This window comes from Aedes aegypti, chromosome 3 (genome assembly GCF_002204515.2).
Source record: "Aedes aegypti strain LVP_AGWG chromosome 3, AaegL5.0 Primary Assembly, whole genome shotgun sequence".
Lineage (NCBI taxonomy): Eukaryota > Metazoa > Arthropoda > Insecta > Diptera > Culicidae > Aedes > Aedes aegypti.
The window spans coordinates 201,164,448-201,308,626 of NC_035109.1; the positions used below are offsets into that span (position 1 = coordinate 201,164,448).

The window sequence follows — 144,179 nt, forward strand, 5'->3', positions numbered from 1 at the left end:
GTATCTTTCAATTCTTTTGCGCGCAGTTGTTGATTACAACATTGGCATTTGTAAAAATATGTATAAGAACAAGTAGGGTGGATCAGAATAGAATAAATTTAAGTAGAGTAAAATTGAATAGAATAGAACAGATTAAAATAGAAAAGAATTAAATAGAATTGAATAGAATATAGAATATAGAATTATGTAGATACAGATATGTAATGTTCGAATGTTGCGATCAACTTTGATGCTCAGCTATATTGATGTGTATATATTTCAATTATACTTTGGCAGAGGTGTAATGATGATGTATGTAACTAACCGTTGATTATAGATGAAACGGAATTCACCATGCAATATTCTTTTCATACACTTCAAAAGGGCGTATCTGCATATCCTGTCCAAGAATTATTCATTCATATTTGAATGCTTTGGACAATTTCCTAAAATCACTATCAGGCGTTAGATTGTTAGATATAATTGTTCGTGTATTGGTTGATAAGTAATAACTTAACATAGCATTGGCCCTTTCCAAATGTCGGTCTAGAATTTTTTTACGAAAATGTTTTTCAATATATAAAACCAGATAAAAAATCAAAACTACATTTTTTGTATAATCTCTTTGTTTAAACAAGTAAAAATGGCATATTTTCAGTGATTTCTATCATATAAACTTCAAAAGGGCGTAACTCAAAATTCTGCCTAAGGATTTTTTTCAAAATCGGCCCAGAGGTGCAGAACAACGTAAGGAATCAACTGCTGACTGCCGTTTGAATGGTATATTTTATTTGATAATAACGGTAATTGGAGCACCGTGGTATAATCTGTAATTCGTGCCTACTTATCTCATGTTCTATGTAAATCTTATGGGCCGCCGCACAAATATGCGTATAACTGCAGCATCAATATGTATTAAATTTAGGTTTACATAACTTTAGGGTATTCCAGCAGCTGAATATTATTGAGCAACACCAGCCACTAAATTCTCGAAGTTCGATTGTCATGAAATGGATACAGTAAGATGATTATTTTGACAGACAACAAAAGTATCTATTTGTTTAGATAACAGCGAACCTCACAGCAATATAAATATAACGGATCATTCCATGAGCTCGGAAAGAACAAAACTTCACTGTAAATTTTCGACTTCTTTCAGTACAGTTAAAAAAAAAAGCTGCATATCCACATACCAGAGGTTTGTGCCAGAACAGATCTAACTTTTCAGGTTTTCAACTACATATGATTAGTTACGCTTATGATAAAAAATTAGAGTTAGCGTTTCCCGTTATTTAGAAAACTTTTCGAACGGAATGTAATTTTATGTATGTCTTGGTATGCATACAAAGTGATATGAACAACATACAACGTTCCGCTGAGTAATTGTGAATTCAAAAATTTAGAGATTTTTGATTGACGAATGCTTATGAGAAGAAGTAACTGCTTCAAATGAGTTAAACAACTCATCATTCATCCTTTGTTTAAAAATATCTAGAGCAGGAATTGCAGATTTAAATCAGCCCATTATCGGCAATGTTTCGCAAGTAGCAGACTTGATGGATAGCAACAGCGAAATAGATTTCCAAAGAAAGAGTGCTATAATGGAACCAATATTCCTAGCTTAGTTATTCACTAGCAGGGGTTGGTGTTTTGTTATGCTGGCATGATCAACAATCCTCGAACTTCTGAAGCAGTAGTGTCTCCCAAGTTTGAGGTTCGTTGAGATGGGTTTTATCATGCACCGTTGTCCCCCCGATCTAGTTAGAGCTGTGACCGAGGATGTTAAACAAGTTCTCATGATGTGTTGTGGATCGTGGTGGTTTCAGAGAGCGATGGGTGAAAGATGTTCTCAATTTCCACATCATTCAATTCTTGATCTAGAGTATTTTTTTTTCTATTCTGCTTTCATGAGGGCCAAGGCCCACACAAGAAAAGCTTTTGGGTTAAGAAGCAAGAAACGAAACATCAGAAGTCAGCCGATGACTTCAAAGACAGGGTTTTCAATTATATCGTAGAGCATAGGCCAGATAAGAATAGATTTGCATGAATAAATGATTGAGATGTTTGTTGTTCTTGATATTTGAAATCTATCCCATAGTATTATTCTTAACGATACATATAACAAACTATTAATCATGCCTGTGACTTGCATTGCCCATGGTTAGTTCAAGCTACCTAAAAATGTGTCGCAAGTTTGGTTAAGAAAAAAAAAGAAAAAGAAATTATAATAAATTATAATCTTGTTGCCATAATGCATTATTTGATGTTGAGATTTTTATACTCTTTTGTTTATCCTCTACAAATAAAAACACCCAGAATACTAGAAGTCATGTTCACATACATCCAAATAGCGAGATTTTAGCATCAGTTTTGTACGAAGCATACATTCATGTGTTAAAAAGAATAGGCAAGTAAGTGTAGAATAATCAGTGATTCAAAACTTGTAACAAAGCTAAATAAAATAATATTAAAAATGAGAAATTCTGAGAATCAGAAAAGATAGGCTATGTTGTTGTATTCCAACCATATGCAATTTATTTAGTACTCAACACCTCAATCAGCTAATAATTGAAGAGAGTTGTAGGTATTGTTTCCATTGTTATGAGTTTCCATATAATAAGTAGGAGTTTGACCCAGTGTAACTTTAACTCGTTAAGGTGATTATAAAACGAAGCCAAACTTTGAATTTTCAAGTGCACGAGACGAGAGTATTTGACAACAGTTCGCGTTGAAAACCAATCAACTTGCTTGCTTGCTGGTGGTGACCAATGGGATAGATTTTTAACGCGAAGCGCTGTTTGGTTCTCAAGTCTTGTGCTCTTAAAAATTTGAGGTATGGCTTTGTTCTATAATCACCTTAAAGGAGTTGAATATTTGTAACCAAATCGATTTGAAAAATAACTTAGAAGAAATTATAGTTATTAATATTCTTTTTCTAGAGAAAAGGGGATGTGGTAGAGCCTCTATTAGCATTCGTTAGCAACTGTACGTTATATATGTTCCCCGAACGACATCCTTCCGAATGCCAAGTGATGCATTCAGAGTCGTTCTCACACCTTGAATGGAGACAGTTCGTTTAGCTTCGCAGCGCGCGTGCCATTTCTATGGACCTATGCACGGGTTCACTATTTGACGTTTTAGCGGTGCCGTGTTATTTACGTGGCCATGGCAACGAGTGAATTCGGCACCGCTGAAACGTCAAATCAGTGAACTCGTGCATTGCTCCATTCTGTGTGCCAAGGTAGTTACCACAACTACCATTGAAAAAGAGCCATCTATTGCCTTTTCAGTTTTAAATATCGCCCTATTTACGTTTTTCATTATTTTTCATACGTTTTGACAGTTCTCCGACTACCATTCTTCCATGCGCTTGTGTTGAAAGGGTAACGACTGTTTATTTCGTTCATGACCGCTAACAGTTGGCGCCAGCGGCAAAAAGTACAGGCAACAACCTTTCGAACATTCAGTTTCTTTCACTGGCCGCCGAGCGACGACACTGTTGTTTGTATTCCACCCACTGATCGCGCTACGCTGGATTCTCAAATTTCTCAAACTTCCAACACAAGCGCATGGAAGAATGGTAGTCGGAGAACTGTCAAAACGTATGGAAAATAATGAAAAACGTAAATTACTTGCAATTAGGAACCTGGATCAAAAAAGTAGTGATTAGAAATCAAGTGTAAAGTGAATACATAACTTATTGTGTTTAGTTCATCTTCCGTGGTGCTTTCTTTGCTTCAGGATTTCGTTTTTACTACCACTAAAAAAGAGCCATCTATTGACTTTTCAGTTTTGAATATCGCCCTATTGACAAATAAGCCTGATTTGCTACTGAAAAGGAATCGCTGAAGAAATTTCTCGCCGATTCCTTGCAGAAATTTTTTACAGCGACTCCCATTTGAACTGACATTTCTTTTCAACTGCGTACTGCGATCAGAAAAAAGCGCATTCTTGATCGATTCCTTGCAGAAATTTCCCATGCATCAAGATAGGCCGAGAAATAAGCCATTTTATGAGACGTTTCGAATCATATGGTTTCCGTTTGTTTACCAGCTTTGAAAGTTTCTGGCGGGCCGATTTATTTACGTTTCTTCTAGCGCTACATTTGGAAGGAGCTTATTCATCCATGGCGCTGGTGGCAATGCCACAAAGTTTTTAATTTTCGCATGTAAAATTGAAATCAGCAGGCAGGGAAGATATTTTTCATCACTGGTAACATAATACATGTAAACCGGGTAGAAACATGCGCTGAAAGAGACGGGGACGCCATTGCCAACAAAAATGTGACCAGCGCCATTCAGATATTATGCTAGTTTTTTGAACAACAACAATGAGCGGCCCGCCAGAAAACGTCATTCAAACGTCTCGTAAAATAGCTTATTACTTGTCAGCAGCGAATCAGGCTATGGACAAATGCACGAGTTCACTAGTTTGGCGTTTAAGCGGTGCCGAATTCACTTGTTTCCATGGTCACGTAAATAACACGGCACCGCTCAAACGTCAACGAGTGAACTCGTGCATTGGTCCATAGGAATAAAATTCCCTGCAGGATGAAAGAGAGGCAGATAGAAGATAGTCATAAACTACTAAAATTTAGTCATTCTGTGACTACCCGTGTTTCTGAGTGTACATATAATCACAGACAAACAGACGTAACACTTAGAACAAATTTCTTCAAAATCCATCGCCCAGTTTACACCATCATCATCTGGTGGGCATGTTGCACGAAAAGATGTTTCGTGCAACAAGACCGGCAGATGGCGGTAGTGTGAAACGTCAAACGCGAAGAAAAACGATACGCGCACCTCTGGTTGTGAGATTTGTAACATAGCGAATGTGAAATAATCGTTAAATGAGTGGTCGATGGAAATTTCGTCAGTGTTACGTCTGTTTGTCTGTGATATAATGATTGATCATAATATATGTGTAACGTTGGTTGGGATTGTTTGTGCTTTTTCTACTAGTGCAGTAAATTTTTCACAGAACTTCACTTATAGATGGCGCTGGCGTTATTTATGGTCATCGTCGTTTTTCTAGCGTTTTTTGGTTCTTTTTAATTTAGTGTGTTAAACAACAATTTGACAGCAAAACAAAAATGTGCCGAAGTTGTTTTCGTCGTACTCTAAAAAAGTTTGGTGATTTTAGTTTTGATTGTTGAAAAACTACAAATAAATTGAAATAGTGATTGTGGTTTACATAAATAGCTTGCAAACTTCCAATTGCTTGTGCGTGTAGAGTAGTGGAATTAGGTGTGACAAAATTAAAAAGGACATCAAAGCATTGATAGGCGGAACCGGGTCAAGATGGCTGAAAATAACATTCACCTCGGAGGAAGTTCTGTCGAACAGCAGATGGCCAAGCCGCTTCACATTCAACGTCTGGAAGCAGCTCTTGATATGCGCCCATTTATGTTGTACGCGAAGAAAATGCTTTCCAAGTCGCTAACCAGCAGTGAGGATGAAGATGACGATGATTCCAGCGACGATTCCGATTCCGATTCGTCCAGCGGAAATATCCGGAATTATCGTAAGCTGGCATACGGCCTCAAAGTGTCCAAGCAAGGTAAGTCAGCTAAAATGCTCTAGTTGAATTGAAATGCTTTCATCGTTCTTTTTTTTAGAACGCAACGAAGATAAACGATATCTGTACAACTTAACGTCGGTCGGTCCGGAACGATTATGGATACAGAACTTATTACTTTCTGATACGGAAACGGAAAGTGAGATTTCGGACGAAGACGATTACATAAAGGAAATGTTAAAGAATCATGTGAGAGAGAAAAAGTATCGCGGGAAATACTACAGCACCATGAATGTAAGTTGATAACAAAATACTTTTAGTCAGGATTGGAAAATATAACTAACCATTTGCTTGTAGAATTCTCAGTACGGTTATTATGGAGCAGGGCTCTTGTCCAACTATGACATGTTCCCGGAGCACCAACGATCAATAGTCGGAGTACGTAAGCGCAAGATAAAGCGTGAGAAAAAAATGGGCAAATTGAAACCTGGCAGGAAAAAGACGGTAAGTAAAAAAGTTTTTTTTTAATTCCGTGAAAAAATCACTGGAGGACATATATTATCTGCAAAGTACAACATGGAAGAAACTTTGAGCAAAAGCTTGAATTACATTCTGTAAAAATTCCCAAAGAAATTCTTAGAAATACCCTCTGAAAGGTGTTAGGTCTGCTGCTCTGAGGAATTTAAATTAAAACTCATAAGTATTTTCTGGTCCCGGCTTGGTTTCTTTTCGGTTCCTAATCAGCCTCTCTATGATTTTTTTTATCGGGAATAAAGTTTTTAAAATTCTTGAAACATAGTCGCTTTCAGCCCTTATGTAGAAACATTATTCAAATTATTAACAACCGGAACATTTTGTATCTTGCAGATTAAAAACGAAACCGATGATCGTATTTCGGATCTGGGTGACATCGATTGGGAGGAACAATTGGCAGCGTTGAAGAATGATAACGATGACGATATCGATTCGAAGCCTGCCAGCCCGACGGGTACAAAATCGAAACGCGGGCGTAAATCCGCCATCAAAACGCCGGAAATGATGGCGGCCAGGCGTCGTAAAATGTGGCAGCTAATGGCGAAGAAAGAACTGGGAAAAGTACAACGCGCCAAGGTAAACAACCACAAGGACATGGTCACCAACTGTCGGCGTGTTGCGTCCTTGTGCATGAAAGTGTCCCGACAAAAGGCAATGCAATCTCAAAAATTGATGAAAGATACTATTTGGAAAGCCAAGCGATTAACTCGAGAAATGCAGGGCTATTGGAAGCGATACGATCGAGTCGAGAGAGAAACGAGACGCCGAATGGAAAAGGAAGCTGAAGAGCAACGCAAGATCGATGTCGAAATGGTAGAAGCAAAACGCCAGCAGCGAAAACTCAATTTTCTCATAACGCAAACGGAACTGTATGCCCATTTTATGTCCAAAAAACTAGGAAATGTTTCAAAAGAGGAACAATTGAAAATTTTGTCCCAACTCGATGAAGAGTCCAACCCCAGACTAGCTGCTATTGATAACTATGATAGTGAGTTGATGAAACATCAAGCCCATAAAAATGCAGTGGATGCCTTCAATAGTGAACGAGCTCGGAAACAACAATTTGACAATGCCGTTCAGCAGCATATGCCAGCCAATCAGAAGGTGGATGAGTCTGGCATGATAATCGATTTGCCACAACCAGGAATATTCCGCGGTTGTTTGAAAGGCTACCAATTGAAAGGGATGACATGGTTGGCGAATCTCTACGACCAAGGGATAAGCGGAATTCTTGCTGATGAAATGGGTCTTGGAAAAACAGTTCAGTCCATAGCCTTTTTGTGTCACATAGCGGAAAGCTATGGCGTTTGGGGCCCATTCCTCATAATTTCGCCGGCATCAACGCTGCACAACTGGCAACAGGAAATGGAACGTTTCGTACCGGATTTCAACGTCGTGCCTTACTGGGGATCACCAAACGAACGAAAGATTCTTCGTCAATTTTGGGAGCAAAAAGATCTGCACACAAAAGATGCCAGTTTTCATGTGGTCATCACCAGCTATCAGTTGGTAGTCTCGGACTATAAATATTTCAATCGTATTAAATGGCAGTACATGGTGTTGGATGAGGCTCAGGCAATAAAAAGTTCCAGTTCGGTGCGATGGAAACTTCTACTTGGATTCAACTGCAGGAACCGTTTGCTTCTGAGTGGTACACCAATCCAAAATAGTATGGCCGAACTGTGGGCTCTGTTGCATTTCATCATGCCAACGCTGTTCGATTCACATGAGGAGTTCAACGAGTGGTTCTCTAAAGATATCGAAAGCCATGCTGAGAACAAGACAGGAATCGACGAAAGTAAGTACCTATGCTTTTACTATTATTTAAAATCAAACGCCTATTTCCGGCGCGTCTCATTCATTTTCTTATATAAAAGGAAACTATTGTTTTATTGTTACGTCTTGGATCAATGCCTTTTTTTCTCTGTTCGGATGCGCCACTGCGACCATTAGGGGCAATGGGGGCAATATGAACATACTGGGCAATACAAGCCTCCCCGGTTTTGACCTCAAAAACAGTGTTTCAATGTCTAGTGTCATTATGATCTGCTAAAGGATGCCTCAAATAGTCACCACAATAAAAACCGTAAGAATATTCATTTGAACTTTTAAGATATTTACAAAAATGTACAAATTTGTCCTTCGTCATGAAAAGCTTATAATGTTGGCAGTTTTTAATTAAGCCTATAAGACAATTATATTTATAATTCTGGTAAATTTTACCATTTCATTGAAACTTCTGATCATAATAAACAGTTCGTGAGCGAAATTAGATTTGTTCATAAACAAAATTATTGAAAAACAATGTATTATTTTCAAGATGAAGGAGCGGGGCAAAATGAGCCACCTAGATTTAAACAAAACAAACGATGTTTTGAACATGAAAATGCATTCCCTAAATATACCATACCTAGTCATCTTTATGCACCATTACAAGTGGAACACTTTGCTGAAAAATAGGTTAAACCAAGTATCGCAATTTAGCACTAGTATAACATGGTCTGTTTACTATGTATTATGTATCTTTAAAAAATAAGCCGCTAGAATCAATAATTTCAAGCAAAGCTAATACAATTTCCTTTCCTATAAGGGATGGTACACAAATTATGTCACGCTAAATTTCAACTTTTTTGACCCCCTCCCCCCCCTTTGTCACGTTTTTTGTATGAGTCCTTCGAAATTTTCGTAAGACCTGTCACGCTTGGCTTGACCCCCTCCCCCCCTCGGAGCGTGACGTAATTTGTGCATGACCCCTATTAACTTTTTGTCTATCACATGAAATGACGATAACCTATACCATGGCATTTATGAATTTCGTCTAGGGGAAATTGGGGCAAGTTGGCCATCTCAAGAAAAGTCGTTAAAATTGCAATTTTTAGATCAATACACTAGATACGCACGATTTACGTTGTCTTAAAAAAATCACGAATGAATTTTTCGTCGATTTTTTTGTCGATGGGGTGATATGAGCACCCTATTTTATGTTGTGAAATTATCTCATAGAATCTAACAATTTAATTATTTTATTCACTGAACTGGAAAGTTTAGAAATGAAATATTCTTTCGAAATCTACTGAGCTCATATTTGGCTTAAATATGCTTCTTGCATAGTTTTAGACAATTCGGTCGAGAAAAAAAAACCATCTTCTTCTTCTTGGTATTAACGTCCTCACTGGGGCAGAGCCTGCTTCTCAGCTTGAGCACTTCCACAGTTATTAACTGAAGCTTTCTTTGCCAAAGTTCCATTCTTGCATTCGTATATCGTGTGGCAGGCACGATGATACTCTATCCCCAAGAAAGTCAAGGAAATTTCCATTACGGAAAGATCCTGGACCGACCGGGAATCGAACCCAGACACCTTCAGCAAGGCTTTGTTTTGTAGCCGCGGACTCTAACCACTCGGCTAAGGAAGGTTCCTGAAAAAAAAAACCCATGCCAATGTGAATCATTCCACCCCATTAGCGAGACCGCCCGACTACCCCTATTTGTATTCTGCACTGTTCATACAATACAAGGGCCAGCATTATTGCTTGGAATCAATAAGTTTTAAGCAAATCAATTAATGGTATCTACTAATGCCACGGGTAACTGAAACTAATTTTTTTAGCATAAGGCGGCATCCACAAATTACGTAACGCTTTAGGGGGAGGGGGAGAGTAGGCTCAAGCGTTACGGCTCATACAAAAATTTGAAATTTTCCATACAAAAAGCGTTACGGAGGGGTCCAAAATTTCAAATTTTAGCGTTACGTAATAAATGGATGCTGCCTAAAAGAAACCTCAGATTAACTTAAGGGTCTTCCATAAATTACGTCACACAAAATATTGCCATTTTCAATCCCTCTCCCCCGTATTATCATACTTTTTGTATGGAGGCTTCGTAAATTATGTAGGGTCGTAACGTTTCCGTGAATCATTTCCCGAGAGTGTGTCGTAATTTGTGGGGTCTTCTACAAACTACGACATATGTTGTTTTTCCAATAATTCTAAACAAGTGTACATTGGCAATGTTATGTGTGGTTCATTATGCTAAGTAAATTTTGTGCGCACAGATGTATAGACTATTTTTTTGGGGCTGTGCATAAACCACGTGGTATTTTTCCCTGTAAGGAACCGTCCATAAATGACGTAGCATTTTAGGGGGAGAGGGGAGTCCACGATTTTGATACGAACCATGTATTAACTATGGGAAAATAGGCTACAAAGGGGAAGGGGATGTCAAAAATTGGTTAAAAAATGCTACGTCATTTATGGACGCTGCCTTAGTGGGCTTTCCCGATATTCCGCTTGTACATGAAACGTATGTATGCATGTAGTTACTTTTCAAAGAAATAGACTGATGCAAAGACGGATTTAGCATGTTATACTTGTCTGTTTTTATGCGAAGAACAGTGCGCGGAATTAGGGCATTATGAAAAAAGACGTGGCCTGATTCCGCGCAATACTTTTTTGAATAAAACTCAATAGTTATGATAATATTTGATTAGATTTCATAGAAGCACCATGAAACATATATGTAGCAAGTAGTTTCATGGAATATTGCATAAAAATAAAACATTTTTAATAAAAAAATTGCGTTTGTTGTTGTCCTACAGTCTTAGCACGGACGCTAAGAAAATTAGAAAAATGACGTCTACTCCGACGGGCCTTCACTGATTATTTTTTTATGCCGCGAAAAAATGCCTTATTTGCTTTTATTTGTGATTCAAACTTATTCTAAATCAAAGTAGCCTCGAATAGCATTAAAAGATGCTGAAATATTAATGTGTATTTCCATATATAAATAATTTTGTATGAAATGCGCTGAATTAGGGCACTTTACGGTACAAGTCACTTGCATTTAAACCATAATTTTTGCTGTTTTTCTATGCATTCCATGACGTTTTTCTTAGGCGGCCCATATTGCCCCGATTACCCCTATTTAGATCTATTGTGGCATTACAGTGCATGTCGCATTACTCCATTTCCATTGATAGGTAATGAAGCATCGATTTCTGTACAGTTCTTGATTCGATTCCTCAGAGATTGATAAACATCGAATGCGATGAAAAGGTCCCGCTATTTACACCCTTCATAGAGACTTACATCCCAGCGAATGCGCTCCCCTTATCAAACATAATCGATTTAATTTCTGAGGAACCAATTCGGTACTACTGATATTTCACCATGCAACGGAACTCTAGTCCCATCCTTGTTTCGCTTTTAGTTTAGTCCCAGAAAAATACTAGAAAAAGGGGCTTTGTGCTAGCAGCAAAACCGAATCAAGCTAGAAAATTTGTTTAGTAATCAGAATTCACGTGAGTCCTTGAATTCCCAGTACTTAACAGTTCTTGTTGAGTTAATACTCATGATTGTTAACCTGCCTTCAAGTATATAAAAGGTAAAATATATTCAATTTCAGAAACTATTGCCAATAAAAAAGACTTTGTACCGCGAATCCTTGCATTACCAGAACATATTACCCTAGCCTGACAAACAAGATGAGACTAGGGTTCAAATTGGTAGATCTTACCACGTAACGCACCACGAAAAGGTGATCTACCCGCGTTACGGGCAATTTCTTAATGTTATTATTTATTATATTCGACTGTCTTCGTCTACGACGTACAGACTGTCTTAAAGTTAATTAAAAATTGATTAACCTTTTTAAACATCACTTTCGACAAATTAAAATCAAACTGATCACTAACGTCATTAGAAGCTTTAACACACAAACTAAAAGAGTTATTTTGACCATAAGCAGTCCTGTGATATCGGAATCGCCGTGGAGGAACGTTGAAAGAGACTTCACCAAGAAGAGTAGGACAGTCGAGGTTGCCTCATATGGTGTCAAAGATAAACAATTTCTGCAGCTGGGTCCTCCTAGCCGACAGAGTTTCCAAATTGCCGAGTCGGCAGCGGTCTGGGTAATGTGGAAGATTGATAGGATCAATCCACGGCAGATGGCGCAATGCAAAACGCTCAAATTTCTTCTGAACTTGTTTAATCCTCAACGTTTGCGTCACATGGTATGGTGACCACACGGGAGCTGCGTACTCTAGTATGCTCCGGGCTAGTGCACAAAATAGGGATTTCACCGCGTAGATGTCGGTGAAGTCCGAGGCGTGTCGTCTAACAAATCCCAACGCTGACCAAGCCTTAGAAGTGATAATAGCGACGTGTTCGTTGATTCTGACTTTTGAGTCGATTGTAACTGCGAGATCGCAGATTGATTGAACGCGTTAAGTTACGGCAGACCCTGCGGTATATTCATGCCCGTATTGATGATTGCGGCGAGTGAAAGATCCCAAGTAACATTAGAAGACAAATAACAGTTTATTCAGCTGAAATACGCTTAAAAGTGTTTTGTTCAACTCTTATTCCACCAAAATGTTTGTTGAGATATCACCTTGCATTTGTTGCTATTGATTCGCATTCCATTGTCACTGCACCACACAGTAATGGCGTCGACGTCCGCTTGCAGCTGATGCAAATCGTTCACAAAAATTATAAAGATCAGCGGGCCGAGGACGCTTCCTTGCGGTACTCCCGAAGTTATTTCGAACGCGCTAGAGCTTGCGGAGTTGACGATCACGTATGCCGTTTGATTGGAGAGATACGTAAACAGCCATTGAGTTGTCCATCCTGGAATCCGAGGTGCGACATCTTTTCGACGGTTAAGAAATGCGGTACACTGTCGAAAGCTTTCGCAAAATCTATGTAGATTGAATCTACCTGCTGTTTCGCTTCCACCTCACGAGATAATGCGGTGACATAAGGTTCGTTGTAGTAGATCTATTTCTCATGAACCCGTGCTGACTATTCGATTTGATCGGCAATGCGGCGTTGTACAGGATGTTGTACATGAGCTTCTCGAGCACCTTACTCAAACAGCATAACAGCGTGATGCTTCGGTAGTTTTCAACACGGTTACGGCTGCCAGATTTGTGGATTGGTACGATAATAGCATTTTTCCGCGCGTAGGGAAATTTCCTCTCGGCGAGAGATCGATTGAAGACATCCGTGCGAGTGTGGACGCGCATCGTTTAAACAACAACGCGGGAAGATTGTCGTCTCCAGAATCTTTCTGGTGTCGAGGTCGTTCAAGGCCTGCGAAACTTCTTCTATTGAAAATTGAGGTAATGGGATGCTAATGTCGAACGAGAGTATGTTCTGGAATCTGTCATGGCGGGGCACCGGAGAGACTCGAGTAAAAACGCTTTCAAAGAACGCTGCAAACAAGTTAGCTGTTTCAGAATTTGTGTGACTAAATGTCCTGAATACTCTACGTTTGCAGAAATGTAGTTGTTAGACCGCTGCGTTTGATGAAGTTCCAGAAGGACGAGAGGTTATGTTTTGCGTAGGATTGGATTCGAGCGATATAGTCATTGTGGGTGGCAATAAGCAGCGTGTTGTAACGAATCTCTACATCACGAAGATGACATTTGTTGGCAGCAGATCTGGACGAGAAGTATCTGGTTCTGCTCTTTCGGAGGACAGTGCGAAGGTTTCGTAGCTCTGTGGTCCACCATGGCTTATTGTAAACGGAGTTAGTTGCGCGATGCTTACGAGGAACATATTCTGGGATTACCTACTTTAGTTTATTGTAGAATGTCGTGAGAGCGTAATCTACCAAACTGTCTGGATGGATCTCCCAGCTAATAGAGGATAGAGCAACTGACATATTTAGGTTATTTTCGTTTAACATTATCATTAGGTTGTTTTCGTTTAACGACAGCAAAAAAAAAAAAACAACCCAGTGAAAAAAAATCTACCCAGCGTTAGCTTTCGGAGTCTCCGTGATGGGTTAAAACAACTTAACGTTAGGTAAACTCGAAAGAACCCAAATTTGGCTTATTCCATTGAACTTCGACGCTGGGTCGGTGCGTCTCTCTCTGTTGTTGACAACATTGCTGTTGCGAGAGGCACAACAACCCAACCGTGGGTAAAAACTAAATGAGTTAAAAGAACTTATTTTTTGGGTAGTCTGATTTCTCCGTGTAGGCATACTCGGATCATTGTTTATGAAAATTTAAGCTTGACAGTAGCCTGGCTGCTTATTGACATTCAGTTGGCAACCCCAGGTTAAAAATAATATGGCTCTAGTGCACTCAAAATAATCTAAACGTCGTTACTACGTGAAAAATCACGTAGGTTCATGATAATGAACCATCCACTGACTTTACCTGACTAAGGTAACAGTTACCGGTTCATAAATGAAAGTAATATGTTTCTTAGATAATTTTCACTGCGTCAACCTATCGACCTTACGTGAAATCTACGTACATGCTTTAATTGGGTCCTAAAATTTGTAATGAAATCTTGTTTTTATTTAATAACACGAAAAAGCATGTTACTGTAATTACTTTAGCAATTTTTCCCGCTCAAATAATGGCTATATCATGTTTAAACTTTAATTTAAAAATTTGGTCCATAAATGAACCTTGACACTTTTGATCATGTTTGACGTTCGCTTAGTCGACAAAAACACCACAGGGGTTTTAGTTCGACCACTGGGATTGTTCCTATCTGACATTTCGTAAGGGACACGGAAAACAAAATACACCCAAAATTTGAGTTCAAGCCAAAGGATGCGACAAAATCTAATAAAAATGTTTTTGGGCTTAAACCAACGGAAAACATTAGAAAATTGAGTAAACATGTGTTTTTGGCCTAAATTTAAGCGTTTGGCACTAAAATTGGGGCAGGGCTTTAGGACCCAATTCATTCCGAACGTGTTCATTCTTCGATTCATTTAGTGTTGTGATCAATTGTAAAGATTGCGTCAAGTGAAAATAAACATCAAGATTTGGTGGACTTCCCATTTTTTGATTGATTGAAAGGTATATTTTAATTTGTTGTAGTAAAGCTTAAATTGATTTGAATTTTACTTCTCAATAGATCATCGGGCCATTTTTCTGAGTCGCATCTTTGCTAGCAATGCGGGTCAGATTGGTACGTGGTATTGGAAGAGCTGGCGCAGGTCAACTATGGTTATCCCGTTTTTTTAAATTTAAGCGTGAGTAAACATTTACTTTGTGATGCTTTTAAAAATAACTATTCTTGTTTCCGATATTCTTTCTCTGAAACAGAAACGTTGGCTGTAATTGTGTGCCGAAGGATTTCCGAGAATATCGAGCCGAAAACATACAACAAAACCAGACTTGTTACCAGATTTTCCGATACTCCAGCATTGTGTGAAATATCGATGGTTCAATAAATAAAAGTAAGAATTAATGTTTAACTCGTTTTATTGAAAAATAACAATGCGAAAGCAGCATTGCACCTATACAACATTTTAGTACAGTTTACCGGGAGCGTATCTTAGGCTCCATCCAACTACTTGGTAAAATATACGAAAAAATCACGTAGCTGTTACGCGTGTCTCCGATGGAATGGTACAAGTTCATTTATTCATTGGTTCATTCTTCGTCACCTACGATTCCCGTAAGAGCTACGTGAAAAGTGAGATGGAAAAAAACCACGTATGTTTCCACGTAACAATGACATTTGGATTATTTTGAGTGTGGGGCCCTTTCCCACTCAAATTGTACATATAGGGGCAATGGGGGCAATATGAACATATAGGGCAATATGAGCCACCCCGGTTTTGATCTCATAAACAGTGTTTTAATTTCTAGTGGCATTATGATCTGCTAAAGGATGCTTCAAAAAACCACCACAATAAAAACCGTAAGAATATTCGTTTAAACACTAAAGATATTTACAAAAATGTACAAATTTGTCCTGAATCATGAAAAGTTTATAATTTTGACAGTTTCCAAATAAGCCTATAAGATAATTATATTTATCATTATGGTAATTTTTACCATAATGATAAATATAAACTTCTGAAAATTCATAATGATAAAGACAAACTTCTGATCATACTGAAAAAGTCGTGCGCGAAATTAGTTTTCTTCGTAAACAAAATTATTGAAAAGCAATACATTATTTTCAAGGTGAAGGAGCGGGGCAAAATGAGCCACCTAGGTTTAAGTAAAAAAACGGTGTTTTGAACATAAAAATGCGTTGCCTAAATATACCAGATTATTTTATTACTGCATAATCATCTTTATGCACCATTACAAGTGGAACACTTTGCTAGCAAATACGTTGAACCAAGTATCGCAATTTAGTACTAGAATAACATGGTCTGTTTACTATGTGTTATGTATCTATCAAAAATAAGCCGCTAAATCAATAATTTCAAGCAAAGCTAATAAAATTTACTTTCCAATAATGTACTTTCCACCACTGACTCTTCTCTATACTGTTTTAAATGAAAATCATTCGATTGAATGAGGTGGCTCATACTGCCCCGTGGGGTGTGCTCATATTGCCCCGTAGGGTGGCTCATAATGCCCCATATGGTTGATGACCACGTAGAAAAACATGGTTTTCCAAAACGTTCCTAAAATAATTTTCAAGTTGATGTTAACATTAATTATCGACGTAACATAAAAGATAACATTTTATAGTACAAGTCACTTGCATTTAAACCATATTTTTTTCTGTTTTTCTATGCATTATATGTCATTTTCCTTAGGTGGCCCATATTGCCCCGATCGCCCCTACAGTAATGCTAGCTTTATATACACCGTTTTTATGCATAAATTGCAGCTTGAGCATCATGGTTACTTGTGTAGTACACACATCTAGTTCCTAAAACTGGCAAAAAAAAAAAACTCGGGACGCACCCTGCTGACGCTGTGTATACGAAAAACGAGTCTTTTTTCACCTGTTTTGTAGAAAATACAACAGTGCGACCTTACCTTTTAATCAATATTAAGGGAATCTGAGTTCCCGACGATATGCGATTGTTCAGTGATACCCTTCAGATATTTTCTGTAGAATTCTCAAAGAATACCTCCAGAGAAATATGTCAGGTTCTTCCAAGTTTTGCTGCAAGAAAATTACCAGAAACTTCTGTAAGTTACAGATGTTTTTTGGTACATCAATTTAGTATAATAAATGAACAAAGGATTTCTATAATAGTATCGGAACTAATTGCTGTAGATCAGTGGCGCGTGAAGTGGGTAGGACAAGTAGCACATATCCTACGCATACAAATATGTGGGTAGGACAGTCGAAGGATTGTCCTACCCATCATTCCTACAGAATTTCTACAGCCAACTCTGTAGATGTTCTTTGATAAATTGCAATGAGTGTTCCTGGAAATATTTCTTGAAATTATATAAGATCAAATTTTCCCAGATGTAGTGTGACATGGTGTATTTCTAGAATTCATGATTCGATTCCATATAAAACTAGACAAAAAGCCGAGTATTATATAAAACATTTTATTTGAAAAAAGCTTATCAGAATTACTAAAAATGCTTTTAGAATTGTTAAAGAAATTTCAGCGAAACATTTTTAGGAATTTTTGCTATTGAACCATTTACCAGGAGTCTTAAGCTTATTCTAAAAAAAATGCAACAAGTCATGATTTGTTCTGTAAATTTAGCAAAAAACACATCAGTTCCTCTATAAATATGTAAGTGTAATAACAAAAATGAGCCGTGTTCTGGTTATCTTTAAAATTTTCTCGGGAAGGTATTAGAGTGAAAAGAAAATTTTCCAAATTTCATTAAGATATTAAAATGTTTCAATTTTCTATTTTTTTTTTCAATATTTGTTTCAAAAAAGAGTTTGTAAGTTAACTCAATGCCTACTTTTTACACGGTAGACCAAGAAGTGTTAGTTTCTTCTGGTAAGCTCTGCTAAGCTTCCTCGCTAAATAAGGATTTTATGGGACAACACTAGCGACCGTAATGTTTCACAGTTCGTTATTTTTTTATAAATCTCTCCGAGTGAACTTTGACCAAATATGAAGTCACTAAATTGATCTTCCTAATGATCTTGAAGCTTACTCAGTCTTGTAACATTGATCGGCTTTAAAAAACTTCCATAGGGTTGAAAAATTCTCGTGACATCCGTGGACATGAAGTTTTGGCCAATGTTTATCCTACCCATGGTTTCAAATGTGGACGCGCCTCTGCTGACGATATTGCCTATAACCTATCATTGAATTAGTCTTCGACAGGAATGATCGGAAACGATTGAAGGGTCGTTAATAAAACAAACAAACAAACAACATCATTGATTGATACTCCAGAAAAATTTGGATGACTTTAAAAAAAATGCTTTTTCTATAACATTTATCTTACATATGAACAGAAAACCCTATATCGGTACGTAATATACATATGTGTGGAAAAAAAGTCGCCCAAAAAGGGTAATGCTGGAATTAATGAAAAATGTATAATATAACCCCACTTTTATTATGATAAAAATTTTATTAACTTAGCTAATTACATTGTTTTTATTTTATTTTACAGAGCAAATATCTCGCCTTCACATGATACTCAAACCATTTATGTTGAGACGTATCAAGAAAGATGTTGAGAACGAGCTTTCCGACAAAATTGAAATTATGGTCTACTGCCCTCTGACGACGCGCCAAAAGCTGCTGTACGTTGCACTGAAGAAGAAAATCCGAATAGAAGACCTACTCCACCTAACTGGACACGGAACGGGCGACGGTCACTCGTTTGATAAAAACTTCACGTCAAATCTGATGAACTTGGTTATGCAGTTTCGCAAAGTGTGCAATCATCCAGAGTTGTTCGAGCGGCGCGATGCTAAAAGCCCATTTTTCTGCCGAACTACCGAATATCCCGTTGCCCGATTGATATTCGATGAAGCCATTTTGAGCAGAACTTTGCCCAGTAGACGACATTTGCTGTACAACCGGTTTCATGTATTCAAAAGTGAAAATATTCATCGAGCTATGTTTCAAAATCGCGATGGATCGTCTGTGAACTACAGTTGCATCGAGGATCTATTCGTGGAAAACGCTTTTTCATTCACTCGATTGTGTTCATTGTCTCCGCAAGAAATGGAGCGTCTGGCCCTCGAAGGGTTAGTCTATTTGTAAGTATTAGTCATTAAATTTGAAACTAATAATAAATTAGTACGGTATTGGGTGCTGACATCAGAGCTTAAAAAATCACTAACTTCGTCATCGTTCGATAGAGTCTGATGAAATTTTCAGAAATTATCAAAAAATACTATCAATATGTTATGAAAAACAAAATTTGATATCATTTTGATAAGACTTTAAATTCAGATTTTGATCGGGTATGGCTCCGAACGACCACTTTTTGAACATCTCGTTTGGGTGTCTGCATTTTCCTATCATTTTCATTTTGTAATACCTTACAAAACAGATTTGGACCTAAATCCGGAATCACAACCGAATTCAAAAAAAAAAAAATAATAATAATAATGCTTGCATCGAAATTATAATTTATTTATGATTTTTTTTTTCAAAACAATTTAAAAAAATACATAGAACGATGGCGAAGTTGCAGAAATTTGGTGTTTGATGTCAAATTCCATAACTGTAAAGGTTAATAGTTTTCAAATCTCGTTTACCTGTTATATTATGTGTTTATTTTAACAGTGTTCGACACATCCAACAGTGGCAGCAATATCTTCAGTTATTGCACCACCGTTGGGTTTGGTGGGAAAACCAATCTACAGTGTCCTGTATGTTACTGGAGCCGTCTTATGAGAAATGGACCACCAAATTGTTTTCTCCGTTTTACGAAGTGATGAACAACTTGATATTCACTAATACCTGCCAAAACAGCGTATACACTCACACTGACCAGTGGATATGCCCAATGCAGGAAACCATGGAACATCGCATCTTACGGAGCCGTAAAGCACTAAAACTTTCGGAGAGCGAGCAACAGATATTGAAAGCAAGTGCCAGCTTGAATTTCGAGGATATTGCAGAAATGCCCTCCGGATTCTCCAAAGACAAGCATAGTGGTGCAAAAACCTCGGTAGCAAACATTCCTCTACTGCCCGAGTTTATCCACAGGTTACATTCTAAACAAAAACTAGAATGCAGACAGACAGAAATGCCTAAATTCCTGTATAGTCTTATCCCACGAGTCGTCAGCTCAGGAAGAAAATACTAGTGAGTACATGTTTAATTTTTGTTATGATCCACATAATGACAAATTTAATTAAATTTCAGCTGTGAAAGTCGTGAGGCTGCTTGGACTGCCATTCGTCACGAGCACTGTGAATCTCCAGAAGGGTTTCAATTGGTGGACCAAGCGCTCAAACTGTCATATCCGCACGCATTTGGGTGGTCTAACATTGTTATTCCGGACAAGCAAACTCTAGTATCAGATGCTGGAAAGTTAGCAGTGCTGGATTCTTTACTAACTCGTTTAAAAGCTCAAGGTCATCGAGTTTTGATTTACTCGCAAATGACAAAAATGATTGATTTGTTAGAGGTGATAGAACCTCTGCCGATGCACCTGAATGTAATACTAAAACTATTAATTCATTTTTTTAGGAATACATGTGGCACAGAAAACATCGTTACATGCGGCTCGACGGTTCCAGTAAAATATCAGCACGTAGGGATATGGTAGCAGATTTCCAAAATCGTGCTGACATATTTGTCTTTTTACTGTCGACTAGAGCTGGAGGGCTTGGCATCAATTTAACTGCTGCCGACACTGTAAGTATTACCAAATAATTATAGTAGTATGTACATATTTCTATCAGTATTGATAACGAAATGCGGATCTGCGGCCAGCGGATGTAAATTAGTACAAATGACAGGTTCTCCCTAGCGCATGACGGCTCACCATAGTAGCATGTCCGAAAGAACTTGAAACTATTGAGAACCAAAGCTACAAATCCAAAGCCCTTATAAAAGGGGATGGTTGTGATGGCTATGACCGTGGTCATCATGTAAAGAACAAACGGGCCTATTGAAGCCTCTTCGCCAATCAAGGAACTTTATTTACTTTTGCTGGCGCTACGTCTTTCAAGACATTACCCGCGCAACAATGGCTGCTTGCGTCCAGTTTCTTGATCGCGTCACACTTCCAAAATCCTGCTCCACTTGGTCAAACCACTAGCTCGTTGCGCTCCTCTACTTGTCCTGTCTTGTACCGTGCGGATTCGAGGTGAACACCATTTTCGCGGGATTGTTGTCTGGTATTACCACAACATGCCCCGCCCATCGTACCCATCCAGATTTGGCGACTTTCTGGATACTGGGTTTACCGTAGAGTTGCGCAAACTTGGGCTTCGTAGCCGTGCGGTTAGCGGCGTTAGTCGTTTAGGCGTATTGTTCTTCGGAGTGTGGGTTCGATTCCCGCCCCAGTCGGAGAAAACTTTTCGTCAAACGAAAAATTCTTCACTGGTCCACTGGCCGTTCCATGTGTCCGCTGTCTAATGTAAGTTATGTTCAGTCTGTGCAGCCTATGGCTGAAGACGGTGTAAATTGTCTTTTAAAACTCGTGGTTCATTCTTCTCCTCCATACGCCGTTCTCACATACTCCGCCAAAGATCGTCCTAAGCTCACGTCGTTCAAAAACTCCTAGTGCTCGCAGGTCCTCTTCGTCCACCACCTCGAACTCATCTGCCAATACGAGCTCTATCGCACTCGGTTCCTCCAGCCAGCAGATACTTCGTCTTTGACGTATTTACCTCTAATCCAACTCGTCCTGTTCCACGTTTCAGCCAGGTATACTGTTCAACAACCACCTGCAACGTTCTTCCGACAATGTCCACGTCGTCAGCGAAACAGATGAGCTGGCTGGATTTATTGAAGATCGTTCCAGCATGTTGAAGCCCGCCCGTTTTACAACATCTTCTTGCGCAATATTGAACAGGAGGCAGGAAAGACCATCGCCTTGTCGAAGTTCTTTGCGTGTTTCAAACGGGTCCGATAACGCATCCGATATCTTCATACGGCACTGTACACTGTACATCGTTGCCTTGATAAGTCTAGTCAGTTTCCCAGTAAAACCATTCTCTTCCATAATTTTCCATAGCTCTTCGAGATCGATGGTATCATAGGCCGCTTTGAAATCGATAAATTGGTGGTGCGTATGGACTTGATATTCGCGACACTTTTGGAGGATCTGCCGCAACATAAAGATTTGGTCTGTTGTCGATCGCCCGTCTACGAAACGGGCTTGATAACTTCCCAAAAATCTGCTTGGCGATAGACGACGGAAGATGATCTGGGAAAACACTTTATATGCTGCGTTAAGAATGGTAATCGCTCGATAGTTCTCACATTCTATCTTGTCACTCTTTTTGTATATTGGGTATATTACTCCATCCTTCCACTCCTCCGGTAGCTGTTCTGTATCACAAATTTTCAATCCACCTCCTTCTAGCACAATTGCAGCATTGGTACCCTGGCTGGAATACCACGCCACAGAAAAGACCCCATCGCAGCAGTCAGTTTTGCTGTGTGTACAGCAGCCGGCGTGAGCAACGATGCGAGGTACCATATTTTCGATGTGATTAACACATTTAGTAGCGTCATTTTCTGTTGTAGCGTGAGCGCCCGTTGTGAGTGCAGATATAGTTGACGAGCAAAATTGCCAACGAGCGCATCCCAATTCAACTTGTTCATAAGCCGAATGGAGTTCGCAAAGGTAACTAGAATTCGAACTGTGTTCTCACAACGCATCCAAGGAACTTTGAATGGCACATCGTCAATGTAACCCACTGATACAGACGTTGACTTTGCTAGACTAAGCCTAGCACCCGACACTCGTCCAAAACGATGAAATAGCTCTCGAATTCGCTCCAATCTGGCCTCGCATGTAACTATCACCGACACATCGTCAGCATATGCCACCACCAAGTCGGGCCCGCAGGTTTCCTCAAACCTCTTGATGAGTGGTTCCAGGTAGAGCACGAACAAATGCATCGAGAGCGGATCTCCCTGACGCACTGATCTCTCGATGGGGAATGCTTCCGACAGACGTCCATTTAAGAGCAGGCGAGAAGCTGATATGATACCTCTCCGATTTTGCTGAGAAGACGAACAAAGTTCGGGTTAAAGCCGAGTGCGCACATGTTGCGAAAGAGGAAAGAGCGATCAATAAGATCGAACGCATGTCGCAGAGCAAACGATGCTAGTAGACCCCGTTGTTTACGTTTGATAAGCTATGCCATGCGGTCTTTCAAAGCCAGCGTGACCTGGAAGATGTTTCGTCCGAAGCTAGAGCACTTTTGGCCAGCGCTGAGCACACGATGGTTTCTCATTACTATTTCCAGGCGCTGTTTGAGTATGCGAGACAGTGTCTTATAGTCGCAGTTGAGTAAGGATATCGGTCTGTACGAGTGGGCCGTTTCATCGTTCCCTTTTTTCTTCACCAGTACTACGATTCCATCGACGAATTCAGCTGGAAAATTTCCAGCAAGAGCTTCATTCATGACCAACGTTGACTCTCTCCATATGACGTTGAATGTTTTGAGGTAGAACTCACGAGGGAGCGAATCTCCCCGGGGGATTTGTTCGGGCTGCTGGATTTGATGGCCATGATGATATCGGCTGGCGTTATTTCTCCCATGCAGGCCACGATTGCCGGATCGTTATCTGGGACATCTCTCTCGCATACAAATAGTTCGTCTGCAACCACGTCAGTTTGTTCAGCAGCATAGAGCGTACGGTAGAAATCGAACATGTGTTGCTCGATCGCATGCGCGTCATCAATGGGTTGATTTTGTTCATCTCGCAAGTGGGTGATGGTTGTTTTCCTCCTTCTTCGTTCGCCGATCTGGAATATTGAAATCGGTTCACCGGAAATATATCGCTCGCTAATTCGCATGGAATCTTGGGAGAAATTTCGTTGCAAGGTTAACATTTGCGCTTTGACTCGATTTATCGTTGATAACATCGCCGGATTCCGATAGTAGCCATCGTGTGCTGATCGAAGTTCCACGTATAGCCGTTGGTATTCGCGATGGAAATCATCGAAGGCTGCCTTAGATTTCCAACGAAAGAAGGATTTTATCTTGGGCTTAGCGAATGATAACCACCACTGCATCCAAGACGGAAATTACGCCGTTGGCGTGTCCAATATTGCCAGCGGTATTGGAATTCTTCAATATTCTCCGGTGTGAGGAGATGCGGTCGGAGGGACCAAAACCCACGACCAGGCTCATGACCAAGATTAGGTAGGCATATACGCACAGTTAATGCCTTGTGGTCGGAAAAGGAGCAGACATGAGTGACCGCTGTTCGCAGATGACTACCTAAGCTCTGGCTAACATACATGCGGTCTAGCCGAGAAGACGAATTGTGAGTGATGTATGTGTGTCCAGGTGTGTTTGGGCAAATTTTTTGCAACACGTCAATCAACTGTAACTGCTGCATCCCGTCGCATCAAACTGCCGCACAACACAGTTAAAGTCACCCGCAATCAACGTATGTTCTGTGTGGTGGCGGAGATAGTCAGCTAGAGTGTTTGTGAAGAACCTCTCCCGCTCAGCCCGTAGAGCAGTTCCAGACGGAGCGTATACATTACAAAATGTTGTGTTTTGCACCCGAAGGGCAATCAAACGTCCATCTAAGCTCTTTTCGACGTGGGTGAAACGAATGTGCTCTTTGCGCGCTATTGCCGTTCCTCTTCTTGCATGATCCACATTACATACAACGCTGTAGCCAGGCAAGTGTAGCTGATCATTTTCCACTTCTTGGAGAAAGGCAATATCGATGTCCATTGTTCGGAGAAAGGTTCGGAGTGCGTTCAATTTGGTCGTATTTGTGATTGTGGTGATGTTGATTGATGCTAAATTGTAACTCATGAACGCCATTAGATCAAATTATCGCTCTCCTCGTTCGTATCGTCATCGTGTCGCAGCTTCTTGCCCGGTGGTCGCCCATGCCGGCGTTTGCTGTTCGTCGAAGCTGTTGAAATATCAGTTTCGTTACCATCGCTGGCGGCCTGGCGTGTAACCATACGAGTTGTCGTTAGAAGGTTCTGTGAGAGAACCGGAGGAGTTACGAGAGCAGTAGTCTGGTCGAGCGGGTTCGATTTGGACAACGCATGGGCAGCTACCAGTGGTTTGTCGGGGTTCGCCTTAGAAGAAAGCGGAGCAGCAAACACAGTTTCGGATGCTCCCGCTTTTTTAGTCGATGGTTCAGCAAGGTTCGGCTTGGTAGACTTCGGCACAGCGAAAGCATTCTCCGACGTACCAGCCCTTTTCGTCTTTTGAGATACTTTTTGCTGAGCAGCCTCCCCAGGTTTCGGACCGAAGAGTTTCGCAAATGTAGGTTTCGGTTTTGAGACTCTAGATCTTGGTGCGGTGTTTTTTTCCGCAGGTTCTTTCGCTACATTGGCGTAGGTTTTTTGAACCAGCAACTTCTTGTTTTGCACACAAGAAATACCGTTGTGCACGAATTCGGAGCAGTACTTACAGGTCTGTAACTGTCCGAAATAAGTCACGTTCGTGGTTTGACCATCGATTGTGACGTAACTTTTAATGTTCCGTTTCACCATCATTCTTGCTATCCGAGCGCCGGTTGGTAGACCAGCGAAGCGATACTTGCTGTCCCATACTTGATTGGTAATGGTGAGAACTTCGCCGTAGGCACTGAGGAACTCAGCCACCTGCTCGTTCGTGATGTCCTCGGACAGATCGGTCAGCTTTATTTCCACCGCACCATCCTCAAGCGTAATACGAAGCTTGTAGATTTTGCCATCTACCTCCGTCTCATGTTTGTTGTCGTGCTCTGCTACGATTCTCCGCGCTAGCTCCAGGTCGACGACCTTCACGAAGGCACACCCGAGTGCTCTGCTAGGCTGGAGTTGAACAACTTGTTCGTATTGGAGTCCCAATGTGGTGGCTACAAAATCATGTAGCTCTTCGAATGACGTGCCAAGGAAACGTTCGCATAATCGATGCGAAACGTGTTTTCGCGTCGAACACTCATCGCGGCGACATCCGCGACACTACACTCGCAAACGCGAAACTGCACGTGTACTATAACACCTCAAAGAAGGAAAAAAAAATCGACCTAAGTCGCAATAGCTTGCGTGTGGCTTCCAGCAAGAAACACAACTGCTCTGCTTGGAAGTTGAGCGCTAACTGAAATCACATGAACAAAAAGTATTCTCTTTAGCAAATCAAGTAAAAAACAACCAACAAACTAGCAACACTGATCAACATAGCATAATGATATCTGCTTGCAAGTCATCGTCATCCATACACGGTTGTCTCCATGTACTACACCATCCAGTAGCAACAGTTGTTGATGAAGTAACTTTCATGAAGGATTCTAGGAATAACGTTGGGATTGGTTTGGCTGGAAAAAGAAAAGCATTTTCTGAGAGGTATAACATAATCTGATAAAAAAGGAAAAGGATACATGGATTTGCAAGGAAAGAGGTGACATGAATAAGAATAGCATTGGATAGGGCTAATCAGCGTGATGTGAACAGCTCCAGATCATGTATAGATGAAATCGCTTTCCCTGCTTCTCCATTAAAATCAAATAAGTTTTCCCGTTGATTGAATTGAACTGTAATCTTTATTTACATTTATATATCTACGTGAAGAAAGTATTGTCATGTTTTTTTTAAATTACAAAAATATTCGTTTATTTGATTTTTTTTTCCTTGTAAAGTAAAACTGATGGGCTCACGTATGATACATAAATTACAGCATTTTGACCAGTTGTTGAGAATTCTTATCCCCAATGATGGTGCCCAAGAAGAGTGATAGTTTGCAACTATGATATCCATTGTTTAATGAGTTCAAATACTCGTTCCTTTGCTGCAAGCATCTCAGGCGAATCTCTATCACTTATTGATCCCATATCTGCAACGTGCGAAGCCACTAAAAAAAATATGGTTAGTCTCTAATCTGTGAGGCAATGTACTTATAGCAGGTATTTACTAGGAATAACGACAGTCGGAGATTGGTCATTCAAGTCTTCTTGCAATCCCATTGGGCGCCATGGATCAAGCTGTCCCTGTGTGAAAAATACATTCGTAACTTCCGGGTTCATATGACCATAGATGGTGTTGGTTCGTTTAATGTTTGCATCCAATCTAGCTGGGTAGAATCTGTGAAAAGAAAATTAAGTAATTTTAACATAGATGACAACATTAAGGAATTAAGATGTGTTACTTACATGTAATCATACAAATCGTAGCACATTCTCACGTAGAGATCGACAGGGAAGCCGGAGCCAAAAATTTGATTCTCTGAGCCGGACGTTTGATACCATCCATATTCAGCGCAGGTTTGGTAAAGCCATGGTCGCACTACAAATACAAATTAATAATGTTTAAACCTTAAAAGCTTCCTTTAATGTTTACGCACTTGCTCCTCGATTGGCACCGTGATTCCAATCTATTGACCTGTAGTAGCGAATTGTGCTATCGTAGGTCATGTCCATGCACTGGTTGACGCCTCTGATAAACCAGTTAGCCAATGCTTCCATATCGTTTTCTATAGAATCATCCATGATGATTTCACAAACACCTTCAATATCTCCCGGGGAATGATACTGCACAACTCCGGCGAAATAATCCGAAATGGAACTTAGAAACATTGCAGAATCCAAACTATTGGCAAAGTTTATGTTATTACAAACTTTAAATTCTTCACGCACTTTGTCGAATTCTTCTCTCGCCAAATGGTCTTCTATTTGTTCATATGCACGTTCAATTCTATCAGCGCATGCATCACCGCCAACCAGACGAATAGATTCTGATACAACTTCTTTATATTCTGTAAAAGATTGGTTATGTTATACTATACTGCCCATAAATGCATGTCAGTCTCACGCTTGCTGGATTTCCTATTCACATGGGACAATTATGCGTTTATAGGCAGTATACTAGTATTAAGTTAATTATTATAATGATTTAGTTGATAAGTTAATAACGGAATGAAAAATACATAATAATCGCACAACAGTTCCACTATACTACTAGGGTAAACGTTACATTGACACGCTGACGCTGTACAGTGTGCTGTTTAATAGTATTACGCTCTGACTGCTACATTGTATTTTCCTAGATTTTGAGATTCGATGTTATCTCAGTTTACTATACTTACCAACAAAGTCGAGCTTAGCCAATAAAGGCGCACTAGAAGCCCATCCACCATCCACTAGGTGAGGGTACTTCTGTCTGAACCATGCTACCATCGTTGCTGAGTATGAACCACCGGCCATGATCACTTTAGAATTCTCAGCTCCAGGAATTGCTCTTCGCATTTCTTCAACGAAGTGAGCCAAATCCGCTAAGGCTTGATCAATGTTAAGGAATTTCAACAGGTCCGAGCGTGTACTCCTGCAAATTTTATGAATGTTATTCTGATTCCGTTTCACTCAACTGTAGATCGTACTCACGCAGTGGGACGGCTCTGACCATAATATCGGTGTTCAGTGTAGAAAAGGTGAGCTCCTAGTTCTTTTGCCATATCGTAGAAATGGCCATACATTACATATCCGGGACTGATTTCCCATTCTCCTCCCAGAAAAATGAAAAGAGGCCCTCCGGGTTGATAGTGTTCTCCGTTTTGAATGTATCGCTAAAAATTATAAAAGAATATACATCAACAGGATTTATATTTGATACAAATAAATAGTACTTACCATGCTCCACGTTGATGGGTTTTGTGGATCGAAGTTATCCACATATTGCGTAATCCACTTCACCTCAGCTTGCCTTGTAACATTTCTGGGATGTCCTCGAAGTGGGGGCTCACGATGCAACTGTTCCCAATAAGTTTGAGGTGATGCTTCTAGTAAGGCTGGTGAAACCAACAGTAATGCTACAACGAGAAATATCATCTCTATGTCCGTTACTGGTGGTCAGATATAGTTCAATAAAATCCACATTCTTCTGACGGCTGTGTTTTATATACTTGACAAAGTTGTTAATCATGTAGCTAATCTTATCGGTTGGTAATACCGTAGACGTGATTTTTATAGTACCATAAATAGCTAGCCCGAGGCGATAACAAAGATAGACATAAAGTTACTGTAACCCTTAAAGCTCTACTAAAAATCGATTATTTGTGAAAACTGAAAAAAAACAGTTTTCTTCCGATTGGTCAACAAATCACGAAAAGCAAAAACGTCCGTTCGTCATAATTGACTAAAAGAACACGCGGACATTTTTATTTTCCATAATGTGTTGTCCGTTCGGGAGAATACTGCTCCTTAAATTTTGGCAAATAATCAATTCTAAATAGAACCTTAAGTTTGATTATTGTAATTGTGTAATAGCGATTTTTGCTGGTTTATTTTCAATATTACATACCGTCGTCGTGAGTGAGAACTGGTGAAAAACGCCAACATATGTCCAAATTGGCGACAAACGGCTATCTCACGGTTTGCATTCCCAGGGTCGGCACTAAACCTGCTTAGAGGACACACGAAAATTTGAAAGAGAAGTTATACATTTTACTTACATTTAATGAGATTCCTTTTTTTATTTAGGTTAGTTAATTGTTAGTATCGGTGCGACCGATTGGACACGTTGGGGCAAATAGCGGGACATGCGACGTACCTGAGCTAACTTCTTAATGGGGCACCGTTCAAGGAGTTGCAGGGAATGGATTCTTCGATTATTTCTGGGGTGCACTGGGCAGCAGATGAGCTAGGAGTCGTGGGGCCTTCCTGCTGTTAGTCCAATCAATTTCCATATAAGCCATAGTGTATTGCTCCTGCGGTAGTTCATTTTGACGTGTTCCTGGGTCGTTTTGAGGCTAGCCGCCTTCGAAGAGGGTCAGTTTGTCTCAGTCACCTTCTGATACAGACGGAGGATGGATGTGCTCCCCAAAGCACGGTCCTCCGTGCAGCGTCTTCTGGTGGCTGGACGGATTTTTTTGTGGAGGGGCTGGGAATCGAACCCATGATGTCAGACCCAATTTTGCTACATTACCGAACAGGCCGAAAAGTCAGTAAAAACAATTACCGACTATTCAGTAGTTGATGTTTTTGACTGACTTGTCGTTAAAATCAAATCAAAACAAACAGATGCGCATGCGGGAAAGTGTCAAATGAGAATCTCCTGCTGTAAAATCGTCCGGCGCCGGGAGACACGGCTATGGCAACCAAACTGTTCCTGCACCTATTTTGCGCTTTCTCGTGGTAAGTAGTCGAAATTTAGTGAGAAACTTAATCATTTTAAGCAACCAAAAGGCTCCGCTAAGGACGATTTAACTGCTTACGTTGGTAAATTCGGTTGGTTTCCATACAAGAGGTAGATTCATCTGCATTATTGAGTTTGCCTCTTGTATGCAAACCAACCAAATAATGATTTTGTCACACATTTTTCGATTACTTCCACTGAGATATGAGCATACCGTAGATTCGCACGAAAAATGCATGTCGATGTCCATGTTCATGTCGATTGGGTTTTAATTTGTATTGATTTCTGAAAAAAGCAGAATCCGGAGAAGCAAAGCATGAAGCATTGGAAACTGGCAAGCCAGTAAAAACGCTCTTCAATTTTACTGACTAAGTCAGTAATTTCTATCAATCAAAACATATTTTGGTTTACTGGGTTTTTTAGTAATCGTAAAAATTACCGAAAAAAACGTAGTTCCAAAACCCAGTAAAATTTTACTGGGGTCGGTAATCTGAATTGGCTGTGTTGGTTTTCAAAGGTACTGCATGCACAATCTCACACACCCAGCAGTATAAATAAAACGTTTATTACTACATTCTCGGTAGTAATTGTAGCATTGTGGAACACGTTTGTGTCATTTTCCTTTCTAAACTTTTCGAACAACAAAGCGTTGATATTAATGAAGGTAGCACTTACTACAAAGCTACTGGTAGTTAGCATCAGAGGTTGCTACTCATGCTTTGAGATTGTTAAAATGAAAAGAACAAAAAAAAATGAAAAAGATCATGGGAAAACGCTGTCAGCTTTGATATTTTTAGAAGGTATTTTGAGATTTCCATAGAAATTCTGATATTTCGAAAAGAATTTTGAGATTCCGGTAAAATTACCGTAGCAATTTGGAATTGCATTCTTCTTTCTGGAGTTACGTTACATCAACTGGGGCAGAGCCTACTTCTCAGGTTAGTGTTCTTATGAGTGCTTACACAGTTATTCTGAGAGCTGTCAATGCCAATTCACCATTATGTACAGTTGTGTTCAGAAAAATAGTAGTGAAAGCCGATTTTCATACAAAATGCTCAACTTTGGCATGCTGTAATTTTGTTTCCATATGAGCTATCGGCATGAAACTTTTGCAGTGAACTACAAATATGCTCAATTTTATTTTCACTCTACCGGCTAAAAAGTTAAGCACCAGGTGAAATTGCTTAACGTAATAGTAGGAATCTAGCTATTTAGAATTTATAAAGGACATGTAACGATTGGGTTCGACGAAGAATACAGGCAGGTTTTGGAGGAGAAGGATGCAGCGCGGGCTGCAATTCTGCAGCAAGGAACGCGACAAAACGTGGAGCGAAATAAAAAGAAACGAAAGCAGCAAACCCGCATATACCGGGACAAAATGCGCCGCCTGGAAGAAGCGGAATGTGAAGAAATGGAGCAGTTGCATCGTTCACAAGAAACGCGAATGTTCTACGAGAAGCTTAACGCATCCCGAAAAGGCTTCGTGCCGCAAGCCTAAATGTGTAGGGTGATTGAAAGGTGGAAGCAGCACTACGATGAACACATGAATGACACGGAGAACACAGGCGCAGAGGGTCACGACAGCGGAGGAAGTGACTACGTCAGCACGGCGGATGAAGGAAACCAACCTGTCCCCACATTGAGGGAAGTTAAGGATGCCATCAACCAGCTTAAAAACAACAAGGCCGCTGCACAGTGCTGCGTCCCTTGGACAAAAGTGGAAAAATCAACAATTTTATTGCACCAATTCAAGTATGCTACTTTGTTTGCATATATTTGATATGTGTTAAATGAGTAGCAAAACATCGTGAACTCAATTATGTATGAGACTAGGCCAACCCAAGTTGTTGAACTGTTTGATTAAATGGCGTAAATTCTATAAATTTGCGTGAATTACAATTTATCTCTAGTAGCGATCTATGTTGTTCTATGAGATTTTTCTAAGTAATATTCGGAATGGTAAGCATCAAACTTAATAAGTTCTATACATAACACTGTAAATAATTGTGATTTTTTTCACACAGGAACTTTGTGAGATCTAAAGCACCCATATAATTTATTTTTCACATAGAGCAAAATAACTAGCAAAACTTCAAACAGCTAAAACAAAAAATCACCTGAAAACACCACTCTGATTTTTGCATCAGTTCTTATTTAGGATGCCTTTTAAACACTGAAAATGATTCCAGCTGCTCCCGTCTGCTCTTTCGATTGCAATCTTCGATTTTGTGGATGATGTTCTTGCGATAAATAACCAGGGTTTTTGAACGCATATGCAATGCTGATCTATCGAAACACCAAAAAAACCTGCTTAGTTTCCTATGCAGTTTGAACAAGGGTGGAGAAAGCACTTTTTGTTATAGACGCAGTGAACGTCTTCTTTGTGGCGTTACGTCCCAAATTGAACAGAGCCTGCTTTTCAAGTTTTGTGCAAAATAAAAAATAAAATACTAAAAAACCACTAGTAAGGCGAGCAAATACCTTTAAACTCTAAAATGATGCTCATCTTGATAGATAGGACTATTTCGTCCGCGACTTACAGACTTCTTCAGTGTCGAGTGCTTGACATTCTACTGTTACTGATTGAGAGCTTTTGTGCCAATTGATCACCTCTGCATTACTAGCATTTTTTATTACATTATACTTCTGACCTTCTTTCCTTTAGCGTTACGTTCAAATTGGAACAGAGCATGTTTCTCAGCTTAGTGTTCCTCACTATAATAAATTGAGAGCTTTTTTGTCAATTGATCATTTTTTCATTTGAAATCATGCATTTTTGGAGCAATTTTTCAACTCTGAAAGGTCCTCAACTGGTGAGATTAGAACATACGGCCCTGAGCATAGTATTCTTGAATAGTTTCGTTAAATGGTTAAAGATTTTGATTTGTTTGCAATAAGCTGCATTGCAATACTTTGAATTTGTGCGGTGAAAATTTACTTTCTTGTCATTTGGGTTCATTCACATATTGCATAACGCCGAAAATGGCATATTTGACACCCACGCACTTCATTGCTAGATCAACTGCTTTTATTGTTAGATTAACATCGCTCACAACTTGGAAAGAGCTTACATTTACATTTTATTTGATATATACATAAATATTTGATTTTAACAATCACAAGGATTTGATGGAATATATGCTGCATATTTTGATTCTAGAATTACTGGAAAACAAAAAAAAAAATGTGACGAAATATCATGAAATGCAGTGTCAAGATTATTGCTTTGATTTATTCGCTAAAGAATACCTCTTAATAAACTTGATATAAATGATTTATTACAAACGTAATTTTGTATTTTTATTTTATCTGTGATAATTTGGAAAATAAATTATGATCGTTCGGCGTTTACGCCACTCATGGGATCAATAAATTGCGAGTAATTTTTGCTAACATAAAATTTAGCCATCTACAACAATTTTTAGAAGAGATCATACCTTTATGAAACCGAATACACAAAATTGGCGCTTATGTCACTTATGCGGTTACGTTTATCACATAGGTCAATCATGACAATTATAGCCCTAATGATTCCTGACAACATTCCTATAAATACCATTGAGCTAAAACGCCTATAACGAAAGTTATGATTTTTGTCCCGAGGTCCCATACATTCGAAGTACTGTGCGCTGGTGAGGATGGTATTAAAGCTGAACTCATCAAAATGGGCCCGAGAGGTTGGCCGTCTGTCTGCACCGGCTGTTTGTCAGAATCTGGGAAACGGAACAGTTGCTGGAGGAGTGGAAGCAAGGGATTATATGCCATATCTACAAGAAGGGCGACAAACTGGAATGTGAAAACTATCGTGCGATCACTATCCTGAATGCTGCCTTCAAAGTTCTATCCCAGATTATCTTCCGTTGTCTATCATCAATTGCAAATGAGTTTGTGGGAAGTTATCAAGCTGGTTTCATCAACGGCCGCTCGACGACGGACCAAATCTTTACTGTACGGCCATTCCTCCAGAAATTCCGTGAATACCAAGTCCCAACGCATCACCTGTTAATCGATTTTAAAGCGGTTTATGATAGCATCGACCACAAAGAGCTATGGAGAATCCTGGACGAGTACAGTTTTCCCGGGAACCTCACAAGACTAATAAGAGCAACGATGGACGGTGTGTAGAATAGCGTGAAGATTTCGGGCGAACATTCCAGTTCGTTCGAATCCCGCCGAAGACTTCGACAGGGTGATGGACTTTCGTGCCTGCTGTTCAACATCGCGCTAGAAGGTGTCATGCGGAGAGCCGGGTTCAATAACCAAGGTATGGTTTTTGCAAGATCGAGCCAATTTGTTTGCTTCGCGGAAGATATGGATATTGTCGGAAGAACATTTGGAACGGAGTCAGATCTGTACACTCGCCTGAAACGTGAAGCGACAAAAGTCGGCTTGGTGGTGAATGCGTCATAAACAAAGTACATGCTTATAGTCGGAACCGAGCGCGACAGAGCCCGCCTGGGAAGCGGTGTTACGATAGTTAACGGCCGATAACAACGTTAGTCGTGAAATACGGAGACGCATCATCAGTGGAAGTCGCGCCTACTATGGGCTAGAAGAAGCTGCGGTCGAGAAAGATTCACCCCCTCACCAAATGTACCATGTACAAAACGCTAATAAGCCCGGTGGTTTTCTATGGACATGAAGCATGGACCATGCTGGAAGCACTTGGAGTGTTCGAACGAAGGGTGCTTAGAACTATCTTTGGCGGTGTGCAGGAGAATGGTGTGTGGCGGCGGATAATGAACCACGAGCTCGCAGGCTCTACGGCAAACTCAGTATCCAGAAGGATGTGAAAGCCGGAAGGGTGCGCTGGGCAAGGCATGTTGGAAGACTACCGGACAACAATCCTGCGAAGATTGTGTTCGCGTCAAATCCGGTTGGCACAAGAAGGCGGGAGGCACAAGAAGGCGGGAGGCACAGCGAGCGAGGTGGCTTGATCAGGTGCAACAATTTCTGGATCTGGAGAGCGTGGGCCAAAATCGAATTTAGAGGGACACAGCCATGGACCGAGTAAATTGGCGTAACATCGTTAACGAGGTTTTATCAAATTGATTGAATACCAACTAAATAAATAATAATAAAGTAATTCTTAGTTTTACGTGAGAATTCTGACATCCCGTATTCTCTGATTTCCTTTTGAATTCTGGAATCACTATAGAAATTCTGGGATTCCGGTATTCATTCTGGGATTAGAAATTAGAATTAAAAATCCGGTATTTGATCTTGTTATTATTTTATTGGAATTATTTGGGTGTCTCTAAGACGGTATTTGATTGATTTTTCAACAAAACCTTATTTTTGTTTCTTGAGAAATCATGTTATTTTTTGGCATGGTTTTTGAAACATTGAACCGAAATTTGTTTTGCACGGTTCGCATCCCCCGTGCGAAAACAGAATCGGGTATCCTAATTGTGATTTTGCCAAGTTTTACTACGGGCATTAAGTTGATTAATTTAAGAATGTTGAGTTTAGAAAAAAAACCTTGGCGAGGAAAAATGTACGGTAGATTTTTTTTCAATTTTCCTGACATTACGTCCTCATTGAGACAGGACCTGCTTTCCAGAAAAAGTATTGCAAGAGCACTTCCCTTTTTGATTTAACTTGCAATTGAACTATTTATATATTGTCACATTGAAATGAGCAACAACAACAACAACAACAACAAATCTGATACAATATTGCCTGTTGAAATGAACATTCTTTTTCACAATCAACCACATCCTAAAAAAGTTTTCCATTACCCACCAGTACCCATGTTCATCACTGCAGTGTTCAATCATCAATTGATTGGCTGTGGTTTGTGAAAAAAGAATCAATCAAAGATTAATTTTGTTCAACATGTTTCAATTAAAACGGAGCAATTATGTTGAGGTTTTCTCTCACACGGAGGTGGAGCAACAGTTGGATTTAAAATCTTATTTTTATTATAATAATTATAATGCTAATGAGATAGTATCTGAACCAATTCACGTTCAACGCTCCGTCATCGTAATCATCGTCATCATCGAAACTTCAAAAGCAGTTTTTCTGTTCAAAACTAAAAATTATTAGATGAAAATGTGTTCACTGTGTTTCGGTTGGAGAATAGAATACAGTGAACACATTTTCCTGTAAATTTTCTTGTTTTTGAACGAAAAAACTGCTTTTGAAAATTCCGAAATCAATGACGGATCCTGCCCCCTTCAGTACAATAATCAAAATTGCAATAAAAAATAATGTATTCCTAAACTTCTATTTTTGTTTTATTGGGGGTTCAGTGATGACTATGTTTTGACCTCTACTTCCATTTCATTCATATAAAACCCAATTATAGCTATACTATTGGGGTAATACGCTAATTGTTAGACAGGTAGAATTGTCTTGAATTGTTGCACACATAAAAAAATGCAAGCACTGTTCAACACTAGTAGTATTCGAAAAAAAAAAACATTTTCAAAGGTAATCAGCCAAAAAAAATCTATAATCGGTACTATCATCCTTTACGCTAGTTCACTGTATAAAATAGTAGAAATTCTTCCAGCCGACATTAAAAAAAACAATATTTTCTTGTCATTTACAGGTTATATTTTACGACTCAGATTGGAACCCAACTGTCGATCAGCAAGCAATGGATCGTGCTCATCGCCTGGGTCAAACGAAACAGGTTACCGTTTATCGTTTAATCTGCAAAGGCACAATCGAGGAACGAATTTTGCAGCGAGCACGTGAAAAGAGTGAGGTAATTATCCGATTAGAATGCAACATTACACATATTTCGAAGTTCTTATTATATTGAAACGTTCATTGTTGCATTGCATTTGATTTTTAAAATTTCAGTCTATATCGTTTGTTGTCTAGATTGAACGCATTCGCATTTTTGCACTTTATGGAACGCAAATATTTATTTATTTATTTATTTATTTATTTATTGTATACAGTCTTCGACATTAAAATAGTACCGCACAGACTATTGTTTAAAAGCTAATCCTTAATTTAAACACAGTTTTGGACAAGTTAAAATCAAACAAATGGTACACATTATTGAAACGCTGACAACAAACATCTAGAGGATTATGCTGGCCATATTGAGTCCGATGAAAGGCCTGTCGGAGAAAATCGAAACTCCTAATCGATCGTCCCGGGGCGGTTATGCGCAGCCTTCCCAAGAGATCGGAGCAATCAATAATATTGTTCAGGATGTCGAAGATCAATAGTCGTTGTAGAAGTTCCCGTCTTTTTGTAGAGTTTGCAATTTTATGAGTGCGCATCGTTGTTCGTATGGAGGGAGATGCTGACCATCACGCCACGGAAGATGACGAAGAGCAAATCGCAGAAAACACTTCTGCACACGTTCTAGGCGAGCGATTTGGACGGAATGATATGGTGCCCAGACGGTGACGCCGTATTCTAGTATACTGCGTACAAGCGAAACGTATAATGATTTCAGGCAATATACATCACGAAACGCTTGAGTATTACGTCTTATTATGCCCAACACTGCAAATGCCTTTGCGGTTACAGAAGATATATGCTGCGAGAATTTTAGCTTCACGTCGAGAATAACTCCCAGATCTTGAACGGCCGTGATTCTTTGAATTACGTTAGTGCCCATGATGTATTCCAAAGCAGTTGTTGATTGCAGCCGGGAGAATGTAATAGAGTTGCACTTCTCAATATTCAATTCCATTCCATTTTCTCTGCACCACTTCAACAGTGCGTCCAAATCCATTTGAAGTGCGCAACAAACAACAAGTGACGTCACCACACGGAAGAATTTTAAATCATCTGCATACATCATCTTTGGGGATTTGATTGCGATCGATAGATCGTGAGCAAAGAGCACAAAAAGGAGCGGCCCTAGATGACTGCCTTGCGGGACACCAGAAGCAACTGAAAAAGGAGCCGAGTTTGACGAACCAATTCTCACATATGCATTTCGACCCGTTAGATACGAGCCAATCCAATCGGTGAACCAAGTTGGAAACCCATATCGTTTCAGTTTCTCAACTGCAAGAGCGTGGGGGACACGGTCAAAAGCTTTCGAAAAGTCAACGTAGATAGCGTCAACTTGCTGCCGTTTTTCAATTTTACCGATGAGTAGGGATACATAACTCATGATGTTGATAGTAGGGGACACGGGGCAGTATGGACACCCTAAAGAATTTGCCTATTTTGACTGTAAAGACATGAATATTATACTGTTTTTTATGTGCAGTATGCTTTTTAGAGTCCTTAAGCATTTGTTAAACATTGTTGCATAATTTGGAAAAAAATATTTTGTTTTCAAAAAGAGGTTTAATAAAAACTTATATTTGGTAGTCGTCATCAAGCTAGCGGGGAAAAGTGGACACCCCCATGGGGCAGTATGGGCACCTTAATGTTTATAGGAAAATTGTTTCGCAATCATTCTTAGAACCTCGAAAAATGAAGTACATATTCAGGAAACCATAGTGGCAGGTCACTGTGTCACTGAAAACATGATTAAACCAATTTACGACATTTTTCGTAGAGATGCTTTCAATATTTCCTCCAGGTTAGTTTTAATCCAGAATTGACGATTTTCAACCGATTTGTGGTTCCGCATCATAATCATTGCATTAAATGCTAAATATTTTTGGATAATTTTGTGTCCAAATTTATATTTCTTTCTTTTTGAAGTGAAAGCTCTGCTTTGTCACCCAGTGTCCATATTACCCCAACAGTATAAGAAATTTTCATGTAAGTTTTTTTAATGTCTTAAAGTACAAAAAAAACCTACTATATTTTTGAATATATCATAAATAATTCAAGATTCAATTAAGAGCTAAATTATCGGTCAACTTGCAGTCATTTGCCTTTGAGACCTTATTTGGTGAGGTGTGAATGTTATAATTCTCGAACCAAATAAAATCATGCTCAATTTTTTCGGTTTAAAATCAATGTTTTAAATATTTTTTCTAAAATTTTAGTGAACATTTTACTCTTCCGATAGGCAACTGAAATGTTGTTTGCATCGAAAGTGTAAAATTATTCGCTTATGCAAAGATACAGGGGGTGTCCATTCTGCCCCGGGTGTTCATACTGCCCCCGGTACCCCTAGTGGATCTCTTCTTCACAAACCCGTGTTGTTCGTCAGCGATGATGAGGCTCACCGACGGGTATACGGCGTCCAGCAACATACTCTCAAAAAGCTTCGGTAGGCAATTGAGGATAGATATCCCTCTATAATTCTGCACGTTGTGGATGTCACCTGCTTTGTGAATTGGAGTAATTGCTGCCTTGAAAGAAACACGAGAATAAGTTTGCGGACTCGGCTGATGACGATAACGTAGTATTCTCGTAGAACATGTTGGGAGGAATTCCGTTACTAGTTGTTCGCTGCCGAATGTGTTTCCAAAGATGCTGTGGCTTCTCCTTGACATCGTATTCGACGCGGAGCACGTAAGACCTAAAGCATGCTTGGTTCAAAGAGTTAAATTGGCGCTCCAATTCCCGTACAAGTGCCTTTTGGTCTTCGCCTCTCGACCGAAAGTAACGTTTTCGTGCCTTTCTCAATCGGTTTCGCAAATTACGTAGTTCCCCAGACCACCAGGGACGTCTATTTCCTAAATTGACCAATCGTTTCCGTAACGGTACGTTTCGATGAATGATCGTGTCCAGCTCCAGATAAAATCTGCTCGCAGCGTCATCTACAGTTCCAATAGTGAGAATGTTGGCCCAGTCAATTGCAGAAATTTGCCTGTTCATTTCATCTAAATCGCATCGTCGAAAATCGTAAAAATACTCCTCGTCTCGATTTGTCGATGTCATGCCCAATGCAACATGCTTCATTACAAAAGGCTTATGATGACGATCTACATTCATCAATGGCAAGGGAGGCTCAAAAATTTCACAATTCCCAGCGTCATTCACAAAAACTAAATCTAGCATTCGTCCGTTGGCATTCGTCAAATGATTGATTTGCAGCAGTCCAGTTGTGAGGATCGATTCGAGTAAAGAAGACTCTTGTTCGGAAGTAGCATTGGTGGGAATGAAACACCCAAAATCCTCATCGAAACAGTAGCAGTGGCAGGTTATAATCTCCCAACACCACTATCTGATCCCAATCTCTCATTTGGTTACAGATGTTTGAAACGCAAGCCGTTCGTAGTCGGTTGGTTCAGTGTTGGGTGGAAGGTATATCGCGCAAACAAATAGTGCACTGTTCCCTTCAGCCACACGCACAACGATTTGCTCCAGATGGGAAGCATCATCAACGTATACGGTATCGCTCTGTAGGTAGCGTTTCACACCGATCAGCACTCCACCACCACGCTGGAATTGACTTGTAATGGGGCTTCGGTCACAACGGTAAATTACGTACTCATCAGTCAACTCCGTGTTAAGTATTTTATCGTGCAGCCAGGTTTCGGTAAAAACAACGATGTCGTAGTCGCATGAAGAGAGAGCCAAGTGCAGTTCGTTTGTTTTTGTGCGGAGTCCACGCACATTCTGATAATACAGTGTGAGTGGGTGGTGTACGGAAGATCGGTCAGGTTTGCAATCAGAAATCGAGACGGGAGAAATGGTGATAGGCGATGGGCTAATGCATATTCTGTCGTCAGTTGTATTCAAGTTTACATCGAGTGCGGGCGAGTCGGGTAACGTGTGTTCAGATAGTCGATTTTCTTCATCGTTCGAATTGAAAAGTGTTTCGTGAATGGGAATCGAATTCACGGAAAATAATTCCTTTTTGCCATGTTTGAGTGGATAGTGCGGTGTTTTTTAGAATCGGAGCAATACCGACTTTCGGACGTCGACAGTCTCACTGCTGTTTAGATTGCTCTTCACCAGTTCGCGAATATTTTCCTCAGTCGCTTTGGGGTCGAAGCCAGATAAGTACAACCAAAACAAATCAACTTTCTCCTGACGGACTGCTAGTGGTACTATCACGGATGGGTCGATTTCTTTGGTGCCAGTAGACAATTCAGCACAGGATTCGTCGTCGACGCGAGGACGTTTCCTAGAGTTGTCCACAGGATTGCTTCTGCGTGGTGTTACGAGTCGAGCAGGTAAGGCGGTGGGCAAATGATTCAAGATAGTGTTTATTTTGATTGTGTTTTCATTGATCTCCTTCCTCAACTCCGTGAGTGCTTTGTTGTGCTCATCTTTGCTAGCATCAATTGCATTGTTGGTAGATGCAATAGCTTGACGAAAAAATATTATTACGCCATCCAGTGACGAACGCAAAACCCAATAATAAAATACAAAATGTACAGTTCTTTGCATTGAGCACTCAAGACATTTGAATTTATTTTTTCCGAATATGTTGGCGCATAATCTCTTGTTACTAATGTTTCAAAATTGTCATATTTTAATACTTAAATAAATACACTAAAGTATGGTTGCTTTTACATTCAACCATTCCATGAAAAATCAATCTAGTGGGTCACCGAATTCCGTGAAAATTTGCAATTTTGTTCCTTATCCGAAATAAGGATACACGTGTTTTTGGATTTTTTGATTAGGGTGACCATTTCCGAAACAAGGTGACCAAAAAAATCACGACCTTGCAAAATTTTTATTTTTTCAAAAATCATAACTTTTGAACCGCTTGACCTATTTTCAATTTTCTTGGACAAAATTAAAGCTAAAGATTTTAACTTTTCAAGAAAATTATAAAATTCCACAAAAAATGTTTTTTTTACATAAAAAAAAAAAAAATCCGTTTGTTCGTGTTTTGAAGGCCGTGGGCAGGCCCGGATTTGGGGGGTGCCAAGGGGGCAAATGCCCCGGGCCCCCCGAGGAACCAAAATTAAGAACAAAACACTCTATAAAAAACTTTTCCATATTTTCTCTTTAGACATTTGAACATATAATTCAAACGATTAAAACAACTTTTCAATATATGAGATTATTGTTTTTCTTCATCTAATATCTGAATCACACAGTATATAACAAGAAAACGTGAATGTTAAGCTAAAACCTTCAACATTCTTCTCTGATTAATTTATAAAATATTGGAATTAAAATGCGCTTAACGTTTTTGCTGGATCTTAAAAAATACGGCAAAACCTGTAAAGCACTGCCAATGTCAAAAAGTTTATTGGGTTCCTAACAGAAATTCAAAAATTTTAACATATTTGCAATTTTATCAGAGACCTGAAGTTTATGGGAAATTCTTTTGTGACGCGGTGATCAGTATTTTTAAATACTTTCCTATTTTGTATGCCAGAGTTGGTGAAGTTTTCTTTGAAATCAGTATAGGTTTAGTTTTGCTTTAGTAAAGGTTCAGCTTTGAATATAATCCATTGAATATACAATACTGGTAGGAAAACAGTACAAGTACAAGTTTAGGGAACTTTATAACAGCTTCTGACGAACCGATTGACCTGATATTTGAATTACATCTAATAAATAACTTGAAATTTAATTTATGGGAAATTAATATAATTCTATTCAAGAAATTGGAAGACATTTAAAAACACTATTTATAAAAAAAATGCCAAAAATTTTAAATAAGATTTGTTTTATATGTGAATGTTTAGAGGAAGCATGTTTTTCTGCAAATTCGATGAAATGCCAAACTTTGCGAAAGATTATACTTATCGTAAATTGTTTGTTTTCAAAATATCTTAGGATCAAAATTTGAACATTTTTTTCAAAATGGGCGAATTTTAAGAACTTAGACACCTTTGCATAGAATTTGATGGATTCACAGATCTAATTTGAAGTTATTTTCAACATGCGGTTCAAATTTCATGTCAACGGTTTGTAAGAAGCAGAGATGCAGATCTCCAAACTTGACCATTTTATATGAAAATCATCCTTTGTGAACTTTTTCTTGCCAGTACTGTAAATCCTTTTTTTTACCAGAGATAAACTGGAAACTTGTTGTAAAAACAACCAAAAGGACTTTGGAGAAAAACGGATTTAAACATTTTCAACAATTTTCCACTCCATACAAATTATATGATCGGTTTTTAGAAAGACATGACTAGACTATATTTTGGCGTTCTAAATATACATTGAGGACAACATCAATTCTGATTTTTCCGATGCTATTATTATTCAAATTTGTCATCAAATTCATAAGTTGAGTTATCATAGCAAATAATGCAAATATTTTGATATTCCGAATGGCAGAGGTACGTTTTCTTGGAGCCATTAGTAACAAAACACTTAGTCCAGCCAATATTCTAAAAATTGTTATATTTTTCCCATTGGACGGAAAAATCACCTAAAAATACTATTGGAAAGTTTGAAAACAGTTATATTTTTCAATGTATATAGCTCACAATCGAAAATGTCATTTACACCACTTTGCATTTGGGCCCTTCATATCTTTGGACCGACCATCTCGTTCAAAACTCAAATTCAACACGTTGGTTTGTGGAATCCCAAAAAGTGCTGAATTTTGTATGAAAGGGCCCCCTTTATGAGTTCTGACCCGGGCCCCCCGAAGCCCAAACCCGGCGCTGGCCGTGGGACCATAGGGGTTCTCATTTTTTCTTGAAAGTTTAGAAAATTTTGCATTAACTGTCAAATTTTCAGCGATGTATGTTTTTTAGTTTTTGATATATACTTTTTGAAAATAAAAAATCAGTCACTCGGCACATACTGTAGGTCTCAGCGCATAAGATTTTTTATTTAAAAAAAATCATTACTTTTCAACAGCTCAACCGATTTCCAATCTTTTTTTATAGAATGAAAGCTTAAGGTTTCAACTTTTCAGAAAAAAATATAAAACTCTGAAAAAGTTTTTTACATGAGAAAACATATAATTTTTTTTTGCTTTTTTTAGTTTTTTGGGGTTTTTTAGGTTCTGGGACCAAAGAGGGTATTACTGTTCTCATTTTTTCTAGAAACTTCAAAAATTTTACGTATACCCTCAAGTTTTTAGCGATGTATGTTCTTTATTTTGAGATATATTATTTTGAAATTAAAAAATCAGGTATCCCACAATGATAGATTATTTAAAATTCAAGTGAACTTTGATGAAACACAGCTATTACTGATTTGTATTTTTCAATCAACTGGAGTTTTAGGAAGTTCATAAATAAATGGAAGGAGATAAAAATAGGAAGCGACGATCAGCAAATAAAAACAATTCTAACTCAAATTCGATATCTTTTATTTTTATCACTGTAAATGAGCAATACATTTATCATACCTTAACACCTTTTTCTTCTTCAAAGAAAGAAAATCGTTTTACAATAATACACGCAGAGAAATGATTTTTAAAATCAATAATATTCTGTATTGAAATCAACAAAAAAAATTATCATTTCTCGGCTAATAATATATTTTTTTGAATTCAACAACAAAATTTTGTTGTTAAAAAAAAAATATTTTTTTGTTTCTATAATCAGTCGTGAACACAAACAAAAATTAGTTTTTTTGAATTCATAATAAATATATTTGTTAATACAAAACCTTATGTTGAACCAAAAAATGACTGTGTTGCTTTAAAAAATTATAATTTTTGAACCAAAAAAAGGATTTTTAAAAACAATAATAATATTTTTTGTTTTTAAATATATACATTTTTGATCCAATTTTTTTATTTTTATTTTTTTTTCTGGTAGCCGGATATTTTATTTGAAATGACCATAAATAAACAGACTATTTTCTCTCCATTTAGATTTTATTTACGTCTCATTTACACATAATCATCAGATGAGTTTTTGCCTTCCTATAAGCTCTAGTTAAAAAAAATTGCATTTGCCATTTCTGCAAATAACTCGGCATTTTGTTGACGCGGTCAGCATGTAATTAACGATGCACCGTTTACGAGTGATGGCCTCGGAATTACTTTCTCTTACCACCGGTGATGCGGTTGAAAGGCAATCTGTGGATAACGGTTGAGATACCTATGATACATAGAAAAATACATTTTTTTAACACTTCCTCCGTTAATTTATACCTGGACAATCCATGCACGCATTTCGTCCGTTTAGCCAGAAATGGCGGCGGTATCAATTCTTAAATTTCCTTCCGTTCCAGGATTTGCATGGTTTCAAGAGTATATTAAAGATAAAAAAATGCGTCTAAGTTCGTTACCAGATAACTACATGGAAACAACACAATTTTTTACCCAGAAGACGATTGATAATTTCTTCAGAGAGTCCGAAAGTCAGCAATAAATCCACCAGCTTCCTTCAACATTCATAGCCAGTACTTCTTCTGTTGAATCCATTTGAGTTTTGTTTCAAATCATGGAAATGGCGTCTGACAAGCCTTGCGTACATACTAGCAAAAAACATACACATACATTCTCATATAATACATATTTATGTGTGACAATATTAGGGTTTTTTGAAACCAAAAAAACGAAACAGATTATGTCAGTAGTCAATAAAATATTTTATTGAATCTAAGCAACTTGTGTTCTTATCAGTTTGGTGTAAAGACAACAATTATTTTATTTGGAACAATAAAATTTAATATTTGTATTCAACAAAAACAATTGTAGTTTTTAAAAAATGTTTCAATAATATTTATTTTTGAAACAAAAAGGTCTGTTTTCTCTGCGTGTTTAACATTAATTATCAGGCTTGAAGCAATGGTATGATTGGGTTCCTGATATTTGCTTGACACGGGAATAACGGCTTTAAAGTTTTCGTTCTATTGCATTGTAAACTTTTTCTGAATAAAACTCATAGTGCATTTTTGAATCTTTCTTGGAACTAGCCCATAAATAAAGTTCATTGGCTGTTTTAATATGCTGACCCGGCAGACCCGGTTTTGTAGCATTCCGTTTTAAAACTCCACCTAAAGCATCGCATGGTCCTTTGCCATGACACGTAGCGAAAAAAATCCACTCTGCAGTAACACTAAAATCTTTTTGCATATGACATAAATTATAGGCTGTCATTTTATTTTTATATTGACTACCTGATCCATCTGAGAAAAATGTTTTTTTCGCAGGCCAGGAATCTTATTTTTGATAATGTTTAGTAAATTGTGCAATGGCCATGAAACTTGTAAATTATAATCCGGAAGATTTATCTTTGTAATAGATGGCAAAGGGATTGACTGTGCACCGTACATTTGGCCAGTGAAAACACTGAATGGCATCTTGTATAACAAAAGAATTTTGTTTCTGAAAAATCACATATTATTATACACTTATTTAATTTTAAGTTGTTTTTCAAATATTTCAAATAGTTTCCTTGCTGTGCAGCAATAAAATTATGCGGCGATAGCTCGTATAGTTTATCTACTAAAGTGTCAACAAACTTCTGTGTATCTAATTCAACAAGGTACATAACACAACGATCTGCTTGGCGCCAGTGTTTGAATTGCAAGGATTCAATATGATTATTACTAAGAAGTGTAATTAGTTCCAAAGTCAATGTTTCTTTACTCGGGCAGTGATCGCAATTGTGTAACCAACAGTTTTCTTCGGGGTCTGACAAAGAATCTTAAAAATAGATCGTGATAAGAATGAATACTACTTTGAAGCATTTTTTACTTTTAGCTTATTTTTTTAATTGTTTTTTTTTTTGTAAGCTATGATTTATAGCCCTTACAAAGTCCCGTTTTACAATTCTTACTTGCCTCACTTATATTTCATTATGTAGAATGTTCAACTTAACTGTTTTGCTTTGTAAATGATATTTTCTTCAACAACTTCAAAACTATATGTTATCTTAAACCATACCCATATTATGTATCGCAACGTACCTATTACAAGGTATAGTGCCGTATCCTACCTGAACCATTATATTCTTAAATGATTAAACTAAAAATATTAAAAGAAAGCTGCACGAGGTACCAGGTACCAGGTACGTGGTCTCTTTGTCATGCGTCGGCCAAAACTTCCGAAGTTCGGCATTAAGATGAGCTTATACACTAAATGTATTGATGGAAATTTTGAACTCACTAGTTTTCAGAAAACCACCCATTACGAAGAGATGCTGCCGATAATACATTAAGTCACCCTATTTTGCTTATAAAAATGTGTTTTATATTGAATTTTAGCTTTCACATGTTCTTTAGATGTTCTGCTTCCATGCTCTAAAAGCTTATATTTTTGAGTACCACATTAAAAGTTTAGAACCTCGACAGAACTGCAAAATTTTGGTTTGACCGTAATAGCCAGCTGTGAGATTTCAATAATTTTTACGCGAACTTTCATTGTCCTTAGGCATTTGGCTCGACATTTTTCTACATTCAACGGTTTAGGGACAAGAAATTGAAAGTCAAACCGTCGAATACAAAAACGTCGTATGTAGTCGAAAATTGTCAATTTTAAACGACATTTTGGAATTGTTTCCCAGATTTCTTTTTCACATCGTTCGACAAAACATGCTATGAATAACGTTTAGTACATAGTGATTTTTTTATGTTTTCGGAGTCGAATCATTCTTCCAAGAAATTTTAGTTTTCTTCATATCCTTTACCAAAATTCTCTCAATCAATGCTCCAATTCAGTTTAACAAAAGATTCAATTGTTATTATAATATCGAAATTTACCTCATGAACGAACTGGCATAGTGTACATGTTGTGAGTCATTTTCCATCATCCGAACTAACGATCACGGTAATCAAACCAGAAGGCAAAATAGGAACTATGCCCGTTAACGAAATCTATTAAGCAGAAAATATGCTGCTGGTACGACTAAACTTCATCGATGTAGGTAATATTTGATTGATGATGATTCATTTTGATGCAGAACCTACCACAATCGTTCCCAGTGTACTTTCTGCTTGCACAGGAACAACCATCCGATAAATTAACGCTATTGTTCAAGGCATTGTGCTCTTCATTATCATTACGCTTCCATTGAGGCAGACTTTCCACTCCACTCCAAGCTGCGGTGGTGAAGTAAGTAAGAACGATGTGTACCCTAAAGGATACAAAGAAGCACTTCCATGTAGACAACCGCTAATCGTTCGCCCCATTCCGCCTCAGTGCGCGTGACAATCTTTTCGGCTTCCAGGCGATAACTAATTTGTAATCAATGCATTGTGATTGAATTTTATGGGAAATTCTACTGATTTCGATCCGGTAGCGGCATTGTAAAAACATAAATAGACCGATCATCGGTTGGCACGCACCACAAAAAGAGCCGCGGGCACGTTTTAGATAAAAAGTAAAATCTCAAGAGCAAGTGAGAGACGACATGTCGTGCGCCTCAAAAAAAAAAAAAAAGGGTGAACACGTTTTGTCTGTCGCGGCACGTGCACGCGCTTGAGGAATTAGGCGCCTAACGTTGACGACCGGAAGAAGATCGGAGGGTATCTGGTGAAAGACAATTGGTGGATGTATCCATTTATCGGCTAGATTGATCGCTTTTAATTGAAGAGCGTAATCACCAGAAAGAAAAAAACGGTGATGTTGTTCTATATCTAAAAGTCTTTCAAAGGAAACAATGGAGTTTTGAGTGGTGGCATTTTATCAATTTACCATGATCAGTATCAGCGATGTTATTTTCAGTTATTATTTACCTAATATTTATTTTACATTGTATTCACAGATTCAACGGATGGTGATAAGTGGGGGTAATTTCAAACCTGATACCCTGAAACCCAAAGAAGTTGTTTCTCTTTTGCTAGATGATGAGGAGATCGAGTTGAAATGTAAGTAATATCGTTATTTTTCATGAAAACCCAGTATGTTTCTTTTGTTCATCTAAGATATGAGCCAGCCTCGGGTTGCAAATCTATATCTATATATATAATCTATATAATACAAATAAAGATATCCATCTATCTAGTTTGTTATTGTTTATTTTTCCAATTTTTTTAATCAGTCAATTCATTTGGAATAGGTGCTGTTTCTTCTTGGCATTATATTCCCACTAGGGGCAGAATCAGTTTCTCATCTCATTGTGGGAGTGCTCATATCCCACAGTTACTAATTGAGAGCTGTTTTAGTAACATACCTATATGTTTGAGTAGTTTTTTTTCTTCCATGAGATCTAAAGTAATATAATTTTATATTAGTCTTTTATTTACAAAATAATTGAATCAACTTATAAAATGAAAAAAAAATCTTCAGCAAGTTTTTTCTCTCCTTCTCTTTGATAAAGCTTGTAGGAGGATTAAGGGCATAATGGACGCATTAAGCGAATGCTTTCTTAAGACCATAAAATAACAATATTTTTAATTTACTCTCGGCTAGTTTTCAAGTTTGATATTAGTACGACGTGCTATATTCGTTCATGGTAATGAAAATCGTATCAAATGTCAGAAATACAGGATAGAAAATGAGGTCGAAAACAAGGCTGGTAAAAAGGCATTGGGGCAAAATGGACACTTTCGTGAAATTTAGTGATTATATTAATTGATGACTGTCAATTGTTCTGATATGTAAAAGAGCTCAACTCGAAGTCGAGTCTAGTACACGACACTGAAGACGGCCTTACAGTTGAGGTCGAAATACGCGTATCTGTCAAAAGATACAAACTCTAGTGGAATTAAATGGTATAGTACTGAATTCGGTTTTTCGTCTACTTATAGGTATTCCACTAAACAGTTCGAAGATTTACTGCTTCGCGTTAGAAAATATGTTAACCAACGTGCGAAGTTTGCTTTTTGATCAACTTCGCCGCGTCGCATCTCGATTCTCAATAGTGCGCATAATACACACGGTGAAGGGCATCAAGGGACAAAGCCTGCTTCTCAGATTAGTGTTCTTATGAGCACTTCCACAGTTATTAACTGAGAGCTTTCTTTGTCGATTGACCATTTTTGCATGTGTATATCGTGTGGCAGGTACGATGATACTCTAAGCCCTGGGAATCGAGAAAATTTCCTTTACGAAAAGATCCTTGACCAGTGGGATTCGAACCCACGACCCTCAGCATGGTCATGCTGAATAGCTGCGCGTTTACCGCTACGGCTATATGGGCCCCGGTGAAGGGCATAGATGCGCTCTATAGCGAAGGGACTCGCGACGCGGCGAAGTTGGACAAAAATCGACCTTCGCACGTTGGTTTATCCATTTTTAGTCGCGAAGGAGTATATACCAATTTGAAGCTAAGAAATACTTAGTCGAATTTCAAAGGACAGTTGATGCGAAAAAATAATTTTAAACCGTCAAACAGTTCTAATGCAATACAGTTTTCATGCCGTGTATGAAATTTAGGTGAAGCATGCATATTCTCTGTGACCAAAGGGGTATCCTTTTCGCCCCTTGTGTTCATTATGCCCCTAATCCCCCTTATATTGAAAATAAAGTAGCAACCAAAAGTAGCCCCGTTACCGTCGGCTACTTTGGACACACACGTTTTGGATTTTTTTTAAATATTTTTCATCATACATATTAATCTGAGCAATTGTGTGTCTTTATCACTTTAATTAATCAATAAATGCTGTTAAAACTAGGAGAGAAGATTCTTCAGTCTATGCTATGCTATGCTTAAAAACTAGGAGAAAAGATTCTTCAAATAATTATTATTATTAATTAATTATTTATATTTATAAATATATTTATAATTATTAATTATTTATATGTATAAACAATAATAGGATAAACCAGATAAAAAAACCTGAAGTTCATCGACACAAATGTCAATTTGGACAAATTGAGTTGCAAAATTATGAAAAATAATGGAATAGTTCGGGTGGGCTTTGATCCCACGTTTCCACAGTACGCTTGACAGGGCGAGTTAACCAACTACGTCACAGAACTGGTAACGATTCTGTAGCGCCGTCGGCCAACCTGAGCTCTCTTAGATGTCCAACAGAGAGAGAGAGAGAGTGTTATTTTTAGCGCCGAGCTCTCTCTCTGTTGTTCATAGCAACTGCGGAGTCGTGGGATTGAAGCCCACCAGAGCGATTCCTTTATTTTTCATAATTTAGCACCTCAATTTGTCCAAATTGACATTTGTGTCTATGAGCTACAGGTTTTTCCAACTACCAACTGGCTGGTAAGCCGTAACAGTGACAACAACCCTAGTTATGTAGAATAAACCAGAAAGTATTAAAAAAAATCCGAATAGATGCAAGGTCGAAACATTTGCTTTGTAAACATTGTTTTAAATTATTATACGTCATGGAAAGTTGCCATCTAACCGTCATATTTCACCAACATTTGTGATAGTTTTATATTTGAATTCGTTTTATGAAAATAATTGATCTTAATCTTTAGGTTTGATTTTTATTTTATTATTATCTGTTGTATTGTCTATTTAAAAATAAAATATAAAAAAAGGGTTCAGAAAAGTAAATAAACAGAAAAATATATACTTCAATACTTATCAGCAGCAATTTTACACAATAATCTCTTAAAATTCATTCATCAGTTAAATTTAACATTAATCTGCAGTACGAAACATTATATGTAGAAGGATATTATTAATTCCTGTAACTAAAGGATTTTTTATTTAATGTGCAATCCATGAAGTATAACAATAATGTTTCGCAAGATCGTAAACAATCGAAATGTTGTTTATGTTAGAAGCATTTTGGCTCTCAATAGTTTTGAAATGGCCTAAAAGTAGTTTATTTGTACCATTAGAAGGATGTAATTAATTTGTACTGCAGATCCATGCAAAATATGAACGGAAAATGAATTTTTAAAGATTATGTTGTACATTACATTGTTTATACGTATTGAAATACATATGTTTTATAACTATTCATTTTTCTGAATCTTTTGATTTTTTTTACCTTAGTAGACTTTTTCATGAATGAAATTTTAAATTCAACTCCGATACAGCGCAACAATGTTTTCTTAAAATATTTTTTTCATTCAAATGTTTGCTAAAAAGCCGTAAGTAGGCTTATCTTATAACTTAAAACAAGTTTGTCTGTAACTTCTTCTCCACTAATTACTCTGTCCACTGCCTCTTGGCTGTACATGCATAGGTTTTAATACAAGCCTTTAAAACGGATAAATAATTAATTCACTTGAGCCTGTTTTATTACTTCGTTTTATGATTTGGCCGATGCTACCTGCTGGTGCTATGCTGCTGGCGTTACAACCGACCGCCGCACTGTATGGCATTTCCAAAAACATCATCAGACCGACAAAAGACTGAGGAAAGGAAGTTCGCGGCCGAAGATCAACCAAAGAACGATAAGGAGCGAGATAGAAAGCGAAAGCAGAATGCCGCATCCAGCAAGGTAAGAGGAAGCACTGTCGAGGGCATGTGGTGTTTCAATTTTATTTTTTATTTTCTTATTTTTGAATGCGCATATAAATGCCCGTCTAATTATCCCATCTCCTGCACGATTGTTGATGAGCCTGGGAGATGTGCTTTTTTGGTAACTTTGACCCTTCTGTATTTTTATTATACCTACTTAGTTGGTATGTTATTTTAGATAATTTCCAAACATTTCTACTTACGATTGCATTACCTTTTTTGACGGTTAGAATAGGTACTCATGCTGTTTAATATTATTGTATATTTCACAGTTGGTGGATCAGAAGAAGAACAGGACTGATGGGTTACTCGATGCGTATGATTTGGCCTTCCTGGAATCTGGGGCGCCTAGTCCAGCAATAAGCGAACAGTCCAACACAAGCGGTCACATAAAATTATCCGATGTTGCCAATCGGGGAGACGATTCCAGCAACGATGAGCTTATGGCTGATTGCGATAGCACGAGTGGATCTCATACACCAGGTAAGCGTTATTCATTAAAACTACAAATGAACTTTAACACTTCACTTTTTGCAAAAAAATAAAATGCTAAAATCACTAAGGTGAGCAAATACCTTTAAACTCTAATATGTGTTGCTTATCTTGACAGATAGGCCTATTTCGTCTGCGACTTACAGACTTCTTCAGTACTCGACGCTCGTGTTAAAGTTCATTTGTAGTTTTAAACATACTCTAATAATCCCTCCAAAAGTTTAATATAAAAAGTGTAGTTATTCATTAATTATTGTTTTATATGAACCTTGTGAAATACAGGGGGTTCAATAAGTTCGAATACAACTTTCATCGTTGAGTAGGTGCGCACCTTGTGCATTCTGTGTGCATTGGTGCCAGCCTTTGTCTCGTGTATACACGGAGAATACCGAAAACCCATATTTGAGTATTCTTTAACTTGTTTTTGAGTTATTTTTCTCTTCCTATTTCATTCGCTCCTTCTATTATTGTCAAAGAGCGAAGAGCAAAACAACCCAAAACACGAACCATTGTGCGTTACCTCAAATTTGAGTAAGTGGCATAGTACTGGAAGTTGAGTTATTTGATCTGCCGGTTGAGTGAAAAGAAGTTAGCCAATAGGTACTTTTTCAAAACAAGTTCTACCCCTGTTACGTGAGAAATGTTTTGTAAACCCCTGTCCATTGTCGGACTATATATGTTGTGTTTGTCATTCTTCGGTTTCTGTTTTGCACCCGTGTTGTCAAAGTAGTGATCATGAAAACAAGCGACAGCACGAATGTAAGGCACCGAAATTGTGAGTATATTATATGAATATGTAAGAATTATGATTAATTGTGCAATAAACTCTAGTTTTGCAGCATAGGCTAAAGAAAACAACTGAGTGTTTTCTTTTCCTTGCTAAAAGATCAGTGTTTTCAACACTATAAAGAACTTCGAAAGTTCTTCATTATCGTGCCGAAGATAACCTCAATTAGGAGATCGGAATTCACGGAGAACGGTTTCCACGATGCTAAAGGAAGACGTAAACGCATACATCGGAGTGATGCTTCATTGAAAGCTGGACGACGCGAAGATAGCCGCTGTAAGCCGTTTTACAAGCAAACAAATCTGCACCGTAGGGTCATAAGCGGACTATCGCTAATGCATGTCCCAAAGGCTTTCAAAATTAGTACATAAATCCGGAATGTTGTAGTTCGTTCAATTAGTTTGTGTTTAGCCTACAATTTTCACGTGAGTTCGTTTTATCGTCTCGACAAAGGAGGTAAAACTTCGGCATAAATCTGACTCGAAGTGTTACAGGGGGAGTGTTACGTGAGAAATGTTTTGGGAACCCCCGCACATTGTCGGACTATATATGTTGTGTTTGTCATTCTTCGGTTTCTGTTTGCACCCGTGTTGTCAAAGTAGTGATCATGAAAACAAGCGACAGCACGGATGTAAGGCACCGAAATTGCGAGTATATTATATGAATATGTAAGAATTAAGATTAATTGTGCAATAAATTCTAGCTTTGCAGCATAGCACATAACATAAGTGGAACTCAAACCTAAGAAGTGATACCCACTTTATTATTTGCATGCTGGTATAAGGACATCGAAATGTCAAAAGAATTATACCACCAATACATCAATCGACATTCACGCTCTATGCAGCGCATGTGTTCAAACTACACAGAACGAAGCAACCAATGCATTGGTCTTCTGTGCTGAATTCACTCATTCAGTTTTGTTTACCACCGTTTGCACAAAACTGTGTCAGCCCCCTTTGTACAGAATATGTGCTGCACGAAAAGAGGTCGATTTTATTGCAGGTTGCTTTGAAATATGGATTTTCAGTGTACTTCGATGATCACACTTTTTTCTTGCTTGAAGGGCATAAACGAAAAAGATCGCATAACTGGCAACCTTGCTCGCCCTTCGGTGGTGGTGGAAGATCGAAAACCAAAACAAAACCGAGAAAGACAAAGGCAAATTTGGTGGCACGTGGCTTTGCATGACATTTCTCTTTGTCAAAATGCTGTCAGATCGCGAGGTTGCACTTTGCCGTCACACTTATAAGTGTCACACATTTACATATTACAAAAAAAAAAGTTTTATCATCAGACATTGCTTTTCAGCGTTCTCCGATCTTAATGTCTGCAATCTTTGCAGCAACTGGTCTATTGCTCGAATCATATAGTTTTTGTTTACCGTTGGCAATGACAGTTCGAAGTCTTCTATACTAGATATACCACTTGCCAGCAGCTGAAAGTGGGTACAACTTTTCAACTTGCTGTGGCTTCTGAGTTCCACATATGTTATGTGCGCATAGGCTAAAGAAAACAACTGAGTGTTTTCTTTTCCTTGCTAAAAGATCGGTGTTCCTCGTTGCTGTTTTCAACAACCCCATCAACTTAAAATTAGGTTAACGCACGAACCCCCCGAATTAAGTGGAATGAACTCACTTTTGAGTACTTCATTTTCTTCGTGTATGTTACCTGACGTGCATGATATCGACTTGCTGTCATGTGTTGTTTGTATACCGCGCACGACGAAAGAGTACCGCGACGTCGTAGTAAAGTTGTTTGCGAGAAGTGAACGACCCAGTGACATATTCAGACGGTTGAAATCCCACGGGGTGAAGCGGAATTCCATTTATACCACCATCCGTTGGTACCGGGAGACGGGGTCGGCCAAGGACCGTGTGAGATCCAAGTGGCCACGTTCGACGAGGACGCCAGTAGCCATCAAGCTGGTGAGGGAGCGAGTTCACCGAAAAATAAACCGCTCGATCCGGAAGACCGTTGCTGATCTGGTTATGTCGATCGGAACTGCTTACACCATTGGGATAAAGCCGTACAAGAAACGCAAGGTGCACGGAGTAAAAGAGGTTACAAAGAAAAAAAGGTTGGTCAGATCGAAACGGATACTTTCGCGGCACGTAGGTCAAGAGTTCGTGTTTTCTGATGAGAAACTCTTTGTCTTGCAACAGCCGCACAACGTCCAAAATGATCGACTGTGTGCACCGAGGTTCGTAAGCATCCCATGTCCCTCATAAATATCCCACGGTACCAAAGCGCCTTGTCGGTGTTGGTTCGGGGGGCCGTATCCACGCGTGGGAAGCTCCCACTGGTGTTTATCGAGGAAAACGAAACAGCGTATGAAAAGACCGAGGTTCTGGAGAAGGTTGTGGCCCTGGCATTTCGGGACCTCTACGGAAAGGATCATTATGTCTTTCAACAGGACGGTGTACCGGCCGACATGGCGAATATCGTCCAAGCGTGATGTCGAGAGACTTCGACTTATTTTCTCTATTAGACTTTGTGGTCTCCCAGCTCCCCGGACCTTATTCAGCTGGACTTTTATGTACATCAAGTGAGCACTATGGACCAATTTAAGAAGCTCTTTTCCAAGATCCGGAACGAGATGCCGATGGACCGGAATTGTTGGATGGATTGTTCGGAAAAAATAGGAAAAAAAAAACAGCAAGTCAAATTGTTCCATAATCAAAAGTAACCGCATATCAGTCCCACTACAGATTTCCACACTGTGTAACACAAAAATGAACAGTTTTTTGATCATATTTATATTGTTCTTGGAAAGATATGGTAGTGAAAAGCACATTGAGAAAGTTTCATTGCGATTTGAACATGTTCCAATCCTCTGGAATTTTTTTAAATATTCATATGGAAAACGAGTTTGGAAACTTCACAGCCCATTTTCTCAGAGCCTACTTTTTACAGATGGGACTGACTTGCGATTCACGGCAGTGTAGTTCAGTTGAATCACGTCACGTGTGAGACATTTCTGAAAACGTTGCCGTTCTACGCAAATATATCTCACGCTTTACAAGATTAACATAAAACCATTGCTAAATGGCAAGGAAAGAAAACATGCTTGGCAAATGGCAAGCAAAGAAAACGCAAAACATTGGAAAAAAAAAATGCTTATAGCATTTTTCCATGAGTAAATATTATGTTTTCCATCAGCTATTATGGTCAAGCGATAGTAATTCAGAAATGGTCACCACCCACCCGGATCCTACAAAGATCCTACGCGGATCCTACGCGGAAAAAGAAAACATGCTTGGCAAATGGCAAGCAAAGAAAACGCAAAACATTGGAAAAAAAATGCTTATAGCATTTTTCCATGAGTAAATATTATGTTTTCCATCAGCTATTATGGTCAAGCGATAGTAATTCAGAAATGGTCACCACCCACCCGGATCCTACAAAGATCCTACGCGGATCCTACCCGGATCCTACCAGGATCCTACCCGGATCCTACCAGGATCCTACCAAGATCCTACCAGGATCCTACCAAGATCCTACCAGGATCCTACCAGGATCCTACCAGGATCCTACCAGGATCCTACCCGGATCCTACCAGGATCCTACCCGGATCCTACCAGGATCCTACCCGGATCCTACCAGGATCCTACCCGGATCCTACCAGGATCCTACCAGGATCCTACCAGGATCCTACCCGGATCCTACCAGGATCCTACCCGGATCCTACCCGGATCCTACCAGGATCCTACCCGGATCCTACCCGGATCCTACCAGGATCCTACCCGGATCCTACCAGGATCCTACCCGGATCCTACCAGGATCCTACCCGGATCCTACCAGGATCCTACCCGGATCCTACCAGGATCCTACCCGGATCCTACCAGGATCCTACCCGGATCCTACCCGGATCCTACCAGGATCCTACCCGGATCCTACCCGGATCCTACCAGGATCCTACCAGGATCCTACCCGGATCCTACCAGGATCCTACCCGGATCCTACCAGGATCCTACCCGGATCCTACCAGGATCCTACCCGGATCCTACCCGGATCCTACCCGGATCCTACCCGGATCCTACCAGGATCCTACCAGGATCCTACCAGGATCCTACCAGGATCCTACCAGGATCCTACCCGGATCCTACCAGGATCCTACCAGGATCCTACCAGGATCCTACCCGGATCCTACCAGGATCCTACCCGGATCCTACCAGGATCCTACCCGGATCCTACCAGGATCCTACCCGGATCCTACCCGGATCCTACCCGGATCCTACCCGGATCCTACCAGGATCCTACCAGGATCCTACCAAGATCCTACCAGGATCCTACCAGGATCCTACCAAGATCCTACCCGGATCCTACCCGGATCCTACCAGGATCCTACCCGGATCCTACCCGGATCCTACCAGGATCCTACCCGGATCCTACCAGGATCCTACCCGGATCCTACCAGGATCCTACCCGGATCCTACCAGGATCCTACCCGGATCCTACCAGGATCCTACCCGGATCCTACCAGGATCCTACCCGGATCCTACCAGGATCCTACCCGGATCCTACCAGGATCCTACCCGGATCCTACCCGGATCCTACCAGGATCCTACCCGGATCCTACCCGGATCCTACCAGGATCCTACCAGGATCCTACCCGGATCCTACCAGGATCCTACCCGGATCCTACCAGGATCCTACCCGGATCCTACCCGGATCCTACCCGGATCCTACCCGGATCCTACCCGGATCCTACCAGGATCCTACCAGGATCCTACCAAGATCCTACCAGGATCCTACCAAGATCCTACCAGGATCCTACCAGGATCCTACCAGGATCCTACCAGGATCCTACCCGGATCCTACCAGGATCCTACCCGGATCCTACCAGGATCCTACCCGGATCCTACCAGGATCCTACCAGGATCCTACCAGGATCCTACCAGGATCCTACCCGGATCCTACCAGGATCCTACCCGGATCCTACCAGGATCCTACCCGGATCCTACGCGGATCCTACCAGGATCCTACCCGGATCCTACCCGGATCCTACGCGGATGCTACCCGGATCCTACGCGGATCCTACCCGGATCCTACGCGGATCCTACCCGGATCCTACGCGGATCCTACCCGGATCCTACGCGGATCCTACCCGGATCCTACGCGGATCCTACCCGGATCCTACGCGGATCCTACCCGGATCCTACGCGGATCCTACCCGGATCCTACGCGGATCCTACCCGGATCCTACGCGGATCCTACCCGGATCCTACGCGGATCCTACCCGGATCCTACGCGGATCCTATCCGGATCCTACGCGGATCCTACCCGGATCCTACGCGGATCCTACCCGGATCCTACGCGGATCCTACCCGAATCCTACGCGGATCCTACCCGGATATACATATACTGCCAGTATATGTTTATGATACTTGATCTACTTACCATATCCGATCAAAAAGTACAGGAAAGTGTATTATGCCCATGTATTTATTTATAAAAGCACATTCTTTTCATTGTGATCCACTCAATTAGAACTGAAATTTTCACCATGTATTGAAAAAAAATACAGTCAACCCTTCATGAGTCGATATTGAAGGGACCATCGACTCATGGAAATATCGAGTCGAGCCCCCATTGTACCTTACAGCATTAAAATTGTACATTTCAAATATATGCTGAGATATTTCAAATTATGTTTTGACCCATTGCTACCTCCATCGACGGTACCGAATCTGTTCCACTGAATCAGGTTGAACTAGATTTTGGGAAGAATAATAAACAAACCTTTCGTCAAAGCAAGTTGTTACCAATGTTATTATCAAGACGAATTGATAGAAAATAGAGGCTTTGGCAAATGTTTCATGATGAAGATTTTTAAATATTTTTTTTGTGGATTTTTAAGATTTTGTTTTTTTTTTGTCAAAATAAATAGTTTAGATACCTAATACAATAAAAATCATGAACATATTCTAAACCATAATGAATATCATAATCACTTCTCTAGAGGTAGCTATTTTCGAATTATTTCAAGTTTATTGCAAAAAATAATAATTAAATTATTAAATAGACCATTTGCATTAGTTTTTCGTGGTTCTCAATCAAGAAAAATAAGTCAGTAGTTAGAAATATGGCCTATGCTCTTGAAAACCTGTTGTTCTTGATAAAAAGTCACGAATATCTAATGAAAGCGGTGTGTTTTATTGATTAATAATTATATTTTTGCATTGAACTTAATGAATCATCAAAACGTATTTCATTTGATAATTGAGTAGTGTTTGATCTTTCGACCTTGACGCTTGCTCCTGCGGGGGCGGACGATGTGGGCAGGATCAAACATGTCGTCAATCAAGCAGTCGTCAGTTGTTTTCCCTCTCGGGTCGCGCGCTTATTTTCTCTGAGTGCTTTCATATAGCCGAGCAAACGAGTGAAGCTGAAAGTAGATTGTTATTGCTCAGTCAAGGATGACGGATCAATTGGTGAGCTCGTTTCATGCTACTATTTCTTATCTATAAAACATGTATGACTGCATATTTAATCGTTACAACGGTGGGACGTATATGATTTTTCAACAAACTATGAATGGTTCGTCACTGTGAGTGTCGACATAAACTCTGATTCATTAATTATTTATGTTTAACATTTTTTTTTCAAAACCCCCTTTCTTTTTACCTTTATTTTTGTAATTAAAAAAAACTTTTGAACGGTTCGACACTACAAGTGTAGACTTGTGAAAGGTTCACTTTATTCAACAAACTTTGGATGGTTCGCCACTGTAAGTGTCGGCATAAGAATAAGAGTGTTCTATGATGTTCCAGCCAATCGAGTTTTTTGTTTCATTTCAAATAAGTAAAATATAACAACACATGCTTTCGTCCAGGCAGCTGTAGGAATGTTTGGTATTTGTTCAACAAACTTTGAATGGCTCGTCACCTCAAGTGTCGGCATAATTTTCCTCTACATAGAATTCATAGAATTGTTCATATCAAATGAAATAATTATATTTACATATACGCATGTTTATATCTCACAACTAGTTATTTATCATGGTCTAATCGCTTATCAAAGTGAATCCTGTGACCCAACGATCCTCCCCATTAACAAACATCCCTCCCAGTAACCTTTGTGAAGATGCAGAGGCAAACACGATCTCCAAATAGCAAAGGTTGCACACTAACATTCCTTCTCCCAATCCCACCTGACTTCAAGGACGTGGCCGGCGCCGTTATTGACCCTGTATAAATAGAGGCACTGAAATATGCACACTGAAGAAGATTATGGCCAATCCCAGCCGAACTTCTAGTTGATTCTTTGTGCATTTTCATCGACTTCGGTCAATCACGGCAGCAACCTTTGATATGTGTAGTCAGTCTAAGCTAAGCTAAGCTAAAACGTATTTCATTTGATAATGAATCTTCGAGCTGTTTAGTGGAATACCTATAAGTAAATAAGAAACCAAATTTAGTGCTATAACATTTATTTCCGCTAGAGTTTGTATCCTTTGAAAGATACGCGTAATTCGATTTCAACTCGACTTCTTAGTCGAGTCTAGTACACGACTCTGAAGACGATCTTACAGTTGAGGTCGTAGCTAATACGCGTATCGGCCAAAGTACACAAACTCTAGCTGAAATAAATGATATAGTGCTAAATTCAGTTTTTGATTTATTTGTTTTTAATTTGATAAAAAATAAATTTTAGAAATTCGACCAATAATTGTTTTTAGAAAAACTTTTTCATTAAATATTTCTCCATCATGAAACTTTGTGCCAAAATTTGAAAAATACTTAAAATGGGGGTTTTGTGTAATTCAAAATTTAACTATTAATCTAGAATTTTTCATGATATGCAATAAAATATTTTTTCAGTGTATATTTTTTCTCATAGCCTAAACGGTTCACTACAGCTTCTTCAAAGAGCGTTTTGCTCTAAAATCAACAGTTTTGGAACCTATACATATATTTTTTTTAACAAATTGCATGCAAACATTAATATGCAGTTTTCAGAAGTTAGGCTGATACAAATATTTATTTTCTTTTATGTCACCCCCCCTTCAAAAATTCTAAAATTTTGAAGGGGAGAAAAAGAAGATTCATAATTTTTTGGACAGCAGTTTGGTTTTTTAAATTTTCGAAGTAGGTATAAAACAGGTCAAATAATAATACAGAGGACTATTGGAATAAGTTTAGAAACTATCGTTAAAAATAAAAATTCATAAAAATAACCTTTTTTTTGTTTCTATTTTTTGTTCCTTATTTATTTTTATCCCCCCCCCCCTCGTACCCTCCAAGCGGTCCCGGACATAAAAGAAAATTATATTTGTATCAGCCTTATTCTTGAGTCAAAATGGAAAACACTAATTTTACCACACCAGATACATGTGCAAAATTTACTGCACATCTAAGATGGTCGAATTATGTGACTGATTTGACATAGAATACGTCTCAGCTCATTCCGCCTACAAACATCGCATCGTTTTGCTGGTAGCTCCGTTAGACATACATTGAGGTTTACGAAACCGTCGTGACATTCGCGTAAAAAAGTGCAGCATGACATGCGATACCGATATCGATTTTAGTAGTAACATCAATTGAAGACGGAACTCGTCTACAACGATCGATTAGGCATAAGGCTTTCTATTCTGATGTACTACTGTCATAGTTTACCACATTTTATGCTTCCTATGGATGTGCAAAGGTTTATGTAGCTTGTTTATATGCTTCCTTCCAAACATAAAAACAAACAGTTTCTAAGCGGAAAACATGGCAATAAATTAATGGCAGTAGCTTGACTAGTGGAATGGTGGCACAAATCTGCAAATTAAGATATCTATATCTGATATTGCCAAGTTGATTCGTATTTGATCACAACGTTAGCGGTTAAAATTGCGGAAAGCCGCTCAATAGGATGACGATAGCAATCAGTTGTTTCAATTATTTGCATCGTCTTGGAGACACAATTTCTTGTGCATTAGTATCAGACAACTCAATCTGATTTCAAATCAAAGATGCTGTTTTTTTCATTTGGTGTGCATTCAATAACTCGAATAGATATTTAGGTATAGCAATGGAGGTTTTTAAAAGGTCATTATTTCTTAAGTACATTTTGTAATGTATCTTTTGAACACTAGTTCGAGAGTAAAACCTAAGACGAGGTGTGTTGTGAAGTGGCGAAATTTTAGGCAAGTATACCATTGGGGCCAGTAGGCCACCCCTACTTCTTACAACAACGAGTAAATGTTTTTTTTTCTCCTTGGGTTAAGCCCTCTCTTTCCCATGGTAGTTCCAGAGCTCCATTGATTTTTGACGAACTTGAGATAAACCGAATGAGATAAATACTATGCAATAGTTACTAGAATATAATTAAATACTCATCAGATTGAAGTCAACAGTCTGTTTGGTTTCATTGGTAAAACTATATATAAACAATAAATTCACTATTAAAAGAAAAACAATCAAAATCTTTGAACGGATTTTGAAAAAACAGCCCATTTGTAACATTATTTGTTTGTTTGTTTAAAAAAATACTATTTTCGTAAAGAAATAGTCGATCAATGTCGTGGGATAGAAAGAGTTAAATTGACGTGAATTGGATATAGTCTGCCGTATATTGCATAAAAAGTTTTGATTGCACTCTCATTTTCGATACTAATTATAAATTTAATTATTACATATCTCAACCAAACGTGCAATCGTTTTTTTGTCGGTTACAGTCCACTAATTCCCAATCACGTTGATGGTCTTTTCTCGTTTCGTTTAATTGCAGTTTTATTTTCAACTTACGATGGTCTAGGAAAGCAGCGAAAACGCCATCACCCACGTGGAACCAAGCGCGGAAGACCACGTGGTTCGCGGCGTGGTGGCGGCACCGGTAGTACCGGACGAGCAGAATCAACCGGGGCAGCTTCTAGCGGTAAGTATTTCCCAATAAATTCTTGACACCCCGATCCTTTCGCATCATAAGGGAAGAGCCCACCCTCGATGTTATTCGTGCATGTTTTACTCATTGTTTGATCTCCTGTTTGTTTTTCCTGCTGTTTTGCACTGCTCAAATCATATCGCAGGCGATAATCGTAAGTGTACCCACATAGGCAAAACTTATATCAAATTTCAGCCTATCTAGACAGATAATCTAATGTACTCTGTTCTCTGAACATTACGAACATCTACGTACCAATTAGGCGCCGTCCACAAATTACGTAACGCTCTAGGGGAAGGGAGTGAGCTCAAGCATTACGGCTCATACACACAATTTAAATTTTTCATACAAAAAGCGTTACGGACGGAAGGGAAGGGGTTCAAAAATTTCCGAATTTAGCGTTACGTAACAAATGGATGCTGCCTAAGTGAACAGCTGGAAATCAACTTTATCATTCCGGTAGTCGCGCGGGTGATAGCCAATGAAAGCACCGCGCGAATTTTTTGGACGAAGTGTGAGTTGCTGTACAAAATACAACAACGCAACTACTAAAGTGTTATGCTCCTGCAATAAATTGCCAAATTAACCGTCTAGCTCCGTTGGCTCCAACCCGGGAGCATCATGACAGCTGCAGTACAACGTCAGTGTACCGAAAAATTTTGGTCCGTGGTACTGTCAAACTTAATGAAATCAAGAAGTGTGCTCAAAATGTGGCGTAAACTAGAATTATGCTTGATGGACATAAAAAAAGTTTTACAATTTTTGTTTGGCATTTGTAATATAATTATAAATGAGTGATTACCAAATTGAGATTCTCTGAAAGGATTTGTACGGCCATCGGGAAGATTTTGTATGGCCCACGAGCGAGTTTTGAATAGTGGTGTGATGTGGTCCGCATGCTGTAAGTTGCTTATAGTAACCGATCCTTTGTTTACGAAGTTATTTATTGACCACTTGGCAATTCAAAGCAAGACAAATTTGTTAGGGATCGTTCAAATATTACGTGACACAATAGGGGGAGAGAAAGGGTCTTTTGTAGTGTTACGGTCCATACAATAAATTGAAAGTTTCCATACAAAATCTGTTACTTCAGGGAGGGAGGGGGTTTAAATTGGCATTTTTTTCGTTACGTAAAATTTAAATCATCCCTTAAATATTTACGGTGATCAATAATTTATGGGAAATTGGCTGTAGTTATAAGCTTGAAATCATTCTGAGATCATATCCAGCTTTTGACTCGCAGTACATTTTTTTGCGGATTTGAACACTTTTTTTCTCATAGTCACCCCCAGATGTCTATGTTTCAATCAGATAAGTTTATTGGATAAACTATCCAGCTTTTTACAAGCGATTCTTCTTCTTTATGGCGTTACGTACCAACTGGGACAAAGCCTGCTTCTCAGATTAGTGTTCTTATGAGCACTTCCACAGTTATTAACTGAGAGCTTTCTTTGCCGATTGACCATTTTTGCATTTGTATATCGTGTGGCAGGTACGAAGATACTCTATGCCCTGGGAATCGAGAAAATCCTAGACCAGCGGGATTCGAACCCACGACCCTCAGCATGGTCATGCTGAATAGCTGCGCGTTAACCGCTATGGCTACCTGGGCCCCCGAGCGCTAATATCACCAAAAATTAGCCCACTTTTATAAAAAAGGGATCTAGTGATCTGACGTTTCACATGGGTCGCTTGATATGGACTTATCCACCGGTGCACTAAATTTACTCAGTCCAAAAGTTTTGACACTTGGGGAGCATTGAAAAGCGTGACCCGCTAAAGGGTGAAAATTCTTGGACCGAGTGAATTTATCACACCGGTGGACAAGTCAATTGACCGGACTCAAACCAAACGTCAATATGTTGGATCCCTACCGGAAAGTAAGCTAACTTTTGGCGGCTAGTACCGCTTTTGCACAGCTGGGTAATTCATCCAATGGACTTATCCACAGTCTTCTTTTCTTGTTGATTTTTTTCCAATGTAAATCTAAATATTACATAAAATAACATCCGCACCAACACGAATGTTCACCGGATGAACAATGCGTGGATAAATGTGCAACAAAATCGTTTATTTTTCTGTATTCATACATTTTTATACATTTTTCTGTATGCAGTAAAGGTTTTCTTCTCGCTGGAAGTTGCAGCATGGCGTCATCGTATATTAGTTCATAGGCTTATTTGATTGAAACTTAGACCAGTGGTGGTGGGAAAAATTGAACACTATTCCGCATAAAAAAACTGCAAATACAAAAATATCACTTTTCGACTTGATTCGATCTCATTGAAACCCGTTCAAATAAAAAGACAAGGACTCTGTCTTCAGCCATTTAGCTGCACAGACTGTAAATTAGCACTAGACAACGGACAAGCATGCTCCAGTGGCACAGCCGAGAAACATTCCTGACGAAAAGTTTCAATGGTCGAAGCGGGAATCGAACCCACACCCCATGACACGATGCGCTTAAATGCCTGACGACACTAACCGCACGGCTGCGAGGCCCACAATATTTCTCTTGAGGGCATAAAAGCGATCCACAAAATCAGTTAGCCTGTATTGTGAGTAATTTGTAATGGATTACTTTCCCGCAAAACAAAGCACTAACAGGTCATTTAATATTTTCACCTAATGAATTGGTGCGCTCTGAAGTTCATTTGGTGCTTAAACTTGGTGATTTTATTAAATTTATTTTCATTGGAAATCGAAAATATCAGACTCGCCCTTATTTCATTTCATTCCATTCGTTGTTTTGCATCCGTCAACAACGAAACAAAATTCCGATCTGCCATAGTGAAAAATCGTGCCGGCAGCGGTGGATGGCCCCATTGTTTACGTTGCAAGTAGGTACGTGAAAATTGCGTTATCTGTCACTTCGCGGGGGGGTTGGTTGGCTCTTTACTCGAGATCGCTAAAACACTAAGGTTTTTTACGTCGGTCGACGTATTGCGTGAAAGCGCGTTATTAAAAAAAAAAAAACGACGTGTAATCTGTATCTGAAAAAAAAAAATATACTGGCTCATGTTATTACGTCGTTTTTAGAAACAACGCGTTTTTTACGGCTTAGGGACAAAATGTCGAAAGACAAAACGTCGAATCCCAAAACGTTGAAGAGACAAAACATCGAAAGCAGTAATTTATCTAACGAAGGTTTTTGTTATTGAAGATAAATAGCAGTTGCGATGCGAAAGGCGTTGCAAACAGCAAAATTTCCCATTTTCATCAAAGTTAGAACATAGAACAAATTGTCAGAAAAATGTCAATGGACCAATGCACGACCTCACTCGTTGACATTTGAGAGGTGCCGTGTTATTTATGTGACCATGGGAACCAGTGAATTTGGCACCGCTCAAACGTCAAATTAATGAACTCGTGCATCGGTTCATTTATCAGCCATTTCTGACTGGAGAAGAAGCAGTGCAGCACTTCTAGAAGCAATTTGGAACTGAAGCCTGAAATTTGTTTACCGCATCAGATGTTATGAAGATGAATAGCCTCTGGAGTCACACAACAGCAGATGAACGGAATATCAGTTGGCTTCATTCTACAAGTGATGTGATGTGAGAATTGTCGGTCTCGTATAGCGAGAACAAAAAACGAAAATTGATTGAAAACGAGTGATTAGTGTGGGTCACGACACTGAATTTAGATTAAGGTGGGACAAAAGTTCGACCCTATTGGTATAATTAATATTTCCAGAATAACAATGGCAGTTGAAAAGAAATAAACACCATAAAATGAACCTTCAACGTATGGATCAATGCACGAGCTCACTAATTTGACGTTTCAGCGGTGCCGAATTCACTCGTTGCCATGGTCACGTAAATAATACGGCACCGCTCAAACGTCAAATGGTAAACTCGTGCATCGGTCCATTGGCTACAATGGACCGATGCACGAGTTCACTAATTTATTGTCCATCCGAGTAATCGCTGCAACGTCGCTCAACTGTCGCGTCGCTGGACTGTTGAGCGCTTTGCAGTTTAGTGCTCCAGCGACGCATTGAAATAGCCTGTTTCGCTCGAGCACTAACATGAAAAGGTCGCCAGCGACCAGCGACGTTCTGGTCGCGCGAAAAAGTTGAGCGAAGTTAGTGTTCGTTCTTGATTATGTCTGCACTGACAATATGACGATTGAGCGGTGCCGTGTTCACTAGTTACCATGGTCACGTAAATAACACGGCACCGCTCAAACGTCAACTGGTGAACTCGTGCACTGGTCCATTTTGCTGAACAAACATATGTCAAAATATTTTGCCATTTTTAGTTATAACGAACTTTCGCCCCACCGGTGAGGCAAAAATGGTTTCCACGCATTTTTAGCAAAAACTAATACATGTCAAAGCATCCGAAATTTACAATATTCGCGTCTAAAAACAAAAAAAAAACTGCCCTAACTTTTCCAAATTCCATTCGAATTTTATAATTTTTGGAGTGAAAATCTCTCTCACTTGAATAGCATTCGAACCACCATTACATTTATAACATTTGTTTTGAATTGAGCTAGATATCTGAAAAAAAACTCTTGAGCCCTCAAAACGCTTAACTTTCGAATGGTGGATGAAGATTTTGATTCCGCAACATAAACAAATTTAAATTAATGGAGGTGTGTGGACTTCTCATGATTCTTATTCCGGACGCTTCCTCATTTTTGCTTCATATTCCGAACACTTTGATTTGAATTCCGGATGGCTCATGAAAACCATGAATAGAAAAGTCAAACCTTCTATTTAAATCGTCAAACCACTAAAGAAGGATCAAAGGCAGTTGGGTATTATAAATTTGTATGGATATCTACAATAAATTAATATTAAACGAGCTTCAAAAATTAGAACTTTTAAACGACAAAATTTGAAACATTTCGCGTGAAATGTTTCCCATACAAAGTAGAGTGTCCGGAATTTGAGACTGTCCGTAAATCAAAACGTCAATACACTTCGATTAACAAGCACTATAAAACAAATAATTACAGAAGCCCCATATTATTTTATTTATTATTATACTTATTCGTTGAAATATATATGGCAAGATCGATTTATTTTAATATTATTCCAATATGAAGTGACATTCATGTTGAACATTTGGCCTCAGAATAGCTACCATGAATGCCATTTCGTTTTTTTTTGGTGACAAACAACACGTTCAATAGCCTTTTTTTAAGTATCCAAACGCTACACTGATAAAAAGTGTATGGTGATGGTTACTATGGTTTGCTGCTAAACTTTACCATTCTTAAATATTTTAAGCATCACCATGAATTTTTTACCCCTCCAGAAATCAATCGAAATTACCGTTTGTCTTACTTTAGAGAACATGATTAGGTCAACAATTGAAATTCTCAAAACAAACATCGTTAATTATCAAACGTAGTGCAAACATAGTAATCATGAATCAAAAAATTAAAAAATGATTAAAAAAATTGTAAGCCAAACTTCCTTAATCTTCCACATGACGACACATCATTGTCGTGGCAAATATGTGGATGTTATTTGCGTTTTGTATAGTTGACATGTAGGCAAAACCTATTAGGGTAACCAATATATTTTGGACCCCTTTATATTTTGGACCCCCTGGGCCCTGCAAATTTCCCAGTTTAAATCGAAAGACCAACTCAATTCGCATGCCATTTGGAATGATAGGACTATTCCGCACTTGCATCAACCGTTTGTACATAGAAAATGTGTTTATTTATATCTGAAATTTATTTAATTTAATCGGTTCATCCATGCAACCGTTACAACACGTTACACACATAAATTGAAGCCGTCAGAATTTTTTCAAGTGTAAACAAATACTCTTTTCAAATTTCCGAACTAAAAGCGTAGAATTTATTCGGTTTTCCATTGTCAATCGATTGATTAGACTATGGACAAGCATATTAAACAAACAGTGTAGTGGACTTTGTTGCCAAACGATAAAAAATGCCGGGGGTCCAAAATATATACTTTGAGGGTCCAAAATGTATTGGTGTGTCCGAAATAATGAAAAACAGTGCTTCACAATTCAATGATTGTCTACGTTTTTTGGATCCTACATGACCGTATGGGCATTTTTATCTCGTAGAGGAAGTTTTTCTTTACATTTTGGCATGTTCCTTGACTTGGTTAAGTTGTGCAATTAATTAATTGGGACAAAAAACTAAAATCACTTCCTTAGGGGGTCCAAAATACGACCGTTACCCTAGTAGCCATTTTGTTAAACTTTATTAAAAACGCTTGTCGATAGAATGAAAGTTCATATCTTTTAGGAAAACATTACAATGAATAAAAATTACATTAAAAAGTTCGCGAGGAACTAGATTACAATATTACATTTACACATTCAAAGAGAAAACCTCTCGTCTTAAGAATAAACTTGTCGCATCCAAATGATCCTCATTAGGGGGGTCTGTAGCCTTGAGGTTACGCTTTCGCTTCATAAGCGGAAGGTCATGGATTCGATTCCCAGCCCTTCCACAAAAAACCCGTCCAGCCACCAGAAGACGCCCACGAAGGACTGTGCTTAGGGGAGCACATCCATCCTCCGTCAGTATCAGATGGTGACTGAGACAAACTGACCCTCTTCGCAGGCAGCTAGCCTCATTAACAGCAGAGCTCTCTCCTACCTGCTCGGTGTGAGAGTAAAAGAGTAGGAGAGAGTGAAAGAAGATGTAAATATAGATAAGTTAAAAATAGATCTATAGCGGTAAAGAAGCTACAGATCAACTGATTTCGGCACAGTAGTGGCCACGAGCACAGAATGCCTTAAAAAAAAAGATCCTTATAGTAGGGGTGATAAATAACAAAAAAGAAAAAACAGACAGTAAATTTCTTCCAAAGTAAAATGAATGGACAGTTACTCACCCTCCTAATGCTGGGCTACCACTCAATATTAATAATATTATTAAATATTCACAAGTTTTTTGCTGATGTCGATGGTATGTAAAAGAAAAAATGTTCAACCTGGTAGTTAGAGATAAATCGTGAAATATTTCTTCAATCCAGTAAGCAGAACGAAGCTTCACGGAGCGGAATGAGACGTGTTGGATTCCAAATGCTGGACCGGAACAAATCTTGCAATCCCGCAAAACCAAAAATTGGCAGAAGATTGTGCAGTATTATTCGGAATACCAGAGGCTGAATGGAGGACAACGATGTCTTCGTGGATGCAACCGATTTTTGCGTTACCGTTGCCATATTTGCCAGCCCCATCATTCAACTTTGAATGAAAAATACGCTTGTAGTGTTTCAAGGGAACGTTCATGTCCCTTGGTAACCCCAAATATAAAGTTCAATTTCCAAAGCGTTTACTGGATGCGGTGGTTCTAGTTTTTGTGCAATATGATATACAATTTTCACCAAATAGGGTAACCAATATATTTTTTACCCCTATATATTTTGGACCTCCTGGGCCATTTACCTGCAAATTTCCCAGTTTAAATCAAAATACCAACTCAATTCGCATGCCATTTGGAAAGATAGGACTATTCCGCACTTGCATCAACCGTTTGTACATAGAAAATGTGTTTATTTTGTCGGAAATTAATTTAATTTAATCGGTGCATCCATGCAACCGTTACGACACGTTACACACAGAAATTGAAGCCGTCAGAAATTTTTCAAATGTAAACAAAAACATTTTTCAAATTTCTGAACTAAAAGCGTAGAATTTCTTTGGTTTTCAATTGTCAATCGATTGATTAGACTATGGGCAAGCATATCACACAACCAATGCCGTGAACTTTATCGTCAAACGATAAAAAAATTTGGGGGTGTCCAAAATATATACTTTGAGGGTCCAAAATGTATTGGTGTGTCCAACACAATAAAAAACAGAGCTTCACAATTCAATTATTTTCGACGTTTTTTGGAAACTACATGGGTATTTTTATCTGGTACAGGAAGTTTTTCTCTACATTTTGGCATGTTCTTCAACTTGGTAACGCTGTGCAATTTTTTTTTCTATCTTTATTAACGAGATTTTTAACCCTGGGTTAGTTCATCTCGGGACCAACGGCTTTACATCCCTTCCGAAGGAAGTCGTCACTGAAATTTTCAGTGACTATCTCGGGGATGGGATTCGATCCCAGGTCCTCGGCGTGAGAGGCGTGTGTTCTAACCACTACACCAGGTCCGTCCCCACGCTGTGCAGTTAAATAATTGTGACAAAAAACTAAAATCACTTCCTTAGGGGGTCCAAAATACGACCGTTACCCTAATGTTCCGTAACAAATGTCTCCCGAAGTTTATTTGCATTGGATTCCGCATTGAACCGAATACCACTACATCAACAAACATATTGAGAGCAACTCTTCACATAGTTAATTTATTATCTTGCGATTATTATCATCATCAATGGTTAAACCAAACCTTATTGGCTTCTTCCAAAACATGGTAGTAATGACTGTATTAACCGTTCCTGTCAAGGCATGGTAAATTCAACTATGGAGATAGTTTTACCAATAACGAAACATGTTGTGTAAATGTAAGTTTTAATTTCACCCTCGATATAGTTAGTTTTATCAGTATACAGATTGATCTACAATTCGATCAATTTTCAGTGTTTTCAAATCATAAAAATAATCAATCTGGTATACCTTTACTATAGAACTACTTCTGACGCCGTGATTGTTTGTTTACTTTACTTCGAGAAATCGTTATAGAAATGAAACTGAATATCAAGCGTGTTGTAGAATAAGGACATAAGTCGAGGACATAATCGATTTCATGGATCCTCTCCTCAGTGAATAAAGGTGACAAGATGCACATTTGTTAGCAGTTTTTCACTTATTTTGTTTGTTACTTACGCCTTTATATTAGACCTGTGCGCCGAAATATTTTTGGTCGGCGGCGGCGTCAGAGCATTTTTGTACCGGCGGCGGCGGCGTCATCGGCGTCACGCCGTTGACTATTTTCGGCGGCGTACATCGGCGTGGACAAAAATTGAACATTAAAAAAAGTCGAACATATAACTTATGAAACCGTATGCGTACAAATGCAATCGAAACTTGAAATAACATTTCCCATATCTGTCTTACAATCTTACTGTTGCTACTAAGATATATTATCTGACCTGATTATTCGAACTTTTTATTTAAGAAAATTGATGAAAAATAATTTAATTTTGTGCAAAATTTTGTTTGTATTTTTGTAGTAGTTTACTGGACTTTTCGCGTTACTTTTTGAATTAACTTATCTGATATCCATATCTATAGAATCGTTCATAATATTCCACAATAAATAATCACAGCTTTGGATATTGTCGGTATTTTATTTTCTCGGAACAGAAAAAATGTACAAATTTCTATCATTGTTTCTTGCGTGCTGTTTAGATTACTCGAGCAAAGTTCAACATCATGAAGAAAGCATGTTGAAAACATAACTTGTTTTCAGCAGTAAGATGATAACTTTGTTTGGTATTAATTTATTATTATCTTAGGTTCGATATCATATTTTGGTCTTCAACCATTTTTGTATTATTGTAACAATTTTACATAACTATAACTCAAAAGTGCTACATACTAATAAAAAATAAAGTCTTTATTTTGATGACTTCATTTCAATGCCAGTCAAAAAAATGTGTAACCTCAATGAGTTCTCAATGTCCTTAATGCGGAAAAAGTTTTCAAATTTTTAAATTGCTTTCACTGAGAGCTGTTAAATGTCGAAATTTCGGAAACATTGAAGTGCTTATAGCGTTTTTCTAAGCCAATATATGGCCAACTGCAAGCAGTTCAGATATGATCACCAGAGAAAAACATTTTCCAATGACTTTTTCCGCGGGGATGGAAGATATTCGCATTATTCAATTGTCAGAGTCACGTGATGTTCATGACATTTAACATCACTGTCACTTATGGCAAAATCGTGTTTAATTTGATTTATTAGGAACAGGTTTCTGCTTTCAGTTTTGATATTTTAATTGTTAAAATGATCAAAATGATAAGAAGCTGAGTATTCAAAATCTGCGACATCGCAGTATCAACATTAGTTTCCAATATAACTAGTGTTTATTCTGGTATCATTTCACGTAGTTAAAATGTTGTTTACATTAGATGCCCAGATTTTGTCAGCCTCTTTTTCAAAACTTTGTGAAGCTCTCCTTCAAAATGTAAACAATTGATCAATATTCTATATTTGCCTTGTTATGAATATTAATAGAAGCTTTAACATGACTAAAAAATACTTGGTGCAGTGAGAACAACAAGATTTCTGAAAAAGGGACGAAAAAAATCGGGTTAGTACTATTTCCAAAATTATATGATGAATAATTCTGTACTTCATCAAACATTGATCCAAAGCGGCGGGACGACCGTACTCAAGCATCTGAAATTGTTATCCCGTATATTTTCCTGTCATACTAACGGAAGATACCAAAGACACTTATTCGAAGAAAAATCCATGTCCATTAGGCTACATTAATGAATGTTTACCCTTTACTGGCATAAACCAGATTTGCTGGTATGTCTGAAACATAGTATTTGGAAACTTGCAATCAGAAGACACAGTGTGTTTGTTTGACAAATTGAGACATGAATTTGCGAAAAAATACGCGTTTTAGTGAGACTCGAACTCACGACTCCGTGTACGCTAGACCGGCGCTTTAACCAACTAAGCTACAGAACACCTTATGATTCTGCGGAATAGAAAGCCAAACTGAATCCGAGTACTAACTATAAACACATCTCTTTTCGCAAATCCATGTCTCTTTCGGACTTAGATGCCAAACCCCAACACGCTCACGTTTGTATCTCCCGATCGCAAGTGAGAGCGAATTGTTTATGGATACTGAGTTCTTACGCTCTACAGCCGCATACCTATAAGCCGAATGCTTGCCGGCACGAAATTCAGTATGCGTTGAGCTCTCAGTGCGGTCGCACGCTCTACGACCAACTGCGCCAGGAGGACGCAACTCGGGATACATTAATGAATGTTTGCCCTTTACTGGCATAAACCAGATTTGCTGGTATGTCTGAAACATAGTATTTGGAAACTTGCAATCAGAAGACACAGTGTGTTTGTTTGACAAATTGAGACATGAATTTGCGAAAAAATACGCGTTCTAGTGAGACTCGAACTCACGACTCCGTGTACGCTAGACCGGCGCTTTAACCAACTAAGCTACAGAACACCTTATGATTCTGCGGAATAGAAAGCCAAACTGAATCCGAGTACTAACTATAAACACATCTCTTTTCGCAAATCCATGTCTTTTTCGGACTTAGATGCCAAACCCCCAACACGCCCACGTTTGTATCTCCCGATCCATTAGGCTGTCCCTTATTTTTCAAATGTTATAAGTTCGTCATTGTAAAGTGCTCGTTTTGGTAAGAAAAAAAATCAGGTAAAAATTTTAAGTCCGTACGTGAACGCCAAGTGGTCCCCCAACGGCCCTGAATTCATTAGGTGTAGATGACCCCTTGAGCGTAATCGTGCTCGCTGCTCTAGTGCACGCAGCTTGAGTACGAAATACCACCAGTAACAAATTGTTCTGCTCGCGTTGATAATCAGCATAGAAGTTTGTTTTCTTTGGGATGATTTAAATATTACGTAACGCAAAATTTTTCAATTTTAGACCCCCTCTTCTACCACATAACAACTTTTGTATGAAAAAAAAAAATGTTGTAAGGACCGTAACACTACGGAAGACCCCCCTCCCCCTGTTGCGTTACGTAATATTTGAACGATCCCTTAGTAGTTTTGAATTTTATGTCAGCGTGTAGTGTTATGAAGATATCCACAATATAAAATATTATTTTACTTAAAAGTCCATGATGATTATCGATTTGTTACTAGTGGCTTTTCGTACTCATGTTGCGTGCACTAGAGCAGCGAGCTCGATTTGTCGCACAGGGTTCATCTCTACCTAATACATTTAGGGTCGTTGGGGGACCACTTAGCGTCCACGTACGGACTTCAAATTTTTACCTGATTTTTTTCTTACCAAAACGAGCACTTTACATTGTTGAACTTTTAACATTTTGCATTTTCGAAAAATAAGGGACGGCCTAATGTCCATCCATTTTTTCAAGGTTTCCAATGAGAATGACAGAATAAATTACCGTCAAGCTACAATTCACCGTGCATTAAAAAAAATATATGCATTTCAATAAATTATATTTTTTTACAAATCATTATAAGCGAACTAGAATACCACTACGAAGCGTGCAATTATACTATAATTCAGGGAAAAATAAAAAAAATCAGTGATGCATAACAAATAAATACTCAAAAATTATGTTTACAAATATCATGTTAAGGTCGCCTCGCACCATTCTATATCACCATTCACCGTGCGTATAGTTTTCGACATGATTTAATTATGTACCTTGAAGAAACGTTGTTGGTGGAGAAAATATGTTGCTAGTAGTATGCGCACTCACTTTTAAGGGTATTCAAATCTTATATTAAAATAAAAATCATAGAAAGTTGAAAAATAAGTAAATCACTAATTTTTCATCAAAATCGTTATAGGAGGTTTGACTGTTTTGTTCAAACCATTTCATATTTGCCCAAAAACTAAATATAAAGTAATTAAATCGCGATATAACAATAAATTCAATATTACCCAATAATTTCATGCATTTTATACTAAGGCACGGTAAAAGGAACCATAAATATTAAAAAGAATCAATTCACCGTGCATTTGTGTTTCGACTGAATCGCAAGGAAAAAATCTGATTTGCATAAAACCTCATGGCTCACCTCATACGATGAAATACATCTTACTAGAAGTATCTGCAGCGAAAACTTGTTGAAATAATGAAAAATGTGATACTCTAACGTTGAAATGAAAAATGTTAATTTTTGGCGTTTCTACTAAGAGTATTGAAAAATCGCATTACCAAACGGAATTCACATGATTTTGACTGCATACACTAGGTTTTTCAAAATGTTTTGTGACAAGAACTACCTCATTTCATCAGTTTTATCTTATTTTGCTGCCAAAAGAATAATTTGCGAATATTGTATAAATATTCTGTAGGAAATTGCATATGTGCACGGTGAATGGGGGCCGCACGGTGACTGGTGACTTAACGGTACTATAGCAAACCCTGAAAAATATTTTTGAGAAATAATAGTAAAATATTTTTTTAGAGGAGTTTTCATGAATATTGATGGTATGACACCTTTTTAAAGAGAGAAGAGCAACTCACTGACTTATGGAAATATTCTTCAAAGATCAAAGAAACACTGAATTTCTTACGAGATCCCCTGGTGGAATATCTACAAATTTTATTAGAGGAATTCTTGCAAACTTTCTTTATAAACCTCTGAACATGCTCAAGAAATAGTTCCTTAAAAGACTCTGGAGAAATAATTATATAGAAAAATCTTTTCAAGCATTCGTGGGCATTTAGGGAAAAAATTGAAAGGATATATTAAAGGAATTTTAAAAATGAAATTTTGGAAAATAAGTGCATGAAGCTCTGCAGGAATACGTGTAAGAATATTCAACAAAATTCTGACTGAACCACTGAAGTAATTCAAGCATAATCTAGAAAAATTCTTGTACGAAACTTATGAAGAAAACATCTCAAGATTACCGTGTAAGAACTTCTGGAGAATAGGATCCTAAAGCCCTGTCCCAATTCTAGTGCCAAACGCTTAAATTTAAGCTTAAAACAAATGTTTGCTCAATTTTTGAATGTTTTTCGTTTGTTTAAGTCCAAAAAACATTTGTTATGTTTTTTTAGATTTTGTCACACCTTTTGGCTTAAACTCAAATTTTGGGTGTATTTTGTTTTCCGTGTCCATTCCGAAATGTCAGATAGGAACAACCCCAGTGTTAAAACTACAGCCCCTGTGGTGTTTTTATCGACTAAGCGAACGTCAAACATGATCAAAGATGTCAAGGTTCATTTATGGACCTAATTTTTAAATTTAAATCTAAATGTGATAGGGGGAGATCCCCCAGTGCCGGACAGCACCCAATACCGGACAAAGTCGAAACATTGAGAAATCGTGGTCCAATCAAGATGGGGTATTAGTAGAAAAGAAAGCTATTATGTAGACTAATGTTTGCGTAGAATAACACATCCTTGAAATATGCATGCCTTTTTAACAAAGTAGAAGGTTTGAAAATCTATAAAAAAAAACGTATTCTCTTAATTTTGAGCCTATTTAGTAATTATTTTGAATACGAAAAAATACTTTGGATCACGCAAGCATGATCGAACATAATCCTAATTTGATAGTATGAATGTATTTTGTACCATAATTGAACTAAATATGGACAAATTACAATTTTCGTTAAGCACCTCCTGTCCCTCAGTTTCGGACAGCTTGATTTGTAATATGATATCTTTGTAATTATTGCGTCAGTGTCTCAAAATACTTTCATTTTTCATGGGTTCCGTCGATCATGGTATCAAACATGCAATAAAACTAAGAAGAATGAACATTCAGAACAACATCGTAAAATGTGCTATTTCTCATCATATATGGAAGAGGTTTTTAATAGGCATCTTGCAAACTAAGAAAGACTCAAATTATTATTGTAAATATTGCAAATGCATTGAATTGGTAATAATAAACTATTCCTATAGTGTTCACATTCAATGATGTTCAAATTTGCAGAATTCGAGGCATTTCCAGATCGTGCCCGGTATTGGGTGCCACCTTTCAAGATCGATCAATTTGGTACTAAAATACATCATTCAAATTCATTGTCAAAATTAATATTTATATTTTCAAATTTATTTTTGAACACTATAAATATGATAATATTTATCATAAATGGGTAACACGAGCCCACAAAATCAATAGTTTTCGAATTATGAATTTAGTGGCTTAAGTGTCCGGTACAGGGGGATCTCCCCCTATAGCCGTTATTTGAGCTCGAAAAATTGCTAAAGAAGTTGCAGTAACATGCTATTCCGTGTTATTGAATAAAAACAAGATTTCATTAAACATTTAAGGACCCTATTCATCGGAGAAATCCCAGAAGAAACTCCAGGAATAATAAAGAAACATATTGAATAATTCCTGAGAAAATGCAATGCGGACTTACTGTTGGAATTCTTGAAGTGACTATTGTACGATTTATTAGAAAAACTCCAAAAATAATCAATGGTAGGTTTCCTTAAAAAACAACTTGGAGGAATAGTTGAACAAATTTTGAAGAAATTTCTAGAGGAAATCTCACAGGACTTTTTGACAGAATAAATGTGCCGTATGTTATTTATTCTCCTAGTTCATTGTAGTTTTTTTAAGGCGATATTTTTCTCACACACTGGTAAGGTGATTGAGATTTTTGAATAAATTTATGCCGCATCGTTAGAAGAGTTTTGAAGAAGTGCTAGAAACAACTCCTACAATAATTAATTTTGCAATTCTTAGAAAAACTCCAGAAGAAATTTCTTTAAAAAAATCCTAAAGAAATTACAATGAGAATTACAAGAACTAGGTGTCTCAGTGACTCTTTTCAAATAAAAAATAATAGAGAAATCCATTCGAAAATTCTGGACAATCCTTGAACGATTTTACATGAATAAGGGTGAATCCATGATAAAAATTGAGGTGGAAATCTATCGATGTATACATGAGCTCTTAGAAAGTAAGGAATTTTTGGAGAACAATTTTTTGAAAGAAACACCGAAGAAAATCTTAGTAAAATCACTAGAATAATTTAAATAAAATTTCACGAAAGACTTAATCTTAAAAAATAAAATCCTGGTGGAATCTCAAGAATTATTCACTTTCAGAAGGTATTCTTAAAAGAAACTTTGAAAAGATTCTCCATGGGATCCGGAGAAAAAATTCTGAAGGATCCACTGAACGATTTTCGGGACAAATTTTTGAAAAAAAATCCTTTGAAACATTGATGTACGATTTTTTTTATCCTTAAACGATACCTAAATAATCTGGGTTATTTTTTTATTATTATAAATTATTTGAGTTAATGTATTTATCGGCGTGAAAACGCAAAATCGGCGGCGAGACGTTGATCGGCGTATGGCGCGCCGCCGATGTATCAATCGGCGTCGGCATGACGTAAAATGGGTCGGCGGCGGCGGCGTGGCGCGGCGGCGCACAGGTCTACTTTATATACCATCAGAGCAGGGCAGGCAATCGTCAGCTTCGTCACAGTGCGATGACGAAATAAAAAAAGACATCGTCAGCCAGTATAATAACTCTTGCAGGTCGTCGCACAGTGGGACGGAATCAAAAAAAGTGGGACATGTGGGTTTGCGCCAAAACTATCGGTTTTAGCGTTTTGGTGTCTTCTGCAATGTTTCTTCTTTTTAAAAGTACTTTATTATAGAAATAAAAAAAAATCGTTTTCAATTGTATACACTGAGAAAAAAAAATTAACTTTTTTATTTTTTCTCAAAATTGAAAACTACCTAAGGAAGTATTGTAGGTAACGTCATTTGAAGAAACTTTGTCGAAGACGAAAAAATTCTAGCTCTCATACTTACTAAGTTATATGGTAAAAATGATGTTAACCCCCTTAAAAATGTTTTTTTTTACAATATCTTTTTTATATGATTTTTTTAATTTTTACAATGCTCTACAATGTTGTAGATACTCCAAAAATACACATTTTTGCTGAAGAGACTAAAGCGCTATCTCTTATTTTGAAAGAGCTATGAACTATTTCTTCTTTTTTATACGTCACCTTTAAGGGTTAACAGCTTGCAAAGTTGCAGGTAGTAGCAGTTAATTTTGACGTTATACTGTTCAGTAACTTACACACTTTCAAAACATATATGAACCAGAGCGGGATCCAATGGGATCAATAATGTTTTTTAAGTTTAACGATCTTGATGTTATAACATAATATTGCAGTTTTCAACAATTATGATGGACATATTATGCTTCTGAATAATTTTATATTGCTTTTGAGGTTCATATATATTGCAAAACAATAGTAAGCAATTGGTTTCAATATTGGAGTACCTTTTTTAACTCATGTTAGAATATTGATTTATTTTCGGAGATGTTTCCTTCATCCAAATTTAGTTCATATTTGTTCAACAAATTCATCGAATTCTAATATTTTCTTCTGCTGGAGTTATAATTAAAGCTCATTTAAATCATTTTCTTCCCAATCTTCATCGTCGGAGGAATTTGACCAATCGTTGTGAGAAACATCTGCTCAGCTATATGTAAAGCATTACGACTGGTACAAAATGCCATCCAGTGTTCACCGTGTTCTGATTCATGGCGCTGAAATATTCAGACATTGCATCGTTCCAGTCGGAACTTTATCTGAAGAACCTCAAGAATGTCGAAATAAGGACATCAAAAGTTTTCGCGAAAATCGATCAAGGAAATGCTCACGGTAAACTTTTCAAATATTTATGTCTTCTCAAATAATAAGGCATACTTTTCTTTTTAACAGTGTAGCAACCAATCAGGACATTTTCAATCGCCTCATGGTATCTTCGGATCCGCTGATTTCATCCATGCGAAAAATTCCAAAGAGGAAAAGTATTCCGTTTCGAAAAGAAGTATTGGAATGTTTGAAAGAACCAGATGTTTCTCAAAACGATTGGTCAAATTCCTCCGACGATGAAGATTGGGAAGAAAATGATTTAAATGAGCTTTAATTATAACTCCAGCAGAAGAAAATATTAGAATTCGATGAATTTGTTGAACAAATATGAACTAAATTTGGATGAAGGAAACATCTCCGAAAATAAATCAATATTCTAACATGAGTTAAAAAAGGTACTCCAATATTGAAACCAATTGCTTACTATTGTTTTGCAATATATATGAACCTCAAAAGCAATATAAAATTATTCAGAAGCATAATATGTCCATCATAATTGTTGAAAACTGCAATATTATGTTATAACATCAAGATCGTTAAACTTAAAAATCATTATTGATCCCATTGGATCCCGCTCTGGTTCATATATGTTTTGAAAGTGTGTAAGTTACTGAACAGTATAACGTCAAAATTAACTGCTACTACCTGCAACTTTGCAAGCTGTTAACCCTTAAAGGTGACGTATAATAAAGAAGAAATAGTTCATAGCTCTTTCAAAATAAGAGATAGCGCTTTAGTCTCTTCAGCAAAAATGTGTATTTTTGGAGTATCTACAACATTGTAGAACATTGTAAAAATTAAAAAAATCATATAAAAAAGATATTGTAAAAAAATCATTTTTAAGGGGGTTAACATCATTTTTACCATATAACTTAGTAAGTATGAGAGCTAGAATTTTTTCGTCTTCGACAAAGTTTCTTCAAATGACGTTACCTACAATACTTCCTTAGGTAGTTTTCAATTTTGAGAAAAAATAAAAAAGTTAATTTTTTTTTCTCAGTGTATACAATTGAAAACGATTTTTTTTTATTTCTATAATAAAGTACTTTTAAAAAGAAGAAACATTGCAGAAGACACCAAAACGCTAAAACCGATAGTTTTGGCGCAAACCCACATGTCCCACTTTTTTTGATTCCGTCCCACTGTGCGTCGTCTCGTCATCGACGAAAGAATGCACGTCGAACTTCAATCCAAAATCATCAACGAACAACTTTGTCTTCATTCCGTTCGCTCCCCTCTCTCAAACGAAGGAGGCGTTTATTGTACATTCGCTTGCTATGCACAAAACGGCGAATGCCATCCCAGAATTGCTTGTATTGGCAATCCAATCCGTACTCCTCAAGTTTCAACAATAGCTCTGTTGGTAAGCGCGTGACGTTGACGATGCAGAGATCGTTTGTTCAATTCTGGACACGTTTTGTTTTTTTGTTTTTTTTTTTTTTTTTATTTTCAAAAAAGGCTCATAATCTATCGACGCCTCACTTCATATTTTTAGTCGTCTCAGAGCTCCCGAATGAAGATTCGACTATAACGAAGGAGGCTTATTTTTTCGTCATGACGCCGAGCCTTTGTGGTGGACCACTGCAGCAAATCGTCATCCAACGATGGTTGAGTGACGATGACGATTCTTTTTTTAGTTTCGTCGACGACTTTTTCCATTTGACGGTGACGATTGTCTACCCTGCATCAGAGCACCAGTAGCCTCTAATGACCCTATTTACACTTAGGCAGCGCCCATAAATGACGTAAGACTTTTGACCAATTTTTGACACCCGCTCCTCTATCGTAGCCTATTTTCTCATACCTAATACATGATTCGTCACAAAATCGCCCCCCTCCCTCTAAAATGCTACGTCATTTATGGACGGTCCCTCACTTGTGTAACAATTATTTTTAGAGTGAGAATGCAATCTTTTTCGCACGGATATCTATAGGAAACATCAACGGCTTTCAAATGAAGTCGTCTGAAACTTCTTTTTATTAATTGTTTTAATAATTCTCTATATTAAAACACAAAACTATATGAGCGGCTATTGGGTCAGTGATTAATTTTGTGTTCCAATTATCGCTCATGGTAAAAAAACATCGATTTTAGTGAACAGCCTCCTTTATTACAGTTGTAGCTCTGGTTTGGCCAAAAAAATATCACAAACTCTAAATTTTATAATTTTTGGAATCTGCAATTTGTGTTTGATGAATAATAAAACACCCAAATTTGGAAGGTGTCGCCTTTGAAAAGGTGTAAAAGAAAACTTTCAATTGTAAATAATGTCACAAACACAAATGTCCTGAAAAGATTTAATATTAACACAAGTGGTTACAACTTGTGTGGTATCACATCGAGGCTTCAGACCCTTCTATTTCTCATGACGTTGTTTCCGTCCGTTTCCGCCTTTTGCTTTGAATTGATCATTATCATCAAGAATTATGTAGATACACTTCTTGCTTGATTCCGTTTTTTATATTCCATAGCTTTACTTCTTCCAGTCGATCTGTTGCCTGCCAGTGTCGCTATGTCTGACTGGTTGAAGCTCTTTTTTATTATCTTTTCACTATTACAGTCGGATAAACTTGCGGTATAAAGTTGCAGACATTTGCCTATTCCAACATGCAAATTCAGTTTCTATGCTAGTAGTTTGTTGGTTCCACTCGGTGGTTGAATCGTTTCGATAAATTAAGCCGTGCAGTCAATGCGAAAATCAGACGCTCCAATCGAGAAATGATGAGCTACTGTTATCACTATTGGTTACGTGATCATTTTTTCATCGAACGAGCTTTATGAATGCTAATACTTTCACTAAAGGAATTTGCATTCCAACAGCAGTCACTGACTGGTATTTTTTCCTAACTGTATTCTTGATTCAGAGGCCAATTAAACCTATATGTCTTTAGAATTGACCCCTCGATGTCTTTGTACCTAAGCCAAAAAAATTACGGAGCTACTGTGAAAAGCTACTTAATGCATGCGACCACGAACGAACAGGGCCAAGTAATGTTGGTTGAGGAAATAACTCCCAAGTCGTTAGTTGCTTTATAGTTGGATGAGTTTGACTCGTAAATTGCTTCTCCTCGTTTTACGACAATCTTTTTAATATCCCACAAATTACAAGTACTTTATGAATGTTTATCCGACGACGATAGATGAGATGTGCTTTTAAGACATCTCCTTCGTGGTCGCTCAAAATGGTCTTTTTTCGAACGAGGAATGGAATTACCGAAATCATCCCTCTCCAACTGAAATGGTTAGTCAAATTGGCTATTCCCAAATTCTCACGCGTGATTCATCATAATTTGGAACAAATGTGTGAGAAAATTATAGTTACTGTTGAAAAAGAGAATTGAGATATATTTTGACAACGTGGCGACAACCCACAATACTTGTCGTACACATTTCGAATGCGTTCTAGTCTGGCTTACTTACGAGTTTTTGGTTGAAGCTCGCTTTCGCAATTCAAGGTATTTATCTTCATGCACTCTCGTGTCTTCCTTGGTTGCTTACATAGTATCATTGCTAGAGGATACACTTAAGCAATTATGTACCGTAAAAGAAGGTAATATTTGTTTGCGAGCAAGCACAGATCGTTCGATTTCATGAAACTTTCAAATACACATTTTTCGTTGACACAATTGTAGTACCATTGCCTTTCGTTATCGGTTTTGCTACAAAACTTACTAAAAAACAATTTTGATAACGTGCAAATCTTTCTATATGGGGACGCGCCAGCCTGCAGCTGAGAGTCTCTATATATACAGTTAACTCCCTATAACACTTTATTGGAGGGACCATACGGTTATGGAGGTTTCTAGTGAAAGAGCACAAAATCAGTGCAATCCAAGAGACCATCGCACAGTGGTCCAGATAGCAAGTTTACGCGGACATGAACTTTTCGACGTCATTTTGTGGTTTTAGAGTATAGGTTGCTTCCCAGAAGTGTCTCGAAATTAGTTGTACTACAATTCGTACGAAAGGGAATTTTTGTCTGCACTAATCGCAATAGTGTCCTATATGCCAACTTTTTTATGTTAATAGATAGCAAGTTAGTATATTCAACAAAGTTGTAGCATATTTTAATACATAAAACTTTGTAGAATAAACGTTTTCTCTATCTCTTATACTTTCTCAGATAATTGACTTTTTATATAAAAGTGAAGAAAATCATTTTTTCGCTCATAAGTCGCTTATTTACAAATTTTAGCAGCCTACTATGTTCTACGAAGTTTTTGGTACTATTATATTCTACAAATTTGGTAAATATACCACAGATGTATTTCTTCTGGTTTTCTTATTGAAGGAGATATTAATTTAAAATCATGCCGTATTACAGGCCAAATAACTCGCATAACAATCTTTAACAATTGTATTTGTTTGACATGGTTACTATGAATGATTTCAATACGACTTTAACAACTGTAATAATTACTGCTATACATAAATAAAAAACTCAAGGTTGAATGCCTCTCAACTCTTGCAACATATTATCATTTATAATTTTTAATACGGCATGATTTTAAATTAAAATCTTCTTTGGGACGTTACGCCAGGAAGAAGAAGAAGAAGACAATAAGAAAACGAGAAGAAATACAACTGTGGTATATTCACCAAAGTTGTAGAATATAATGCTACCAAAAATTTTGTAGAACATAGTAGGCTGCTAAAATTTGTAAATAAATGACTTATGAGCGAAAAAATGATTTTCTTCATTTTTTTATATAAAAAGTCAATTATCTCAGAAAGTATAAGAGATAGAGAAAAAGTTTGTTCTACAAAGTTTTATTAATTAAAATATGCTACAACTTTGCTGAATATACCAACTTGCTATCTATGACAATGAAAAAGTTGGCGTATAGGACACTATTGCGATTAGTGCAGACAAAAATTCCCTTTCGTACGAATTGTAGTACAACTAATTTCGAGACACTTCTGGGAAGCAACCTATACTCTAAAACCACAAAATGACGTCGAAAAGTTCATGTCCGCGTAAACTTGCTATCTGGACCATTGTGCATCGAGTTAACCATGAAAACCAACTTCTACTATGGGGCTCTGCACAAAAATCATTCCCTCTCTTTCACTCTTTCATGAAATTGATAAACAACAAGGTCAGTAAACGTCAAAATCCCATTTAAAATCAAAACAGTGCAGAGCCCCATGGTTCTTTAACTCGATATTCAGATACGGAATGTCGAGTAAGAGAGAGTGGATTGTAGGTCATTTCCAGCTCAAAAACGAATACAAAAATGGCATTTTTAGTCTGACTATTTTTAATGTAATTGAAACTTTGCGCATATATTAAAGGCTATCTGCTATAAATATATGCTTATTTCGAAACATAATTAGTAAATCTAGTAAATCAGCTTCTTGTTGATCGGTGGGACACTAACACTAACTAGATTCGTCTTGTTTTGTCATGATGTTTTCTGCTGCACGCTTCCCCGTCGCCACTAATCTTGCTTTGTAGCGAATCGGGTTAAGGCGCAAGAAAAAATGGCACAAAAGTCAAAACTAAAAAAGCAGTTTTCTCTTTTCAAATAGACAAATCGAAGAAAATAAAAACACACAGCTCTTTGATTTGCCAAATAAAAAGGCTGTGTTTTTATTTTCATCAATCTGTTGTTTTAACAGGAGAAAACTGCTTTTTCAATTCTGACATTTGTGCCATTTTTTCTTGCGCCTTAACCTCGGCGTTCGTCTTTAACCTTCCAGTCGTCGCGCGGTTTGCCACCGTCAGAACCACCACCACCACGCTGTTGTACAAAATACAACAGCGCGACGACTGAAGTGTTAAGCTAAAGACTTGGCTTGATTTTTGGCCAACGCTGTCAATTTCTCTTCTACTGCTTGAAGCCAGTTCTCTGGTTCGGGATGATCAGAAACTTCGTAGCAAGTAGCAGGAACCTGAGGGGGAGCGATCTACAGCAGAAAATGCTCCATATATAGTAATAGAATCTTTGAACCAACCTGATTTCTTGCACTCCTTGCCACTGGTTTTTGCAGCAGTCTCATTCTCAGAGTTACATTTTTCATGTTGTGGTGAGAGTGCCGATGCTCCTTTCTCCAAACCAATTGAATTATCACCACATTCCTCGAATGTTACATCATCATCTCGAGCACTTCTATATAGAGTTACATAAATCTCAGGAGCACATAAATGTACTGACGAGCCTCCTACCAAACCGTCTCTCAGCTCATCGGAATCCTAGTGTGCTGCGCTAGACGGAGGCTCACGAAAATTCTAAAAGCGCGCGCTAGGTAATGTGCTCTCGGGGAGACTCGTCTCATGCGCTGCTCGGCGCTACGGCTCGCCATCGGTATCCAAGTTGTGAAACAACTGCTTAGTAACGAAAAGCCTCTACAAGTATTTTCGCCTTATTATGCAGGTGTCTAGATGGCCTACATGATATGGTCGAAGACTCGCGATCCAAGAGTTACAATTTCGATCCTCGTTGAAAACTTTTGTAATCACTTCAATTATTGCGCTGAATTTTAAACAGCACATGTGACGGAGCGCATGAGACCGCAGTGAGACACATCTCAATAAAAATGAGGCGCACCAAAAAAGGCCTCACAATGTACAGAGCGCCCGTGCGCTTGCAAGCAATGAGGCTCCTGCACCTAAGGCTACAGCACGTGCACAGTAACTCTACTTCTATATGATCATCATCAGCGCCGCTGAACACCAACATTGGATATGCTACCTCTCCTTCGACACTAGCTTGCATATTGGGATGTACTTCAATGGTTCTTCGGAAATCTAGGCGGTTGGTGTCAAGCCCTGCAAGCCAGCCGAATAATCAACGAGAGAATACGAACCGGGACAATCGGCGAATACCACAGCGACGTAAAGGGATTGGAAGCTCGGTACGTGGAAATGTAAATCTTCATCGGGAGCACACGCATACTCGTCGATGTGCTGAAGGATCGCGGATTCGGCAGGAAGTGTGTTGGAAGGTATCAATGGTACGAACGTTTAGAGGTAACTATACCATCTACCAGAGCTGCGGCAACACAAGCGAGCTGGGAACAGATTTTCTAGTGATGGGTGATATGCAGAGGCGCGTGGTGGCCGATCAATGAGAGAATGTGCAAGTTGAGGCTCAAAGGCTGGTTTTTCATCTTCAGCATAATAAACGTGCACAGCCCTCACTCCGGAAGCAATGATGATGATAAATGCGCTTTTTATGCGCAGCTCGAACGCGAGTACGACGGCTGCCCAAGCCACGACGTCAAAATCATCTAAACGCTCAGGTTGACCAGTAGGAGGAATTTAGACCGACGATTGGAAAGTTCAGCGCCCATCGGCTGACGAATGAAAACGGCTTACGACTTATTTATTTCGCCGCCTCTAAGAACATAGCTATTTGTAGCACATACTTCCAGCACAGCCTTCCATATCTATACACCTGGAGATCACTACAGCAGGCAGAATTACAAATCGACCCCGTTCTGATTGATAGACAGCACTTCTCCGACATTATCGACGTCGTGACCTAGCGCCACATCGACTCTGACCGCTATCCGGTGAAGGTTAAACTGCGCCCACAACTCTCCGTCGTTAACAACGTACAGTACAGACGGTCGCCCCGGTATGACCTAGAGCTGCTCAAGCAACCGAATGTCGCAGCTGCATACGCACAGAACCTCGAGGCTGCATTACCGGAAGAGGGTGAGCTGGATGAAGCCCCTCTTGAATTGGAGAACAGTGAAAGCAGCCATCAACAATGCAGCTGAGAACAACGTCGGGTATGTGGGACGTCTGTCACCTATAGTAAACGTGTTCGTGGGAAGTTATCAAGCCGACTTCGTTGACGGCCGATCGACAACAGACCAGATCTTCACTGTACGGCAAATCCTCCAAAATGGTCCCAACGCATCACCTTTTCATCGATTTCAAGGCGGCATACGATAGTATCGATCGCGTAGAGCTATGGAAAATCATGGACGAGAACAGCTTTTCCGGGAAGCTCACGAGACTGATAAGAGCAACAATGGAAGGTGTGCTGAACTGTGTGAAGGTTTCAGGCGAACATTCCAATTCGTTTGAATCCCGCCGGGGACTACGACAAATGATGGACTTTCGTGCCTATTGGTCAATACAGCGCTAGAAAGTGTTATGCGGAGAGTCGGGCTTAATAGTCGGGGTACGAATTTTACGAGATCCAGTCAATTTGCTTGTTTGCTTTGCGGATGATATGGACATTGTCGGCCGAACATTAGGAAAGGTGGCAGACCTGTACGCCTGAAACGCGAGGCAGCAAAAGTTGGACTGGTGGTGAATGCGACCAATACAATGTACATGCTAGCTGGTGGGGCCGAGCGCGACAGGGCTCGCCTATGTAGCTGTGTTACCAAAGACAAAATAAAGACCTTCATGTTCCTTGCAGTTGTCCAAAATTTTATGGCTCATAAGGTAATCTAGAATGCCGTGAAAAGTGTACTGCGATCTGTCAAACTTGGGTACCATTAGCATTACCGATGGACCAAATGCAGTACTAGAAGTGGTACACAATCTGAGCGCAAGTGGGACGGACCTGGTGTTACGATATACGGGGATACGCTCGAGTTCGTCTACCTACTATGTCATGCTTGCTGACGGCCGACAATAAAGTTAGTCGTGAAATACGGAGGCGCATCATCAGTGCATGTCTGGCCTACTATGGCCTCCACAAGAAGCTGCGGTCAAAAAAGACACCAACATTCTAGACTTCGGCCTCTTCCTCCCCTTCAGTGAAAAGTAATTTTGGACGGCGTGTTTATTATCTCTGTGACGACTTCACGGATTCTAACGAGTAAAACAGCGTGTTCTAACTCTAGATAAAAACTAATTTATTTGGTTGGGGATTTTCCCTTATATAGGTTAAAAAACAATACATTCTAGATTTGAATACATCATAGTTCCATATTTGAATAGTTCAATAGAGTGTAATGCAAGTGAATACATTTTGTGATCAGGCTGCTTGTCTCAATGTGCCTTGCGAGTAAATCGCAAAGTGTTGCATGGAGGATGTTGCAAGGGATGCGCTACTTGTAGTGTTGATGATGCTACATTACCCTCCTTCTAGAACAGACGACAGTCAACGAAATCGGTGCGGAATTCTGACTCGTCTCCCAGAACGAGTTACTGTTGTCGGTTGATCGAGCGAAGTTGTTGATGTCGAACGATTAGAGGGAGGTTGTGGTTGCTGTTGCTCCTCGATCGTGTATGCAGGTTTCAATCGATCTATCGAAATATTCACAGACCGACCATTGATGTTTAGCTTGAAGTGCTTATCGGATCGGCAGAGCACTGGATAAGGGCCATCATATGGTGGTGATAGTGATGGTCTAATCGAATCGTTGCGGACGAAAACATTCTTGCACGACCTGAGGTCGGGATGAACAAACACTTTACCTCTATTATGCCATGCCGTATTGGGTGGATGTATCTTTCGCATAGCATCTCGCAGAGTGTTGGCGAACTCGGATGTCGTGATATTGCGAGAGTTTTCACCAAAGAACTCACAAGGAATCCGAAGCGTCGTTCCATAAACCATTTCAGCCGGCGAAGCTCTGATATCTTCTTTGTGGATGGTTCTCAAACCAAGCAAGATCATCGGGAGGTGCTCGGTCCAGCGATCAGCGTTGTGGCAGAGAAGAGCGGCTTTGAGCGTTCGGTGCCATCTCTCGATGATACCATTAGATTGGGGATGATATGGTGTTGTACGGAGGTGAGTGATCCCAAAAGTACGTAGCAATTCAGCAAAGAGAGTCGATTCGAACTGACGTCCTTGATCAGATGTGATTCGTTTGGGTACGCCAAAGCGAGAAATCCACCCAGTCACTAAAGCTTGTGCGATGGTAGGTGCAGTCATATCAGGAACAGGTATCGCTTCTGGCCAACGGGAAAACCTATCAACGATGGTGAGGCAATAACGATTCCCATTACTCAGCGGAAAGGGTCCAACAATGTCAATATTGATATGACAAAACCTTTCGTCAGGCACTGAATATCGTTCAAGTGGTGAATGTGTGTGACGAGTCACTTTGGAACGCTGACATTGTTCACATTGCTTTGCGTAGGCAATGCTATCTTTCCGTATACTTGGCCAAACGAATCTTTGAGTCATCAGCTTGGCCGTCGCGCGAGTACCTGGATGTGAGAGATTGTGGGTTGCTTGAAGAAATTGGTCTCGGAACCTTTTTGTTATAAAAGGTCTGATGCGATCTCCAGAACTATCACAGTACAATTGCTTTGCAGTCCCCGGCATAGTGAATTTTTTGAGATTCAACGATGTTTTCAATTTACCTTCCAGTATTATTGTCAACTCGTCGTCGGTCTCTTGATCGGTAGCGAGTGCATGAAAGTCAACCGTCGGGATGGCATGGACAGCAAGAATGCGAGAGAGCAAATCTGCGGTGAAATTCTCTTTACCTGCTACATGACGGATATCGGTAGTGATTTGACCGATGTAGTCCAACTGTCGTGCTTGACGATCCGAAGCTTTTTCAAGATTTTGTTGGAAAGCGAACACGATCGGCTTATGATCGATGTATATGTGACAATTTCGTCCCTCTAACATATATTTGAAGTGCCGTACTGCTAGATACATTGCCGTTAACTCTCGGTCATATGTACTGTATCTCAGTTGTGCCTTGTCGAACCTTTTGGAGAAGAAACCGAGTGGTTGAACTTGACCGTTAATGACTTGATGTAGTACATCTCCGGCAGCTGTATTGGATGCATCCACCCACAAAGACAACTCGGCATTTCTAGCAGGGTGAGCGAGTAGAGCAGCATTTGCTAGTTGTAGTTTGCATTGTTCAAATGCCGACACAGTCGAATCCGTCCACTCTAGTAGAGATCGATCGTTGCGTTTATTTCCAGAGGTCATGTCGAGTAATGGTATTTGTGCCACTACGGCATTCGGGATGAACCTTCTGTAGAAATTGATAACAGCGAGAAAACTTTTGAGCTCCTTCACTGTAGTTGGACGTTGAAAATTGCGTACTGCTTCGACACGGTCGGGCAGCGGGCTTATTCCGTCAGGAGAAACTGAGTGACCGACGAAAGTTAATTCAGTCTTTCCAAACTCACACTTTGCTACGTTGATCGCTAGGTTGTGCTCTTCCAGTCGCTTGAACAATTGTCGAAGATGATCTCGATGCTCTTCTGGCGACGATGAAGCAATAAAGATGTCATCGATGTATGGGTACACGAAATCCAGTTCGCGTACCACCTCGTGGATTAGTCGCTGGAAGGTTTGAGCAGCGTTTCGCAGGCCGAACGTCATCTGGGTGAACTCGAATAATCCAAACGGAGTGGTGATTGCAGTCTTCGGGATGTCTTCAGGGTGTATGGGCACCTGATGGAATGCCTTTTGAAGATCAATTTTTGAGAAGATACTTTTTCCATGCAAAATACTGGTGAAATCCTGCAGGTAAGGAAGAGGATATCTATCAGGAACTGTTTGAGCGTTGAGTGCACGGTAATCTCCACAGGGCCGCCAAGTACCGTCCGCCTTCTTCACCATGTGCAGAGGACTGGCCCAACTACTTGACGATGGCCGACAGATTCCCAACTTCATCAAGTTTTCGAACTCAGTACGTGCAGCCATAAGTTTATCAGGAGCAAGTCGTCTTGGTCGAGCAAAAGTAGGCTGGCCAGTAGTTTCGATACGATGAACTATAGAGGATTTACTTACTGTGCCAGGCGGTGCTAGCTGTGTGATAGATGGAAAATCGTTCAGCAGTTCCGCAAATGGTGATGATTTGGTAAACGTTTTGATGGCGAAATGTCTCGTTGGTGTCAGCACTGCCATTGTTTCGAGTTTTGTAGTATTGTCGATGAGGCGATGTCGCTTCAGATCTATCAACAAATCATAATGGCTAACGAAATCTGCGCCGATTATGCCTGTTGTCACATCAGCTATGAGGAAGCTCCATAGAAATTCTCGACGAAGCCCAAGGCTGACTTTTAGTAGTGCTTCTCCATAAACTTTGATTGGGGTTCCATTTGCGGCGAACAATCTTATTGTAGTTGGTTTGACACGAACTAAATTAGAATCTTTTGGTATTACAGACACATCAGCTCCCGTGTCGATGAGGAAGCTCCTGTTTGTAATCGTGTCTGCAATTTTCAGGCGAAAAATGGTTGCTGAGTAAGATAATTCGCCGTTTTCCAACGCAGAATCAGCCATTTGGCGTCATTGTTGATTGGATTTTGATGGCTGATCGAATGAGCACGGTTTTCGACATTGGCGTGCATTTGCTCCAAAAGTACGATGATACCAGCACATATCGTACGAGGATTCCGAACCGTACCGTAGGTCTGGTCTGCTTCTGCTACGAGAACGAGATCGATCTCTTCCGCTTCTTCTGGATTGAAACACTTGCTCGAACCTTTTAGTTAGTTGGGCGATTTCCCATTGCAGATCTTCAATACTGCTCACGGCTGGCTTTTCCGTTCCAGCTATTGGCGCTGAAGACGAATGTGTAACGATGGCGTGAATGTTACGGAATCCCATTGCGTCGATGATTGCGTCGGCGATGTTTGTTTTTTCGCTTGCATCACCTTTAGACGCAATTACAGCTGCTTGAGCATGCGGTGGAAGTCTGGAAGTCCACAGGTCGAGAAGCACGGGTTCACCCAACGAATTACCAGCCACACGCATCATTTCACTGTATAACTGGCTGGGTTTCATATCACCGAGAGGCATATCGGAAAGCACTCGCTGTAGACGTTTTTGCTGGCTGTCTGCAAAATGCTCAATAAGCTTCTTCTTCACGTACGGATACTTCTCAGAAGCCGGTGTGGCATCTATAATGGATCGTAGCTCCGTCAACTTTTCCGGTGGCACCTGAGCCATGACGATATTGTACTTCTTAGTATCGTGTTGATTGCCCAGTCCTGAGGCGGCAAACCAGAACTCCAAAGACAGAAAGTAAGAGTCGATGTTGGAAGCTGACATCACCGGCGGATTTAGTCGTGGCATGGCGGTTTCAAGCTGCAGCATACCGCTGGTTCCGGGTTGCACAGGTAATGTTTTATCGTCTTCCATTTCGCGCACACGGGGTCTCCAACTATGTGACGACTTCACGGATTCTAACGAGTAAAACAGCGTGTTCTAACTCTAGATAAAAACTAATTTATTTGGTTGGGGATTTTCCCTTATATAGGTCAAAAAACAATACATTCTAGATTTGAATACATCATAGTTCCATATTTGAATAGTTCAATAGAGTGTAATGCAAGTGAATACATTTTGTGATCAGGCTGCTTGTCTCAATGTGCCTTGCGAGTAAATCGCAAAGTGTTGCATGGAGGATGTTGCAAGGGATGCGCTACTTGTAGTGTTGATGATGCTACATCTCTAACCGTTTTCAAATTATTGAATATACAGCCAACTATCAGACGGCCGGCTCCAGAGGCACTTTCCCCGCCATTTGATAGATTTGTGCCTTAAAATCGAGTTAGGGAGGTATCGAGAGACAGTAGGTACACAAATTTTTCAATTTATTGCGGTTTGCGTTTGACGTGCAAAATGACGTGGGCTTCAAACGCGGTAATACATCGCGTGAAAATGCCACATCGCGGTGTGACGGCTAAAAATCAGATCAAATGTTGAGGCGTCGCAGTGCCTCAAATGTTGTGACGCCGCAATAAAAAAAGTAAGAGGTTGTTTCCGAGATACGACCGCCAAGTTGACGTTGGATAACGTTAGCTTCTTCTATTTCCTGATTTAGGACCGTCACGAACTTATGAAAGATTTCTAGGTACTGACAAAAAATGTTATCAATTTTCAAACTATTTGTTGCATGTCAATTCTGATCTATTATGGACATTGAGTGTTATTATTTGGTTGGTTCGGTTAACACTTCAACACCGATAGAACCGGTCGATGGAAGATGAAGCATGAGCGGTAACTTTTGCTCTCCAAACAAATATACCGGTTGATCGTTAGGTCCATTCATGATCCACTCAGATTGGTTGCTTTAGTGCATAGGTTCCCAAACTTTTTGGTTGTGCGACCCACCTAGCCAACAAGCCTATTCCTCGCGACTCACCAGTAAAAATTGGTCAGAGGCAAGTTTTATGCTGAAGCTTCTGAAGTCTCTTTTTACTTTGTTGGGAATGGGATCTGATTACAAGACGTAATTGACATTGACATGCACAATGCTTGATTAAAACTACAGTGATTTTTTTTAAATTTGCTACTGTTTGTTACAAGATGAAAATATTAACATAGAAAACTCTTATAACAACACTAAGAATTGTTTGAATGTCAAGAAATATATCAAAATTCAATATTGAATTTAGTATATCCTCGCAATACTTTTCGATTAAGTTAAACCTCCATGAGTCGATGTTTCACTGCTCAATATTGACTCATGGAATCACACTGGATCAATATTTCGATTATATTCGAAGTTGCATGTACATCAGTTTTTTTTCACCATGAAAGTTTCTTTCAAACATTGAACAAATATGTTCGAACCCTGAAAGTTTAAAAATGTTCTGTCGGAGAAAATTTGATATTTTCGAAATTTAAGGCCTATTTTACTTACTTAATTCAAGAAATTCAATTTTGCAGCTAATCAGTCCCATACAAAATGTATGGGAAATTAAAGAATATTTTTTATACATCCAGCCACAAAATCTAAGTTCAAATGCAAAACGCTTTCGTAGAAACTTTGGAAGAGCTTGAAGGTGCGGTAATAATAGAGATTTTGACACCGTGTACCATACCAAATTTAAAAAAACAAATAAGAGTACTATGATGTTTCTCGCAAACAACTTGCCAAAACATACTTGTTCCATAACTCGATATTTCTATGGGCCGACAATCCCTTTGACAAATGGAAGTTCGACTGTAGAATAAGTATGGTTTATTTAGAAATAAAAGCTAAAGAAGGCTGTTGGTGGTTCTATTATTGACGACACATTCTCTAATAAGTATCCAAATATTTTAGCCTTGGCACTTTGCCTTAGATCTTAGTCTAACAATAGTATTGATAGTGCCAACTGATCACTTGCTTGATCACTGAAAAAAAAACTGATTTAGCGATAAAGTAAGAATATGATGAGTAAGTTCCAACCAGTGACCAAAAATTTAGGAAACATGATGTATTTTGTATTTTTTTTTTCGCGACCCATCAAAGACTGGCTCACGACCCCCCAGGGGGTCGCGACCCACAGTTTGGGAAACTATCTTCTTCTTCTTCTTCTTTCTGGCGTTACGTCCCAACTGGGACAAAGCCTGCTTCTCAGATTAGTGTTCTTATGAGCACTTTCACAGTTATTAACTGAGAGCTTTCTTTGCCGATTGACCATTTTTGCATTTGTATATCGTGTGGCAGGTACGAAGATACTCTATGCCCTGGGAATCGAGAAAATTTCCTTTACGAAAAGATCCTCGACCGGTGGGATTCGAACCCACGACCCTCAGCATGGTCATGCTGAATAGCTGCGCGTTTACCACTACGGCTATCTGGGAAACTATGCTTTAGTGGATTCCGAAGCCAGTTTGAGGTTGAGGTTCTTGTCCATGAAGTCCGCTAACTCTGTGTACTCCTCTTTGCTCAAAACGATGTTGAAGTTACCTGTCACGATGATTGGCATGGTCTCTCTTTGATACTCGAAGAAGTTCCGCGCCATGAAGAACTTTTTCTGCTTCATTGTGGTATCCGGAGAAATGTAGAGGCAAACCAGTAGTGCCCGACAATTCATTATAGTGATCTCGGCAGCGCAAATATCACCATAATCATCTGACAAGCCCAGCTCTACATCATAACAGTTGCAGAGTTTGCGAATCTTGTGCGCCACAGCAATCGTTGTTGCTGGCGGTGAAATCGATCAGGACTTCTTGATTAAAGCCGCACAGGACGGTGTTTTAATCACCCTCTCCATTTGAAAAGTTAATCTCAAGTACCACTGAATACATCGATGCGTAAAATGTATCACTAGCATTATATATATGTAGTGCACAACCCATTAAATTTTCAGTTTAATCGGTTCACTAAAACTAGAGATTTGCTTCTGCAAAGTTTTGATGATAATTGTTAGAGTGAGACAAAAGATAGGGAAAATAACACGGTCTCCCGTGTCACCTTAAGACCGATCTGCGATTCCAGAGCACGACCGTCATGGCCCTGCACAGGGTGACCAGCGAACCGGGAAATCGGGAAAACCGGGAAATATGCGGGAATTTCATATCACCGGGAGAAAACCGGGAAATATACGGGAATTTCAATTACTACCGGGAAAATGCTTCATATTGGTGTATGGCCGAGAAATACTTTGACCATGTCCTTGCAACTGGAAAAATAGTTTGCTTGAGGATCTCAAGTATAATCAACTGATTTCATCAAAAAATCTATTGATATCATAATCCTATATGAAGCAACTAAAATTAACATTAATCTTTAGATTTGAACTGGATATGAAATCAGTCAGGTAGGGAGCTGGTTCACATTCTTGGCACTTTTCATTATTTTTTTGATTTTGAAAAGCTACTGAGCTCATATTCGGCCACAATATGCGTCATATTGAACTACTTATTGCAAAATTTCAGACAATTCGGCCGAGAAAAAAATCTAAGTGACCAAGTAGTTATTTTCCCTACAATGTCCCTGTTACGCATTAATTTTCTGGCATTTATCAGGATTTTTTTTTAAATTGGCAGTTAGTCAATTTCTTTACTAGCGTTGTTCTTGTGTATGTAATATTTTTCAGACATAACCTGAATCTATTTTTTACGACTTGAAAAGATATTGTAATCATACATAAATATTGAAATTTTATAACTCTGTATGGTGTACCGTACAAAAGTCACTAGAACTTATATATAACAATATGTGTTCTGAAAAAGTTTGTAGATTATAACATAATGTAGAAGTTTGCAGAGCATTTTTTGACTCCTTTAGACTAGGTATAAATTGTTGATTTCTTGCTTTAATCATCGCCTTTGTTGAACCGTTTTAATTTTTGAACCTATCAGAAAATATGTTCTGAAGTTCAATTTACTGCTTGGTAATACAAAAATAAACCTTCAGGTACTGAGCTATAACACCAGAATTACAACAAATCCCTTTAATTCAAACTTAGTCTGAAAAACGTGGTTATTAATCGCTTGAGGAACCTCATGTCGAAAAGACTTTATTACAATCAGTTGTTTGAAAAATCGAAAAATTGCAAATGACCATTTCTGCAGGTCAGATTTTACAGTTTTCAAATTATCTGTTTCGGTTTCTTTTTTCAAAATAAGGATTTTTATCCACTATTTACGACCGGGAAAATTTTTAAAATACCGGGAAATAACCGGGAAAAAACCGGGATTTTGAAATCAGAAATTCACTGGCCACCCTGCCTGCAGGAAGCGAGCGTGGCCTAACTGGTCGGTTTGTTTGAGGATACCTACCTGTACGCGATCCACGCCAAGCGTGTCACCATCATGCCGAAGTACATCCAGCTGGCTCGTCGTATCCGTGGCGAACGCGCTAAAATTGCATTGAAGCACAATTTCAAACAACAACCCTTTACAGGGCCGCAATTGATTAATTAATTTATTTAGTTATCAATTGTAATTTCGAATGATAAGTTTTCAACGGAGATAAATGGCAAACAAAGTTTTATCTAGGTTCCCGTCGCACGGGTTGGGCGGCTGTAGCATTTTTGCAGTCTTCTCTGTGTATTTCGATCCGATCGACAATTTCTTACCAAATCAAAACGTCAACAAAGCTGTTGCTGATAAGTTTTAGCTCTTTGTTCGCCAAGTTGATACTGATCGCTCTAGCATGCGACGACGACAACGGCATCATTCAATCATCACTAAATGCGAGGCAAACCGTGATGGATTATTCATTCAAGTGCCGTTCGCGATTTATCCGCCTCATGCACACACTGTCGACGATTGTCCGCGCGCGCACAATGGGAATTTTATTTCTTGACACTGTGACTCTCGAGAAACATTATTTAGCCGTGATAAATGATTGCATGCAAATTACTGACCAAAATCTGAATCAATCACATCCAATCACCAGTAATGTCGCTCTTCACGATGGAAAATTCTCACAACTCTTTCAAAATGAAATGGTCGTCCTGAAAAGGACGGTTGGGGCTAGTCACCGTCGATCGAACTGGGTTGTCAATCCATTGTTAGACAGAAACACACCAAAAGATTACCGAAGACGATTAAATCGAAATGCGGTCGGTAATTTTGTGCTTCCTTGTTTTCGTTGGTTTTATCACTCCTCCGACGGCAATTTTAAAGGTTTCTAGACGCGTTCTCCACGAATTTGATGGTCTAGCTGGATGCCCATGGCCATGATGAGCGATTGCACGGAACCCGCAGCATTTAGCTTGGGTTGGGAATAAACAAGAGCAGAAGCAGCGGTAGCGACGAATGTGTAAAATTTATTCCGATAGGAGTCCTTCTCCAATTGCTGGTCGACGATTGACTGATGTGCGCGGGGCTCATTGAAGCTTGGTTGGCTTCGACTGAACACGATAGAATGAAGAGGAGTAAGAAGAAGACCGAAAGGGGCGTTTCCCTTTGCATGCCGAAAGTGGCTAAGATATCGAGCAATGATGTCTGTGCTAGGAATACACAAGAAAAATGTGCTTTTCTATGGAAAATAAGACATGCCTTGATATTTATCAATTTTTCAAAAGTTTATTCGTGAAAATCAATAGTTTTAATTATTGGAGTCGATTCGTAGAAAGATTTCCAATATTCAATGGTTAGCTATTGATAATCAATAGTTTTCTTTATTAAGAAGGAAAATTTCTGATCCATGGGTGCCAAAATGATGAAAATTGTTCAATGAGAATTTCTTTTCAGAAGCATTCTAAATATGTCGCAATTTTGTTACATATGTTCTCATAAAATATGGCAAGTCTAAGAAGCTGTTGGAAATGCCACTGTATTTTACAATCGTTGTGAAATGTTGAGCACTCACCCCGACGGCACTGCAGCTGCGTCCGCGAATACAGTATCAAATTGTCGTGCCATCAATTATTCATGACAAATTAAATTTTGTATGAAGCTGTGAGATTGATTGAGAAATATAAGATGTAATAAGGTCGGAAATATTATTCTTTTAACTCTTTTCAACACATTTGATGGCCTGAAAAGCGCCGATTTGCTTATACGACGAACCAGCTAAATGTTTCGTGACGTGGATGGCACACAAGACCAGCGGGTTGTGGATCACTAGGCATAAGTCGAAATCTGGAAACGATGCTCACTCTTGAAATCTTGTGCGATTTCACCAATCCGACGCTCGATTAGCAGCAGCTCCTCGGATCAGCAACTCAGAGGGCCTGCGGTATTTCGTTCCTAGCGGGCTTGCTTCTTGACCACCGTAGCTGAATTTATCACGAGTCGAAATCTGCAAGCGTGGATAAACTTGCGGCGGCGATGACGATGGCTTGGGCGCTTTCCCGAGCGGCAGTAGTTCGCCGCTCGGAGAAGCGCCAAAGCCATCGTCATCGCCGCCGCAAATCAATCTTGCGTCTTCCTCTTCCGACGACACAAATTGAACTGTGAAGCGGGTGCAAAGGCAAAGCGAAAATGACTCGCCCGACCGTGTTCACAGTCCGGCCGAAAGAAGAAGACTGAGGGAAGAAGCAGGACCGGTGCGCTTTTATAGTGGAAAGCGGAACCCAGAAATGTGCTTGAATGTGATTGGTTAGATAAGAAAGGGGTCAACATTTTACGATTTTCCAATAGTTTGTTGCCAATAATCAATAGTGTCCTCCATTTGAATCGACGCGTAGATAAGTTTCCGATCGATTGATGTATAAATATTGAAAATCTATCGATAAATGGCTGAGTTATTAGCGGTCAAAACCTGACCACTTTTCGTTACATGCTCAATTTTTCGTTTTTTGGAATTGTACCCCCATATGTTGCCGAAGGACATTATCCAACGTCAAGAACACACGGGTGGAATTACTTTTCCGCTTACACTTTATTAACTTCACTGTAACACTATTTACACTTGAGTTTACGCCAGTTTACTTTTATCATTACTTGACCGTTAGCCGGGTCCAAAGATACTGTTCCACTAAAGCGACGTATTCACTCGCTTTATATACCCTCCCGAAGGCATCTAGAACATTCCATTCTTCTCCAGATAAATCGGATAGATTCTAGATAAATTGGAAATCTGGCTGCACTGCCGCTCACGCTGTCGCAATCCATTGCGCGCGATGACGGTGATAATGATATTGTCGGCGCGGTAAAAAGTTAGAAGTGGTTCCTCGCCGAAGTTGGATTTTTCTCGGAATCTATGCAAGATGCCAACTTCGGAAATGGTCCATTCGATACGCATCTGGATGCGCTCGAATGCGCCCTACTTCCGAAGTAGGGTATCTTGCATAGATTCCGAGAAAAATCCAACTCCGGCGAAATGCATTTTCTAACGATTAACCGAACTTACAATAATGTCGTTGAGCTCCTTTTGACGGCGGCTGCGAGCGCCTGCGTCACTCGTGTGTGATTGTTGACATAAAGGCTTGTTCATATATTTCATAACGCTAAAATTTGCTATTTTGGACACCCACCCACCCCCTTGTGACGCTTTTTGTATTATTTTTGTACGAACCGTAACATCGCAAGAACACCCACCCACCCCCTCCAGCGTTATGAAATTTGTGAATTGGCCCAATTGAGTGACGAGCACTGCTGCTGGTCGGGTGGGTTGGATGCTGCTGATGATGATGTTGCTCCCGCATTTGACGTTTTTCCCCATACTCCTTTCTGTAGGGGGTGGGGCAAATTTTGCCACCGAAGCGGTCGATTCGGGCGCGAATATACTCCCCCCGGGCTGGCAAGAACTCGTATCGAATCACTGGCATACTGATGTCAGTTGTCTTCTCTGGGTTCCGATTGGATGTAGCAAGTTTTTTTTCCTTCGTCGTTAGAAGGACAGAAAGCGGTACAGGGTTGGTTCCGACGATGTACGATTCCCCATCGTCCAGTCAGAGATCTCCACGTGGATTCGCTGAGCCACACACCAAGTTTATCAATCCAATTCTACGATTTACTGGATTTTTCTCCAGTAGATCCAGTACCCATAAACGGTAAGAGCAAGAAAGTGGTTCTTGTTTAAGATGTATGTGTAGTGGCACAACGTCGGAAAGAGACTTGACCGCTGCTATGGGAGTCGTAGAGACCGCACCAGACATCGCCATCAAGCACATCCTTTGAAGTTGGCCCAATTTTGATTGGATTGTTCTCACTTCGCCCTTTTGCCACCACATAAGACATCTATATGCCAATATTGGTCGAACAACTGTTGTGTAAATCCATTTGATAAACTTGGGTTTGAGGCCCCAAGTTTTACCAAAGGTTCGCCGGCATTGACCGACTCTGATCCAGCTGAACGGCGTCTGGTCCTACTCCTTCTACATTGTTTGTTGGGATAAAAGTATGCTAAATTGAAATGATCGCACATTACATCGAGTTAGGTGAACTATCGAGTTACAGAAGATCGTGTAAGGGAGAGTTGACTGTATAACAAAATGTTTGCTAACTAAGACCACCCAACCGCTACGTCGGATCGGACTGTTGTCTTCATTGTACCTAGTTATCATCCCATGGTGTACAAGTGCGGTGAACACAACCATATCGATCCAGCGTATGTAATATCGCAATTCTATTCGCACTTGTTATGTGCACAATTGTTTGGATGAAAATTTAATGTTCAATCGTTTTTTTTTATTTCTCATAGATATTCCTTCTACGTCAGATGCACCAGTTATACAACAGCTGCCTCAAGTTAAGCGAGGTCCCGGCCGACCACGGCTAAAACCTAATGGCCCTAGTCATCAAGGATATCGTAGCCACACGAGGAGTGTTCCGCGACCACGAAAACCAGTGGGACCCCTGGTTGTACCTCTTGGACAAAGTCCGGCAGCTACTCCAATGGTACGAAGCCCGGCACTTAGTCCATCACAAAGCCCTGCGCGCGACAGAGTACAAAGCATTCAACCAGATGAAGACAATGTTTAGTAAAAGTGAATGATTTCTGTTTTACCAATTATGACTGCATTATAAGATTGATGTGCTACATGAAATATAAAGAATGGTTTATTCTAGGTATGTGTTTCTATTATTTCCCAACGAATTACGTTGTTTTAAATTTAACTGTGTCTGAGAAGGTTGTAAATTATTGAAACAGCAACCTGATGATTGATTTTTTGTGTTAATTATAGAGGTTCCAGCCGTTCGGCAAAATGAGCTTAATGTGCACTAAGAGTTTATAAAATCAATTCGATTTAATTAAATTTCTTTGTGTTGCATTTCTAAACTGTAAGAAAAAATGAACATGATGACAATGAATATAGTTCTTCTCTATGAAGAGTTTGAACAAACAAAAGACATCCTCGGTTGTAACATTTTGTCAACTTTCTTCACTGGTAGGTATGCAATCAAAATAAAAAAACGTTGTAGGGTACCGGGGGCAGTATGAACACCCGGGGCAGAATGGACACCCCCTGTATCTTTGCATATGCGAAAAATTTTACGCTTTAGATACAAATAATATTTCAGTTACCTGTCGAAAGAGTAAGTTGTCCACTAAAATTTCAGAAAAATTGTTTTAAACATTGATTTTATAGCAATAAATTGAGCATGATTTTATTGGGTTCGAAAATTATAACATTCACATTTCACCAAATAAGATTTCAGAGGCAAATTACTGCAAGTTGACCGAAAATGCAGTTCTTGACTGAATCTTCAATTATTTATGCTCGATTCAAAAATATAGTAGATTTTTTTCTACTAATTTAAGACATTAAATAACTTATATGAAAATTTCTTATACTGTTGGGGCAATATGGACACCGGGTGACAAAGTAAAGCTGACACTTTAAAAAGAAAGAAATGTAACTTCATACACAAAACTATTTAGCGTTTAATGCAATGATTACTATGCGGAACCATAAATCGGTTGAAAATCGTCAATTCTGTATTAAAACTAATCTGGAGGCAATATTGAAAGCATCTCCATGAAAAATATCGTAAATTGGTTTTAATCATGTTTCCAGTGGCACAGTGAACTATCACTATGGTTTCTTGAATGTGTACTTCATTTTCCGAGGTTCTGGGAATGATCGCGGGACAATTTTCCTATAAACGTTAAGGTGTCCATGGTCTGTCCTAGACCATTGGAGGGAATGGCGGAACCTTCGGTTGAAGGTGGCCTCGATGGGTGATAGCTCAACCTCGGAAGAAATTATTTCCAACAACTCTTTGGTCTTGAAAAAGACCGTTTGATTCGGCTGGAGAAGGAAAGTCACGAGTAAACTATTTAAACTTCGATTTTATTCGCGATTTGTACTCTTCAAAATGTGGACTGTAACTAAAATTGCATTGGGAAACACATCGATATTTATAGCAAATACGAACAAGTCTAGAATGTTCTTTCTCTTCTGTGGTGGGGTACGCTGCCGCTGTTGCGGCGACGACGATGATGATGACGATGATCGCTCCGACTCGGCGAGGATATTCTAGAAGCTTCGCTGTCGCAACACGCATCGCCGGTCGGTTGACCGGCGAGGATGGTCGATGCACACACACACATTCACACTTGCACATGGTTTAGATATTGCGAATACATACATAAGACGGGTGGGAAATGAACGTCGGGATACAGGGTTGAATTCACAGACCCGGTTCATTTTCGCAGCTATAGTTGCGAACATTCACCCCCCGGGCAAAGCTCAGAAATATGACTGGATTGTGGGATTGGACTCAAATGGGAGTGGAGCCAACTTAAATACTAAACAACGATACATACTTGGTGATCGATGGTTCATTTACTACTTGCACAGTGAAATCAATATTCGTCATGGTCATAAATGGGAGTATCTCAGGTTAAACATCAGACGGAAAATTAAAGATGGCTTGAATTCTGGTTATCTTCTACCTATTAACGCTTATGCGATCGTTGATGATTATTTCATTGCAAAGGCACCACTCATATTCAAAGATTGCTCATCTATCATGTGGATATCGGGAGGTATCAGAACCTGCTTGGGTACATTCAGAACTCTGGTTGATATCGAACGCAGCTTACCTTGCATATTGCATGCTGGGATGATTGCGCTTGGAATCAGGAACGATTCTGATACCGTTAGGATTTCGGCTACATCAGGAGGCTTGTCCAGTAGGGGATGATAATCGATAACAACTGGAAACTGTTTCAACATTGTATCCAACTCAGACACGTGGAGCGACTGCTTCAACAGAAAATGAAATCTGTCCGCATACAGGAACTGCTCATGAAACGAAGGTTCTTTCTTCGCACGTTGGAAACTCTTCGTCATGGTACGAGGTCCGGCGAAACAAGAAATATGCTTCGGTACCGGATGGCATCCAATCATATACGGAGATTGCTGTGGCACTGGGCGGAATCTAGTAAAACACGATGGCAGCTTCAAGACCGGGTAAAATCCGGTTCTACAAGAGAAACGCTTCGTGATCATCGCATTCGAGAATCGGTTATTCATCGTACGAAATTCACATGAGATATGCTGAGGCCTTGGACGATAGCTGGGAATATTCTGGATTACCTGGGGCCCCGGTTGTGCCTCGGATTTTATTGAGCTTGGCTCAAACATCGGATGAGATTCAAGTGGTTTTGGGAATGACTTCAGCATCGGATGAACTCCGGTAGGAGTCGGCAACATCATTGGACTAACTGTAACTTGATGGAATTGAGCTGGATACGTATTTGCGACTGGATTAGCTACTTTACTCGACACATTTTCGGGTGGTGTCAACTCAGTAGCGACAAACTCAACATTATCACGGATGGGAAATGGTTCACTTGGTTGTACATTGGACTTGATGTCAACTAATTTGACTGACTCTTTGCCAATCATTGCTGAGGATTCAACAACTTCGAGACAAGCTTCTGACGATTCAATACACGGTTTCAGCGTAATAACGTTACAATGCTGCTGATTGGAGAAGGGATCCACATCATCAACAGCACCGGCTATTATCCATCCTAAACGAGTTTCCTGAAGAACCGGAAGTTCGTCGGAGATTCTAAGCCTACTAGGCAACAACAGCTCGAAGAAGAGTTTGATTCCAATCAAAAGATCTATTTTGCCTGGAGTGTGGAACGTTGGATCGGCAAGCGGGAGGCCAGATGGTAGAAGCCATGACTGAGTATCAAATTTCCAAGACGGTGTCACGCCTGTTATCTCATCAGTAACGAAATTCGAAATCAGAATGCCTAGAACGGATTTGTACCTTGACCATTTCAGAGAGAATAGACTTCCTACCGTTGGCTCCAATGATTTCAACACTGGCAGGGGTACGAGGTAGACGCAATGAATCGACCAACTCTCTGGACACCATATGAGCCTGGGACCCACAATCCAAAAAGGCACGACAAGGTTGGAATTTGCCACTGCTATCCAGAACATTTACAACAGCGGTCATCAAGAGGCTGTTATCAAGACGAGGAGCTTTGCTTACTGAGCAAGTCGTACTAATAGACGGAAAAGGTTCGACTTCAGGGGGTGCAGCAACTTGTGGAGTTGAAGACATGGTTGTCGGAGGAGTTTCACAGGCTTGGATATTCGCATTTGATTGGGTTTCAATGTGCAAGAGTGTGTGGTGCTTACCTTGACATTTCTGGCAGGTGCGCGGCGAAATGCAGGAACTGCTTGGATGGCCCTTTCGTAAGCAGTTGTAGCACAATTTCAGCTCTCGAACCTTCGCTTGACGTTGGGGAACCGACATTGCACGGAAAGCTTCACACTTGAAGTTGGGATGAACACCAGCACACAGTTCGCAGGCTGCATCGGAACTCCCAGTGATAGCACACGCCTTGGGTTGTGCGCCTCTCACCAGGTTGCATGGGTTTCTCACTGGAACACTCGGTTTTGAGTTGGATGGAGAGTTAGAAGCACCTTCACAGCGTTCGAGGATGGCACATCGCTTCTTCAAAAACGTAATCGTGTCGCTGTACGTTGGTATTTCCTTATGTGGGATTGAAGCTTCCCACTCCTTCCGGGTTTGCTTTGTTGGAATAGAGGTAGTGTCGCACCTCAGGTAGAAGAATCGTCGGTTGAGAAGCATGCGTCGTCGTAGGTAAAAGTGTGGAAGATTTGTTGTGAGGTATAATATTTGTGTAGGATGTTGAATTGTAAAAATAGATACCTGGTTTGAATAAAGAGAGTTGTAGCTGCTGATTGAGGTATCAGTCAGTTAGCTGCCCAGTTGAAGGAGACATCTACTGTATTGTATTTCTTTATGATTTGCAATCGGATGTGGACGGGCTAGCCTCGCTAGGATCTGCGTGGTCTTAGCGGACTAGCTCTTCAACATGCTTATCCAGGGCACCAGCAATAAGATTTACCACAAACCTTTCGGAGACTGTATCCAACTCGTCCTCGATCAATGCCAATCCATCTACGTGTCGGGTCACTTCATCAATCAGCTCCCGCAGGACCTTTGGATTTTCACGGCTCATTTTCGGCAGATTAAGCAATCCTTGGATGTGAGTATCCACGATTACACGCTTGTTCTCGAAACGGTCCTCAAGTATTTCCCAAGCGTGAGTGTAGTTGTTGTCGTTGAGAGTGCGGGCGTCAATAATACCAGCAGCTGCTCCTACTAGGGATCGCTCGAGGTGGTAAAGTTTGATGCAATCTGAGTCGGTAGAATGTTGCATCACATCCAAAAACATAGCCTTAAAGCGAGGCCAGTTTTCAGGCTTGCCATCGAATGAAGGGATGGGTGCCTTCAATGGCTGCTGCTGGACTACAATCCGGGGACACTCGTTGGTTGGCACTTGTGGTTGCATCACGGGAATATTACGGTTTGCTTGAATCGCTCGTTCCACTAGCAGACACGTTTCGTTGTAGTGATTTTCAAAATTCAAGTAACCTTGATCCTGTTCCTCGATTCGTTCGGGAGGGCACACTGCCATTACTTGATGATGGAGATTCAAATACTCCTGGAAATGGTTTTCCAGATTCCGAGAAAACACTTTCAGCTGTGCGGCATCATACTGGGCACCAGCCGCGGCAGCTTCTTCAATCGCCTTTCGGATCCGTGTCACTTTCGCCTTTGCTTGGCCACGCAGGTGGATGATCGTCTTCAAGTCCTGCATCTTCACTTTTTCACTCACTTTCACTGGCGTGTGTTCAATTGGCATCAGGAAACAGTTCACACACACGCATTAACTGGAGTTCTTCACACTCAAACGCAATGCGCTATGGGCGGTTCAGTTTTTGCACTTTATCACCACTATTCTTCTTCTTGGAACTTCACTTACAGGAACTCACTTCTTCACGGACACGGCTGTGTCGCTTTCACTTTTGTTCGACCGCGATACTTTACTTAAACGACGGACCGAATACACACACGACTTCGCGGGCACGCACAAACTTGGAAGGATACTTCTCGCGACGATTTCCTTTCTCCACAATTGCCGAGGAATATTTTTTCTAATAACTCGGCACAAGGTTGAGCTTGATCACGGCTAGAATTCCGACGATCGGCTGATCGTCCACCAAAAGTTGCCGGGAGCAACAGTGGAAGGGTGCTCGGATGAGCGGAATTGGACCAATCGGCTGATTGTCCACCAAATTGTTGCCGGGAGCAACGAGGAAAGGACTCGGAACGGACCGATCGGTTGATCGTCCACCACGGGTGTGGTTTTCCTATCCGGCTCGAAGGACCAAAAAATGGTCTGTCCTAGACCATTGGAGGGAATGACGGAACCTTTGGTTGAAGGTGGCCTCGATGGGTGATAGCTCAACCTCGGAAGAAATTATTTCCAACAACTCTTTGGTCTTGAAAAAGACCGTTTGATTCGGCTGGGGAAGGAAAGTCACGAGTAAACTATTTAAACTTCGATTTTATTCGCGATTTGTACTATTCAAAATGTGGACTGTAACTAAAATTGCATTGGGAAACACATCGATATTTATAGCAAATACGAACAAGTCTAGAATGTTCTTTCTCTTCTGTGGTGGGGTACGCTGCCGCTGTTGCGGCGACGACGATGATGATGACGATGATCGCTCCGACTCGGCGAGGATATTCTAGAAGCTTCGCTGTCGCAACACGCATCGCCGGTCGGTTGACCGGCGAGGATGGTCGATGCACACACACACATTCACACTTGCACATGGTTTAGATATTGCGAATACATACATAAGACGGGTGGGAAATGAACGTCGGGATACAGGGTTGAATTCACAGACCCGGTTCATTTTCGCAGCTATAGTTGCGAACAGTCCATACTGCCCCATGGGGGTGTCCACTTTGCCCCGCTAGCTTGATGATGACTACCAAATATAAGCTTTTTTTAAACCTTTTTTGGAAATGAAATATTTTTTTCAAAATTTTGCAACAATGTTTAACAAATGCTTAAGAACTCTAAAAAGCATACTGCACATGAAAAACAGTATAATATTCATGTATTTACAGTCAAAATAGGAAAATTCCTTAGGGTGTCCATTAGAGTGATGCAAATTTTGAAATTTTAGCTCCCCTATGCTGAAACGATGTTAATTATGTTAAATAGCATCCTCCCAAAGTTTGAAGTGATTTGGAAGAAATTTGACAGTGCACACGCCATTTGAAGTTTATATGGAGATTACTATGGAAAACGCCAATCTTTTGTGTTCAGCCCTCTATCTCCTCGTCACAATATTTTATGGAAAAGTGAACAAATTCTTCTAATGTGAATTCCTCTCATGTACAACTTTGCCGAAGACCACTTTTTGATTGGACGTTATGATAAATTGTTATTCATCATTATAAAGTTGGTTTGCATGTAGCATGCTTCACCAACTGTTCGGCAGGCAACAGTGGTGCTCCTGGCGGGAAGAATAGATCAAAGTAATCCAGGCTACTATGTTCTACAGCAAAAAAGCAGCGTTGCTCTGAAAGTAATTGAATATTGCGGCGCTTATATTAAATCCACATCCAGCGGCGGCGGTAACGCGCAGAAGATATGCGCGCAATTCAAACGCAACGTCAAAATTCAAGTAGGCTTGGATTTTTTCGTTCTTCAAGGACGCAAATGTATCAAATTTGCTAAATCTGAAACTTGGTGATTTTCATTATCACTACGACGGTATATCGACATTTTCAGATAATCGCATTACGTGGATTTATCTTGCAGAGCACAATAATCATCTCAGCATGATATAGACTTTGTTATCAATAATAACAAATTATCCTTACGTCCCATCAAAATGTGGTCTTCGACAAAGTTGTAGCTGGGAAGTTTGCACATGAGATGAGTGTGTTTACTTTCCCATAGATTATTATGACGAGCAGTTAGAGGACTGAACACAAAAGGTTTGCCTTTTCCATAGTAATTTCCATATAAACTTCAAATAGCGTGTGCACAACCAATCTTCTTCCGAATCACTTCAAATTTTGGGAGGATCATTTTCTACATAATTGACATCGTTAGGGGAGCAAAAACTTCAAAAATTGCATCAATCTAGTGTCCATACTGCCCCGTGTCCCCCTATTATGTTCTTATAAATTCAACGTAGCAGGCAATTGTATAGTAGATATACTTGGTCGTTTAATAGATAAGGCAAGATGACCTTAGGTGATAGAGCAGTTGCTGTTCCCAATAGGCTAATCAGTATTATTGAGATGAATAGTAAGAAACGGAAAAAATACAATACTAAAATGATGGAGGAATGTCTTCCATATCTACGATAAACTGCATTCCCGAAACAACAATATCGTAATTAAACCATGTTGAATAGACAACAAATATGGAATTATTATGCAAAGGTGTCTGGGATTGATATCCGGTCGATCCTGGATCATTTCGTAATGTCAATTTCCTGGACTTACCTGTCACAGGATAAGCGAATGCGAAAATGATCACATAGGCAAATAAATGCTCTCAGTTCATAGCTGTGGCATTACTCATAAGAACACAAAGCTTACACACTTAGAATTTTTCACAGATTTCTGTGAAATTTCACCGAATTCTCAACAGCAGATTATTCGGTGAACCGTTCGGCAATTTTTAAACTTCACCGAACGATCCGTAAATCTTGAGAAAGTGCATCTGTCAAAAGTACCGAATAGTTCGGTGATTTTTTACAAATTGTTTGTGGAATCGTTGTTTGTTTTTGGAGGTTTCACTGAGCTTTTCGGTAAAGTTTTACAGATTTGCGGTGATTTTATTGCTATGCAATTGGCATTTCACCGATTGATTCGGTGTATTTTTACAAAAATGCTGTGAAAAGTGATTTTTTTTCGGATTTTCCGTGATATGATATCATTTCAATCATCTCAAAGCAGTGCCTATAATAAAACTATCAAACTTTACAAAATGAATTACGCAAACGGGGTTGAAAACTTCAGCAGGACAATTGGAATAAAAGCACTCAACTGTAACTGCAAATTAAAACATTTCGATTCCATTTTTACACACTTAGAATATTTCACAGATTTCTGTGAAATTTCACCGAATTCTCAACAGCAGATTATTCGGTGAACCGTTCGGTGATTTTTTTACTTCACCGAACGATCCATAAATCTTGAGAAAGTGCATCTGTCAAAAGTACCGAATAGTTCGGTGATTTTTTACAAATTGTTTGTGGAATCGTTGTTTGTTTTTGGAGGTTTCACTGAGCTTTTCGGTAAAGTTTTACAGATTTGCGGTGATTTTATTGCTATGCAATTGGCATTTCACCGATTGATTCGGTGTATTTTTACAAAAATGCTGTGAAAAGTGATTTTTTTCGGATTTTCCGTGATATGATATCATTTCAATCATCTCAAAGCAGTGCCTATAATAAAACTATCAAACTTTACAAAATGAATTACGCAAACGGGGTTGAAAACTTCAGCAGGACAATTGGAATGAAAGCACTCAACTGTAACTGGAAATTAAAACATTTCGATTCCATTTTTAAATTACAAATTTTCATTCAAATTCTACACCAGATAACTCACTATTACAAAAACTATCAGGCAGCTTCACTTATTTTGGAAATCCAAACTATATTCCATTATAAAACAATTAATCTATTTTTCACTTTAGTTAGTTTTGCTTCACTTCGAAAAGTATCAATTTTGGCACAAGCTTCGATTGTCAATATGGCCGACAAATGATTTCACAGATTTTTTGTGTAATTTGTAAAATTTTCCATCTTCACCGAACAACCTGTAAATTTTTGTATTTTTTCCACCTTTACAGAACGTTCGGTGATTTATTGACAGTTCTATTGAAAACATTTGTGTTTCACAAATAAATCTGTAGAATCATATCTCAAAGTTCAGAGTCTGTGGTTTATTTCACAGAATTCTGTGTTTTATTCTAAGTGTGTAGAAGCAGGCTCTGCACCAGTGGGAGCATAATGCAAAGAAGAAGAAAAAGAAAAAGCATGAGCATGATAATGAGCATAGATGACCGTACAATTCGTAGTTGCTACTCCGTGATTGACCAGAACAATCGAAGTTGCACAGAGATTTAATGAAACGGACTTGGGGTCAGCTTACCATTCTCAATGTGCACCAATCGAGAGCTCAAAATTTAAAAGTCAATATCGGCGCCGTCCACGTCCTTACGGTCATCGGGGAAGGGAAGGAATGTTAGTGTGACTTCCGTTGTTACTAGAGACCGAGATCACCTCTGCACCTCCACGGTTGACATTGAAAGGATATTGGGTTAGTGGGATAAGGTAGAGATCTGGGAGTCACCAATGTTTGGTGATACGATTCATAATATAATCACGCTTAACCAGATTCGCGATATTATTCGATATTCGCATGTACGCCAAACAAGTGTTCATCACTCGCCCGCAAGAGCAAGCGACGCAATCAATAAACCAAACACTACTAACGATCCGCGGCGCTTTTTCATTTCCCTACGCGAACGACGCGCGGCATGTTCGATCCTGCCCTCGTCGCCCGCCCCCGCAAGGGCAAGCATCAAGGTCGAAGGATCAAACACTACTCAATGCAAAGAAGAAGAAGAAGCATTAAAAAAAACTCCTGTGCTGACGTAAATCCAAAGAATTATGATGCGTCCTATGAACTCAATTAAAAACCGGGAAAATTTTAATTTTTTCCGTGTTATCAAAACCATAAAAGTCACCTAAAGCTGCATCCAAATTAGCAAATTGGACCGCATCGCACTGTATGTATAAAACATATCGTATGACCGAAACGGATTTCTTAATTTTTCGTTTTCTTTTCGCTCTGAAAACACCATAACCAGATAATCAACTGTTCACTACTATGTTTACCTCTCTGCATCTTGTTGTCAATCAAGTCATAAAGACATCATTAGCTAAGGAATTTCGTTTGAGTTAATTAGTTAATAAGCATGCAAATAATTTTGAGTCCAACTTGTGGGCTGTTATCTCTCGAGGATGATCTGCTCAAAGACTGATAAAACATCACCGCTATGTCGCCATTCATCGGTCAGTTGATAATATTTTAAATGTATTTTCTCATGAAAAATATTTTTGTTTTTTAATCAATTTATACCATGCGTAGTTAGACACAAGGAACACACATTGTTGAATCTGTATTGAAATCCTTATCCTTAATGTCAAAATCTACGCCTACGATGTGTTTCGAGTTAAAACATTGCTAAAAAATAGGTTAAAGTTGTTATGACTATAATATCTATTAAATTAATTTGAAACATACATATATTCTTCAAACATTTGTTGCATAAATTGGCGCAATCTCAAAGATACATTTATAAAAAAAAAAGCCCATATGAGTGGTTAATGGTGACTTTACGGTATTGGTTGTTTACAATTGACAAATTTGATGCTAATTAACAACGCAATAATATAACACAAAGTTCAGATGAGCATCAGATAACATCACCTTTATCTTTTAGTTCATTTGGCTCAAATACCATGGCTTCCGGCTGTGCCCAAAATTACGTCCAATTACAGTTGTGTTCAGAATAATAGTAGTGAAAGCCGATATCCCTACATAATGGTCAACATTGGCATGCTGTAACGTTGTTTCCCTATGAGCAATCGGTATAACATTTTGGCAGTGTTGTAATAAAGAATACAGTCAACCCTCCATGAACCGATGTTCCATTACTCGATATCGACTCATGGAACCATACTAAAAACATAAAATCATGGTTACTATGATGGTCCCCTCAAACAGCTTTCCAAAGGCTTGCTGTACTGATGAGTCGATATTTCCATGAGTCGATGGTCCCTTCAATATCGACTCGAGGTTTGACTGTAATATAATTAATATAATCAAGGCAGGCGGTGATTTAAGGTAGATATGAATTAGTAAAAGGTCCGACAGTTAATGAATAACTCCACTGATCTCAGACTGAAAAGAAATGTTTTCTTTACATGAAACTAAGAATATACTCAATTTCATTATCATAAAATTTGCATTTTTTCACAATACCGCACAGTGCGTTGTTCCATAGACAGAAATCAAATTTCAAGTTATTATATTTTATTCGGCGATAATAAGTATCACCAAGTGATTATAGATTGCATCCGTTATTGAAACAAGTATTGATAAGCTATACAAAGCACTTAAACAACTACAACAAGTGTCGAAAGTGGCAGTTGTGGGAGTAGCAGAAAAACTAAATTTTGTCGCATATCTTTAGCATTCGCATTCCAGTACGGTGAGTGTTGAAACCAATCTATTCAATCAAAATATAAAAGAGAACATGGCTGAAGGGTGGTAAAGTATATTTGAAGGGATTAGAACACTAATTTCAACTTTGAATATAAAAATTCGGCACGTTGAGTTGGATATTTTAATCAAACGTATGAAATATTAACATGTAACCAGTGGTGTGTTGAAGTGTCCAAGATTTGTGAGACTATCGTGATTTTGTGTATCGTTTTATTGTCAAATAAATAATACCAAGAAAATATTAAATTATATAAAACTGGACATTTCCCAACTCCCACTGTGAAGAACGCAGCCACATCATTAGTTCCGCTACTCACCACCAGGCGTCACAGGAGCATAAGGATGGGCGGCCATTGTGGGTGGTGTAAAGGGGGCCATGATGGGGCGAATATGGATGGGCGGAAAAATGCTTCAACGGTCGCGATCGTCGATATGTAACCGCCATCGCAAAAATCATTAAGACTGCAGCATTCGAAAGAATACGACGCTAGTTGCTAAAAGCCAAAAAGTTAAAGTGAAATTTAAAATAAGTTGTGGAAAGTGGAAGAAGCGACATTGGAATTACATCCAGGACCCCGTAGTTCACCGTAGTTCACAGGTAGTTTACCCATTGTTCTACGTCGGAGTAACCGAGCACTACATCCTGCACCTGAGCCTGTATTGGCCAAAGTACCGCCGGAAGCACGCCGTGGTCATTGCCATACCTAGGAGTAGGCCCAGAGTCCACCAACGTGCCACTCCGAAGGCTACCACCGCGATTCGATAGGCGTCACCTAGAGGCGGCCATTTTGTTAACGGCCTGAGGCGTGAAGTGCGAAGTGCCAGCCGGTCGTCCACCCTGAACTCGGAAAAGGAAGCAGAAGTGCTGTGCGGAGGAGTGAAGGTTCCACCGGCCGTGTCCTGCCGGAACTAACGCAAGAAGGAGCGAAACGTAGCCCCGGAAGGAAAGACGGTGGAGTAGCGGAGCGTGAAGAAGGGGCCCCGCCAATAGTGAAGAAGAAGGGAATAAGTGAGGTAGGAGATAGCCTTTAAGAAAGTGGGAGAAATAAAGGTACCTGATTGTGCGAAGTATTGAATAAAGTGGGTTTGTGTCCAGCAAAGGTAATCTAGTGTGTTCTTGGTCGCGATAGTTAAGCGCGTACGCCGACCCTGAGGCAATTGAGGAGAGGGGAGTCTCACCAGTGCTGGGCAGGGATCGCCCCATTAGTTACACTTGGCGCCCAACTGAAATTTGCGTAGACTATCAGAGCCCGGGTACACTAGAATACCGATTGCGTGTCTTTGCGGAAGTCTCTGGTAACGTCCAGACTTCGCTGACGAACTTAACCAAAGCACATAAAACAGGTAACCGATTGATGAATGGGAATCAATACAATTTATTCTTAAAGAGGGGTCTTGGATGTGAGTAAACGGTCTGACTAGCTACCAACCATTGAACAAAACTTAATAAAAGCTTACGAATAGAAGTCGGAGAGTTTCGCGGTGAATTCCGGAACCTTGAACAGTGTTGTGTGGTTTTCAGACTGTGGAATAAAACACCAAACAAGAACGATACGTTTATTAAAGATAAACGAGCTAAAACTAGGATTTTTTCAATTAATTGCTTCAATAGGGAGCGTGAACAAATTTTAGGTTTTTCAAATTTTAATTTCGAGCTTTCGAACAAGCGGAAGTGTTTTCTTCAGTAGGATTTTCAAATTTGGTTCAGTGGAAGCACCACTTGAACAGTTTTTAGTTTCTTTTCAAATTTTATTCTAAGATTTTCTTAGTTGAATGGAGATTGGAGAAATGGCGATGTCCAATTTCGCATCGTGGTACCACGCGATGAATCCTGGCCATCTGACCACAGATGAGCTGGAGCACGAGATGAAAATCCGTGGCATTCCGTTAGATGTTTCTCGTAGCGCTGCGGAACGAACGTTGCGTAGCCACCTGAAAGAGGAAAAAGGCAAATCGGACGTTAGAATGAAATTTGTGAGTGAATCGATAGTTGCTGAGTTAGAGGTTTGTGACGATAAACTAAATGGGATAAAAAATCACCTAGAAAAGCGAGTGTCTAAGAAAGCGCCATATCAGTTGTACAAAACGAAATTGATTCATATCTTTTTCCGAATGCAGCGATTGCAAGCTCACACTGAGGAAGAAGATGAATTGAATAGCCTCGCGTTGATTGCTGGCGAATGTGTAAAGCTTCTCAACGTGTATTATTCACCAACATCCCACCTTCTAGAAGTGCGAGAGGCCGAATTGGCGATTCTAAACGAGAGTTTGAGTCAAATAAGGCAAGAGCTAGTACCGAATGATGGTGGACAAGGGGAGAATAATATGAATGAAAGATCAGATGGGAGATCGACAGGCGAAAACATGACTGAGCCGAATGGTAGGAATGTAGAAAGCGATAGGGTGAGTACCGGAGGTGAGCAATCTGAGAAGACGACGGATAGTGAGAAAGAGGGATTAGCATCTGAGATCCGTCAGCTAACGGCGGTAGTGAGCCAACTACTGCAACGCATCACGGTACTTGAAGCTAATCAAAACGTTGCTAAACCGTTGAATCTTCATACAGGTACCGCCAACAGTACGCAGATTGAGAGGAATATGGTGATAGAGAAAAAGGTAGAAGAGGTTCAGGAAAAGTCAGTAGATTTCTTAGGCTGGTTGAAACAGAGGAATGAATCGTTAGATACGCTGAAAAATTCGGAGGAAGACAAACACGTCGGTAGTAAGCTGAATGAAAGGACCGAAAGGAGAGTTGAAAATAGCAGGCCATGGAGTATTGGAAATAAATTTCCGATTCATAAATGGTCTGTGAGATATGACGGAATGGATAATGGTAGGCGGTTGAATGAATTCTTGAAAGAGGTGGAATTCAACGCCCGGTCAGAAGGATTTTCTGAATTAGAGTTGTTACAGGGAGCTCACCATCTGTTTACACAGAAGGCGAGGTCCTGGTTCATAGATATCAGCGGAGAGATAGGGTCATGAAGCGAGTTAGTTAGGGAGCTCAAGAAAGAATTCTTACCAGTCGATATAGACTATGTCTATGAACGGCAGGCTAATAACCGGAAGCAGGGTCCCAGGGAGAAGTTTCAGGACTTTTACTTGGACATGGTCCGGATCTTCCGCAGTATGTCGATCCCATGGGACGAAAAGCGCAAATTCGATGTCCTTTTCCGCAATACCCGCGAAGACTGTAGGATCGCGATGCTAGCAGCGAATGTGAACACGATACCTAAAATGAAAGATTTTGGTAAGCGTTTCGATTCGATAAATTGGCAAATGTATCAGAGGAAAGAAAACCGGTTTTCGCGGAAAGATGTGATACAAATTGACGAGGTTAGGAGTCAACAGTCGTTTAAAGGTAATCAAGACAGGTACACGAATCAGAACAGGGAAGATTTGAACAAAAAACCGTTTAGGCCAAAATCTCAGCAGTTCCCAAACCAACCGTGGAAACAACAACAACCCACTAATCAAAAATCCAATGAAAAGCAAAACGATCAGGGAAAATCGAATCCTAAACCGGACCATAATCAACGGCAAAGCAACCCACAGCCCGGACCCAGCGGAACAAACGCGCTACAAAGAATTGTAAACGCATATATTCCGCCGGGCAAAAATGTGTGCTTCAATTGCCACGAAGGTGGACATGGGTTTGAAGATTGCGATTCTGATCGGAATTTGTTCTGCTTCCGTTGTGGATTTCCAGGTTTTAAGACTAAAAATTGTCCATATTGCGAGTCAAAAAACTTGCCCAAGACTGCCTAAAGAGGCAAGACAGTCTTGCAAATTACTCCACAAGACCTCACACAGAGCCAGCAGTTCCCGACTCTCTCGAACAGCGTGGTTACTCAAGAGTGAGTGGAGGCACAGCTGAAGAGACCGAGATAGCAACCATGCTCGTGACTCTCAGCAATGATCCCAGACCATTCGTGAGAGTGGAAATGCTGGGTATCTCTACGATAGGACTGTTAGACAGTGGAGCAGCCAAAACAGTGTTAGGGATAGGTTGTAAAAAACTGATTAGCGCCTTAAAATTAAAATTGAGACCCACGAACATAGACTTGAAAACAGCCGGAGGACAAAGTTTAGAGGTCATAGGGACAACTGATGTGCCTATAACTTTTAACGGAGAAACCAAACTCTTACCAGTTCTGGTAGCTCCAAACTTAAGTCGTCGTTGCATTCTTGGCTACGATTTCTGGCAAGCCTTCGGAATTCGTCCAACGGTTTCCCAGTCCATTGATGCGATCGACGAGGCTGAAAGAGAACCAATGGAAGCGATGAGCGAACTGAGTGATGATCAGAAGAGACAGCTAGAGGAGGTGAAAAACATGTTTCTCCCAGCAAGTCCAGGTCATCTGGGTAAAACAAGCTTGATTGAGCATCACATTGAGCTGAAGGAGGAATTTCTGAATGCCGATCCTGTCCGAAAGAACCCATATCCATGGAGTCCCGAGATCCAGAAAAAGATTCATCGGGCACATACAAGACGCGACGCGAGACAAGACATAACACTTATCGTTCTTACAATCGTCAAAAAAGTTAAAAAAAGTTAAAAAAATTTACCTTTTGTCGACCGGTTTCGGGCGCGATGTAGCCCATCTACAGGACAATGTCCGACTGACTGCGATGATTTCGTACGTTGATCGTATACGTCAAAAACGAAGAGATGCTTTAATGTATTGTGATGTCTGCTATGTTGAAGAGGCACGACGTGATCGGGGGGTCGTCTTCATTCATCAATGGCTCTTCAGACTTATTGATGAACATGGACTCCCATGCATTTAGGTGCGAAGCTTTTCTTACTGATTTTATTAACTTCGCACCTTGCCAGTTTATGCTATGGTTACAGTTTGATGCATGAACCGCTACGCTGGATTCATTTGTCCTATTGGAAACCACAGCATTCCTGTGTTCTCTTAATCTTGTTTTTATCTTACGCCGGGTTTGTCCTATATAGACCGCAGAGCAGTCCTGGCATGGAATCTGGTAGATACCCGACTGATCGTCGGGAGGAACTTTGTCCTTCAGGTTGCATAGAAGGTCTCGAAGCGTGTTGTCACTTTTATGTACAACTTGTATACCTTGTCGTTGCAATGATGTTTTAATGGGATTAGTTACTTTAGGGTAAAATGGCAGACTGACTCTTCTCGTTTCTTCTTTAATTGGTTCTAATGTTGTAACATGTTGGCGTTGTTTTCTGAGTTTGTGTTTCTGGAAGATTTTGTCCACAAACTTCCTTTCGTAACCATTTACTTCGGCAGCGGTGTAGATTCGAGCTCGTTCCTCCTCGAATTCTTCATTATCCATAGGCACATTGTAGAGTCGGTGTGCCATGGAATGGAAAGCCGCTTGTTTCTGGGCACCCGAATGGCTTGAATCGGATGTAATATACCGATCGGTGGAAGTGGGTTTTCGAAAAATTCCAAAACTCAGCGTGTTGTCATCTTTCCTGCTGATCATTAGATCGAGGAAGGGCAATTTCCCATCTTGCTCTTTCTCGACTGTAAACTTTATGGTTTCATGTTGTGAGTTTAGCATGGTTAATGTTTGGTCAAGGTAGCGTTCTTTCACAGGGGCAAACACGTCATCTACATAACGCCACCACACTCGGGGGAAGAGTTTATGTTTTTGAGCTTTGTTCTCAAAATCGCTCATAAACACATCTGCCAACAGAGGTGAAAGTTTGCTGCCCATGCTAAGGCCGAACGTTTGTCTGTAGAATTTTCCCCTGAAGGTGAAGAAGTTTTGATTCATACAGACCTGCGCAACAGAGATGTAAGCCTCGATGTGATTAAACGGTGCTCTGCTTCGTTCCAAATGTCGACGCAGGCTTTGCAGAGCTTCAGCGACTGGTACGCTCGGGAACAAGGCTGCCACGTCAAATGACACTAAAATCTCACCTCTACGCAACTCGAATCCTTTCAGCTGCTCCGTCAAATCAATTGAATTTTTTACACTTTTCCCATGTTTCACGGGATATTTCTTCATTTCTTCCACTAACCAAGCTGCCATTTTTTCGGTAGGGGTGCGGATATTTGACGAAATGGGGCGCATGCTGATCGGATTTTTATGAATCTTGGGTAAGCAATACAAGGCGGCCACCATCGGATTTGGAACATTGAACTTTCTTTCCAGCCTATCTTCGCCCATCCAATTCGATATCTGCTGACGAACCTGATTTGCTTCCTCAATCATTTTGTTGAGGGGGTCCTTCGGTCTACCGTTTTTGAATTTACATTCTTCATACGGACCGGAGCTAATCATATTACACACGCGAGTATCATAATCGCCCCGATTCATAATCACTACAGCATTCCCCTTATCGGCACGGGAGTATATCACGTCACGAGATTTTAACAACCGAATGGTGCGCCAAATATCGAAGTCGGCGCGATTTTGATTTCCCTTTCTTCTCGCTGTACGTAAGACACATTGCTCAACGCTATGACGAGTAGCCGATTTGAACGTATGATTGTCGTATTGGATGGCACTTTCAATATTGTTCACGATATCGGCAAGGGGAGCGCACCGGGGGGACACAGCAAAGTTTAACGCTTTGTTAAGCAAATCTAATTCTGCTTCGTGAACTCGGTGGAAGACAGATTCACAACGAAATTTTCGATACTCTGCGGTAGGCGTTTCGTTTTTGCTGACTGTGTGCCTTCGAGGGAACACAGTTTTTGGCGATGTCGTTGTTTAGTTTCACGCACTCGTTTTTCTAGGTTTTGGTTCACATTATACAACATCGCTTGCCAACATCGCTTCTTCTCTTCAACACATCTATGTAAGATACACTCGGTTACTGTATGGAACACGGTTTGTTGCAGGAGTTGCAAATGGAGTGGGTATAGTTCTTCTTCTACTTCGGACAACTTCTTATGTTTGCACCTTATTTCTTCAACCAACCAGATCTTTTTAGCACTATTGGTAGTTCTTTTACTAGCTTCACTGTTGGTGGATGGTTTCATGTGGATGAAGTTGGGCGTGAGGCCCTTCCTCTTACAACGGGTAAGGAATTGAATATGTAATTGCAACATTCTCTTCTTCGCAATCAATCGGCCATAAAGGCGAAAGCACTTGGCGGTTGTAGCCTGCATATCACTCATTTTGTGGTGTGTGCTAACGTAAGAACTAAACGACACATACAAGACGCGACGCGAGACAAGACATAACACTTATCGTTCTTACAATCCTCAAAAAAGTTAAAAAAATTTACCTTTTGTCGACCGGTTTCGGGCGCGATGTAGCCCATCTACAGGACAATGTCCGACTGACTGCGATGATTTCGTACGTTGATCGTATACGTCAAAAACGAAGAGATGCTTTGATGTATTGTGATGTCTGCTATGTTGAAGAGGCACGACGTGATCGGAGGGTCGTCTTCATTCATCAATGGCTCTTCAGACTTATTGATGAACATGGACTCCCATGCATTTAGGTGCGAAGCTTTTCTTACTGATTTTATTAACTTCGCACCTTGCCAGTTTATGCTATGGTTACAGTTTGATGCATGAACCGCTACGCTGGATTCATTTGTCCTATTGGAAACCACAGCATTCCTGTGTTCTCTTAATCTTGTTTTTATCTTACGCCGGGTTTGTCCTATATAGACCGCAGAGCAGTCCTGGCATGGAATCTGGTAGATACCCGACTGATCGTCGGGAGGAACTTTGTCCTTCAGGTTGCATAGAAGGTCTCGAAGCGTGTTGTCACTTTTATGTACAACTTGTATACCTTGTCGTTGCAATGATGTTTTAATGGGATTAGTTACTTTAGGGTAAAATGGCAGACTGGCTCTTCTCGTTTCTTCTTTAATTGGTTCTAATGTTGTAACATGTTGGCGTTGTTTTCTGAGTTTGTGTTTCTGGAAGATTTTGTCCACAAACTTCCTTTCGTAACCATTTACTTCGGCAGCGGTGTAGATTCGAGCTCGTTCCTCCTCGAATTCTTCATTATCCATAGGCACATTGTAGAGTCGGTGTGCCATGGAATGGAAAGCCGCTTGTTTCTGGGCACCCGAATGGCTTGAATCGGATGTAATATACCGATCGGTGGAAGTGGGTTTTCGAAAAATTCCAAAACTCAGCGTGTTGTCATCTTTCCTGCTGATCATTAGATCGAGGAAGGGCAATTTCCCATCTTGCTCTTTCTCGACTGTAAACTTTATGGTTTCATGTTGTGAGTTTAGCATGGTTAATGTTTGGTCAAGGTAGCGTTCTTTCACAGGGGCAAACACGTCATCTACATAACGCCACCACACTCGGGGGAAGAGTTTATGTTTTTGAGTTTTGTTCTCAAAATCGCTCATAAACACATCTGCCAACAGAGGTGAAAGTTTGCTGCCCATGCTAAGGCCGAACGTTTGTCTGTAGAATTTTCACCTGAAGGTGAAGAAGTTTTGATTCATACAGACCTGCGCAACAGAGATGTAAGCCTCGATGTGATTAAACGGTGCTCTGCTTCGTTCCAAATGTCGACGCAGGCTTTGCAGAGCTTCAGCGACTGGTACGCTCGGGAACAAGGCTGCCACGTCAAATGACTTCGATATTTGGCGCACCATTCGGTTGTTAAAATCTCGTGACGTGATATACTCCCGTGCCGATAAGGGGAATGCTGTAGTGATTATGAATCGGGGCGATTATGATACTCGCGTGTGTAATATGATTAGCTCCGGTCCGTATGAAGAATGTAAATTCAAAAACGGTAGACCGAAGGACCCCCTCAACAAAATGATTGAGGAAGCAAATCAGGTTCGTCAGCAGATATCGAATTGGATGGGCGAAGATAGGCTGGAAAGAAAGTTCAATGTTCCAAATCCGATGGTGGCCGCCTTGTATTGCTTACCCAAGATTCATAAAAATCCGATCAGCATGCGCCCCATTTCGTCAAATATCCGCACCCCTACCGAAAAAATGGCAGCTTGGTTAGTGGAAGAAATGAAGAAATATCCCGTGAAACATGGGAAAAGTGTAAAAAATTCAATTGATTTGACGGAGCAGCTGAAAGGATTCGAGTTGCGTAGAGGTGAGATTTTAGTGTCATTTGACGTGGCAGCCTTGTTCCCGAGCGTACCAGTCGCTGAAGCTCTGCAAAGCCTGCGTCGACATTTGGAACGAAGCAGAGCACCGTTTAATCACATCGAGGCTTACATCTCTGTTGCGCAGGTCTGTATGAATCAAAACTTCTTCACCTTCAGGGGAAAATTCTACAGACAAACGTTCGGCCTTAGCATGGGCAGCAAACTTTCACCTCTGTTGGCAGATGTGTTTATGAGCGATTTTGAGAACAAAGCTCAAAAACATAAACTCTTCCCCCGAGTGTGGTGGCGTTATGTAGATGACGTGTTTGCCCCTGTGAAAGAACGCTACCTTGACCAAACATTAACCATGCTAAACTCACAACATGAAACCATAAAGTTTACAGTCGAGAAAGAGCAAGATGGGAAATTGCCCTTCCTCGATCTAATGATCAGCAGGAAAGATGACAACACGCTGAGTTTTGGAATTTTTCGAAAACCCACTTCCACCGATCGGTATATTACATCCGATTCAAGCCATTCGGGTGCCCAGAAACATGCGGCTTTCCATTCCATGGCACACCGACTCTACAATGTGCCTATGGATAATGAAGAATTCGAGGAGGAACGAGCTCGAATCTACACCGCTGCCGAAGTAAATGGTTACGAAAGGAAGTTTGTGGACAAAATCTTCCAGAAACACAAACTCAGAAAACAACGCCAACATGTTACAACATTAGAACCAATTAAAGAAGAAACGAGAAGAGTCAGTCTGCCATTTTACCCTAAAGTAACTAATCCCATTAAAACATCATTGCAACGACAAGGTATACAAGTTGTACATAAAAGTGACAACACGCTTCGAGACCTTCTATGCAACCTGAAGGACAAAGTTCCTCCCGACGATCAGTCGGGTATCTACCAGATTCCATGCCAGGACTGCTCTGCGGTCTATATAGGACAAACCCGGCGTAAGATAAAAACAAGATTAAGAGAACACAGGAATGCTGTGGTTTCCAATAGGACAAATGAATCCAGCGTAGCGGTTCATGCATCAAACTGTAACCATAGCATAAACTGGCAAGGTGCGAAGTTAATAAAATCAGTAAGAAAAGCTTCGCACCTAAATGCATGGGAGTCCATGTTCATCAATAAGTCTGAAGAGCCATTGATGAATGAAGACGACCCTCCGATCACGTCGTGCCTCTTCAACATAGCAGACATCACAATACATTAAAGCATCTCTTCGTTTTTGACGTATACGATCAACGTACGAAATCATCGCAGTCAGTCGGACATTGTCCTGTAGATGGGCTACATCGCGCCCGAAACCGGTCGACAAAAGGTAAATTTTTTTAACTTTTTTGACGATTGTAAGAACGATAAGTGTTATGTCTTGTCTCGCGTCGCGTCTTGTATGTGTCGTTTAGTTCTTACGTTAGCACACACCACAAAATGAGATTCATCGGGCATTGGACAATATGATCAGGGTCGGAGTGGTCGAACCTTCCAATTCAGATCGAATCCTCAGCCAACTAGGTCCATTCAAATTTTTAACGACCATTGATCTTTCGCAGGCGTTTCTGCAAGTACCTTTGAACCGTGCATCGAGAAGATTCACTGCTTTCTCGGTTCCGGGGAAAGGGCTTTTCCAGTTCACTAGGTTGCCGTTTGGACTAGTAAATAGCCCGGCAACATTAAGTAAACTCATGGATAGAGTGTTGGGTCATGGTGAGCTTGAGCCCGCTATATTTGTCTATTTAGACGATATAGTTGTGGCGAGTCACACTTTTGAGGAACATATCGCGAAGTTGAGGGAATTGACTCGAAGATTAAAAGAAGCTAATCTTTTTATCAACCTCGACAAATCAAAATTCTGCTGTCACGAATTGCCTTATCTCGGGTACATCCTTTCCGAAGAAGGATTGCGGCCTAACCCAGATCGAGTCCAAGCGATCCTGGGGTTTGAGGCCCCCAAATCGATAAGGTCATTGAGAAGATTCCTCGGTATGGTTAACTATTACCGTAGGTTTATCGACAAATTCAGTGAACTCACCGCACCTTTGACCGATCTGTTGAAAAACAAACCGAAAAAGGTCCGGTGGAATCAGGCAGCATGCGTTTATTGCCATCAAAGAGCGGCTGATTACTGCCCCAGTCATGGCTAATCCTGACTTCAGCGTGCCGTTTTGCGTGCAAACGGACGCCAGCGATACAGCACTCGCAGGGGTGCTCACTCAGGTCCAAAATGGAGTGGAGAGAGTGATAGCATACCACTCGGAAAAGCTTAAAGGTGCCGAACTCAATTACCATGCTGCGGAGAAGGAAGGATTAGCAGCCCTTCGGTGTATTGAGAAATTTAGATGTTATATCGAAGGCAAACGCTTCACTCTCGTCACGGATTCATCGGCCCTCTCATTTATTATGAGAGTCAAGTGGAGATCTTCATCTCGCTTGAGCCGATGGAGTATCACTCTGCAACACCTCGATATGGAGATAAAGCACCGCAAAGGGAAGGAAAACATCGTCCCTGATGCTTTATCCCGATCGATTGAGGCACTTGATGTCGCAGAAACGGACAAATGGTACCGAAATCTACTTGAGTCGGTTGAAAATGATCCCGAAAAGTTTGTGGACTTTCAGCTCCAAGAGGGAAAACTATTCAAATTTGTAGCCACACAATCAGATGTGTTGGACTACAGATTTGAATGGAAAGAATGCGTACCGGAGTCCGAACGTCAGCGAATCATCCGCCAAAAGCATGATGAGATGATGCACATAGGGTTCGAAAAGTGCATTGAAAAAGTCAAGCGTCGATACTATTGGCCCAGAATGAGTGCTGACATCAAAAAGTACATCGCAAACTGTGAGACCTGCAAGGAGTGCAAACACTCAACAACATCCACTGCTCCGGAAATGGGAAACCAGCGAATAGCCATTAGACCCTTCCAGATTGTGTGCATGGACTATATACAATCCCTTCCACGAAGCAAGCAGGGCAATGTCCACTTATTAGTCGTCTTAGACATCTTCTCTAAGTACTGCCTGCTTGCTCCAGTGAAGAAGATTGCTTCAGGGAATCTGTGCACAATCTTGGAAGAAAGATGGTTCCGAAAGTTGTCCGTTCCGCAGTATGTGATCACCGATAACGCGACGACGTTTCTGTCCAAAGAATTTCAGGATCTACTAAAGAGGTATGAAATTCAGCACTGGGCGAACGCACGACACCGGAGTCAAGCAAATCCTGCAGAGCGATTGAACAGGACGATAAATTCGATGATTCGAACATACGTCCGCTCTGATCAAAAGCTCTGGGATACTAAAATATCAGAAATCGAATTCGTATTGAACAACACGGTGCATGGCTCGACGAAGTTCACGCCTCATCGAGTGATCTTCGGACATGAGATGGTCACACGTGGCTCCGACCATCGAAGAGAAGCTGAGAGTGAGTTCTCAGTGGATGATCGAGCTGAGAAGTTGAAAGGAATCAGTCAGAAGAACTTCGATATGGTCAGAGCAAACCTAAAAAGAGCGTATGAAAGTACAAAACACCAATACGACTTGCGTCACAAACGCTACTCACCTACATTCACTGTCGGACAAAGAGTCTTCAAGCGAAGTTTCGCGCTGTCCGAAGCTGGCAAGAACTTCAACGCGAAGTTAGGCCCGCAATATAAACCCTGCGTCATCGTTGCGAGGAAGGGCAACAGTTCCTATGAGGTAGCCGATATGAACGGAAGGTCGCTGGGAATATTTTCCGCAGCTGATCTAAAAGCCTGAAAAGGGAAATGTTTTTAATTATCCGTGGTAGGGTTTTGTTCTTCTTCGTCGTAAGCGCTACTTTTCGTCGTATCAAACTTTAAATGTTCCACTACGGCGGATATTCAAACTTACCTGCAACATAGATTCATTATCCAAGTGTAATTTTGTGAAAGCTGTTATGGTTTATACACTTGTACACCAAAAATGCAATAAAACTACTGTATTTTGGTAAATAACTTCAGTTAAATCATCCACTTTGCACTTTTTTACCGAAATCGCATGGACGAACACGATTTGAGAGAAATGCTTAGCGATCGACTAAGCCACACCACTTTCCAACACAAGTTTCTTCCCGCCCCCGTGGGTGACTTACTTCGCCGGGCAGTTATTTTCACTATGGAAAACCTTCGCACTTCTTCACTGAAGGATTTCATTCCAATCACACGCCGTAAAACTTCAATAAATCACCAAATTTTACGAAATTTCCTCAACCGCCGCGTATTATTCAGAATGTAAACAAAGTTCAATCCGTCGTACTGAGAAAAAAAAGCTTGTGTGCATCAATGTGTGCGCGACGCTCGACGTAAAAATACGATTCCTTTGATTGTGTTGTTTTCGCTGTACTGTGAGCAAATGCCACAATTGTACGGTCAAAAGGAATTGTGTTCATATTGCGCAGTTCCCACCTTATTGGACCCCGCACTTCAGAAGTGCGGGCGGGTTCATAAGTGCGGAAACGTCAAACCCTTTGTTTTCGCCGTTGGCGGGCAAGAAAAGGCAGTGAATCGGTTTCGCGCCAACGAAAATTGTTTACGTTTTATCAAAAGCATGTGATCTCAGCAGGGTTGCTAGTTTGTTTGTTTCATTTGTTTCACGAAAACTTGCTTGTAAAACATTTGTAAAAGTATGTCAGCCATTTGAAATAGGTTTGTTCGATTATAATTAATTGTGACAATGATGCAGTCAAGTGCAAATCTGCATTTGTATAGCAAAACCAGTGTAATTTGTCGCGTAAATGTACATTTGAAGAATTTTCCATTTGCTTAGAAACATATTGGAACCACTGCTTGGTGACCTTCGAAGTGCGATACACAACTTTCCCAATAATCCATTTATCAAAGCAAAGCACAATATGTTCGTGCTGAATTTCGATGACGAACAATTAATTTTAAAGGAAATTAGTATATTCCGTCATGCTGAAGGAATGGAGGGAGATGCCCGTAGATCTATATATTCTAGTAAAACATTTTATTATAGCGTTGATATGTTGTGTTTTGACCACTCAATACACACAGTGAGCCGTAAGTTGTGAGACGAATCTGGATACTGATTGCGACGGAGTTGAAAACGATACGACGGATTGAGAATACGGTAAGATGCATTTTCTTTGCATTATTTCCAAAAAGAGATTAAGATTTATCAAAATGTTATTGTACAATGCTAAAGTCGTTTTGAGAAAGAATTGTTTGGCATCGGTTTGTATCAGCATCATTAACTGCAATACTGGGAAAATTGCAGTTCTCAGTGATCAATGCTTAATACGATGGATACTAGCACATCACCCTACCACTAATTAATTGGCCTGATTCTTGAGTGAGGGGAGGTCAGTAGTGAGAAAGATGACTGTTCCGTAAATAATCCATTTGGAGCAGTTCACTGAATCCTATTGCGTAATTCCCGAATCGAGGATAGAATCATATAGGGGAATGGTGTTTGTAATGAACCACCCCATATGAATGCATTCAACTAGTTAATCGTTGGTTTTAATTCGTATGAAAATGTTAAATTGTTTTGAAAATATTGTTTCGTACATGTCCAATAATTTTGAAAAATTTGTATTAAACAACTCCATTATGCACATTATGCAGTTAACCGACTTATAAGCAACATCGTCAACAAATTTTTAAAAATGCATTATGAGCAGTTAACGATGCAGTGTGTGATGAGAGAGTGTGAGTGTGCAATGCATAATGAATGGCCACATCATGATCATGATCCATAATCACTTTCATAGTCCTTGTAAAAAAAAACCGTAAAATTTATGTCCTTTGTCAGAGTAACTTCACATATTGTCCAGTCATTTTGTCACAGTTTTTAAGATGTATACTTACCTGTTTATAGTCAATCATGCAATTCTCATGACTGATGAACTTTTGCTAAAATCTTTAAAATATACGCAATTTAGAGTAGAAATGCTATCAAAATGATCAATTGGCCAAAGAATACTTCGACTAGTCGTCAAAATGATATTTAACACTCAAAAATGCACAATTTCACAAGATTTTAGCCACAACTTCATCATCATATTTCGCACCATTCCACGTTTCACCAATTCGTTGGAACAATAGAGTTGACGGTTTGGTTGTTCATAGTCATTCGTACGCGCACACTGATAAGAGCCGATAATGTTGTATTATAGCCACAGTTGATAATCGCTGATAGGCTAACTCCGACATAGCGAAACGTTAGTGAAATTTTTCATACCGTACTCTAGAGTAACTTTGTAAATTTTTGTACATATTATTCCGGAATTCTTTATTTATTACCATAGTATATATTTATATTTTGCATGATAAGCTGAAAAGAAAATGCATGTTTTATTAGTATTTTTAATCCTTTTTAATTTGTTCAATTTAGTTTTATTTGTATATATTTTATTTCGTTTTGTTTCAATGTTGGTCCAGAATATATGTATAGTCAAATGGGTTCGCTGGAGACCGGAATCGTAAGATGTTGATGGTCAGTAGGAGGCTCAAGCCTTGAAACAGAGTGGAGTTGGAAAACCAACGATGAAAACTTATGACCCCGACCCAAAACTTGATTGATACAAAAAAACGCTACTTTTTCCCTAGCTTACAGCTTTGATTCGGTATTTCTGAATGGGTTTGAGATTTTCAGGAGTCAAATTGTGTTAAAAAAAGAGTGTGTGAGTAAATTTTGTTTTGTTAGTGAAAATTTTGGTTCAGAGGTACGCGTCACAAAGTTGTTGTTCTTGTGTATTAAAATAAAAAAAAAATCTCGGCTTCACCGAATTTTTTTTAACCCGAGCGGGGGGAGAGTGTAACCAGTGGTGTGTTGAAGTGTCCAAGATTTGTGAGACTATCGTGATTGTCAAATAAATAATACCAAGAAAATATTAAATTATATAAAACTGGACATTTCCCAACTCCCACTGTGAAGAACGCAGCCACATCATTAGTTCCGCTACTCACCACCAGGCGTCACAGGAGCATAAGGATGGGCGGCCATTGTGGGTGGTGTAAAGGGGGCCATGATGGGGCGAATATGGATGGGCGGAAAAATGCTTCAACGGTCGCGATCGTCGATATGTAACCGCCATCGCAAAAATCATTAAGACTGCAGCATTCGAAAGAATACGACGCTAGTTGCTAAAAGCCAAAAAGTTAAAGTGAAATTTAAAATAAGTTGTGGAAAGTGGAAGAAGCGACATTGGAATTACATCCAGGACCCCGTAGTTCACCGTAGTTCACCGGTAGTTTACCCATTGTTCTACGTCGGAGTAACCGAGCACTACATCCTGCACCTGAGCCTGTATTGGCCAAAGTGCCGCCGGAAGCACGCCGTGGTCATTGCCATACCTAGGAGTAGGCCCAGAGTCCACCAACGTGCCACTCCGAAGGCTACCACCGCGATTCGATAGGCGTCACCTAGAGGCGGCCATTTTGTTAACGGCCTGAGGCGTGAAGTGCGAAGTGCCAGCCGGTCGTCCACCCTGAACTCGGAAAAGGAAACTAACGCGAAAAGGAGCGAAACGTAGTCCAGGAAGGAAAGACGGTGGAGTAGCGGAGCGTGAAGAAGGGGCCCCGCCAATAGTGAAGAAGAAGGGAATAAGTGAGGTAGGAGATAGCCTTTAAGAAAGTGGGAGAAATAAAGGTACCTGATTGTGCGAAGTATTGAATAAAGTGGGTTTGTGTCCAGCAAAGGTAATCTAGTGTGTTCTTGGTCGCGATAGTTAAGCGCGTACGCCAACCCTGAGGCAATTGAGGAGAGGGGAGTCTCACCAGTGCTGGGCAGGGATCGCCCCATTAGTTACAAACATGTAACTTTGATTATCGATTAAAAAAAAGTTCCACCGGGTTTCACCCTAAATCACGTACAGCCATGTTTCTTAGAGTGTCCTCTGAGAGGTCTGAAAGATACAGCTGCAACTTCTTTGTACTCTTCGCGACTTATGACTATTTTTAGGTATACTTCTTAACCAGCACAAGTATGAAAATTAGTTGTTTGTGATGAAAAATCCGAAAATGTTGCAACGCAATTTAGTCTCGGCTCAACTAGACATTACACCAGAGTAAGTTTATGCTTAAAATAACATATTTTAAATGTTGTTTCCAGTTTTTTTTAAGTTTTATATTCAAAACTTAAAAATTGAAAAAAAAAACGATCTTGTTTGCATATAGGCGTAGAAGTCACTTTTGCAGCTACGAGTGAGAAGGGACATATTTGTAAATAACTTCTTACATTATTACATTATTATAAACAATAAATTTGCATATTGCAAAAGTACTAAAGTTTTTCTTGGAAAATAATGAAATTGGCGCTTGGGACAAATTGTAGCTCTTTTGACCAGAAACAACTTTCCCTTCCATACCAAGGTGTTTAAATGGCTTGATCTTCCAGTTTTGATTTTTGTGCCGCGTCTCCATTCATTCAACGCACTGTGTACCAGTTCAAAAATTAAACACTAGGTGAAATCGCTCATAAAATAGTAGTTTTTTCTTTTGTTAATTCATATTTAGCAACAATTTTGTAAAATTGGCTTGTTTATACATTTATAGCTTGGGTGGAAATTGTTGAAACGATGAGTACAGGAAAATTCAAAAACTCAAAATACATCAGATATTTAAATTATTCAAACTACTATTATTTTGAGTGATTTCATCTGGTACTTTAATTCCGCACAATTTGTAATAAGAGGTCTGACAATTTCGTCCCAGATGGTTTCAGTTCCAAGGATTACAATGAATGAAGATGATAAAAGTTTTCGTTGGATTTCTTTTTTTGGGATGAGCTCTTCATGCGATTAAAATTTTGACAAAATACCAGAATGTCAGTCGCATTCTATTGCAGGGCTGGTAGCAAGTCACTTTTTAGTGACTTGGTCACTTTTTTCGACCTGGTCACTAAAAAGTCACTATTTCCAACAAAAAGTCACTAAAGTCACTTTTTTCCGAAAATTGGTCACTAAAGTCAGTATTTTCGTGATCTAACGGTATTGAAATTTAAGGCTGGGTTATCTTTTCAAACACAAACAGCAAGAAATAGATATTTATTATTATAAAAACAAATAAGTGTGATTTTGAAATTCAAGAGTCAAAAGAGATATGGATTCCTGAATATTTCGTAGACATTTGCAACGGAAAATATAAATAAAAATCTGGGAAAGGTTTTGGAGAATATGCTGGCAAAAAATTTGGGCTGAATTTTGTAGTCGTAATATTTTAATAAATATTGGCGAATACCAGGGCCAATATCTAATGGATCTGCTGAATAAATTACTAATGTACTTTCTGCAGTAATATGTGACTATAGAAGGAATCTTTAACCTATTATTTGAAAGATCCTCATCAAAATTCCTCCCAGAGATAAGCAACAGACGGGTTTTAATGACAAACAAAAAATCAAAGAGTTTGTTTGAAACTCGTCCAGGACTTCAAAATCGAGCACTAATATTGAACATCTCCAAGCACTAAACCTACAAACCACCAAAATAAGTTGTAGAAAGTAGTTATGGTTGATGATATTGCCATTTACTAAAACCTGAGCCAAATTAATATTTGACAAATTTCTTGGGAGATCCACTGAAATCTTGGACAGATTAATTCAGAAGTACGATTGGCGGATTTCTGAGATGATACTGATTTTTGATGAAGCCTTGTCTGGATTACCTATTAAGGACTGTTCATTTTATAAAGTGGATACTGTGTTTATGCTATAACATTTTTATTTATTGATAAAAACTTAATCGGTTTTCTGTGCATCGTTCAACCATTATTCTTCAATGCTATGAAAATATAAGATCTTTGAAAATGCTTTTGGTTGAAGAGCTATATAGTTTTTCCAAAAACTCCTAAGATAAGCTGTTCGTCAAAGTTTAACATTGTTTTTCGCAAAACGAAAATCCTAATTTTATTGAACAAATGGTATGTTTGTATCCTTTACTATTCTACTAAAGGTAAAGCTTTAAAAAATCAATTATATTCCACAATTCTCTGACATTAGGTAACTTTAGTGATTTGCCCATTTATGGCCAAATTTGCTGATACACCATACTTTCACTCCCAGCAAAAGAGAAAAGTAAAAAGCGTGTTCAAAACTAGTTTGGATTACTAAAGATACTATATTTGTATAAACGAGAGCTAAATCGTAAGTTTAAACCACAATCTTAAGTATAAATTTTACTGTTTATTGTAGGTTTTTTTTAAAAAGTCTCATTTTTTTAAAAATCATGTACGCATGTTGTTCGATCTACAGCAAATTTTAAACGGTTTTCTCCGTATATTTCAATTGGTAATCTCAGAATAACATATTATGAAAAAAATGGGTGGAAAATAAAATCGATTTTATTACAGCAGTGTTGCCAATTTTGATGATTGTCAATGTACTTTGAAAGGTCTTCTAAGAATGAAGCAATTGTGTTTCTATTGTGCTTTAAATGTGACGTGGGGACTTAATAAGTAACTCTATGAAGGCGTAATTTATTTTTCATATTTATACTATATTAGCACTTCTCCAGGACTTACTTTTAACCAAAAAATTCTACTGATATCAATTCCCTTCAAATATTTTTCTCCAAAAAATATAGGGGAAAAATGATTCTATTATATCTGTAAAATTGTTGCTCTAAAAATAACTTGATTTTTTCTATCAGACTTATGATTGATGATGCTTTCGAAAAACAACCCTTTTTTGGAAATAAAAAATATAAATTGTCGAATTTTCCAGCTATTTTCTAACAATCATTGATTTTGATAACCTCCAAAAATCGACCGTTTCAATCGTTGTTCCATATTTGTGTGAAATTTAATTATTTTAGAGAATTTCTATTATTACGACATTGTACAATACTAGTCGAACGATATGCAGTAAACCGATTGAAATTTCATTAATAAATTAAAAAGATACAACATGCACAAGGTGTCCACTTTATAAAATGAACAGTCCTTAGTTATTCATTGATCTATGAAAATGTTCTTATAAGGTCCCTGACGAGATTTTGTATAGATTTCTGCAGATTTACAGTGTATTTTTCCAATCATTCCCAACAAATTTCATGTAAAATTGTTCATGTATTCATGGAAAAATCTTTTAAAGTAAATAAAAAGCGAGGTCCTTTAAGTAATCTTAGTCAGATTTTTTGTTAAGGTGAAACATCTCGGAACCCAAAGATGGCGGGCACAATGGCTGACGTTTTCAAAGGCACAAAACTGGAGAAATAGTTGGCAAACATTCCTGATCTTCTTATTTTAAGCTTTCTGCTAGTGCACAAAGCAGAAATAAAAAGTGCATTGTTGTGGGATGCTTTTATCGGAAGATTTGTGCCTTTGAAGTTTTAATGCAATCTTAGAAGATGATTTCAAACTGTTTCACCTTAAGTTTTTGACGCAATTCTTAGCCAAATTTTTGATAGATTGCTTGTAAGATGCAATTTTAGATTTATATCCAAAATTTAGCCAGCTTCAAAGGAGAAAATAACATGTTTTCGAAGATATCGTTTCTGTTAAAAAGATCCAACATAAGTTACACCAGATCGAGAATTTGTACAGGAATCAGTCATGGTCTATGGCTAACGCATAATTTCGAAGGCAGTCTCAGAAAGTTTGTTATTGAACTTTGCAGTTTTTGAGAAAATCAGTATAAATTACACAGAGCAAATATTTGTTCATATAATTACAAAAGCTCTCTGAAATTCCAATGACTTCACCCCGTCCACCCTGGGCTTTTAGATATTTCAACAAATAAGTTCATATAATTTTGTCCAAAACTCTTTTGAAATTCAAATCATATTCAGCTCACAGTATTAATAAAAAAAAATTAATTTGTAATCTCAAGTCTTCCGATTTTGACTATTCTATATAAAAAAACTGAAATTTAAAGGTTTTTTTTTAAATCGGGTATTTGGGAATTGAAAAATTGATTTTGAATGGACACCCTAACTACTGCATTGCCCATAATCGCATGGTATTTTATGCGACCAAACAGTATGTTTCAATCATGATCATAGCAGACTGGTTTATACGCTGAACTATCCGAACAAACACTAGACAAACCGTAGCGTTTTTTTTTCTCTTATAAGCAGGTGAAATCAACTCACCTGTAAAAAATCTGAACTGCTACGGCAAATGAAACGAAATTAAAAAAAAAAAAAAAAAAAAAAAAAAAAACTAGACAAACCGCGTGATTTTTTGCATAAGGTGATGTACCGTTTTGATTCATATTACGGACACTTAAGGCCTCAGTGAAGTATAACCCAGCAGAGAGCATACAAAATTAATCATTCTGTATGATTCTTTAGCGTTATCAAGCGTTGGAAGCCCTTAACTTTCGAATGGTGGGTAAAGAATTCGGTTACGCAACTTGAATAATTTTTAATAAATCAAAATGTGTGGCCTTTTCATGATTCTTATTCCGGACACTTCCTCACTTTTGCCTCATATTCCGGACACTTTGATTCGAATTCCGGACAGCTCATGTTAATCATTAATGGAACAGTCAAATCATTAATTGAAATCGTCAAACCACTAAAGAGACATCTAAGGTAGTTGGGCATTATAAATTTTCAAAGATATTTATGGAAAATGCTTACTAAAACGAGCCTTGAAATCGAGAACTTTTGAACGGCAAAAATTGAAACATTTCGTGTGAAATGTTTCCCATACAAAGTAGAGTGTCCGGAATTTGAAGCTGTCCGTAATATGAATCAAAACGGTATGTGTTAACAAGGAAGTGCTGTTCGCATGTCCAACGAGTGTGTTATTAGGCAAAGAATGCATAGCAACGAAAATATGAATTTTGATCATATTGGAAACACTCACTCAGTTTTTGCGTTTCCCTCACTCGCTTCCACGCATAATCGGGAGCGAGCGGAGCGAGAAAGCCGTTTCTTTAACCAAGCCGAACGTTTCAATTTCCAGTGCCCTTTCTGCTTCTTCAGCGAGCGCCAAGCGAAACAGAAAACGGCAACTGATTGAGTCGCTACCGATTCTGAAAGCCGAAGGCAACCAAATGCATACCGAATGATTGTTTACATTTTGATTCCTTTGGAGCGGCATTCGGGTTTGAGTGCTGATGATGATGATGAAATTCACCCAAAATGTAGATTGGTTTAATACCCACATAGAACGTATTTTCATTTATAGTCATCAGTGCGCATCGTACCTTCTTGCTGTGCGTACACGAATTCTCTCTGCTCTTGGAAGTTTTCTTAAAAACTACCTAAAGCAATAAAACAGTACTTTTCAGTGCTACACAAACAGTACTTTTCAGTGCTAAAATTAAAAACGGTACTTTTCAGTGCTACTTAAACAGTACTTTTCAGTACTGTTTTTTCTACTATTGATCCCTTTACGATCCTTGTTTGGACCCGTGCCTTCGATTTTTCGTTGGACCCGTTGGCGAAAGCTAGCGGTGGTAATCCTTCTTGGACACCGTCTAGGGAAAAAACCTCTCGAAGGTCACGTCTTTCTCGTTTATTAACTAAACATGGTATCAACAACTAACAAAAGGAAGGGTGAATCTCTGAATTCACTACTTCCTTCCAAAAAAGTGGGTTTTAAAACTGTCACTACACGTGGCAAGAATGGAAGAAAGGACGCTTCCCCGGAATGCGAAGTTTCTTCCAAGGGTGAAATGAATAATTGTATTGAAATGAGCAATCAGTTCGATGCTCTAGACAAATTTTCCGAACACCAAATCGAAGCAGCCTCTAGCCCAGGCTCTTTGATTCAAGTGAGGAAGCAAAGAGTGCCGCCTATCGTGGTCGTGGAATTTGGGGGATTTAGGCAGGAGATCTTGAACTCCATTAGGGGAATCAAGGTTTCCTTCCAAATCGCAAAGAAAGGAGACTGTCGCGTTTTGCCGGAAACTCTTAAAGATCGCGAACTTCTTCTCAGATATCTTGAAGAGAAGAAGCACAAATTTTTTACTTATGACGACAAAACTGAACGTTTGTTCAAAGTCGTCTTGAAAGGTCTCTCAAGTGACTATAAGTCACCTGAAGAGATCAAAAATGGAATAAATGATTTACTTGGATTTTCCCCAGTCCAAGTAATCATTATGAAAAAGAGAACCCAATCTGGCATTGTTCGGAAAGGGCTTTCTCAAGAATATTATTTAGTTCACTTTAACAAAAAAGAACTAAATAATATTAAAGCTTTAGAAAAAGCTAAACTTATGTTCGATGTCCGTGTGACGTGGGAACATTTCCAGAAACCTGGAGGAAATTACCAGAACCCCACTCAGTGCCGTCGGTGCCAAAAGTGGGGTCATGGTACAAAAAATTGTCGCATGGATGCTAAATGCATGATTTGCGGAGGTTCTTCTCACGCTAAGGACGACTGTCCTGTGAAAGAAGATACCAGAAAGTTTCAATGCGCCAATTGCAAGGGCCCTCACAAAGCTAACTTTTGGGAATGCATTTCACGCAAAAGAGTCGTTGAGGCTCGTGCCAAGCAGATGAAGGATAATATCCGTTACGATAACGGTCGTTTCCGGAATTTGCCTGATAGAGTATCGAACAATGCTCATTTTTCAGTTAACGATCGCTTGATTAGGAATCATGCTCATTCATAAACAAATTTTAATCCGTCGGGTAGCCGTTCGAATCTTTCAATTTCGAATGTATCTACCCACGGTAAATCCTTTGCCGATATCGTAGCAGGTAATTTGAACTCTTCCCCTGTTCGTTCCATGAGTACCCATTCTACTTGTTTCAAATCAAATGGCAAAAACCCTACCGCCACAGGTAACTCCTACCCCGCTTCTTCGTCTACCGAAAATTCCAATGGGAAATCATCAGATGATATGTCTGCCTCTGATTTTAACTTTCTAACTGAACAATTGAATCTAATGATTGATGCAATGTTCAAAGCCACCACTATGACTGAAGCAGTCCAAGTAGGTGTAAAATTTACAAATCAAATTGTTATTGGATTACGTTTTTCTAATGGATCCAAATAATAATTTAAATATTTTAAATTGGAATGCTCGTTCTCTGAATGGTAAAGAGGACGAGCTGTTTAATTTTCTTACAGCTAATAACGTGCATATAGCAGTTATTACCGAAACTTATTTAAAACCTGGATCCAAACTTAAAAAAGATCCTAACTTTTTTGTTTATCGTAATGATCGACTTGATGGGGCATGTGGGGGAGTTGCAATCATCATTCATAGGCGTATAAAACATCAACTGTTTTCGTCATTTGAAACTAAAGTTTTTGAAACTTTAGGTGTTTCTGTTGAAACACAGTTTGGTAAATATACTTTCATAGCTGCCTATTTGCCTTTTCAATGCTCTGGACAGCAAGTTAATTGGCTTCAAACTGACTTGCGAAAATTGACTCGCAATAAGTCAAAATTTTTTGTCATTGGTGACTTTAATGCCAAACATCGGTCATGGAATAATTCTCAAAGTAATTCCAACGGCAGAATTTTATTTGATGAGTGCTCTTCAGGATATTTCTCAATTCAATACCCTGATAGCCCTACATGTTTTTCCTCTTCTAGAAATCCATCTACGATTGACTTGGTCTTAACCGACTCTAGTCATCTTTGTAGCCAATTAGTTACTCATGCTGATTTTGATTCTGATCATGTCCCTGTTACATTTCAAATATCGCATGAAGCGATTCTCAATCCTATCAGCTCCACTTTCAATTATTTACGAGCCGACTGGAATATATATGAAACGTATGTTGACTCTAATCTTGATGTTAACATTTCTTTAGAAACTAAAATTGATATTGACAATGCTCTTGAAACTTTAACAAATTCCATTGTTGAAGCCAGGAACATTGCAATTCCAAAATGTGAAGTAAAATTTGAATCCGTGATTATAGACGATGATCTTAAACTCTTGATCCGTCTTAAAAACGTGAGGAGAAGGCAATTTCAACGCACTCGTGATCCTGCTATGAAAATTATATGGCAGGATTTGCAGAAAGAAATCAAGAAACGTTTTGCAGATTTAAGAAACAAAAATTTTGAAAATAAAATTTCTCAATTGGACCCTGGCTCTAAGCCCTTTTGGAAATTATCTAAAATCTTGAAAAAACCTCAGAAGCCTATACCGGCATTGAAAGAGGAAAACAAATTATTACTAACTAATTGCGAAAAAGCTCAAAAACTTGCTATGCAGTTTGAAAGTGCGCACAATTTTAATTTAGGACTTACTAGTCCAATTGAAAATGAAGTTACTCAGGAGTTCGAAAATATTCTCAATCAAGAGAACGTTTTCGAAAATGCCTGGGAGACTGATTTGGAAGAAGTGAGAACTATTATTAAAAAATTCAAAAATATGAAAGCTCCTGGCGATGATGGATTTTTCTACATCCTCATCAAGAAACTTCCAGAAAGTAGCTTATCATTTTTAGTTGATATATTTAACAAATGTTTTCAATTAGCATATTTTCCTGACAAATGGAAAAATGCTAAGGTTGTTCCAATTTTAAAACCAGACAAAAATCCTGCAGAAGCTTCTAGCTATCGTCCAATCAGTTTGCTTTCCTCCATCAGTAAACTTTTTGAAAAGGTTATTTTGAACAGAATGATGGCCCACATCAACGAAAATTCAATTTTTGCCAATGAACAGTTCGGATTCCGCCATGGACATTCGACCACTCATCAACTTTTACGTGTAACAAATTTGATTCGTTCCAACAAATCTGAAGGCTACTCTACTGGTCTTACTCTTCTAGACATAGAAAAAGCATTCGACAGTGTTTGGCATGAAGGTTTGATTGTAAAATTGAAAAATTTTAATTTTCCAACATACATTGTTAGAATAATTCAAAGTTATCTGTCAAATCGTACACTTCAGGTTAATTATCAGAACTCCAGATCTGAAAGACTTCCTGTAAGAGCTGGTGTTCCCCAAGGCAGCATTTTGGGACCAATATTATACAATATTTTCACATCTGACTTACCTGAGTTACCTCAGGGATGTCAAAAATCTTTGTTTGCGGATGACACAGGCCTCTCCGCCAAAGGACGAAGCCTGCGTGTCATCTGTAGTCGATTGCAAAAAAGTTTGGATATTTTTTCTTCATACTTGAAAAAATGGAAGATTTCTCCTAATGCTTCCAAAACTCAACTAATAATATTCCCACATAAATCAAAAGCTCTTTATTTGAAACCTTCAAGTAGACATGTTGTCACGATGAGAGGGGTTCCAATAAATTGGTCAGATGAAGTTAAGTATCTAGGACTCATGCTAGATAAGAATTTAACTTTCAAAAATCACATTGAGGGCATTCAAGCCAAATGTAACAAATATGTAAAATGTCTCTATCCCCTTATTAATAGAAAATCAAAACTTTGTCTTAAGAACAAGCTTTTGATATTCAAACAAATTTTCAGGCCAGCCATGTTGTATGCTGTACCAATATGGACTAGCTGTTGTAATACCAGGAAGAAAGCTCTGCAGAGAATTCAAAATAAAATTTTGAAAATGATTTTGAGGCTTCCTCCCTGGTATAGTACCAATGAATTACATAGGATATCCAATGTTGAAACATTGGAACAAATGTCAAATAAAATAATCAATAATTTCAGGCAAAAATCGTTACAATCTTCTATTGCCACGATTAATGCGTTATATGTTTAGGTTAAGTTAGGTTAAGTATATTAAAAACGATTTTTTTTTCTCTTAAAAGCAGGTGAAATCAACTCACCTGTAAAAAATCTGAACTGCTACGGCAAATGAAATGTAATATGTTGTTAACAAAATGTTAATAAAATCTTAGATTTGTTTTACCAAATTAGGATGATAGTGTTGTCTAATAACACAGAACACCTAGATATAAGAAATAATGTAATGTTTGGAATGATACTAATAAAGAAATTAAAAAAAAAAAAAAAAAAAAAAAATTATAGTCATTTTTAAGACTATTACATGTAGTTTTGAAGTCACTTTTAGGTCACTATTTGGTCACTTTTTGGTCACTATTTTTATCATTTTAGTGACCAGTCACTATTATTTTACTGTCTGACTGCTACCAGCCCTGCTATTGAGAAGACGGAGATTTTTTTGGATTATTAGTAATAGTTACATTGCTATGTGCGACAGGTAGCGGAATGTATACTTACTTATCGAAAAGTGTCATTATTTCCGAAAATTCGGAAGTTTTGAGCCACTCACACGCAGCTCCTGAAGGCGATGAATCATCTCGCTGGACAGGTATTTCCGATAGGATTCAGGATATAGTACTAAATTCGAATCCACCCCTCAACCCCCCGAAGCAGAAAAAAATATATGACCATACTGCAATATATTAACACCGGAGCAGTATATTGTAATAAAAGTCATATTCCTCAAAGTTGAGATTTTCTTGTTAATAGACCCCGAAGAGTTTCGTAAAAACATATTTTTTATACTTTTAGTGATAAATAGTATACTGCAAGCTTTGAACAAGATGTTTTTCAAACATACATGTACTGCCCATAACTGCATAACAGTCACATTCGACATTTTTGACAAATTGGAGTTAATACCATGGAGAGTCATCAAATGATAAATACTTTCGATCAACTTACTCAAATCTGCGAGATTGTTCTGGAAGTTCGAAAAAAATACCAAGTTGTTTTGTCACATTGGTAAATATAATCGCATAACAGTCACATTGAGATTTTTAATGAGTCTCATAATGTAATAGCAATGAAATTTCTATCAGAATTATTTTCTGACTATTCACCTAGTATGCGATATGAGTTGTACAAAATTTCAGCCTCAAATAAGCACTTTTGAATTCTTAGTGATTTTTTTGAAATTTTGATTCGCTCCCATACTGAAATTAAATGCAAACTTAGTATCCCATTTACTCAATGCCTACTTTTGTTGGATGTTACAAATATGCAGTTATAGGCAGTGTAGTGTAGATATATCCAAATTCTTAACAGTTGATTGAAGTAACATCTGCAACTTCAACAAATCTTTTAGTTAGCGCAGCATTTAGCCACATTTAACGACCTTCAAGACTCGTAAATTGTTAAAAAAGCATTTCAGCGATTAAAATCCTAGAAAAGCTCAAAGGGTATGGCGGTTCCGTTCCTAAGAGGAAAAATCACAAATCGACATTGTTCCTTCATAAGGGCTTATCTGACATGAGTGATTCCTTTACATCGATTCTCTCTTTCACTAATAACTTGGGCAAGTAAACAAAAATCTGTATTATTTCTTGTTCATGAAAAAAGATTTAGTGATTCCTTATCCTACAGCACGAAGAAACAATATAAACGAAGTGCGATTGAACGCTTTCACTTTGTATGTGCAGTCAAATACTCTAAATGAAAAAAAAAACAGTTTTGGATAAACTTTCGAATAAACTCGATATACCAAGATTTGGATCGTTATCAGAATATTTAGATTTCGTATGAACTTTCTTAACTATTCAATATGAAAGTTTCTTTCAACCACCACAGGCGTATTTTGGAAAATTAAACCAGATACAACATACTTCTTTTTACCTAATGGCATAAGTTTATTCAAAAAGGACGACAGAAACTAAAATTTGCATATTGTGTTTCGTCCTTTGTAAATGTTAGTTGTATGTTTTAATATTTAAAGTTTTCTACTTTGACTCCCGTGTTATGGAATACCGTAAAACGGGATATCTTTGATAATGCGGGTTACTTTGATAGTGCGGGACCCACCACATACTAAACGAAATAAGATAATATTTGTTAATCAGTTGAGCAGAACGAATGCATAAGTAAAAAATATTAGTATGACACTTCATGTCAAAGCTATTTTCATTTGAATCAAGAACATTTGAGACTTAATATACAAATAATCAAAATTGGTGCAATTTTAGCTATATAGATATGTTTACGAACAGTCTGTTCTACAATCACTGCACAGTGGGACGGATTGGGGTTTTAGGAGGAAAGATGGAACTCACGCCTTTAATTGCGATTTTACGTAAAAATGATGTTCTACAAAGTTATTTTTATTATAAAAAAAAATTTTTTGGTCGGAACGAAAATTAGGGTGGCCCTTTGTAAAAAAAGATGACCATCAAAACTTTTTTATTTTAAGGAATATTGATATAGTTTGTTGTACAAAGTTGAAGAACGGAAAATTTTAAGCTGATTTGATAAAAAAAAGTTTTTTCCTAGCTCAAAAATTGACCGTTTTAGAGCATTTTTCGCTATTGTGCCCATCAAAAATGGGTTTTCGTGTTTCATTTTTATTATCTTAAGTATCTCAGCAAAACTGTCTTCCCATCACTTTGAGAACTAATTGAAACACAAACATAAAAGATATAGCTAATGGAAACAAATAGATACAAAAGTCTTTTCGTAATGAAAATCTTATTTACTTCCTTGGACATAAAGTAGCATCGATTCTAATACATACGATATATGGATGAGTGCCGTGAGTGCTGAGAGGCAGCTATTCAGTTGGCTACAAAAGCTCTTAGTTTTTCTTAAAAAATACGAAGCAAAGTGATCCCTTTCGGGGTAAAATTATCCAGAAAATCTGATTGAAGTGCGTTACTACACCGTGCAAGTGAAAATCAGATAGATATCCCAGTGTTTTAATATCAAAAAGTGCGAAATAAAAATTGCAATTATTGCGGGCAATTATTCAATTGTATAAAAGTGAAGGAGAGGGGTTGCAAGAAGCATCCCTCACAAGCAGTACCCAACGGTGTGAGTGAAGTGCTAGTGGTCATCTATCGCATAACGAGAGAAAGAAAGTTGCCTGAGATTGGTTGGTGCTACCGGGCCACTACCACTCTTGTGTGTGAAAGAAGATCCCGAAGATCACTCAATACTTGTGCGCGGTGTGCTAGAAGAGAAATATTCAAAAAAAAAACGGTTGAGTTCAAAACAAAATCAAAAAATAATTTCTTTTTTTTTTTATTTTTAAACATAATCCAAAAATTAAATTAAAGGTATTGTTCAGCGTGATGGAGCCAAATACTGAATCAATGGAAATCGCATCAGATATGGAAACGGAAGGAATGCCTAAAGAAGAAGATCTACTACAAAGTTCCTCAATGGATGATATTGGCGGTGGAGGATCTATCTCGTCCTCTATCCTTAACTCTGAGGATGAGGAGGATGGAGTAAATATCACCATTAAGGAGATACG

At 39.2% G+C, this 144,179-nt stretch overlaps 2 protein-coding genes and 1 long non-coding RNA gene across 4 annotated transcripts; 2 read left to right on the forward strand and 1 right to left on the reverse strand.

Moving 5' to 3' along the window:
- Window positions 1-5,047: 5,047 nt before the first annotated feature.
- LOC5576158 (putative DNA helicase Ino80) lies at window positions 5,048-102,485 on the forward strand. Its single transcript, XM_021853636.1, has 14 exons — window positions 5,048-5,541; window positions 5,600-5,793; window positions 5,857-6,003; window positions 6,367-7,831; window positions 18,353-18,947; window positions 19,480-20,004; window positions 20,065-20,329; window positions 20,392-20,559; window positions 36,531-36,689; window positions 48,394-48,496; window positions 51,888-51,988; window positions 52,281-52,491; window positions 63,011-63,157; window positions 102,134-102,485. Exons 1-14 carry the CDS (start codon window positions 5,283-5,285, stop codon window positions 102,412-102,414), a joined length of 4,620 nt encoding a protein of 1,539 aa, XP_021709328.1. The 5' UTR covers window positions 5,048-5,282; the 3' UTR covers window positions 102,415-102,485.
- LOC110679304 lies at window positions 14,790-15,248 on the forward strand. The gene is made up of 3 exons (XR_002502375.1): window positions 14,790-14,854; window positions 14,913-15,030; window positions 15,104-15,248. It is a non-coding gene; the product is annotated as an uncharacterized LOC110679304 (long non-coding RNA).
- Window positions 26,431-28,723, reverse strand: LOC5576159 (putative serine protease F56F10.1). 2 transcript variants are annotated; one of them, XM_001662454.2, is made up of 7 exons: window positions 28,468-28,723; window positions 28,222-28,403; window positions 27,927-28,162; window positions 27,186-27,596; window positions 26,995-27,127; window positions 26,757-26,926; window positions 26,431-26,696 (listed from the first exon to the last, which is right to left on the reverse strand). In XM_001662454.2, the coding sequence occupies exons 1-7, from the start codon at window positions 28,663-28,665 to the stop codon at window positions 26,590-26,592; spliced, it is 1,437 nt and encodes a 478-aa protein (XP_001662504.2). In that variant the 5' UTR covers window positions 28,666-28,723; the 3' UTR covers window positions 26,431-26,589. The 2 variants fall into 2 exon arrangements, with proteins under 2 accessions (XP_001662504.2, XP_021709329.1); XM_021853637.1 differs by lacking the exon at window positions 27,186-27,596.
- Window positions 102,486-144,179: the final 41,694 nt, after the last annotated feature.

What these genes read in the sequence shown, in the direction of transcription:
- LOC5576159 (XM_001662454.2), bottom strand. Translation starts at nt 28,665, where the DNA reads ATGATATTTCTCGTTGTAGCATTACTGTTGGTTTCACCAGCCTTACTA. An exon ending in GGTCAGAGCCGTCCCACTGC is followed by an intron (nt 28,163 to 28,221) that starts GTGAGTACGATC and finishes TAAAATTTGCAG; the next exon opens with GAGTACACGCTCGGACCTGT. An exon ending in GGCTAAGCTCGACTTTGTTG is followed by an intron (nt 27,597 to 27,926) that starts GTAAGTATAGTA and finishes AATCTTTTACAG; the next exon opens with AATATAAAGAAGTTGTATCA.
- LOC5576158 (XM_021853636.1), top strand. Translation starts at nt 5,283, where the DNA reads ATGGCTGAAAATAACATTCACCTCGGAGGAAGTTCTGTCGAACAGCAG. An exon ending in AGAATGCCGCATCCAGCAAG is followed by an intron (nt 51,989 to 52,280) that starts GTAAGAGGAAGC and finishes TATATTTCACAG; the next exon opens with TTGGTGGATCAGAAGAAGAA. An exon ending in GAGTGGATCTCATACACCAG is followed by an intron (nt 52,492 to 63,010) that starts GTAAGCGTTATT and finishes GTTTAATTGCAG; the next exon opens with TTTTATTTTCAACTTACGAT.